Below are 144,179 nucleotides of genomic sequence, written 5' to 3' on the forward strand. Positions count from 1 at the left end.
AAGGACCCAGGGAGGTAGAATTTCTGGGACTGAATGATATATGCTATTATGTTCTTGCATGAATTATTTTTTCTCTTTGCTGTGATTAAGTACTTGACAAAAGCAATTTAAGAAATAAAGGTTTATTTTGGCTTATGCTTTTAAGAGGATCCAATCTATCATGATTGCAGAGTCATGGCAGAAGCAGCATGTTACCACATGCTAGTCATATTGCTTCCAGTCAAGAAGGAAAGAGTAGGACTGGATTATAACTTCAAGTCCCAGTCCCATTGACCCTCTTCTTCTAATGATACTTCACCTCCTAAAGTTACTATAACCTACCCAAACAAAACCACCAGCTAGAAATCAAAGGTCAAGAATCAGGAGCAGGTAAGAGATATTTCACATGTGAAACACAACAATGGAGAGACAGAGTTATGCTAGAACTCAATGGAGACCATATCTAATGCCAGTAACTATGTTTAAACTGAGGGTAAAGAAAAGGTTTGATCACTGTGAATCAGTACTGGCAAGTGTTTGAAGGAGAAGGCAGAGGTTAGCAGAGTTTTAGATTCAAAAGAGTAGAGAGAAAAAGTCTATTAGAGGACTCAGAACTTATGGGAAAGCAAACTGATGCCCCCGTCTCTCTTGGAATAGGCTCAGGAAGTCCAGAAGGATTCTCTACAGTAAAGTCACAGATTCGAGTGCAGGAGAGATTATATGGATGGTAAAGAGAAGAGTCCCCAACACAGTGGAGAATCCAAGACATGAGAAGAGACATATTAGGAATATCTGTGGCCATACCACAAGGGCTATTATAGGGACGAGGATACATGGCTCAATGTACACTTTCCAAAACCCTGACCAAGCTTCATTGTTTCTGCAGATCAGTAAACTGACAGAGCTTCCCCCAACCATTCCAGTTCATGAATGAGCCTTCTCAGGAGGCCCTTCCATTCTGCAGGCTGTCTTAGAGAGGCAAAGTGCTGCTCCATCTTTAAAGGTGCCAAGATGGCAACAACAAATAACCATGACCGCAAACCAGGTGCGTTCTAAATCATCTGTGAAGTAGACACAATTTTTCCTTGTACAGACGAAAGCTTGAGGTAAATAGCAGAGAATCAGTAAATAATACAGCCCATGACCTTGATGCTTATTGATTCTTGCAGCTGTTTATCTTTCTCTGGGCTATTTAGGTGGGAGAAAATCCTGCCCAAAAAACAATTATCACTTAATTATAAAATTACTTGGCTTGGGAGAGACTTCTCCTTGGTTGCTGAACACTCCAAGGGGGGAAGTTAATCTTTTAAACCATCCAGCCTGACTTGCACTACTGCTTAACATTCTTAGCCACAAGCCTCATTATTCTCTGGTTTGGATGAAAAAATAAATAAAAAGAGAGAAAGAAACACCCACATTTTTCTTCTCATTTTCAAACACTTAGGGCATTTAACCAACCAGATGACTTGAATGGCTGGTTATCTTTCCCCTACAGGATGTGAATACAGATTGATTTTAGCCTTGGGGCACCAGATGTGGTAAGCAGTTGAGAGCACATGTGGATTTCAGTGAGCCTTGGATCATCTCTGGTGGGAGTGGCAATGACAGTCGGAGGACATGTGGCACTAAGAGCTGTGGTTGTTCAGATTGAGCCAAGAGGCAAAGAAAATATTTTTTGTCTATGTCTTTTTAAACATAATTATGACTATAACATCAACTTTTCATAAAAGATGGAGTCCAAAGCCAGTTTTCATCCTCCTCGGTTACTCTATGGGTGACAGAACTGTCAGTGTCACTTTTAAGTATGACTGTGATGGCTGGTCATATCCATGGTCATGCACACAGCAGGGGAGGACTGACATTGGCCATCTGTAATTTTGAAGTCTGAGTAGATAAACATTTAACCCAGCTGGGCCTAGGACAAAAAATAAATATTATCTTAGTTTGGCGATTGTTGAAAATGCTAGGCTGGCAAACCACCCACCAATTTAAAAAATTAGGCAAAGGACATCAATAGTCATTTTTCTCACAGAAGATATGCAAGTAGTCAATGAGCCCTAAAGATGGTTGCCTCCACTATCCATTAGGAAATGGAAATAAAACACCCATAGGAATCCAACTCACACCCATGGTGATGGCTAATATGGATATTTTCAAAGAAGAGAAGGTAATTGTTGGGGTGAATGTGAAAATAACAACCAAAACATTCAAAACCCTTATGAATGGAAATGTGAAATGGGACAAATAGTATGACAATTCCTCAAAAAAAAAAAAAAAAAAAAGGTCATCCAAAGATGTAACCTAATAGTTCCAGTTCTGAGATCACACCACCCTGGTACTTCTCTTACTAGTCAAAACATAGAAATGATCCATGTACCCATGCCTAGTTGAATGAGAAAAGGAAGCCTAGTTCATGAATGGATTGGAATATCATTCAGCTTTGAAAAGAAAGGAAATAGGTGTAATTGCTTCTAATGCATTTTGTGGTCATTGTACTAATAGAACAAAGATAGTCTTAAGACAAATCCCTTTTCAGCACACTTAGATGTCTATAATCCTTGAGCAGTTATATTCCCAGAGACAACAGAATGAACAGCAGGGATGCCAGAGGTTGGACCAGGGGGTGGAAAATAATCAAATGAGTATAGAGCTTTATTTCTATAAGACAAAATGTCTTCTCTGGAGAAAAGACTTCTGAAAACTATTTGCACATCAATATGAATGCACTTTACTGAACTGTATATTTAAAAATGAATAAGATGGTAAATTTCACATCATGTGTATCCCTCTTACCATAATTAAAAATTAAAGAAAAAATGTTTGGCTAGCCTTTGGAAATGAGTTGTATTTAGCAGCAAAAGAAGAATTCTGTATCTTTTATTAATTCTACTTCCTTCAAGAGTTGATCTACTGGAAGGCCTCAGACAGTTAACAGTTCTGTCTGTTGCCAAACTATAATACACAGTGGTACCCAAGTGGTATTTCCTGAATGAGTATTGGGAGCAGATATTTGAAGGAAGGAACTTCACTGTGAATGGACCACAGCCAACAGCTTCCTGGTTCCATGTAAACTGTGCTGGAGAATAGCCATTAACAGATTTGCCTCCAATAAAAAATGCTCTGTCTCATGTTCCTTAAATACAATTCATTGTGTCTCCTACTCTTAGTAATAAAATCAGCCCTTTGCTTGGCATTTGCAACGCCACTGTTCATATAATCACACAATTTCACAGGCAGACCATCTCCCCGACTGTAACTGGAGACATGGAGTTATGACTGGAGTATTTAAGTCTATATCCTGTGACATCACATCTAGAGCACTAACTCTAGACTTTCCTTCATCACCTTTGGCTACATCTACAAAACTCTGATTCCTTTGGGAATATATACCCTTTACCCATCCTCCAGGCCTGACCCTATCTGTCTTTCCTCTTCTCTCAGCTCTTGAGAATCGCTTCACCTTCTTTCCCTGACCATTTATTTCATCTGCCCCTACCTGACCACAGGCCTATGGCCTCCTCCCACTCATTCCTCCTCAAGGACAGATTATTGATTTTTCTATTCCTGGTTGCTCCTCTTTTTGAAGACCTCATGGTTGGTCTTTCCTGACTAATAATAATAGAATATTATTCTCTCTGCAACTATCATTGCCCACCATACTCACACCCATCTAATTTAGTGAACATTTACATATGTACTTATATGTCCTGTGCCTCACACTATAACAAAAGATTTACTGGATGGGAATGGAGTCTGTATTTCTATACATTGCTTCCTAAGGAGCTACATCATTGCATAACAGGTGTTCAAAATATTTTTGAACAAAAGACTTCAAATCTATACATGGAACTTAGCAAAGCAGTGCATATAATGGTACTGTTTGTAGTGTTACTGAGAAGCAGGGGCTCTGTGAAATGTTAATAACTGTGTGCAGGAAGAAGCCATTGCTAAGTAAAGTCAAACAGTTTTCCCTTCAGGATTTCTGGGACCTTGTTACACTTCAGTACAATGTGCCACAGTGGTCTAAGGCATGGGCATCCTGGGAACATTTTCTCAGGTGTTTACACACAGCCTAAGTTTTGGAGAGACATCACAGTAATGTTCTCAGACATGCCAGGGTGCCCTCATGAATTCTCCCTGGTAGTTAATCCCTTTGTGCTCTGTGTCCTCTGGTTTTATAATATTTTTTATAGTTCAGGACCCAGGTTTGTTCTGATGACAGAATCCCACCCTCAAAGAACCAGTCATTGTATATTTATATAAAATGTATCTGTGCTGTCAAAAGTACTCTATGCCATAGGAATACAAGTTCTGTCCTCTTTAATACATTTCTTCACTAATTCTGTCCAACAATCAAGGAAATTGATGAACATGAGAGTGGGGCAAAGTTTAGTCAAACTGAAAATACCCAAGCCAGCATAAAACAGGAGTTGGTAGGAATCCTGACCAATGGGCATGGAAGATGTGGCTAGAATTTCTGTCCTGTCCTTCGGAGGGGAAGCCACAGATAGTTAGGACAGACCATATGTGGGGCTGGAGCCATGGAATCATGCAGAGAGAAAGGAATCCTCATCAACAGAGCAAACACCCACATTCTCAGCTTCAGGAGCAGGTCAGGACTCGTCCCTCACCTGGGTAGCCATCAGGTTCAGTTCCTCCAAGATGCCACTAGATGACAACACTTGTCAACTGTAAACATGGTAAGAGGTAAACATGGCTGGGAATCAGTTGTACTGAGCACCTACTATGCATCCTGCCTTCTTCATTCCCTATCTGCTTTATCTACACGACAACCAAAATTATAACCTTAGTTTTACAAATTTAAAAGGAGAGAGGGAAGGGAGAGAGAGAGCTGCAATGCAATAGTCCACAGACAGGCTCAACATCATGTAGCTGGTAAGTGACCAGTGTAGCTCTTCCGGATGAATAGCAATAAGCTACACAGCACACGAGGGTCTAACAGTGTGAAAAGACAGGAACAAACTCAGAGCCAAAGGAGATCTAGGACTGAAGGATGCAGAAGAGTAGACCCTTCAGCCTCTCTAAAGATCTATGCTCTTTCCCTAGACCTAAGGAAGTCACTTGGAAGCTGTAGGGCTGTCACTGGAGAATAGAAGAAAATGGTAACTCTTTGATGGTTTACACCAACCCCTACAGAGACAGAAACCCCAATCCTGGGAAAGGAAACAGAGGAAAGATGGAGATAATGAGTGTAAAACTGTGTGGGAATCAGCTCCTCCTCTTCCTGCTCCTTCTGCTCCTCCTCTGCCTCATGTTTGTCCTTCTTTCCTTCCTTCCTTCCTTCCTTCCTTCCTTCCTTCCTTCCTTCCTTCCTTCCTTCTCTTCTCCTCCTCCTCCTTCTCCTCCTCTTCCTCCTCCTCCTCCTCTTCCTCCTCCTCCTCCTCCTCTTCTTCTTCTTCTTGTAAAAAAAATGGTGCTTTTGGTGTCTTGGCCAAGAAACATGTTCTTAAAAGTGAAGAATAAATTTAGAAAAAAAAGGCATAGGCACAATTAATTATGCTTTACTGCTTCCCACTATGTGCTAAGGCCTTTGTTTGCAATGCCAAGGAATATGTAAAGTATTCTATGCACAAAAAAACTTGCACTAAAGTGTCAGGGATGGAGGGAAGTGACTCCAGTGTGTAAATACAGGGAATGCCAGGGCATCAAAAATTACTAAAGGCTTTCACAAAAATCTGTCTTGACATGGCAAAAAAAAATTTCAAACAGGAGATAAAATAGACAATGCTTTGGAAGATGAAGGCAACACAGTCCAAAAAGTATGGAAGGTGTGATTAGTCAGTTTTGGACCTAGAGGGCAGATACAAAACTTACAGAGAGCAGGTGGGAAAGATAAGGTCAATCGAGTTTGTGGTGAGCTTCGGCTGCTAGCCCATGAACCTTGAACACTAACTAAAAATATTTATAGCTCTAAATATTTACAGACAGAAGGGCAACAGATCGCAGGTATATTTTTCTGAGCTCAAAGTGATTGTAAGACACAGAAATGGTGGCTCCAAGGTCAGAAACAAGCCTGAAAAGGGCTACAAGAGTCCTATGAATACAGGGCTTTTGCTTTCTCGGGGCATCTATGTCGGGAGTTTTCCTTGGGGATCATCTCTCAATAGTCACAGGCCCTGTGTTTTGAGAAAGGGTGATTCCACCCCATTTCTTTCCAGAGAGACACATCAGTGGTCTGCCTATGCAAAGTGATCTTTCTTTTCACCACAGAGTGGTGTAAAATAAGTTATTTCTGGGTGGGTTCTGCTGAGATCCACTGCTTGCATCTTTCACAGAATCATTGCAAATGATGTGTATTCTTAGCAGTGGGGCCAATTGGAGGGTAAGCTTAGAGTACTGGAGGCCATTTTAATAACACCATGAAAAAATTAAAACCAACTGAAAAACGAGAAAAAGCCAATGGATTGCAACGGAGATATCTAAACTGTTGGAACGTGAGGACTCAGCTGTGCCTGTTATGTGTACTTGGAAAATTTTTTAAAGAGCCAAACCTAGTAAAAAGATAGGAACGAGTCAGAAAACAGGGGAATTATGGTCAGAGGTGGCCACTCTGATAAAGTCACAGTGCACAACTCCTCCCATCTATCTCTTTGCCCTGTGTCTAACCTGATTGATGTACACTGAAGGACAAAGGACATGAGCGAGTCAGGCATACGAACAGGGAAAGCAAAGCCCTGGTCTGAGTTCACACAACATGGCTGGGGCCCCTGTAGAAGGCCATTTTGGCAGCAGTCAGCTGAGCAAGAGGGAAAGCAATAGGTCAGAGGTCAGGCTTTGGAAAGCCTTGTCTGTCTGTGAAAGGCTGCTACTCTCTGAATGAAGGGGAGCCATTAGAGTTTTGAGTAGAGAATGACAAGATGCAACTTATGTTTAAAAGGGTCACTCGGTCACAGTGCCGATAATAGACAGAGCAGGACAAGGGTACAAAGCCAGGAAGTAAACTGGGAGACAATAAAAAGCCATGTTGGGCTCAGCCAGTATGACTAGAGTTCTGTCCCTTGTCTGGATGCCAAGTCATTAGAAGTAAGAACCTGGGGTAGGGTGGTGGCTGGCATAAGGTCAGAGAGAGTGGGTTAGGCAAGAACTGTCACTGATGAGAGGTCACAGGAAGGAAGATATCAAGGAGGGAGTCAAAAAGCTCTTATAAAGCCCAGGGAAGAAAGGAGCATCTGAAGTCAATTACCATCTCATTTAGGACCAAGACAAGCTGGAGCTCCATCACTTGCACCAAGATGTGGCAATGCGTGCCAAGAGGTGCTGGGCCAATGTAGAAGATTATCCAAGGAGCCCCAGGGTTCATGAGTCGAAGATATTTGGGGATTTTATCATCCAGAGTCCAGGCCCTTATGATGTTAGTGCAAGAAAGGGAGGCATATGTGTACGTGTTTACACAGATTCTATAGAAGTGCAGGCAACTGTGGTGCTTGCAGGAAACTGTGGTGTTCCAGTTACCTTGGACTTGAGAACAAACATGGGACCTACTAGATATTCTCACTAGTCTTGACTGGAGAATCCCCTTCCAGCTTCATAATCTAGAGCTGGTCACTTTTCCACCATAATCATGCAAATGTTTTTATTTTCTTTCTTTTCTTTCATTGGGACTAAAAAATCAGGCCATGTGCTCAGATGAGTACTGAGAGGGAACCCCAGCTGTCTGAGAGTTGGGAGGTCATAGCTGTGTGCAAATTTCAGCTGCAAATATGGAATGATAGTTGGTTATATATCAAGGGGGCCTTCCCCTGGGTTCAGGGGGCTTCTCCTGCACATAGTCAGAAATTGATCTTGTGCTTAGCATTTGCAAGATGTTCTCAGAGGAAGCTTTTTCCTCTTCAGAAAGCTCCTTGGCTCAATACAACACATTGCTATGGCTCTTCTCTCCCCAACGGTCTGACAACTTCTCCCAAACTTGCCCTCCACTTCCTGGTTTTAACTTCTGATGTGTACATCTTATTCCAGGTTTTCTTACTCACCTCTGCACCCCTGCTGCCCATCTCAGCACATTAAATATAGTTTGTGCTCAATAAATTTCTGTTGAATGTTGCTGAATGAATAAGTTATTAATATTGATTGCCAACAGCCTTGTTCTTTTAGCAACAATTCTTATCTGCCCTCTGTCTTTCTCAGCACAGGCCAAATTGTGGTCTAGGAAGGTACCTAGAAGCCTGGATTGTCCTGTGAACCTCTCATAGTTCCACACGAAAGTAGACAGTGCCCTCAACTCACCCTTTCACATGTGTAGATATATACTTTGCTTGTTATTAAATGGAACACAGACACACACACACACACACACACACACACACACACACACACACACACCCAAATACCTTATCATTTTAAAGGATGTATGCTAATAGCTGAGGACTCCAAAACAATGATGCTCCCTTCACCCAGCAGTTAGGTGGTAGTGTCCTTCACCTGTGTGAACTCAGAAGCCACATTTTCACATGTCATCTGGGATAGAAGTTCTGCAGGTCCTTTTCAACTCATATAATTAATGATTAGAAGCAAAGTACAACCAAAGACAACAATACAAAAGCTTTTACAAAGTAAATGAAAGGCAGAAAATTAAGTCAAACAATAGCTGATTCCTGGAGTCAGGTTGGGATTAGGAATAAAACCATATTTATATTAAATGGAATGATACACAGTTTAGGGAATACCTATATAATAATAAGTGGACTACCCTGCCATATACCATATCAAGTCTAGCACAAAATTCTCTAATAAGTGTCTTCTAAGATAACTTGGATAATTCAATATCCCAAATGTTTAAGAAAGCAGTCAGTGTCTTCACAGACTCCTGGGCAGTTTTATTGTGGCTAGTATGCTTAAGCAACCTAATTTTTAGTTTAGCATAATTATTTCATGCATAAATAGCCACTCATACCTACCAGCTGCTTCTTGCAGAGCAAATGTGGACACTAATAATTGCCAGAATTTTGAACAGAGCCATGAGGTGTGCTATATCCAGACAATAGAATATTGTTTAGCACTAAAAGGACATGAGCTCCCACGGCCTGAAAAAGACTTGGAAGATCTTTAAATGGACCTAACTGAATAAACAAGCCTATATCAATATCCTGCATAGTGTGGCTATATAACATTAAGAGAGGCAAAACTAGGGACAATGAGAAGACCCATAGCTATCAGCAATCAGGACAGTGAGGAATAGGCAGAGCCCAGGATTTCTAGAGCAGCAAAATCTCTCCACTTGGTCCAATGATGCTGGGCACAAGCATAAGATAGGCCAACAACAGAATGCATAGCACTAAGAAAGAATTATCAAGTAAGGCAGATTATGATCTTTGGGAAATAAAGACATCGCTATATGCTTATGATGTAATAGAACTGTCAACATTGGAGAAAGGTTACACAGGTGGGGGAATATAGTAGTTATTTTTTGTTGCTATAACAAAATACTATGACCAAAAGCACCTTATGGAAGAAAGAGTCTATTCTGGTTTATCATTCCAAAGAGAAAATCCATGATGGGGGGGGCGGCGCATGGCAGCAGATAGTCAGAGCAGGAAGCTAAGTGATTGTATCTTCAGCCAAAAATATGAAGCAGAGAAAGTGAACTGGAACTAGGGAGGGTCAATAAACTCTCAAAGCTCTCTCCTCAATGGCAATCATTCTCCAGTACACCTCTGGCTCTAGCAGGCTTCCCCCTCCCAAACAGTACCACCAACCAGGGACCAAGTTTCCAAACCTATAAGGGACATTTCTCATTGAACCACGACAGGGTATGTGGGATATCATTTCAATTTCACCTCAGTTTTGATGTGCCAAAATTTGCCCTGAGGACAAAGCCTACTTCAAAACAAACAAACAAATGAATAAGAGAATGAGGATAGAGAATAGGATGGACGAAAGAAGTGGAATTTTAGGTTAAGTCAAGAGTCAATTGCATGTGAATATCAGAGACTGTGTTTTCAAGGAGCCAAAAGTTCAAGAGCTGTCCTTCTGTCTATGGTGTCGGAATAGATGATTTTTATTTTTTTAATAGGAGCAAAGATAAGGTCAAGTTAGTAAGTCTCTGGGTTCAAGTTGGGGAAGACCTTGAGTATCAGGCTCAAGTACCTAAATGTATTCATCTTATCAAACTGAGTCCCTGGAGGTTTTCCACTAGACTGATGAAATATCCAAAAAGTGTTTTCGAAGTATTAATGTTCTAAACAAGCATGCTATTTGGGACTTGATGTTCTTCGAAGGTCAGATTTATGTCTTCAAGTTAAATTATGTGAGGTTCTTGATATCACACCAGGAAATCAAAAGTGCTTAAAACCATTTAAATCAAATAAATAGATAGCATTGCTTGGGATCATGCTGCTTTACAAGAATCTTCCATTACCGTCGTGGTATGTCCCATATTGCCTGGAAAATTATAGGCTTTTAGGGACTCCTGCTTGATGGATTTGTCTAAATGTGCGCAAAGGACATGCACAATGTAGACCACATCAGCCCCAGAAACTCAGCATTCAGAATGCCTAAGTATGGAGAAAACATTTCCATTTGTGCTCTCCTACAGTGCACTATCTTCAAAGGTCCCCAGATTTATTATTTCATCAACAGATCGGAGAGGGGAGTTTGTATGAGATCAAACAAACATGAGTACTATGGGAAAGCTGGCAGGTGACAGTGTATAAATTGCCCGATGGAAAATGTCAAAAGTTGACATCAGAGCAGTAGGAGGGTAGGGAGCATACAGAATTGAGAACAAATGACCATGCCTTTCTGGGAGCCAATTCCTTATACAGTCTGGCTAATGCATTGCAAGAAACTCGGGACTCAAACACCCACTGGGAATCCACTGAAAACCATTAACTCAGAATATGTCCTTTATTTAACAAAAAAAAGCAATTTTAAAGCATGTCTTTATGTCTATGCCGTATCTCATTTCCCTTGTTATCTTCCCTTTCTTCTCCAGTCTGTGCCTCTCTTTCACAGACACACGTGCATGCATATGGGCACACTCCCAGACACATATATTCCTGCATGCTCTCTTCTTCTCTACTCGGTGTGTACCCTCTTGTCTCTTTCACAACTCATACTTTATATCTGCCTGCCCAGTCTTTCAAGAGTAGTGTCTTGATAGCTTAATCATCTTCCAGGTAGAAAATTACATCTCTGTGTTCATTCAGAAGCAGAAACAGGTCCAAGGAAGATTGTTAAAAATCTATGTAACCATGCTCAATGTTCAGAGTGGGACATGCTTGGATCAGATGCTTTGAATTTAGGACTCTATGGTACAGTTAGTGCCGTTATTTGACACCACAGTACTTTGATTTCTTTGTTTATAGAAATACGGATTTTTCTTCTTGTCTAACAAAATGCATGAGAAACATTTCCTTTCTCCTCCATGAAAATACAAATTCCATACATTTGAGTCCTTATAACCTCACACAGCAGATGTTACAGAAGCTGCATTGCTCAAGGAGGGACACATATATGTTAGGAGCTTAGATGCTTTCCTGAGGTCTGAATTGCAAATCACAGAGCTGGCAGAAGCTCATGCCCATCTTTGAGACCCAAATTGGCATTCTACCACAGCGCCTGCTCTTCTTCATGGTGACAAGGTGACCAAACCAAGATTAGGCATCATATATGAATGGGGATTCAAAATAAAAGGTAGGATGGTCTGAAAATCTCTTTATACCCCAGATAGAGTAGCTGTGGTTTCTAGACCGAAAACCTGGAGCATTAGAATCTCTCAGAATGCCACTCCCAATATTTTGCTCAGTCATGGTGATTTAATCAATGATGTTTATATACTTTTGTTCTCTATCAGGTCCCTAGCCTCCCAAAGAATGCATAGTTGATATGCTACTAGAATCTAATAAATGTCACTTTATTTCTCAAAAGCTGCCAGCTACCAATCTCAGTAATTTAGAGTTTGTTCTCTAAATTACTCTCTAGTTCAGTTTACTCTTCCCCATTCTCTCTCCTTTCTCCCTCTTAGATGGTTCTTGCCTTTATTTTTCCTATGACTACAGGTAGTTGTTTATTTCTCTGCCCAGCATCAGCCCTTGTTCTCTGTCACCTGCACCTCTCTTTTGGGTATTTAGTTAGAAGTATGCATATATATATATATATATATATATATATATATATCTGCCTTGTAAATTTTTTGCCTTTCTATCTGAAGCATACTCATTCATAAGCCCTCCCCCAACTTAACTGTGGAGAAGCTTCAACATAGCCTGTAGTTAGCAATGCAAATATACCATCCACCCCTTCCTCTTTGGGAATAACCAGCATCATCATCTTCAATAAAACCTGCTCTCATTACCCCATCCTTCCCTGCTAGGGCTAGGTTGGAAACAAAATCTACTAAGTTTGATTATTTTAAATAATAAACTCAACTCATTACTGTTGCCAGAATTGGACTCATTTGTACTACTGTAAAAATTTCATTAATCCCACTTGCAGCCTCAGCATTTGGACAGTCCCCCTACCCCCAATTTGGTTAACAAATCTTTTACAGGGAAGACAGAGAATGCTTACTTCCTTATTCAGACAATTTTTCCTGGGATCCTAGCATACTTCCTCTCAGTGTCTGGCAGTGTCCTTGATAACCCTCCTTGCAAACAGGGCCAAGAGACTGGGGGTCCAAAAGCAGCGTTTCTCATGCCTTCTCCGCTGACAGTGGCTTCTGTTGTGTTGCTGACAGTACTCACAAGTTATTAACAGCTGAACAGAATGCCAAGCCTTCTGTTCCTAACACACTTCTAACACCTTTCGTAATCCACAGTTGTTATCAAAAGGCATTTGCAGCTGTGAAGAAAGGTGGGTGGGGAGATGAAATAAATTAATAAATAAATACTTTCCACTGTAGCTCAGCTCAGCTTGAAATTCTACCATGATCCAGCTCCAGGTAAGGCAACTGAATCTGGTTTCTTTGTCTTCCCTGCCCTTGTGTAGGAGGACGTACTTGCTCGTGTCAGTCTAGTAACAGATCCATAGCTATAGAGTATGATCTGCCTGTGAAAGAGACAGTAGCTAACTGGGAAGAGGTTCAACTGAGATGTGATGTCAATAAGATTTCAACATTTAGAATTTGTGAAGTACATCGTGAATGGTGAAGAACCGGGCAGGCCTTCAGTTCCAGGAAGGGTAGAAAAGATCCTTCCACTTTAATCCTAGAACTACTGTGCTTTCGTACTTTACTCCTTCATGTGAACAGGGGGAGACTGACTATAAAGGACTCAATCAAATCAATCAACCTTCCAAAGGAGAGTAATACAAAACTAAGTGACAGCAGAAAAATGGTTGACTCATTTCTGAAGATCTGGTTGAAGAGACTTTTGGTATAGACGAAGGTTTGAATATTGTTTAAGTTAGAATATAAAATGGAAAACTGGGTCAAAACTGCCAATGATTTCCAACAGCTAGTTAGACAATCACTATATACTCAGTTACTGACTGTTTCTTTTCTCTACAGGGCATTGTAGTGAGGGCCAATTGATGACTCTTCTTTGAGAGGTCAAAGGTTAGTGAAGAAGTCATTTTCATATGTTAAGACATGGGATATTCCTGTAGGCTATGTGAGAAGTTCTGAAAGACAATTGAAATAGACAATAGAAGAGGGAATTGGGAAAGTTTTCTAGAAAGAAGAGATTCTTATATGATTAGAGTCTCAGTATGATATGGAAGTGATAAAAAATAGGACCAGTCCTAATAAGAAAATATTTACAAGTTATGCCAAGAAACTTCAAATTTCTCTTAAGGCTCAGAGGAGCATTAAATGTTCAGATGAATTTACAATGTGGAAGGATCAGCCTCACATAAGTAAATGTGGAAGGTGTAAACTGGGTGAATGGATAGAGAGGAATAGAAGCAGGGGGACCTACTTAGAGCCCATTTTACATTTTCAAGTAATAATAGATAAGGTACTAATCTGGAAAAATAATAATGCATATACCATTATTGACCATTCAGAGATATTTAGATTCTTATGCCTGGCTTCCTTTATTTAGAGAGCGCCACATAGGATGCTGCTGGTGGTGAAAATTTTATCATACTAATATTTCTCCACATATTCAATATTTCAATAATATTTTAATGGTGAATGAAACTGGAAGTCTAACTAATACGAGGTGTATTTCAGTTATCAACAAGATGGGGTATCCAGAATACCTTTGCATGCAAAGTCTACTCCATTACTGTTAGCCAGAGATGAAAGCCGGTAAGGACAGGCAGTATCACTGTGGTCTGGTGAATATGGTCCTGGTGAGATTTAAATCAGCTTAAATCAGGCTTCCCAGAGTCTTCTCCTTTCCAGTCTCCACACTGACTCCCACCTCTGCCCTCAGCCAACTGTGACTTAAAGCTAAAAACACTGATCACCAATTATCTGACATGCTGGAAGTTAAAACGATGAAAGGCAGGACTTACAGAAGTTGCTGAATTCACACCAACAGTCAAAATGACCCTCGGGAGGACTCTACTCTCAGACATGAACAGTGACTCATTCAGGGGCTAGACCACTGAGAGAGCATGGGGGAGACTGTAGTTCCAACCAGCACAAACAGACTCCAGGGGAAGTGGGCCAATCCAAAACCTAGTCCTAACCCTATTCTTGTTTGCAAAGAAAATTCTCGTCCTAACCCTATTCTTGTTTGCAAGAAATGCCTACAGTGGGAATTAAGCCAGTAGTAGTATTGTGAGAATTCCTTAAGTATCTGGCCCCCAACCATCCTTGATTATGTCCCCAAGGGGATCCTATGTGACTTGAGACATCTTTGGTTGTTACAGCAAGGACAATGGTGCAGAATAGTGTTGCTGCTGGCCCTCTAAAATGTCCCAGATGACCTCATAATAAAGATTACTCAAACCAAATTTTTAAAATTTTAAGCACAAGAAATTCCCGCCTAGCTCAATAAATGGTTCTTTTAGTGCCTCATGCTCACCAACTTTTAGCTACTCCCCCAAGAATACAAATTAAAAGGAATATTCCCAACAGAGACGTGTGCCTCATAGGACGGCTTCCGGCTGCTGACTTGGGAGATTTGCGTCTGATGATTCTCCCAGCTGCTTTGCCCATCATCAGTAGAGTAACTAGTCTATGAGAATCTGGCTCATTCAGACTTTAAACAGTCTGTTTTCATTCTTAATTTATTTCTGAGTGAATTTTACTCAATGTACAGACTTAGGATCTCCCCCATCCCCTCATCAACACTGCACTTATCACAGACTAAGGATCCCCCATCCCCTCATCAACACTGCACTTATCTTGCTCACTTCTAGCCATTCATTTTTTCTCTTTGTCTCCATCTCGTCCTCTTCTGGCCAAAAGATGATTGCTTACTGAGCACAGAGTAGAGGTGTGTTGTCTGCAGATATTGCCAGGAACTGTTAAGGATGCCCCTCCATATTTATAAGCCACCATAGGTAATGATGTGCTCTGATTAAGAACTGGCTTGGCAGACCCTATGTGAGCCCCTCTCTGATCCCCTCTACATGCTCAAGCCTGTGCTGGAAAGTGATATCTGGTTCTGAGTCATCCTCAAACTGAAGCTTCCTCCTAGTCAAAGCAAAGCAAACATTTCCAAGTAAAGATGGGAAACAATCACTATCTCTTTATCTTTCACACACACACACACACACACACACACACACACACACACACACACGCATGAATATGCACACATACATACATGTACACACTTGTATATATATAAATATAAACATATATATGTATTTGTATGTGTATACATATTTGTATAAACACATGCATGTACATATGCACTGAAGGTTACAAGCACAATACACATTATCTACATAGACTTTCCTATGGGTCCATTGATGTACAAAATGAAGAGGTTAAGGGACAGGTCCATGTACTGTCCACTCATGGAGGATTGTTTCTAGGACCCCTACAGATACGAAAATCTGTGATGCTCAAATCTCCTATATGAAATGGCACAGTATTTGAATACCGTGTGGGCGAATATACACACTTCCCATTTACTTTAAATCATCTCGAGACTCCTTTATGATACCTAACGCAATGTAAATTATATGTAAATAGTTGTTATGCTGCATTGTTTAGGGAATGATGAAAAGGGGGAAAAATCCTGTGCAATTCTTTTCAAATATTTCCAATCTTCGGTTGATGAAATCCACAGGTGTGAAAGCTGCCGATTCAGAAAGCGGTCTCTAACTATCTATCTACAGAAGGAAGCTAACACCCCCCGGGGGGTGGGTGTACATTGGTTACTTTCCTGTTGCTGTGGTAGATGCCCCAACAAAAAGCAAGTTGGGGGAAAGAGGGTTTATTTTGGCTTGCACTTGCAGAAGAGAGAGTTCTTCATGGCAAGGAGGGCAAAACAAAGGGACTGTGAGGCCAGTCCGGCATTCACAATACAAAGAATAAAACAGGACATGGGGCTGAGTTATAAAGACCTCAAAGTCCACTCCCTAGTGACATACTACCAACTGGTGAGTAAGTGTTCAAATACAGGAGCCTATGGGAGGCATTTCCTTCTAAAAACACAACAGGATGTGGCATCCCTGTGTCCCCTGTGAAGCAGAGTGGAACAGTCAGATGTCTCCTGGTGACCTATCCCCACCTTGGCAATCCTTCCCAAGGAAATGATGGCAACAAAACATAACCCAACATATTGGATGTCAAGCCCATGAAGACACCACAGAGACAGAGTAGTTGGGGTCAACCTGGGAACTCAGGCAGAGGGTTTATTTATTTATTTATTTTTTTAGAAGACTTTGTGTTCAAAGAGCAGAGGTTTAAGGTTGAGTTTAAATTATATGGGTGACAAGGGACTTAGACACAGAACTGTCATTAAGTGAGAGTGACTGTAGCCCAAATCACTTTGAACTCCATAAAGGTATGTGACCTTGAACCTGCATACGTAAGAAGACCCCAAGTATGTTCAATTCACAGAGGACCACAAACACATTCCCGGAAGCAACTCAACTGGCCCTATGAGTAGCACAAGCTGTAGGGATGTATATGAGTTACCCATCTACTTCTTTGTGAAATTTAAATGTTTCAAAAATTGATTGGCAACTCATCAAGCTAGTGTCTAAGAATTGAAGTCCACCAATTTAGGTGTGTATTATATATACATTTTTACAACTCCCATTGATTCCTTGTTCAAACTTCCTGTCTAACCAAGATGCTACACATGCTAATCACTTTGAGGTAATTCCATACCCCAGACTTTGCATCATTTAGAGAGTACTAGGCAATTGAGGGCAAGAGGGGAGCTATATTTCGTGAGTTCACTTATCTGTGCCCATCTGTACTTGAGACTTAATCTGTTCACAAAGAAAAAGAAGTGGAGAAATGAAAATAAAAACTGCAATTCATATTTCAAATAAGTAATTACAGAAGAATGCTTATGTAAGAAAAGAAGAAATCTACAATCTAGGGAAGGAACACCGATACTTACAGAACAGTGTAGGAGACGGATGAGGGAAGTAGGAGAAGGGTCTTGAATCAAGACTCAAGAAAAACGTATGATCCTCAAATAATTAAAAATAGAACTACCATATGATTCAGTAATCCCACTTCTGGGTATATATCCAACGAAATTTAAATCAAAGTCTCTAAGAGTTATCTACACTACCGTGCTCATCCCATCAGTATTCATAACATCTAAGACAGAAGTAGTCTGCATGTCCACAGACAGACAGACGGACACAGAAAATAGGGTAGATATATACCTAATGGGATGACATTTGGCCCCCCCAAAGCAGGAAATTCTGTAGTGTTTGACAACATGAATAAGCCTAGAGGACATGCTAATTAGAATAAGTCACATAGAGAAGGACAAATCCTGTGTGCTCTCACTCATCCAAAGTGAGGTACCAAAAAGAAACCAAATTCACAGAGTCAGAGTGGAGTGGTGGTTGCCATGGTTACCAAAAGCCTAAGAGGGCTGCTGCTCAACGTGCGTACAGCTGCAGTTATGCACTGTGGAAAAACTTCTAGAGACTCGTAGTACAACACTACGCTTAACAAAGTTACCATCTAATCTAACAAAGTTAACAATAATACACTGCACACACCTAAACACTTAAGGGAGGTGCATTCATCTATTACCTACAGTACAAATTTCAAAACAAAAGAAATACCGCCTGTGACTGTTGAGGGAGGTAACCGCGGGACTAATCACTCCTAATGAAGTTGTCAGAAAGCGGGTAACAGCAGCTGCCAGACAATGACGGAAGGGAAGGGCTTCTGGGCTTCTGGGCTTCCGGACCTGGCAAATAGAAATGGCTGCATAACAGCTAGAAATTTCAGCAACAGCAGGAATTGGAAGCTGGTGTAGGGATGACAAGATCACCTGGGGATGGAAGAGTGTGAGGTGCTCAGGGGTCATCTGCAAATGTGATTCCCAAGAACCCGAGTTGCTTCCTAAGTCTTTGCCTTGTGACCCCAGCTCAGGGCTGGTGGTTCCATTACAGGCATTCCATGGATGGTCCAGTTGCTGAACTCAGAAGGAGCTTTGCATCTCCACCCCAGTGTCCCCTTGGTGTGGTTACATAGTCTTCCCTCTGACTCAGTTGTACCGCCAATGTTTCTTGGACATGTGTAGACATGTCCCCTATACAGGAAGTGCTATTCTCTTTTATCCCATAGGATGGATCTCAACAGAGCTGCTCTGTCCTCTAGATCCAAAATAAAAACCGCCTACTAGAATAGACTAGGGGTAAGAGGCACAGAGCAAGGTGTCAGATTGATGCCATTCATACCAACTTTTCCTAAGCAAGTTATGGGTTTTCTTAGCATGTGGTTCTTTATTTGTGGGTTGAAAAGAGGATATATGTGCTGACTGGTTTCAGATTTCATATTCCAGTGGAGTGATACCTGGAATAGTCTATTTCCTAGGGAATGCTGTTCTATTGAGACTTTGTATGGTGTCTTCACATTATAGCTCTGGGTCTATGGGAGTCCTAAGCCCCTCCATTCCCTACCCAACCAATCTGTGCTTCACAAACACCTCTAGGAAGGGCACTGAGTGTGGGAGGTGCTTGGGGCTATGGAAATGGTGATCCAGCGGGTAGGACCAGGTTGCAGTCTGCAGGAATGAGTGATAGTTCATCACTGGCCATATCTAGAATTCTGACTTAGCAGTCACAGACAGAAGCCTCAGGCTCTAGGCTGAGACCAGAACAGAAAGCACTCCCTTTTTTGTTCTTCCTTCCTTTCCTTCCTCCCTTTTTCCTTTCTCTGTTTTCTTCCTCCCTCCCTCCTCCCCTCCCTCCCTTCCATCTTTCCTTGTTGTTTTCATTTCTCTTAGCAATCTACTCTTAGCAATCTGGTAGAAATGGCACCTGCTTATCCCCACTAGAAGACCAACAAAATACAGCTTTCATCACTTGATAGTGTACATGTGCAGCCCATGCAGAGGTCCAAAAATCAATGTGCATTGATTCCTAAGCTAGGAATTCATAAACTTCTTTAAGGTCATGGATTGATTTTTTTTTTTTTTTTTTACTTTCAGGTTTTTTTTTTAAAGTGAGACTTTAGACCTTTTCCCTCATTTCTGTGCCCCTGCTCATCTTCTCATCTGCAGGGACACATGCTCTGCCTCACCTGTGTGCCCTGCCTGTCTCTTCTCAGCACTGCCAGCAGGGGAGGGGGGAGGGAGTGAGGGAAGGAGGGAGAGAGAGAAAGGGAGAGAGAGATACCCATGTGTATGAGGATTTCAGATACCCCGATTATATGGAGATGTAACCATTCAGTTATCAAACCCATCTCTCAGCATTTCTTCTAAACGAGTTGAAGTAAGGACCTGGGTACAAGCAGTGTTATCCTAAAGCATCCACACATTGCCTTAAACCCCTGGACTAATTCAATAGGGAAACAAATAGATTTGAAGAATGACCCCCCAGAAACAAGTGCAGAGATTGGAGCAGATTCATCAGTTCCTGCCAAGTCCAACTTGGGGAGCAAGGAGTTTAATTTGAAAGCAAAGGCTGAGACCAAGTGGGGGTCTCATCCCAGCTCTAATTGCAATGGTACCTCAGAGGCACTTTGATGGCTTCTGACTTGGGACACAGGCTGCCTCTCCAGGGGAGCCTCCTAGCTGACTGGCTCTGACCTGCTTTGACCCAGTCATCCGGGGATCCTCCTGACCGTTGTTAGAATGTCGCTTATGTTCCTCTGAAGGTTGGCGAAGCACATCCCTCATGAAAACAGTTGTGATCACCAGAGGGAATGAATGTACAAAGTATGTTTTTAGACTGCAAATCATTGGATGAGCACAAGGTAATTACTACTTCAGGGCTCTAAATCTTCCCTCCTTATATTTAGAATCAAAAAGCTTAAGGAAATCTATGAATGGCATGACTGATGGGCCATCCCGTACTCCTTCCTTCAGTCTTTCCTTTTTTAAAAGTGTTATTTGTTGTGGTGGGGACAATCCACCCTCTTAGTAGACTGTCGAGTGAGGAACACGCTATCACGGTCTGAAGGCACTGCCAGCCAAGGCAGACCTCTGGTGCTTATTCATCATAGACACCTGAGGTCTCCCACCTCCTCCTCTGCCTTGGCAACTACCATTCTGCTCTCTGCTTCCATGAATATGAGGTGTTCAGATACCCCATTTATGTGGAGACATAACCCTGCAGTGATTAAACCCATTTCTGGGCATTTCTCCTAAAAGAGTTGAGGTACGGACTTCCTGAGTACAAGTAGCATTATCCTAAATATTCAAGACACTGAAACCATGTAAGTATCAATGGTTGGGTGAGTGGCAGGAGAAACTGAAGCACCTGCTCACAATGGAATATTTCAGTCTTTAAAAAAAGGAGATGGGACTGGCTATTCGTGACAACAGAGATGAAGCTTAAGCTAAGCGCAGGAGGACATGGGCATGGGGTGGGGAGGTGGTCTTTTAGTCAATACTATATCAGAAAATGTCAAGCTGACTCCATAGTCAAATGTCACCGAAGTCACATACCCTGCTTTACTACTTATTCATGGTTACCTGGCAACCTTTCCTGCCAGAGGTCTAGTCTTCCCCATTCATAAAATGAGGAGGCCACGCCCACCCGTGAAGTTACACAGACACTATGCCAGATAGATACCTCTGAGCAAATCTAGGCTTAGCGGCACCACGTTGATGCTCTGATCACCACTGTGTCTCAAAAGATCAGACCAGCCAGCTGGAGAGCTCTGGTGGAGCTGAAGAGGGAGCCAAACCTTGGTCAGGCCAGCTGCCAAGGCCTCGGATTTCCACTCTCCGGAGGCCCTGCCCAGGCAGCTCTCCTTGGCATCACCAGCTTGCAGTTGGTCCTCCTGGCTTTCCAGTGAGCCAGGGGAGCAGTCTCTGGTCTCGGCTGTCTATGGATCACATGACGCTGCTGGTGTCAGGCTGCTCAATTAGCAGCAAATCAAGATGTTCAGATGGAGCCGGGAAGCATCAGCAAGCCAGGCCCCCACCTCGCTATCCAGGGCGGCAGACTGCTCTTGTGCTGGCTACAAACTTCTTGTCACCCTCGCAGGCCTCTTTGTGGAGCGCCAGCCTCCTCTCTGGATCACAGTCCTTCCCCTTTGGCTCTGGTCCTGCGCGCTGTCAGCACCTGGCCCTGGGAGCAGAGGGGCTCAGCTGTGCCTGCCAACAGGAACCCTCTCATTAGTTGAAGCCCCCTGCTGGCTGGTGGAGGCAGCGCAGGCAGGGAGCCTGGGTTCTCTGGCTTGGGCTGAGTTGCCCCACCCCTCCACTAACCTGCTAGCATCTGGCACCTAAATGTGGGTGGACAAAGCTACTCTGACAGTTTCGCCGCAACAGCATCAATAGGTAATAGTCAGTCTTAGACATGATCTGAGGCCAGAGTCTTCCTCTGGCTAGGAATGTGGCAGAGAATGCACCAGAGGTGACCCTACGGAGGAGCAAACATATCTCCATGTCTACTCAACAAACAGATAACCCTGAAACGTTATAATAGGATAAGCATCTCACTTCCAGAGCACAGAACAGCACAATCCTGACTGGTCCTTCTACAGCCTGTGAACGCCCAGTCTCCATACAATTGCTAAGAGTCTTGTGGAAAGAGAATGTTGGGAAGGAGAGCGGTACCGAAGAATTACTTGACTTAGCTCAGTCTGTGACAGACTCAAGGGTCCTGAGTCAAGTACATAGGAGGAAGGAGCCCACCCAGCCTCTAGAAGCAGAGGGTGGAGCAGAGAGGGAGGTTCACACATGACAAGGAGCAGATGCTAGGGTGGAAGTGTATAGAGCTCAATAATAAAGCACAATAATAAAGTTCCTGGGTTCGATGTCCAATAACTCCCCAAAGAATCACGCAACGGGGGCAGGATGCATGTTGAAATGGCTGATTGTTTCCTGACTTGCAGAGTAAAGGCTCTCAGGGGGATGAGCACCCCCCCAGGCAGATGTCTCATCTCCCTCAGAGTTTGAAGAAAATAGGTTTAAAATATATGGGTATTGACTTCCTCGAGCTATGTATTTCAAGAATTCTGACATCATAATGGAGTCCTCAAGAAGCACAAATGAGAAAGTGAAAAAATACACACCTACCTGTGACTGGGCAGGCGGATCCACCCAAATGCTTCTTAAAGAACCAAACCACACTGATACACAAGGCCTTTCTCCCTTCCTCAGATCTCTGTCCTTATCTTTCAGGGAGACCTCGCAGCACTCAGAAACACCAAGCATCCAGCATCCAGCACCCAGCACCCAGCATCCAGCACCCAGCATCCAGCACCCAGCACCCAGCACCCCGCACCCAGCACCCAGCACCCAGCATCCAGCACCCACCTTGGAGATGAAAGTCTCCCTGCTCCTATGTATCTGACACCCTCGCAAGGGGAACTCTGTCAGTTCTTTAGTCTCTGAGGAGCCCTACAGGTATCAGCTCCCTAAACTTCTCTGTGAAATTCTGTTGTCTCTTCTCTCACTTCCTTTCAGCATCCATTACAGAGCTTGCTAGCGCTGCTTACTGGAGCACGTACCCCCACGAAGTTCTAATAAAGGGCCATGGAGAACCCTCAAAGGGAAGTTCAAATTCACATTCAGGCTAGGAAGTGCTGACCTCAATGGCTCTACCACAACACACATGGAAAATGGTGCAGGGAAATGAATCTTCTCTTTCCTTTGAGCAAGAACATATTGAGAAGCCAGCCTTGTTCGGAGGTTGCGTCTGAGCAACATCTCCATCTCTCCACCATGGGAGGTGCCTGGCAGTCTCAAGGTTCTTACTGTATTATTTTAAAAAAATGAGATGGACTCCATTTTGACAGCACTAATAGGAATGGGGGTAGTAAAGACTTTTACCCTTTCGTTGTCTAAAAATGGGACAAACCAGTATTTTTTTTTAAATAGGGATGGGTGTGGTTAGACCCTTAAAATTCTGATAACTATTTGAAAATTCTCACCAGAAAATAAACTATGCACATATACAAGAAAATTTTATAATAGCTGGTGATTCCTTGTCCCTCAAAGGCAGATGCCCTAAAATGTCCCCAACACAGGACTGAACACTGAAGAAAGAGTTATCTGTTTGGCTTAGCCTGGACCTCATGCTTGTGGCCAGCTCCAGGGTCTTCAATAGCTGTGTGGCTCCATGTCATCCTGGTGGCATCTTGAAGCATTAGCCCAGGACTTCAAAGCCCAGGCCAACATTGTATTAGCCAGATGTTTCAGGTGAGGAAAGGTACCAAGAAGAGCATCTCTCTGCAGCCAACAGGACTTCCTGCTTTCCTCATTCTCCCTCTGGCTACTGGATTTTCTCCAAAGGCAGCAGCAGGCACCAATGGCTAATTGCTCCAAAATAGCTAGTCTCCATTTCAGGGTGCTGCTTGCGTTTGCTTTAGTAGTTGGCAAATGAATCCTCCTGGGGATTATAATAACCCCATCCTGGCTGTGTTCCCTGGAATCTTGGCCTCTTTCCCTGGCACTTGTCCCAAAAGGGTTGGAAATCTCTGAGTATTTATCCCCTTGAAGATTCCCCGTGCTGGCCTGGCTCCTGGCCATTCTGCACACAGAAGGCCAGCTTCCTCCCTTCCTCCATGAATAAGACCCTGCGCTGGTTCTCCCCATCACCTGCCCATCACCCTAGCATTCTGCTCAGGGGCCCAGCCCTGTTTCCAAGAGGCTGCTCTCTTCCCACCAGGGCTGGCAATCTGCCCATCCAAGACTACTGTTCTGTCTTCCCTCCTCGCTGTCCTCTCTGTTAGTGAGGCTTTCTTCCTTTGTGGCATATCTGCTTTTCCCCCTGCACACTATCATTTTCATCAAAGCCTGCAGCATTGAAGGGAAAGGGAAGGCTTCTCTGACTGAAGAGAGACGTGAGCAAGCACTAGAAGAGGAAAAAACATGAACAAATGGAGAGATCCCACCCTCAAAGAGCTGATTGTCAGGCCTTCCTTCCTGATAACAAACACATGATTCCCCCAGCAAGGGATGCGCTGACATTTTGTTTCTGTGCTTTAGAATATCATCGTAGACCATTTGCTAATGATGGCCCGTTATTGGAGCACAGAGGAGGGTGCCATCAAATTTTGAACAACTGTCAGGGGATGTTTCTGATTTTCTATGCAACTGTTTCTCCCCATTTGACTCTGACTTCTACAAAGATAGAAACTAGATCTTTTTTTTTTTTCTTCTTTTTTTCGGGGCTGAGAACCGAACCAAGGGCCTTGTGCTTACTAGCCAAGGGCTCTACCACTGAGCTAAATCCCCAAATCCTAGAAGCTAAATCTTAAAATCCCATGCAGCTACCATTGTCTCCTCTCAACTCCCACTCACCAAAGAAGATGCTAAGTTAGGTGTACTCAGCATAAGACTGAAGTCTTTAAAGCTCTTTGTTGTTATCTGAATCATGATGGTCAAGCTCACCAAATTTCAATCAAAATTCTTTGCTGAATATCGAATTCCACAATCCTATGATCTATGTGTCAGTGCTGCTTAGAATATGGGGCCGAGTGGAGAACAGAGATGGCCTTATGGGATGTCTCATTTCGCCAGGTCCTTGGCCATGATCGCTCGCAGTGGGGATTGGTTGAGTGGGTGTATAACTGCATCGTAGCATAGCCAGCATCATTTCTGGAAAGCACACAGGGAGTGGGCTTGGTGCTATTCTCGTGTAGGAAGTACAGCATGTTTTCTTTAAGCCAATCCTACCCAGTGCTATGAAACACTTGAGAAAGTTCTTAGCAGCTTCTGTCCAAGAGCACTTGCTCGTAGAGAGAAATGGCTGAGCCAACCAAACCACCCTAGTCTAGAAGATGCGCCTTTGCCTTCAGCTGCTCCACAGCTTCCACTTTACAATCCAGGCCTGCTGCCTTGTCGATAAAAGTATTGTGACGTTGCCTTTTCCTGCCCTTTGCCAAGTCACCATTGGCTCTCAGTGGCAATTCAAAGGCAATCATGATAATTAAACAACAGTAATTGAGGCATCCCGTCATACATCCTATAAAAGGCATCCCGTCATACATCCTATAAAACCTTTATATGGCTGAAACGCCAAGGAAGTATCATTTTAACAAGAGAGAAGAGGGTGGACCAAGCTCAGAGGGAGTGTTTGGGAAAGGAACCTGTTTCCAAGCAGCCATTGTGAGTTCTCCCAATTGAAATGAATGCACAGTGTCATCCAAGCCAGGAGGACTCGTCCTATGTACCAGGCTGCAAGCTCTGCAAGAAAATAGAAGATGCCACACAATAGCGAGGCTGAAACTCAGTCAGAAACTGTTTGGTTAAATCACACACCTAAAAGAGAGAACGCACAAAGAAAATGGATATCCTTTGATTCGCCAGGGTTAGGCAGCCTCTGAACAGGATAGGGAAAAATTCCCATGAGATTAGAAAGCAGCACAGAAGGGTACTTCTGGCAAACTGAACTCCCCTACCCAGACCTTGGCACCAAAACAAAACAAACAGATAAACAAAATCAAACCCTAACTTACGGATGGCAGCTCCCTGAGGGCTGCCACGAAACCTGGGAAGTGCAAGTGATTTATCACCAGACAAATGGAGGTCTGGAAGGGAAATCTGAAACTTGTCCTCTAAGCTATCTTAATTTTTCTAACTAAACTTTTCCTCGTCTCCTAGAAAGTATAAAAACACTTCCCTTGAAGTTATAGATATAACCTAGTGGCATAATATAGATCAAGCACACATCTACGGAACCACAAAGGAAAAGTGAAGCAACAGGCCATAGCGTGTGGCACATAGTGGCTGCTAACATATCTGAGTCCTTTCCTATGTGATGCTTGAATTACTTAGGAATGGTACAGCAACATGATCAATTGGAAGAATTTGCCTTGTTCACGGAGGTCGGCACATTCTAGTTTCCTTTGTCTTGCTATCAACCTAAGCACCAACCGAAACAGGCTCCAGATCTCCAAAGAAGTTTGAAAACTCATGGGCGAATCACTCTGCTACTGTTTCATCCATGATTAAGGACAGCAGGGAATCAAAGAAGGAAGAAATTGAGTCAACTAAGGGCATGGGAGAAAGCGTTCAAAGCAGATTAACAGCTGAGTTGTTTCATGAATGAGAACCAAGATTGCAGAGAGGGAGGGAGGGAGGAGGGAGGGGAGGAGGAGGGAGGGAGAGAGAGAGAGAGAGAGAGAGAGAGAGAGAGAGAGAGAGAGAGAGAGAGAGAGAGATTCCAAGCAAGGAAAGCAGTGTATAAGGCACAAGGAATGAATGAATCCACACATCATACTTGTAAGTACTTTGGAAATGTTTGAAGCTCAGCGAGCACCACGAAAGTATATAGGAGCACCCTCCTTCTGCCTCCAGCTTGTTCACGGCCACGCCCTTTGCAGGGTTCCTTGACTCATACACCAAAGGTCTCATCTACAGGATCAAGGAGCTAAGGAGGCCCGGCACACCCTCAGAGTGCTCCCTACAGGTCAGCAAATTGCAGATAACTGGGAAAGCCAGGACCAAAAGCTGAGCAATAAGGCCAAGGCAAGCAGCAGGGCGCTGTGCCCTCTGGGTTCAGAACTTGAACTTGGGACAAGGTTGAGAATGGGTAGATGTTGCTCCGAGCCAGCCTACCTCACAGTTCCTTAATTGAGCTGAGATCCACCCACCCACCCCCTCCTCCCCATTTTTTAACACCTTGTAAAATAAAGAGCAGAGTCTTAAAAAGAAAGCCAAAGATGACAGTTGTAGGGTAGAAAAGCTGTGGGAAATCAGTGAGGAACAGAAGGCTCGGGATGCTGCGCTGCTGTCAGTAACTCGTGAGGTGTCCGCACGGAAGTACAATAGCTGGGCATGCGACGTGAGGACACGGAGCTACTGGAGCTAAGAGAAATGGGGGTCAGAGTCTCCAGCAAGTTTTGACATGGTCCTTTTATGTCTGACCCCTGGGAGGCCACAGATGCCCCTACCTGTCACGACATGTCCTGTGGCTACAGGCCTGTCTGCTTGTTTGCTCTTGTTTTGTCTTTTTCATTTCTCTCTGGCACCAGCTTCACAGCCTGTGAGTGTGACGCTGACAGCCAAGAGCTTAGCACTTTGAAGAGGAGAAAGCCTTCTATAAGACTGCAGAGAGATCACTGAGCCAAGTGAAGTAGAAGGAAAGGCTGTGCTGGTTGTCCACTGATTCCTTCAAGAAGGAGAAGTAGGAACTAAAGGAACCTGTTGGCACACGTTGAGCCCATTTCCAATAGTGAAGCAGAATGGTTTAAGTGGTCCAATTCACAGGTCAAGAATCACCAAAATAGGGCTGGAGAGATGGCTCAGTGATTAAGAGCATTGACTGCTCGGGTTGGGGATTTAGCTCAGTGGTAGAGCGCTTGCCTAGCAAGCGCAAGGCCCTGGGTTCGGTCCCCAGCTCCGAAAAAAAAAAAAAAGAGCATTGACTGCTCTTCCAGAAGTCCTGAGTTCAAATCCCAGCAACCACATGGTGGCTCACAACCATCTGTAATGGGATCTGATGCCCTATTCAGTGTGTCTGAAGACATCTATCTCTCTCTCTATATATATATAATCTAGATATATATAGATATAGATATAGATATAGATAGATAGATATAGATAGATAGATGTAGATATAGGTATAGATATAGATATAGATAGATATAGATACCAAATTAAAATCCTTAACCTTTTCTATCAATAACTAAAAGTCCATATGTCCTCCTGTCTACACAGAGCTCAGCCTTCTAACCTGTAGGTGGGGATGGTTAGACAAGAGAACAATCCCTGTCCAACCTTCCCTGTCTTTTGGGATACCCATCATGCTGCCTTCCTGGTTGCTCTTTGTTAAGCCCCTGACATTTTTCTTTTTAGCCTATGGGCATCTTAAGCTGTGTGAGATAAGCAGTCATTCCTAGAGATGAAGATGTATCTGAAAAACAAAGGGAACATCAGTCAGTGGAGAGCTGTCTTACCATTGGCTTTGCAGGTTCTTATGATCATGCAAGTAAGGGAATTCTTGGGAACTAAAGAGGGACTTGTGATCTGCAGGAAAAAGCAGGGACAAGTTATATGGAGCTATCCTAACTCCTCCTCTTGGAGTCTGCTATCAGGGACAGTCCCACCCTTATAAGTGTCACCCCTCTGGTGTTTGCTTGACATCAGAATCAACTTTTAATTAGCTGAACAAATGTGTTTAGTGTTGTTACAAACACTGTTCAAGACATTCATATCTAGCTTCATAACACATTATGGCAGGAAGGTGGGATGGGGGCGGAGGTGGTGGTGGGGAGGCCTAGTAGGAGAGAGTTGCAAAGATTTATCTTTCTAATTATTCTTTGCTTAGGGCTAATATTAAAATTAGTTTTAATTCCCTGAGCACAGAGCAGCTCAGGAACATGCTGGGAGTTGGGAAGGCTGGTCGAGGATTTTAAATTTGCTCTGGATAGACACAGTCAGGAAACGGCAGGTTGGCAGAGTCAAAAGCAAGCTCTACCCTCAGTGGGTCTGCCTGAGACGTCTGAGAATCTCTCCTGGTGTGGCTATCACCATACTTCACACCAAGAGCATGAGGGAGCAGCTACACTGACATGTGCCTGGTGGTACTCTTGGTTGACAGTTGCAAGTGGTCTTCTGAAGGTACTCCATAGCACTTCTTTATTGTTCTGAAGTGAAATAACCCCAAATATGGGGAATGAGGGATGATTTACAATTACTAAATAATACAGAATTACTGCAAATCAAGACAGAATCATGTACCTTTTTTTTTTAACCCCCAGTACCAGGAATGTGTTGTGCTAATGACTTTTGCACCTGCTGAGCATAATTAGTGAGTAATCTGCATGGGTGTGTAATTACTGGGTAAACACATGGTATTTGCCAATAACTTCCTGCTAGGTAAGCACCAATGGAACTAACAGGTATCTATTAGCACTAACTTTAGATGGTACGAGGACTGGCTCTGACATTGGCTTAAATTTGAGCTTTGGTGGAAACTTTCTTCAATAAAAACTATGATTCCATTTGTGAGAAAAGTCCATCAGACCTGGAAACATAAACACCACACATCCCAAGATTCTTACTCATGGATGAGAAATAATCAGGCTTCCTAAGATGTAATGTTGAGGCGGACACTTGAGCCTGGATCCAGTTTCTTCATGTATGATATGGAAATAAACCCATGCCATTGGTTTGTTTTGTCTACTGCATGGAACAATTAGCATGGGACCTATGTTAAGAATATAGAAAGCTCCATAAGTGTGTGTTATTAAAACTATTACTCCAACCTCGATGACACCATGGCGGCCTGGGAATCTAATATAGGAAACTATAGAAGACACATATACGGTTAGGCAGAAATTAAAACACTGCTCGTTCCACTCCCAACTTTAGTAATAGCTAAGCACTTAAGAAGGAAGGTAGTATCTTGGTATTCTGTATCCTTCACACACAAATGCCCCTGCTGCATGCTCTCCTTCCAACACCCTGCATTGGCTGCCACTCTTAGAATTTTTCTTCTGCTTAAAATATCACAAGCTCTTGTCCCATGAAGACAGAAGAGTAAAATGCTTGAAGACACAGATGGATTTGGGAATCTCCTTGGAACCCTGTAGGCACTTTAGACATGCCTCTAACCTATCCAATTACTTTGATGTTTGCATCAAGTCTATTCACAAAATCTAAGGTTGAAAGAATCTGAATGGCAGAACCCTGTCGGCTGAAAACAGAATGAGAGAATGATTACTGCTCTACCGGCCACCCATCCCCCTCACACCCTCCCACTAAGACCACTTCTGCCATAGAGGAATGTTGCCTTGCAAATACCCCGAGTATTCCTTGAATTCTTCACATCTTTGGCTTTGCTGCTGATACCCTCTCTTAATAAACCATCACACAGTTACCTTGGGAGCTCTCTGAACTCCTCTTCATCTTTCTACTCAGAGACAACTGATATGGATCTAACCCAGGTTTTATCCAGGGTACCCTCAGAAAGATGTTAACTTGTCAACTGTAGAGCACGATTTAGACCTTAGCCTCCCTAGAGTTGATCCCTAGACAAGTGAGCTACTACCCAGAGAAACACACCAAATCCACACAGGTAATACCCCACCTTTTGGAAGTCAAAAGGTTGGTATGACTATGTAGCAGTTAATATAATAAGATGATTTTCTTTGGGTCTTAACTAGAATCGACATTACATGTTCTGAACTACTTTCACTAGGCTATTGTTTCACAAATATTTAAATAACTTCTCAGAAATGAGCAGAAACTATATTGATTTTCATTAGATAAAAATCTCCATTTTAGGGTTTAATTTTATTTATTTTTACTTTGAATAGTTAGTCAATGTGTTTATACAGTTCAAGATTCAAAAGAAACGGCATCTAGTAAATGCTTCCTCTGAGTCATGGTCTACATCACTACATTTCTTCTCCTAAAGTCACCAGTTTCCTTGAGTCATCTCACAGTCTATCATATAGGCAATTATACCAGGTGACCCCTTTTCTCCCTCTATTTAGTGTTTGATAAGATATGATTATGCTCTTCTAGCTTGAGTATCATTATGAGGAATTTCCAATTATTTTTAAAGACATAAAATCATTTTCATATTTATATAATCTTTACATCCTGAAAACTGGCTCTCAGATTTTACAACTCGTAGGCTTTTTCAAACATTTGACTTTTTTTTGTTTGAATGCTGATGATTCTCATCAAAGGAATTACTATTCATCCATGTCCCAGGTGCCTAGTGGGACAGATGTATTATCTTTGCTTCCTCAGCATGTGTACTATCTCAGATTGCAATTCAGACATGATGGGGCTAAAAACAACCATCTCCCCTTGAAAAAATACATAGAGAATCCGCTTATGTTTCCAGTTTCTTTCACTCCACACTTTAACAGAAGCAGTGACTTTGTCGATCACAGCAGAGAGCCCCCTGATTACTCAGTGTCTGGGGTGGGCTAAGCCAAGGACCTTCCCATATTTGACCTTCTCGTGATACTGAAATGTGAGGATTCTTATCCCACTTTTATGTAAAGCAACGGGATTCAGAGACAGAAATTTTGTTTCTAGTCACACTGTTGGTGTAAAAATCAGAGTTCTGAGTTAAAACTGTTTTCCAGGTCTAGCTAAGCTCTTCTCTCCATTTCAGCCTGTTTTGACAACACTTCAAAAAATAAAAAAAAAATTGTTAAAGATGCAGAGTAAAGGACACCCTTATTGATGAGAATATAAATTACTACATGGGAAAGGCCATACAGAGATTCATCAAAATCTCAAGTCTGGAACTTGTGTATGCTACTACTAGGCAGACCAAGAAGGGTACAAAATTGGGATGTTGATAGCATGCCTCTCATCATCCTGCTCAGTGTCAAGGCATTGAATCACCCTATACAAAGTGTCCACTGATTGATATAGAGGGGAAGAAAAGATAAAAAACAAACAAACAAACACCATGTGTATATGAAAGGGAACATGCCATTCTGGCTGAGCGCCTACTACTGGAGAAGATCACCAACTTGTCTGCTCCTCTGAAGACACCACAGACTCAAGGCCTCCAGGAGGTCCACTGCACACAGAGCAACTGTTCTGCTACACACAGAACAACAGGCCCAACAGTCTAACGGCCTCCCAGGAGATCTGCTACAGCCAGGGACACAGGCCTTCCAGAACAGCAGCAACCCAGGGGCACAAGAGGCAGGCAACAGACAGAGATACCCAGACCAACTACCACCAGGGATAATCAGAAGCCAATATACTTTGGTATCCTCAGAACCAGGTTTTCCCACCACAGCAAGCCCTGGATATACCAACACACCTGAAAATCAGGAAGCTGACCTAAAATGTTATCTCCCGGTAAGAGTCCTTTAAAAAGGATATAAATAACTCACTGAAGGAAATACATGAAAACACAGGTAAATAGGAAGAAACCCTTAAAAAGGAAATAAATTCCTGGAAGAAATATAGGAAAACACAATCAAACAGGTGAAGGAATTGAACAAAGTGGTCCAAAACCTAAAAATGGAAGTAGAAACAATAAAGAAAGCCCAAATGGAGGAAGCCCTTAAAATGGAAAACCTAGGAAAGAGGTCAGGAATTAAGACATTAGCCTCAGCAACAGAATACAAGAGGTAGAAGAGAGAATCTCAGGTGTAAAAGATATCTTAGAAGATATTGACACAACTGTCAAAGAAAATTCAAAACATAAAAAAAACTCCTAAACCAAAACATCCAGTAAGTTCAGGACACAATGAAAAGACAAGAATGAAAATCTGAGAATAATTGGAATAGAGGAGAACGAAGATTCCCAGCTCAATGGACATCTTCAACAAAATCATAGAGGAAAACTTCCCCAACCTAAAGAAAGACGTGGCCATAAAGGTACAAGAAGGTTATAGAATACTAAACAGATTGGACCAGAAAAGAAAATCCCCTTGTCACATAATAATCAAAACACTAAATGCACAAAACAAAGAAAGAATATTAAAAGCTGCAAGGAAAAAAGGCCAAGGCACATATAAAGGCAAACCTATTAGAATTACACCGGACTTCTCCACAGCCAGAAGAGCCTGGACAGAGGTCATGTAGACCATAAGAAGACAGGAATGCCATCCCAGGCTATTATACCCAGAAAACCTCTCAATCAACATAGATGGAGAAATCAAAATAGTCCAAGACAAAACAAAAATTCAGACAACATCTACCTACCAATCCCGCCCTACAGAGGATTCTAGAAGGAAAATTACAACACAGGGAAGGTACCTACAGCAAAGAAAAAACAAGATATTAATCACTTCATAACAAAGTCAAAAGGAGAGAATCACATGTGCATAATGCCAACTACAACAACAAATATAACAGGAACTAACAATCATTTGTCTTTAATATCTCTCAGTATCAATGGACTCGGTTCCCCTATAGAAAGACATAAGCTAACACACTAGATACACAAAAAGGATCCAGCATTTTGCTGCATACAGGAAACACACATCAGTAACAAAGACATACACTACCTCAGAGCAAAAAGCTGAAAAAAAAAGTCTTCCAAGCAAATGGTCCCAAAAAACAAGTTGGACTTGAATCCCAATATCCAATAAAATAGACTTTCAATCAAAAGTTATCAAGCGAGATGAAGAAGGACACTTCATATTCATCAAAGGAAAAGTCCACCAAGAAAAAGTGTCAATTCTGAACATCTAGACCACAAATGCAAGAACACCCACATTAATAAAACTTTACTAAAGCTGAAAACATACATTGAACCCTACATAATAATAGTGGGAGACTTCAACAACCCACTCTCATTAATGGACAAGTCATTGAAACAGAAATTAAACAGAGACACAATGAAACCAATAGAGGTTATAAATCAAATGTATAAACCAAATGTAGAGAACATTTCACCCTAAAACAAAAGAATATACCTTCTTCTCAGCATCTCATGGTAACTTTTTCAAAATTGACCATAAAATCGGTCACAAAACAAGCCTCTACCAATACAAGAAGATTGAAATAACCCCATGCATCCTACCTTATAACCACAGACTAAGGTTAGTCCTCAGTAACAACAATAACAACAGAAAACCCACATACACATGGAAACTGAACAACTCTTTACTCAACGATAACTTGGTAAGGGAAGAAATAAAAAAAAAAAGAAATTAAAGACTTCCTGGAATTTAATGAAAATATTGACACAGCATACCCAAACTTATGTGACACAATGAAAGTGGTGCTAAGAGGAAAAGCCTTAGCACTAAGTGCCTGGGTAAAGAAATTGGAGAGATCCTACACTAGCAACTTAAAGCACACCTGAGAGCTCTGGAACAAAAAGAAGCAAACACACCCAAGAGAAGTAGACAGCAAGAAATGGTCAAACTCAGAGCTGAAATCAACCAAATAGAAAGAAAAATGATACAAAGAATCAAGAAAACCAAAAGCTGTTTTTTGAGGAAATCAACAACATAGATAAATTCTAGCCAAATTAACAAACGGACACAGAGACAGTATCCAAATCATCAACAAAATCAGAAATTAAAAGGGAGACACAACAGAAACTGAAGAAATTAAAAAATAATCTACTACAAATGTCTATACTCAACAAAACTGGAAAATCTAGATGAAAAGGATGATTTTCTAGAAAGATACCATGTATCAAAATTAAATCAAGAGGAGGTAAACTATTAAACAGACCCATATACCCTAAGGAAATAGAAGAAGTCATTAAAACCTTCCCAACCAAAAATATTCCCAGGGTCAGATGGTTTTTCTGCAGAATTCTACAAGACCTTGAAAGAAGAACTAATACCATTATTCCTCAAATGATTCCATAGAATAGAAACAAAAGGAACACTATCTAATTCATTCTGTGAAGCCGCAATTACTTTGGTACCTAAACTATACAAGGATTGCACAATAAAAAGAGAACTTCAGACCAATTTCACTTATGAATATCAATGCTCAATAAAATTAATAAATAGAATACTCAATAAAAACACTCAACAAAATTCTTGCCAACCAAATCCAAGAACACATCAAAACCATCATCCACCATGATCAAGTAGGCTTCATCCCAGGGATGCAAGGTTGGTTCAATATAAGAAACTCCATTAACATAATCCACTATATACACAACTCAAAGAAAAAACTCAAATGATAATCTCACTAGATGCTGGAAAAGCATTTTACAAAATACAAGATCATTTCATGTTAAAAGTCTTGGAAAGATCAGGAACTCAATGCACATACCCAAACATAATAAAAGCAATATACAACAAACGAACAGCAAATATCAAATTAAATGGAGAAATATTTAAAACAATCCCATTAAAATCAGGGACAAGACAAGGATGTCCACTCTCCCCATATCTATTTAATATAGTACTCGAAGTTCTAGCTAGAGCAATAAAAAAACAAAAGGAGATCAAGGCGATATAAATTGGCAAAGAAGAAGTCAAGGTGTCACTATCTGCAGATGATATGATAGTATACATAAGTGACCCCAAAAATTCTACTAGAGAACTTTGACAACTGATAAACAGCTTCAGCAAAGTGGCTGAATATAAAATTAACTCAAATCAGTAGCCTTCCTTTATACAAGTGATAAATGGGCTGAGAAAGAAATTAGAGGAACAATACCCTTCACAATAGTCACAAACAAATTTCCTTAATAGAACTCCAATGGCTCCGGCTCTAAGATAAAGAATTGACAAATGGGACTTTGAAACTGGAAAGCTTTAGTAAGGCAAAGGACATAATCATTAGGGCAAACTGGCAACCTACAGATTGGGAAAAAAATCTTCAATAAACCTACATCCAATAGAGGGCTAATAGCTAAAATATATAAAGAAAATGTGGTTCATTTACTCAATGGAATACTACTCAGCTATTAAGAATGAGGGCATTATGTGTTTTACAGGCAAATGGATAGAACTAGGAAGTATTATCCTGAGTGAGGCAACTCAGACCCAAAAGGACAAGCATGGTATGTATTAAAAAATGTACAGAATACCCGGGACACAATCCACAGGACTCAAGGAGGACCTGAGTGAGGATGACTCCATCCTACTTGGATGGAATCAATCACAGGAGGAGAGAGGGAGGGAGGGACATGGGTGAGAAAGAGGACAGGGAGTAGAAGAGAGCGACATGATCAGGTATTGGGGAAAATAGGACTGAAGCCCTGAGGCCCAGCAGAAAGAATGGAAACAGGCAACCTCAGGAGATAAGAGGTGGGAGGGGGAGCAGTTAGGGGCAGACAGGGAGGGGAATGAACTCTGGACTGTGAAAAAGGATTAAAGAATAAAAAAACAAATTATAAAAAAGAAAGGGAACACACAAAGGGATGGTACAGATATTATTTAGCCTAAAATGTAAGAAAATCTTGTCATTTGTGGAAAATGTCAATGAAACTATACGATGTACTATCCAGTGAAATAGATCAGACACAAAAAGACAAATGTGGCAAAAATAAGATCTCTCACAGGCAAAAGCCAGGAAAGGTTGACCATAAAGACAGAGACAGAATGGTAGTTACCAGAGGGCAGGGAAAGTTGGAAGATGCCAGTCAAAGTTACCCTGAAATGGGAGGAAGGGGTGCAGTGTGCAGTCTAGAATGGCAACTTGTAGTCATTGGAAATGTCTCCTTTGCTTTGGAACCACTGAAACAATAGAAGTTAGAGGTACTCACCATAAACATAGCTACAGGAAATTATTCATACGTTTATTAACCAGATTTAACCATTTTACAGTGTGCTTGTGCTTCGAGACATTATACGTACACATGAATCTATCAATTAAAAGCAAGTATACCCGAAGACTGACAAAAATTTTTAAAATTTAAAGGCAATGTATGAAAATGCTAAGAAGAGCATAGGCAAACAAAGTCATTTCAAGACATTGATGAGGTGCAAAGACTTTGATGGGTTACAAGAATCCATCCATCCTACCCTGATTTGGGAGCAGTTGCACGAGACTTCTCTGCAAAAAACCTCACCTGAGGAAGGTTCTATTTTTAAAACTCTTAAAAATGACATTCATGGGAGGATCCTATTGTCAACAGCATCCCTAAGTTATGATACAGAGGAAAAAATGCCTGTTTCTCATGGCCACTTTTATCAGCTCCACATCAAAACATGGAGACCAAAGCCGGAAACTTAGGTAAACGGTCAGATTAAGACAGTTCTCTGAAACTGTAATCCTGGTTCCCATCCTCTTTGGTACTCAGCAAATGTATGAGTCTGCGGAAGGAAGTCAAGTTTCAACAATTCATCGGTAGAAATTTTGACCCTCATGATGATGATCTAAGCAGATGGAGCCCTTGCCCAATGGTTGGGACTGAAGATGGCGAACGCATAAGTAGTATCAGTGTCCTTATAAATGTCTTGCGTTTCCATCACAAAGGCAGTGAAGCTGACTGATGACTTGGGAATTGGCTCTTCTCTAGATGCTGCACCTGCCAGAGCCTTGAATGTGAACTTTGCAACCTCCAGACCTGTGAGGGATGAATTCCATTGTTTAATAAGCTACCCAGTCTGAGGGGTTTTCTTATAGCAACCCAAACTTACTAAGACAAGAAGCTCAAATCGTTCTTCCCATTCTCCAAATAGGAAAAAGAGGCGGAGGGGAGTTTCCAATAACAGTCACTGCTACCATGCAAAACGCTGAATAAAATCCTAAAATCGCTTTGGCCCATGTCCAGGGACCCTGCTGTTTGGTCATGAGTCCTGAACCATGAAGACAGCAGGTCCAGAGGAAATGAAGGTGAAGCACTCCCCAGTGGTGCTCAGCCCAGGGTCCCTAAAGACACTATGCAATTTTCCTGAGTAGCTAAGAAACCATCTCCCTCAGCAAATACTGGCGGTTCCAGCAAAAGTGCATCAACCCTGGGAGTTCCCTCCCCTGTGGGAGAATCGCACCTAACCAGCTGCTTCTAACACAGGATGCAGTCACTGGCAGCAACATCCCTCCCACCTCCTGAAATAGTAAACATCTGCCAAAAGATGGCCGATTAGTAACACCCCCCATGCTGGCAGGTGGTGGGTTGGATTTCTTCTAAGCTTTCTGCATCTTTCCACACCCATGCAGCCTGTTGGAACATGCCCTGACACAGCCTGTGGGCCGCCCTAAGCTTCCTCTCCTCTGCTCTTCTCAGCCCAAGGCACTTTCCCCTCCAGGAGCACAAACTCTGAGCTGTCACAGTGTTCTCAAACAGATGGGAGACAGCCTCAAACCTGCTAAGGCCTTTTCACAGGGACATAGCTTTGTCACTAGGAGGATTTGTGGGAGTAGAGCAAGGGTGAGCGAGCTTCTTGGTCATGGAGGTCACTTAGGGATCAGAAATTGTTTTGTGTGCTTCCTGTCCACCCTATAGCTCCCCTTACTCTTGAGGCTTCATTCCAGCCAGCATGACAAGAATCATGCTGACAGCAAAGAGGTTCCAACTAGCTGCCACTCCAGATGTCGTGAGCAGACTCACGTAGAAACCCTGTAGGATAGTTTCAGCTTTAATGCCTCAGTAGAGGGTTTTGTTCTATCTTGCAGCGACATATGAATTGCTGCCCGTTTGCTCTGGTGTTTCTATGTCAGAGGCAATTATGGAAGGGCTGCTGGGTTCTTGAAAGACCTCAGAATCCCTATACACTGCACAGTGAGCGACGCTGTGGAGTATTGCAGACCCTGATGAGACAGGGCTGGGAGAGGCGGGGAGCTATGAAGAGGACCAGACATGTAAGCCAGAAGGAAACCATAATCATGTGAGAACAGAGAAGAAAGGCATCAGTGTTTTCAGAAAGGTCCCGCAGCCTGGATTTCCTTAATCACATGTGAGAGGAGTTTGAGGGTCTTATGAGAACAGAGATCTCAACCAAGCTCTACAAGATATTATGCTCTACTCAACCAGTAGCTAGCACCTCTGTCTGTCTGTGCCCTTGGAAAAGTCATTTCCCATCCGGCCTCCTATTTTCCTTAGTTTTAAAATGAGGACAAGCCTCTCAGGAGACGCAAAGATGTCACTGATGAAATATTCTATCCAAAGACCCAGAGTCACGCTACTCTCCATGGAGGGAGGATATATCCTTGCTCAAGTGTGCACATTTTTATATTTATAAAAGACTTGTCAAAGCCCAGTCTGCCACCAACTGGGGAGGATAAATGCCCCTATCTCTCTTTTTATTTATTTATTTTTCTCGTAATTGACAACAAATTCATAAAACAAAGAGGCTTTTTTTTATTTCATTTTTTGTCAATAAACTTGGCAATGGAAATAACAATTTGAACAGCAATTTCCCCCTGGTCTGAGCTGAAATTGGCTCTGGATGAATTGTTTTTCAGTTTTCACATGCAAATTGTCTTCATACCCTTGCTCCTACAGAGAGCTGGGGGCCATTCCCAGTTTCAGGATGACTTGTCTGTCCAAACCTTTGCTTCCTGGTGAGAGTGGCCATTTATACAGCAATGCCTCTGATGCCCTCTGCTCTGACACCCAGGTAGAATAGACTACTCTGTAAGAACTGTGGCTACCACATGACTCTAGGCAGACGATGCTGGCAGCCTGTCTATGCAAGATGGAGCTAAGCCTAGAAAGATGTCTTGAGGACAATTCAACCTTCTTCCAGCATTCTACACTGACCTCCCTCCTTCCTGCCCCTAGATTTTCTGCTCAGACTCTAGCCAAACCCTGAGAAGGCAGCCCAGGGTAGCCAGCCTAGACTCTAGATCATTGTTAGTTCAAGGTCTTTTTTTTTATTGTTGTTGCCATACGTTGTATGTATACATATGTGCTAAGTGCTGCATGAAATATGTATATGCTGATGATTATTCTTTATTTATTTAAAATATAAACATAATAGAGCTCCTATGTAAAGCATTTCCCAAGGATATGTGACATTCGACCACAAAAGCCTCTGGCCACCAGTAATTCTGTTGTTCACTCAAAATACTATACATCCAAACAAATGTGAATGTGCATTCTGGTCAATTGTCTCCCATGGTGGTAGCATTGAAAGTTCAACATGACCCCAGCCTTAGGGAGACAGACCATATAGAAACTCTAATCTTTATTCCACCATATGAAAGTTTAGGTTATCTTGGGTTAAACTGTTTATTTATTTAAGCCCTGGTGTATTCATCTATAAAGTATGAATGAAAATATTTTCTACATGAAAAAGATAACCCAAAATACTAGATAATGTTTGTAAAATCTTGAGTAAAGAACCTGGGATGTGGAAATTATTGTTATTATTGTCGAAAGTTTCTATGTCTGTTTCTTCAAATATAAAATCAGTCAAACCAAAGATACAAACATCTTCTAAGACATCATTGTACTTAACAATTGAACAACCGTTAGATGTATTATTATTCTATTTTGAAGAAGGTTAAGTACATTTACAGAATATGCTGCAATGTAGTAGCAAAGCATGGAGCTTGAAGCAGAATTCTTCAGCCTTATATTGGCATAGTTCTAATTATATTTCAGTTATCCTGACCCTTGTCACTCGTGGATTATTATCTTACTGCAAGTTTGAGGGAAATACAAAGTTATTTCCAAACCACAGTGCAGGATGCTGTCTTTTCTCCTTAAAGTGGACTTTGAAAGTTCAAGGTCTGCCCTTACTAATCCTTGGTCACAGGATAGTCTTTAACTAGCTAAAGGTTGTGCAAAAATCTAATCAAAAGTTTATCAACCTTAAAATCATGGGCACATGATGGAGATGCTGACTCCATTTGATCCAGTTAGTGTGACCATAAGCCCCTTAGTGCCACGGGGCTTCACTATCTCCCCTCATCATGTTCTCTCCCAGTATCTATTTTTAAAGTTATTATCTATTTCTTAAGTTCTTAGTAATTTTCATAAACAATGTTTGTATTGGGACAAAGGTCTAAAGTTCAGGCATCACTTTTCCCAGGCTTCACATCTCCCTGCTGCTCTCCCCTTCTCTGTCTGAGACTGTCTGTCTGTCTGTCAGTAACTTACAGAAGGCGTGAGAAACGTAAGAACCAGCTGTCTTCTGAGGGCTGCATCCTCCAGTGACCACCCACTTCTTTCACCTGGGAAGGGCAATGCTTTTGGAGTTGCTTCAAATGACAGTCATCCTTCGAAAGCAATGCCCGGCTTTTCTGATTTCTGCGTGTTGATAAAATCACACTTTGATCACATAATTCTTCCACACTTTAAAATTCCTCCTGCAGCAGTGACGGGTGAATAATAAATTTATATGCAAACGGCATGGCACAGAAAAGCCCAACTTCCTATGTGTGGGAGAGGGTGTGGGGGGGACTAGTGTGTTCTTCCCATACCTTAGAGAAAGCCCCATCGAAAACCCCAAAACCCATTTCTTTCCTAGCTTTTTTTTTAGAGTGAATCATTCTCGAGAATTGTAACTTCCTCCTTGAGTAATCTAAAACACTCCAGGTTCATCTTTTTACTTTCCTAGCCCTACTTCTAATCAATTTCCTTTCACACATTCCTGTCCCCCAGATAAATCAAAGGCCAATTTATCTTCTTCTCCCCTATTCTCTGCCTCCTTTCATTCCATCTCCGGCTCATCGCTAATCAGCCGGTAGCAAGCATCTGCATGTACACCCAGTGCATATTTCATATTTCTTGTTTGCAGTAAAGAGCGGTACCTCGAATTCTTCAACTACTCCGGCAATGAGCAAAGCTGCTATTAACAGCAAGGAAACAAAGCAAAATACTTAAGGCAATTAGAAAACAATTGGAGCTGGCGATCCTGATGGTAACCAATAACATTCGTACACAGCTTTTCAGAGCCCAGAGCACAGGACAGCCTGAATTTCATTTGATCTTTACAATAGTGTGCAACCCAGTCCCACAATATGGTGCAGGCACAGAGGGGAAACATGAAGGTAAAATGGCATTTATTACCAAACGAAGGTGGGTTCGAATCACAACTCTGCCAGGGATGACCCTGTGTCAGGTATTGAGTGTGCGGCCTGGTTGGTGCTGCCTAGGTGTTCTCATCTTGAAATTATTTATCACAATAAAAATTAATTTCATGGAGTTGGGGATTTAGCTCAGTGGTAGAGCGCTTGCCTAGCAACCGCAACCTAGCTGGTTCGGTCCCCAACTCCGAAAAAAAGAAAAAAAAAGAATTTAATATAATTATCAATAATCTATACATCCTATCTGTGACTAGCGAGCTTTCATTTTCGTGTGTGTGTGTGTGTGTGTGTGTGTGTGTGTGTGTGTGTGTGTGTGTGTGTGTGTGTGTGTGTATGCATGTGATGAAGGCTAAAGGCATTTTACAAGTTTCTTCAAGGTCATACAATCTGCAAGTGGCAGAACGGGGTGTGAATCCAGGCATTCATACAGGAATGCCTCTACTTCAACCATGACGTCACGAGCAACATCTCTATCTAATTCGTAGACTTTAATGTGCACACCAGTCACTGAGATCTTGTTAACAAGCAGATCTTGATACAGTCTAGTGGTCTGAAATGCCACGTTTCTCACAGACTTTGAGACTGTCCTGGCTCAACCTTTAGATAACAGAGGTAAAAGCTATGAGTATTAAACAAGACAAGTGTGTTTAGGGTGTGAGTGTTGACCGTGTGCACACTATAAGCCACGTGTTCTGGCTCTGAGGTGGAAGGCAATAAAGAAAACGCAGATGTATTTGTAAATGCTGATAAAAGCGAGGATGGAGAACCTTGAAAGACTTACTGAGAAAGGTAACTTCGATCCAAGATAATAGGGGATCCTCTGTACCTTTAAAAATGAAAAGTTAGTGTATCATTCTGAGCAGAAGTAAGAGACAGAAATTAACCGTGTGGTCGGTATAGAAGACAGGGCATCATCACAGTGAGAGCCAGAACTTTGGTAGATAGCATGGGAATGAACAAAGAAAGGCAGATACCCAATACACTGGCCATGTGGTTCCTGTGCATTGGCTTGGCATTGCAAGACCGTGTTGTTGTAGCACAATGCCTTTCGTACATGTCTCAAGCCTCTGTGTCTATTTGACCTTTATCTTACCTCCTCTAGAGTGTGTGAACTTCTCCTCAGATACCCAGAGGCCTGACCTTACATTCTGGACTTCCGGGACCATTTGATAATAAGTTATTTCTTTATTAATTACTTATTCCTGGGTATTCTGTTATCACAGCAGAAAATGAACCAAGATAATGAAGTTTTAATGCAACAGATTTGATTCCAAGTCTTCTTCCGGCTAACTGACTCTCAGGGCTCCCATCTCTACGTCTGTGAAGTGCAGATTGTCAATTTCAGAAGCCATGTCAAGGGTCAGCTAAGATAATGCACATGAATGCCCTTTGAGAACTCTAAAGCACAATATAAATTAAGAAACAATTATTGCTAAGTTTCTCATGCACTATCTGACACATTAGCCCCAAATTAATAAAGTAATAAAAGAACAGAATTTGATGAATTCATGGGTGTGAAAAGTAAGGAATAAATAACTGAAGGTTACCAGAGATCTAGAAAGATCTAAGAAAATAGCTATGCTGCTTAATGGGGAATGAGGACTACGGATCCATAGAAGGACCTCCATGTTTCAGAGATGATAAATATCCTTTCAACATTGCACATGTGGGGGTCAGAGGACAACTTTTAACATTTGGTTCTCTCCCTGGCATCTGGGGCTCAGGGATAAAACCCAGGCAATCATTCACTCTTAGCAGCAGGTACCTGTGCCCTCTGAGTCACCGTACTGGTCCACACCTAGTAAATCTTATGAGGCTTGATCCCCTGAGTCCCTGGCAAAGTACTTCAATAATTCTCTAAAAATCAACAGGATTCATTTAAATTTTATCATTTCATACTCCAGGTATGGCTCTGGCAATGTTCTACTGAGTCCTGCCCCGTGATCTACATGATAGACAATAGACAGGAACCACTGCAAAGAGATACCATGAGTGCCACAAAATGTAATGCTTACAAAACTCCTAGACTCTCCTGCCCACTTGTTTTACCTTTGAAGCCATGGTAACCATTATAAAAAAATATTTAGCACCGAGCATAGAGAAGTCTTGTGAGAATGTGTCTGGGATGAAATACAATGAATAGTAAAGCTCAAATGAGCCCAAGAGGCCTTGGTTCCAAGTCTTTCTCTAGCACACCCTTCCACCATTATGCAAATGAGAAAAGCAAGGCCCATGGTGGGGGTTAATGATGGGCATCTTTCCTTTTATGGACAGCTGTAATCCTCTTACCATCACGGTTCTTGCAGAGACTCTGTAGGAAACTCTCCAGGAAACTAAGGGGAAAATACACCTGCTGAATACAAATATGCTGACCTATGGAGGGTTGCTCTCTGGCTGAGGCCATTCTTTCCATCAAAGGGAAAAGTATATTCATTCTGAGCTGGACTATTAATTAAAATTCAACGATGCTAATTTTACTGCCAACTTAGGAGATTCTTATTACATTTATTTTCCAGGTAATTGCTGCTTGTACAGGAGTTCAAATAGATGTCTTTTTAGATGGTGCAATAGATGAGAATTATAATCGTTACATTCCTCACCCTTCATTTTGTTCCTTTCTAATTCTAAAGCAGGCTTCCTTAAATTATACTGAGAACTCTCTCTCCCCACTTCCTTTCCATCTCCTTCCCCCTCCCTCCTTCTCTCTCTTTTTACCTCCTTTTCACCCACTCTAGCTCTCTCCTTTGCTTTTTCTTCCCTTAATGGTAGAATGCACTGAGGCATGAAATATCAAAATAGTTTCTGTTCTGTTCACAATTTTACAATGCCACTTCCCTTCGGAGGAAGAACCCAGAATAAACCTTTCCGTATGTATGGAAATGTATACCAAAGCTCATTTTCCTAGATTGTCTGTGTTTCTATCCTGTTACAGTCCCAAATTACAGATGAACACGCAGATACTTAGAGTCACAACCCCCCCCTAAGCCCCCAATATCCTGCAGCCAGTAAGTGGCAGGCTGGTGGCCTCAGGTTCTCCTTCCCAGTGGCTCAATAAGGGAATTCAGCAGTGAGAGGTTGTGTGTCCAATATTCTTGGCTGGAATAAATAAAACTTTGAAGAACAATCACAATGGCTTTCACAATGGCTTGTATTCCTAAAGCATAGGCGATAGTGAAGGGGAGGTCAGCTTCACCAGCTCGAATCCAAGTGTCTAAGTGAGAAGAGTGGAGAGGAACATTAGGAACACTCTACCATTGGGGCACTGCTCCTCTCCTTCCTCTGATCTTATGACTTTCTTCTCTCCTCCTTACAGCTTTGAGCCCCACAATGGTGGGTCAGTTCACTCCTGAAGGCAAGCCAGCAGTCTTCCGGGGCCCTAGTACGACCAAGTCCTAAAGGTATTCTTCAGGGTCAGGGTAGCCTTTGGGTAATAGTGAGATCTGAGCTCCTACAGAGTCAGCTTTGAGGCTGTTGGCTCTCATGCTCAGTAAGAGGCTTGGATCTTTGAACTTGAGCAACAATTAATCCTGCACACACAGGAAAGGTGACGGTTGACAGGGAAGGCATACATTAATTTTAAAATTTCAGTGGTAGCTGCCATCTATTGTATCCTTATTATGCGCCAGGCATAATACTAAGCAATTTACATGCTTCATCTCCATTGTCTCAACAATCTTGTAAGATGGGAACTGTGATTATAATTAGCTCTTCCTTACAGGTGAAAGGAAGAAAGAACGAAACCCAAGGCTCAATAAGGGAAGTAACCAGTGAGAAGTCACAAGACCAAACTTCATGGAACTAGGATTTAACCCCAATCTCTCTGGATCTCCCAAAATAGCTCAATAAAGTCCCCATCTAGAAGTCTGGTTTAGTTTAAGTCTTTACAAGGCTGTAGAGTGGAATTATTAACCTAGAATAACGAAAGACTTTGTATCTACAACAATGTCATCCAAACCAAAGTTTACTCAAGAGAAGCCTAGTGTATGCATCAAGGACCTAGAAAAAATGGTAGCATGTCTACTTATGTATAATGCCATTTTTAAGAGTTTATACATGTGAGGTTCATAACATAAATATTCGTAAGTTCACATGTACCTCACTTATAGATGTACAGATGGCAGGTGTTCTCAAATTTACCTTACAGACAGGGATCAGAGAGATTCTACATCTTGAGTTGCAGGCTTGTCTGGTGTTAGAATTGAGAAAGAAGTTTGAGGCATGACTAATCCCATGTCCTGCTTCTCACAATTTTGGCTACATGTTCTCTGTTTAACCCCAAGAATTCTTGTAAGCTTTGTGAATTTGTAGCTTTACAGGTTTTCTTTGCTGCTCTTTAACAGCAGTGGAGTCTTTCTTAACCTTCTGGTATACACAAACCAGTTTTCAACCAAGTGAACCCTATGTTCGTTCCATTGAGTCCATCAATTCAAAACATGTACAATGTAGTGGGTAGCAACACTGCTCCAGATTGCTTCTAGTGGCCAGACACACAAACCTGTTAAACCCAACAAAGCTCCATTCAAGAACCTCAGAGCCTCATGAGAATCCCGCGCACACAACCTCAGTGGTAGCTAACGTGTATACTCTTGAGTCTGCAGCCTAGTGATGACCTCTTCCATTTCCATCTCTTCTGACCTCAGTATCTTCTCCTAACTTTTCTGTTTGTGTTTATTCATTGAAAGTACCTCCAATCAACAAAACAGAGCTGAAGAAGGAGACTGCCAGGCGCTGGCAGGCAGTTGGTGAGATGACAAATGACGTGAGTTTTTCCCCGTTGGCTTGAGGGTAGGGTAATCACGAGGATCCACAAAAATTGGAGCTATGACTGACAGAATAAGGGGTGTTCTCTGAGGTTGAGTGTAGTCCATCAAAAGCACTCCAGCTCCTCCATGAGTGATCCTGTAGTCATGATGACTGTCCTCTTGACTGTCATTATTTAGTAGAATATACACAGCTTCTAATCCTATTTCCAAATTTCTCTAACATGGTGTTGTTTTTATTAACAGTTAAGCATTAGTCTAGGCTACTATTTTTTTCACCAGTCATAGCTGTAATAGTTACCAAGAGCAACTCATCCACTTGGTTTCCCTTCCCAACTATATTCTAGGGAACCACTTGAGTTAGCAGTACAAGCAGGTATATCAGAAGTGAGATTCTGCATTGCCAGTCACTAAAGAGCTGCCACTTGGAAGGGGCCATTGTCCCAGTCTATGAATGGGGCTGATGCCAGTCCCTTAGAGGGATGTTGTACAGATCAGATAAAACGTGAGTAGCATGGCCAGCTCTGCTCTACACCACTATCCTGTCTCTGTGACATATCTACCGTCGGTAACAGCCAGAGATAGTTCTGCCAGAACTTTGAGAATTAAAGACCTCCCCAATCCTACAGAACTGTCTCTCAAGCAACATTTGATTTGTTTGGCATAAATTCTACCACTCCTCAGCTCCAGAGTATGATGAAATTGAAGCACACAAGTCTAGCACAAAGAGAGGGACAGAGTTCCAGATACCAACAGTTCATTTGATGTGTCTCCTATAGGTGGCTCTCTTGGTCACAGCTCCCACTCTCCTACTGATATACCTGGGATCACCTCCCAGAGACACTACTGAGGTCTTTGTTTATAGTTGTTCCTGAGGAAGCCCAGTTTTAATTGCCATTACCCTAGCTACAGTTTTGAAACAGAGAAGGTCATGAAGAAAGGATGCCAACAGCCAGATCATAGAATTCTTGAGCTATTGAAAGCCACACTTCTAAGCCCTCCGCCATTTTTCCTATACCCTCCTCTTCACAACAGCAGCCTCAGGGAATCATGTTGCCTGTTTCTTTTGTGGATGAGTACATTCCGTTAAGAATATGAAATAGGTCAAGTCAGTAAACCAGAGAGAATTCCCAATTGTTTATTGTACTGTTAGCAGTACTGTGTTAACCTCTGCAAAGCAGAGCCACAGTTAGAGCACCATTCTTGCTCTCGAGTTAGAAAGACAAGACATGAGAAATATGGGGCGATGGGGTTCTAACCCATGCCATTTTAACAGAAGTAAGTCTTTTCACCTCTTGGCCATATGTCATAAAACCTGTTGAGATAGTGACCTGGTCCCTCTGTCTAAATGGAGCCTCTGAGCCCTCTGAAGCATTAGTGGGCAACTCACAGAAGTCTGTGAACAACTGTCCTTGGTCAAACCTTTACCTTAATGGTTGTCTTATATCCTACCATCTGCTGCCACAAACCTCAATAATGCCTCACTGGTCTGAGCATTCAGGAAAGCAGTCTGTTGATATATTAATTTGTTAACCACTTTATGACACTTGGCAAAATATCTGAATTTTAAAGGTAAAGAATTATATTTTGGCTCAGGTTTCAAAGATTACAGCCCTCCACTGGGTCTGTGATGAGGCAGGACATCCTGCTAGTAGAAGTGTTTGACAGAGGAAGCTGCATTCTTCATGGAAGCAAGAAAGTACAAGTTGGGGAAAAGACCAGGAATGAAGTATATCCTTCAGGGTAAACCCTCAGCTATCTATTGCATCCAAGTCGGGCCTCTTTTCTAGTTTCTACCACCTACCAATCGGGTCACCAAGCCATGAATATATAAAAAAAATCAATTGAACTTGCCAGAAATCATGTATAACAATGCCAATAGTCTTAGCTATGCACATTGCATTGTCCAAGTCTTCAACCCATGCCTGGGAATGGAGAGACACAGTGTCTAAACTGCAACACTTGACAGAATCAGAACTGAACCTGAACAATGACTGTATTTCAAAACAATTCCCTGGGATTGACCTGAAGCAAGTCTCTGGCTATGGCCATGATCAATATGGCCATATGATCCCTTAGCTCCTTTTGTCTCCACCATGCATTTCTTACTCTTCTCCTGACAGCTATTTCCTAGTAAGCACGTCTCTGGCTGACCCAAGGAAACTCAGTTCAAAACACATCAAGGAAACTCAGTTCAAAACACAACACATCAGAAGCATCAGTGGAGGCTCACAGAAGGATCTACAATGAAATCTTTAAACACCCAGACTTACTGAACCAGAATCTATAGATCTGCAGTTTGGGGAGCACAGAACCATACATTTATAAGCCTAATGGGTATTTCAAACACACCAGAGTTTTGTTCAACTTTTCATTTGGCAAATGTCAAACTTACAGAAATAATAATGTAATGATGAGCACACCCACATACTCCTCATCTAGACCAATTATGAACATTTTGCTGCATTTTCTTATCTTGTTCTCTCTCCTCCTATATAAAAAATAATTTGGAAGTAAGTTGTAGACATCATGACACTTCCCTCTTCAATACTGCAGCACTTGTTACCTAAGAATAAAGATGCTCTCCTACAGAGTCTCATTACCACGATCACCCCTGAGATAATGAATCAGTTTCATAATATTATCAGAGTGTGCTGTCTATATCTAAGGTACAGGTTCGTGTTGTTAGACCAAGTGTTGAATTTTCTCAGCTACAGATATGGAACGGGTTCAGAGATAGAAGAATCTACAATACTTAGTAAAAATAAACGGGGGACTCCTCAATCAAGAGCTTGGATCTTAATGGGTTCGGGAAAGTTAAATAAAGAGGAAAAAGAGTAGGGCATGCTCAACAGAAATATACAGAACTTACACAGGAACATATAGAATAGGAGTCACTGTGACCTTTAGTGACCTGGTGTCTGAGTAGAGATGGCAGGCTGGAATTCTCTGCAGTATTTTAAAGCATAAAAAAGCTGGACATGCCTTATGGTATCATAGTATGTATAACAATTTAATATATATAGAAATAAGATATAAGAAGATAGAGCAATTTAAACTACCAAAAGACCTGGTGCCCATATTCTAAGAAAAATTGGGCCACTGGATTTGTAAGAGTTCTGTGGAAATTTTAAAACACATTCTGGTGAACTTTCAAGAACAATGTTTGAAGATTTGGGGTCAGAGTTAGTTTGGAAAATTCATCCCTGATTGAAATAAATTCAAATACTGATTCTATAAACATTCTCTATGCACATATTATGTGCCAGGTTGCCAATCTAAACATAGGAAACAGAAGGTCTGAAAGAAAAATTAGACAAGGTTCCTGATGGAACTTTGATTCTTATGGGTATGTGTGTTGGGTGGGAGGGGGCCAAGAATGACTTGATAGTCAAGTAAATAAGTAAACGAGGAAACATTCGATTGCTGTTGATATGGTTCCCGTGAATATAAAAGGAACAGGTTTCATATTGATTGACAGTTACTTTAAGTTGGTTATTCAGAGAAATTAACATTTAAAGCAATGTTAAACCAGAGCCAGCTACCAACTTCAAAGAACAGATTGTCAAAATTTACTCAAGTTTGTGAGCTCCATGATATTGCTGTGGTGACTTTAAATAGTCCACAGCATTGTATTTAGACAAGTAGGCAAATGCTAGAAGCCATGGCTTCCTTTTCCCAGAGAGGTGGATGTTAAATATGTACCAGCACACCACTGCATTACAATCAGACCTCAAGGACAGAAAGACATGGATGTGAACCACCAGGAGAAAATAGCCAAGAAAGCAGGTCCATTGTTCTAAAAAGGACAGTAATCTTGCAGGTTTGGAGAGCACAAAAAGCTAGTGTGTGGTGATGCAGAAGAGAGAGGCACAGGTCAGGACAGAACTGAGCAGAAGCATGGTCGTTTGGAGCCATACTGGCCTGGTATGAGTCATTGGGGTTTTTATTTAATTATGATAGAATGCACTGTATGTTCCTAGGTATGTGAACAGCATAGTTTGAATCGTGTCTTCAGAGACTGCTCTGATTGTTGCAGAATAGTTTGGAGGAAGAGTGACAGAGAAGAATAGAGCTAAGAGTTTAGTGCTTATAAAGCAATGTATGTAAAAATTATTCATTGCTGTGCTGCAATGTCAAAATATTGGAAACAGCCTGAATGCCCATCAATAACAGAGAAAGTAAATTCATAATGGCGTCGTCATAGAATGGCACTGCTCAGTGGTTATTTAAAGAAAATGAAGACAGTCCTTACTTACCGTTAAGAAAACATCCCCAACGTATTAGTAAAGATAAAATTGGTACAACTGAATCTAAATAATGCTGTTATTTTTGTGCAAATCAGTAAAGATATAAATTATATTTTTTCAAAGAGTCGAGTATGTGTACATTATACATTATCTGACAGAGATTTTAAGAAATGAAGGATCAAATCCTATTCCACTGTGGTTTTTGAAGGTTAAAATGGTTGTCAAAATTGCCAATCTCATGAGATTTGTCTTCCCTTTGTCATCTTTCATTTGATATGCACTTTCAGAAAATAGATGAGGTGTAGTATTGTGTGAGATAGCTTTCACCTTATGACCACTATGTTTTATTAAAACATGAAAAAAGTTTAAAGCATGTATTTGGTTAAGTGTAGAGGAATTTGAATCCAGCAACATGGCTGCTGTGCCAAGGGGTCACAAATCTGGCTGGAATGCAGACAGGCCACACACCTTTAATCCCTCTGTCTCGAATACAGACATGCCCGTAGTCCATACGTTTAATCCCTAATAATGATGTCTAGTCGAGGGGCAGACAAAGTGAAAATCAGAGGGAGATTTTGAGAGAATGACCCAGAGATAGGATATGCCCAACTCTTAGGAGAACAACATAAGAAAGAAAGGGGACTTAAGAAAACAGCAGGGGAGAGAGAGAGAACAGAGGTGGGGAGAGGGACAGAGGGAAAGGTGGCTGTTTTGCAGGGACAGTTGTACTGAGATAAGTTCCAGGTGAAGATAGAACAAGCCAAAGAATGAGGAGGAGCCAGCAGGTTAGGCCATATTGTCTAAGTTAGTATGAAGCCAAGCAAAGCAATTCAGTGAGAAGTCAATAGAATACAATTTGAATTAGTCAGTTTGGAGAGGAATTTTGAGCCAGAATGGCTAAGTTGAACCAGTCATCCTGAATTCATAAAAGAGCTAGAAAGGGTGATAATCTAGATAAGACTGAATTCTAGGAAGATACAGAGGCTAGATTAGGCCTAGACCTAGGGATAGATATAATAAGAAAGAAATGCTCTGCGCTCAGCCCAAGCCATGTATTAAAACAGTTTGGGTACAGTTCTCATCTCATCTTTTCATCTGAGAAAATAAGAGTTATTTTTACAGTTAAGTATTTTAATTGAATAGCCAGGTAGGTAATTGATAGATAATAGATGGAAGATAGATAGATTATAGATAGATAAATAGGTGCTCATACATACATACATACATACATACATACATACATACATACATACATAGAAAAATAGATGATAGATGGATAAATATATGATAATGATAGAGGGGTGGATAGATAGATGATAGATAGATAGATGATAGATAGATAGATAGATAGATAGATAGATAGATAGATAGATAGATAGATAGTGACTGACTGACTGACTGACTGACTGACTGACTGACTGATTGACTGAAAAGAGATAAGCTCTTACCAAGGCCATACTGAGGTTTGCAGCAGCTAGAATTAAAACAGTAGTAAAGATTAGAAGAAGGGCTTGAGATGGATTTCTGAGGCACGGTTGATAGGACTTGCCATTAGATTTTATGTTCATGAGGATCCAATAAATAAATAAATAAATAAATAAATAAATAAATAAATAAAAGAAGCAAGGCAGGCATCCTCCATCCTCATTTAAGCAGTTAAGTGCAGTTGCTTGAGCAACTAAGTCAGCAGTGCTGCCTGCCACAGAGATAGCCCAGAAGAAGCGGCACTTTAGGAGGGAAAATTAAGATTCTGGAATCCATCACCTATAAGAAGTTCTTTGGATGCTCAAGTGAACGCATCACCCAGAAACTTGGAGATCAGATCTGGAACTGAGAGTGGGCCTGATGGCTTTGTGCCAGGAGGCTACATACCATCTGAGGTTTTAGAAGGACAAGGAAGGCCTTTCTTGTTTGCTTGTTTGCTTGTTCATTTTGAGACAGGGCTGTGTAGCCCTGGCTGTCCTGAACTCTCTGTAGATTAGGCTGGCCTGGAATTCAGAGATCCGACTTCCTCTGCCCCCTCAGTGCTGGAATTAAAGGCATGTGCCACCACCACCAAGTGAGGAAGACACTTTAAGGGATTTAAAAAAAAGTGTGAGATGATTCTGGAGCACTTCGAGTTCCTTTTTTGTCCCCTTATCTCCTAAAATTCCAGAGGCATTGCACAATGAATAAACCAACCAGGATGTCAGAGAGAAGCAAGGAACCCAAGAACATCAGAACCAGTTTTGTGTTTAGCATCCCGGCACCTCCTCATCATGTATCTATTCAAAGTCTTCCAAGGGTAACACTGTCATGGTGCCACCAAGAGCAGCTTTCCACCTGTACAAGGTCATTCAGAATGTCATCAGCTACACATCCCCCTGCTTTCAGTGGGAGGTGCGTAGGCACAAAGTAAGTTCAAATAGGGGCAAAACTGAAATGATTCTATTTTCCTCCCCAAACTGGCAAATCAAACCTTAAAAAAAATAACTCAAAGAGAAATAGAGCTAAGCTATTGAAGATGGCAAGACAGTGACCTGGTCATCTATGGGATGGAGAATAAAAGTGTAGGTGACAAAAACAAGATAAATGGAAGTGTGATCAAAATAAAAAGCTTTGTGAGATCTAATAGTTGGGATTCACTGCCTGGGATTCAGGCTTAGCACCCAGCAGGGTTTGAAGTGAGCTCAGCTGTGGGGAGAGGAGCAGTGTCTCTGTGTGTTTGCAGAAGAAGCCTGAAAACCCAGGCTCTGAACACACCAAGCACACTGCTCTTCAGAGAAGGCATTCCCCAAGCACTGCAGGTGAATGTCGGGCTGTTAGCCTCGCATCCTCCCTCGGTTCTAAAAATGGATAATTAAATTCTATCACTCTAATGAAATCCCTCCTGTATTTATACTGCAGAGGTTGTTCATGGTGAACTCATGAGACTGGGAGGAAGATCACCCTAGGCCGGGGTCATCTGTGTAGCACAGGACAGAACTGAGTTGAGCCACCAGTGAACAAGTGTGAACCCCAATGCAGCTCAGGTGAGATATGTAGGACCGAGCTGGAATAAAATTAGATAAAACCAGCTCAGGTTCCTGAGATCTTAGGCTGTCCCCCACTGAACAAAAACTGCCAGATAATTGACAAATGTGTACTTCATTTGGTGTTAGGAACATCTGGTCTCCCTTCACCCTGGAGAGATACACACATAAATTGCTAGGTTAATAGCTCTCTCGTCTCTTCAGAAATCTTCCAGACAAGAGGATAGAGCTGTGTATGAATGTATACGTCATCCTGCTCTTCTTCGCTGCTATTATTGGACCTATGACTGACAAGGAAGGAAGACGGTATGAAACATTTGCAAAACCTGAAATGTATTTATTAATGTACATTTGTGGGGTTGTGTCAAGATCTGAAAGCTGGGTGTATCGAATGTTATGAAAACTCTTACTGCACAAGGGAAAATATTAACTGATGTTCCCTCTTTGGGTATGAAGAGATTATCAATACCATTGGGATCTTCTTAACACATATAGAAGTTTCCAGGGGTCCTCAGGAAAGCAGAAGCCCAGGAAAGGTTGATTTCAGAATCTGTCTCATTCTGACCACTCTTCCAAATAGACTCTTGACTGACTCTTGCAGGGAGTTCATAAGAAGGGGAGATCCAAGCAGATACTGAAGTGTGTACATTCAGATCATAAACCTACGACAGGAGCGAGGGGTAGGTGGGGGAGGAATGAATTAAGGGAGGGAGCGTGACAGCCAGATGCGCTGATTCCCTAGTTACCCGTGCCCTCCTGGCTTCTCACCTGATGAACTTTTCACACCAGAAGAGGGGAAGCTTGTCAACTTTTCCCCTCTCTGCACCTTCTATCTTCTCCTACCTCTCATCTAATGGATGTGAACTCAACCTGGACTGGTGTTGTTCCCATTGCAACTTTCTCTACAAAGCTCAGGTGTCCTGAAGTGACTCAGGAACCCATGTTCACTTAGGTAGAACGACCTGTTTCTGTGGCAGCCGTGCCTTCAGAGCATGGGTATGGGGAAGTTTCGTGGCTCCTTCATGGTTTGAGCAGCTTGGATCTTCTCCCTTCATCTTTCTAGGACAACTTTTCAGTGCCCTCTGTGATCCACTGCACCACAGCCCCCACCACCTAGAAGAAAAAGGAAGCATAGGAGTTGGGAACAGCTCTGAGCAGACCTTAGCACCATTCTGTAGACTCAACCTCACCACAGAAAGCAAAGACATTTTTTTTGCAAATATTTCTCATTCCATCCGCATACTTAGGGAAATACAGAAAAGGGGCTATGTTGAGAGTGTCCAATTTCTCAGGATTTCATGATTAACAGACTAAACTTTTAGCGAGATAACCAAATGCTGCAATTACCTGGCAGGGTTTTTGCATTGCGCAGTAAGCCCCTCTCTTCTTGAAACAATGCATTTGAGTGTCGCCTGAGCTCACACAGGAATTTAAGACCTTTAGATCAGTAAGCCAGCTAAAGCCTGGACATCAACTCCGGTTTAACCACCATTTATTTTGCAAGCTGTGTTGTCATCCGTCCTGTGTGACAAATTTACAAAAGAAGAGACACAGCCAAGCACATGAAATACAAGATGATTCCCTGTCTTAACTACTTAAAGCCTATTACCAAAATAGGTGTGCAATGTTGCTGTTATAAATATCATCCTTAACACCTTTTGATTCTTTTTACTCTGAAGTGTCCAACCCATTATGGAACAAAGAAAGGCCGCCTTTGAAATCTCACTCACCTCAGCTTCCTCGGAGATGGATGAGCCCCCTGAGCTCAGCTTTATATAAAAGCACGGCAGTGCATGGCTGTAAATCTGTTTCACATCAGCTTTTATGTGAATCAGGCCTGGGCTGGGCTTCATTATCTTTTTTTCTTCTTAGCTAAAAATAATAAGAAGGAGTCTCCAGCTAACTCCAGCTGCTTGGCTTTGTAAATAGCACACGATCACTTTTGCACAAAGAAAGCTCTTGGGAAGCCTAGGACCCTCAGACTTGGATCTGTTACTACAGTATGTGCCATTGGCCTGGTGGGGTAACTTTTCTTGGGCCATCTTCCTGCTCTGTGCTCTGTGCCATGCCTCAAAGTCTCTGATCCACACTGCTTTGCTCTGCAGGGCTCCCAAAGGCCCTGACTTTGAAGTGGTAGGTACCTAAAATGCTCATGTTTATACCATAGGAGAAAGTTTAATTGTCTGTTTCTCAAGCCCAGTTTGAATCTCCACAGAATTATACTGACCAGGTTCCAATTTTAATTAGTAAGAGTTTTGGTTCTCAGCTGGAGGGTGGTGGCACATACCTTTAATCCCAGTATTTGAAAGGCAGAGGTAGGCGGATCTTTGAGTTTGAGGCCAACTTGGTCTACAAAGAAAGTTCTAGGACAGCCAGGGCTACACAGAGGAACCCTGTCTTGAGGATGGAGGAGATAAAACGAGTTTTAGTTCTCAAATAGAGCACATTTACAGGTACATTGTACCTGCCCAAGTTCAGCCCTTTTTACTACCAGTTAAGGGACTGAAGGGATGGGTGTGTGTGTGTGTGTGTGTGTGTGTGTGTGTGTGTGTGTGTGTGTGTGTGCACGTGCAAATATATGTATTTTTAATCTTGTGTGTGTTCATATATGCAAGTGAAACAGGTGCATCTCCAGCATACATGTGGAAACCATGAGACAACCTTGGGTGTCTGTCCCTGTCTTCCTCCTTGCCCGAGACAAGGTCCCTAGTGATTCACTACTGCTTGTGATAGGATAGTTGACCCAGAGTTTCAGAGGGATTCTCTTGTCCCCATCTCTCATCTTGCCATAGAAATGTTGGATTTACAGACATATTCTAATAAGTCAGTTTTTCATGGGTTCTGGGAATCTTTGCTAGGTATTCATGCTTGCATGGCAAGTATTCTACTGAGCCATCATGCCAACTCTGGGATTCCATTTTAATCAAATAATGGTAATTTAATTTGATGAATGATGCAGAAGAGGAAATGGCTAGGGAGCAGGCAATCAAGCTTTTGGTGATAGGGTCGAGACATGAGGGTTTGAGTGTTTTGTTTTGTTTTTCTCTACACTATGGTTTCCTTGTTTCTAAAATGACAAACTTTTATCAAGATCCATCTGACTCTGGAAGTCAATGTACTTATTGTCAGTTAAACCATAACATCAGCAGAATGAGAGAACTTCAATTATCAACTGTGTTTCAATGGGCTTGGATCTCTGACAACTGAACCTATATTTTTTTTTCCTGTGTTGATAGATGATTTCTCTAGAAGAGATATTCAGGAAAATGAAACCTAAATCAGAGCTGAGCAGTGTCTATGTAGCAACATCTTAGCAGGGTGGAGTGTTGCTAGGTGTAGACACTCTGAAACAACCCATTCACCTCTGGTCCCACCTAGGTAGCAGCTGAAACCAAAGTTCAGATGTTCCAAAGGGAATAAGCCACCAAGTACCCAATGGCCAAGTAGAGAGGAGTTTCAATGGACGGGTGCTACTAACAAATCAGAAATCTTACTGTATTTCTTAGAACAGCCAGCAAGACTGACTAACGAAGCAAGTAAACAAAGTCATTAGTTACAGTGATTAGCAGATAAGGTGATGCTCAGGTTGCCTCTGTGGAACTCGGGAGGCTCTAAGCTAACAGAGAGTAGGAATGGCAGAGAGGGAATGGGTCCCAAATGAAAATAAGCAAAAAAGTTGAAAATAGAAGTTTTTATTTAGGCATACGGGGAGGGGCTCTTCCTTCACTTGTCTCCTCACCATCTCCCCCTTGGCTCAGGGTTACCATTCCCAAGGCTTCAGTCTAATGAAGCCCATTTGGCTCGTGTGGAGAACAAAGGACGGGAAAGAGAAAAGTATTAAATTAACAACCAGAAAAAGGCCAAAGGGATTCTGAAAGGAAAACGTGTGCCTTCTAGAGTACAAGCAAAGGTTTTGTGGTCACCATCATTTTGGTATTGGCGGGGGAATGTAAGCAGATACTCAAGATAATGCAAACAGGAGAGCAGCCAGTACATAAACACTAAACACAAAGGGAGATGTTGAACCACTGTGAAAAGAAGTTCCCAGATGGTAAAGCAACAAGAGCCAACAAGGAGTGAACCATGATGAGAGCTAGAGATCAACCCAAGGAACCTATGTCCCAAAGCATGCAAATCCTGAAGCAAATGTGGGTAAACAGGACAGAATTAACAAGGCATATTAGAATGTCCAGTGCTAAGGGCACACGTCTTTATATTTACAAAGCTCTCAAAGGACCCAGCATAGTCCAGAAAGACGTAAGTCTTCAAAACGACATCACAAACCAGGTGCCGGAGTGGCTCGTTTATAATCCCAGTTCTTGGGAAGCCAAAGCAAAACAATTTCTATGAGACTGGGGCAGGCTTGAGCTACATAGTGACTTCCAGGCTAGCCAGCCTATATTATATACACAAAACATTGTCCCCAAGACACAAAAATAAAAGTAGAATAAGAAGACAAATAAATAAACCACAAAAGGGTCTGGTGGGGCAGAAACAAGTGACCTCCAGAGGATGGGGATGAATCCTATAACTTACCTGTCTCCTGTTTGCCATGGGATGCAGGAGAGTGAGAAAGTAGTGATGCTAAGGTACAGGGGAACGTCATATTTATATTCCAAGTTCTGTGCTCACCTGGATATTTGGCCAATCCTACCACTAGATTAAAAACATCTCCTGGGTGAAAGCATTTTATTTAAAGAGCCTTCTTCCTTGAAAACCTGTTTGGGGATAGATTTCTGTATCTAGTCAGTCCCAGAATGGGAAACCATGTAATTCAAGAGAAGCAGTGGATTACTAAGTTATACACAGATGCTGTCCCACTAACACTAGTGTTTGGGAAATCTAATGAGTTCAAGCTATGGAGTTTGGAAGAAAAGGACAGAGCTCCAAGGTGAGGTGGGCAGGAAGGTCCGTGGTCTGGGGAGAACAGATGGTACATGTAGGAGCCTAAGGAAATAATTCCAGACCAAAGAAAGGCAAGGTGTTACAGAAGACACTGTTTTTCCAGATGGAAAAAAATGCATATGAAATTAACATTCTAAAAGGAAGTGATGTGTAATGCGACAGGGTGAGCAAACAGCAGGCAAGAGAACAGAGAGAAGCTAAACACCTCTGTCTCCAAGGCTGTCCCAGAGGGACTCCCAGAAAGCAGGAGATACCTTAGTCCTGGAGCTAAACACCTCTATCTCCAGGAATATCCCAGAGGGACTCCCAGATAGCAGGAGATTTCTTAGTCTTGGCCTCCCACAACCAAAGGCTAAATATTTTCTATACCCGCCAGATGAGAACACTGTTGATCTGCATTTGGCTTTTAAAGATCTGTGAACACAGAACAGAGTCTTGCTTGTAGCTGAAGACTGTAATGTATGTGGTTTATCAACCTTGACACCATGAGTGGAAAGAACATTGTGTGTGAAGAGGGGAAGAAGATGATTGAAGAGTGAGGCTTTCATGCTTTCCTGATACCTGGAGAAAACCCAATAAATGAAGAAACACCATTGAAGGTTGATGCTTCCAAGTAAGGATTTAAATATATCAGAGGGGAGGACTTTAAGGAGTAAATACACAGGACAATAACCCAATTTTCAAGTATTGAAAATATTTGTGCATATAAAATAAGATCACTGATAATCTACACTCTGACCCTTTATATTAAGATTGACTAAAATTGATAAATAACTACATAAATACTGAGTGTAAGCTGTTTTGTCAGACACTAGACTAGAGTAAGGTGTCAGTCTTGGCTTCACATTTAAGGGCTCTAAAAACACAGGTGCCTGAAACCCATCCAAAGTTTCTAATTACTTACTATGGGTGAGCTTATAGCACACTGATCTTTTAAATTTTACTTGTTATTATTGTGCATGTGCACATACGATGTGAGGGTAGCAAGTCATGCCACCACAGCACACATGTGAAAGTCAGAAGACAATATTGTGAAGATTTTGTGACCTTGCTTGTTTTCCTTCTGCCTTTATGTGAATTCCAGGGATTAAACTCTAGACACCAGGATTGAATGGCAAGTGCCTTTATCCCCACAGTCATTGCTCTGGACCAGTAGTATGGTTTCTTAAAGCTCTCTGGATGACTGGAATACTATTCAAATAGAATTACTTCCCTGTAGAGATAAAGCCATGTGGGACCACAGCATAAGGGTTCTCAATCTGTTGGCTGTGACCCCTCTGGAGTTGAAAGACCTTTTCACAGGGGTCACATATCAGATATGATGCATGTTATATATTTACATTATGATTTCTAACAATAGCAAAATTACGGTTATGAAATAGCAACAAAATAATTTTATGATAGCATGGTCAGCATAACATGACAAACTGTATTAAAGGGGTTGCAGCATTAGGGAGGTTGAGAACAACTGAACTAGAGGATCATATGAGCTGAGCCCAGAGCCTCAAATGCTTACATCAGTTGCTCTGTCTTACATGGTTAGTATCCAATTCAAGACTTCGATTAGAATGGATCTTAAAACTTTAGAAAGAATCTGATAATGGGATAGATCACTGATATGTAGGGTGAAGGAGAGGTCTGTGGTCTGTGAGCATTATAAATTCCAAGGTTCCAGAGTTCAGTTATCAGTTCTTAACTCATTTTATTGTTGTTTTAGAAAAATAGGATCCTGAAGCCCAGAGAAATTGGGTAATATGTGCACATGTGCACAGTGGAACCATCATCAAACCTGTCATTTGCAACAGCATAGAAGAGCGTGCAAAAGGTGAAGTAAGCCAGGTACAGCAAGATGTTTCCTCCGGACCTCACTCTTAAGCAGAGAGCAACACAGTGATTTACAGAGGCCTGGGATGAACAAAAAACAACGTTCCTCAGAGGGTAAAATTCCATGAGACAAGGTGGGTAAGAACTGGTGGTCCTACCGCACTGTGTTGTGATGACAGTTAATATTATGCACTAACAGAGAGGAAGGTAAATGTGTTCATCACAAAGGTGTAAGTCAGTGACGTGAAGGGTATGTTAATTAACTTGATTTAAGCTCTGCAGAATGAACACACATCTCAAAGTCTTAGACTACATGACATAAATATATGCACTTATTACTTGATGATTAAAGTTAGACTAGAGACCAGTAAAATGGAGGAACGGGTAAAGGCCCCGCCCACGTGGTAAAGGGAAGAAGCAAGTCGGACCTCCATGTGTGTGCCATGACATGTGCTAACTCAAACACACATACACTAACGAATTAATTCATTATTTAAAATAAAGGCAACACACATCAGCAAGTGCTGGATGTGTTTTCTGAGCACCTTTTATATCATTCCCTATGTGAGCATCTTCTCTCTGAGCCTTCTTTGCCAGCCTTGCTCCTTCTGTGGAGCGCCCACCTAAGCACCCCGCTTCCTCTCCTTCCCTTCACCTCAGCTGCATCAGAAAGCAAGACAAGCCCCACACACTCTAGACCCCACCCTCAGTCCCTACTGAACTTGGTGCTTAGCATGTTTACACTCCATGTGTTTAGGGTCATTTTTCTCACATTGTCTTGTGTTTCTCTCCTGCTTGGTCTCTGTTTCCTTTGTCTTTGGGGCTCGGAGGTTTCATAAAGAGACAGGTCTCGGGAGGAGCTACAGAGATGCTTGTATTTCTCAGAGGAAAGCAGGCCACGGGGCTCGCTGTGATAACGCATCTAGAGTGGCCGACTTGACTTTTTGTCTTTCTGGCAGTTTCTGCTCTTCATTTCTTCGTTTCATTTATATCAGTGTGAAGGATGCATATATCTCCATCCTTGTTTCCACAGCCACGAAGAAATATGACAGGGTCCAAAACAAAGGTAAGAGATTTATGGACCCTGCGAGATTCCCAATTAATAGAAACCATTGGGACCATGGCAGCCTTCTGCTTCTGGGGCCTCTAAATGCAGCACTCCCGTCCCATAAAGCAGAGTGGTTGACACTGGAAATAAAACATCTACCCTGGTGCTCAGGCAACGCTTTATATGCATTCCAGAGCCATGCTCTGTGTTTAAACCCCAGCTTTTTAGTATAATTTTAGCGTTGGAACTTAACGTTTTTACTGCCTCTTCTCCAAATAATCAATATTGATTTTACTCGATCTGTTATCATCCTGACATCAAGATTTATTTCCCAGCTTCACTCTGCATGAGACTGTAGTTCACAGAAGGCACATTTATTCCCTTCCTTTGGGAAGGCTCCTGGGGTAATTATCTTGCTCCATTGGCAAATCATTCAGCTTATGTTGTATTGAAAAATAATAATTGGCTTTGTCCCTCATCAGGTTTGAACAGCTTTATTATCATTATATTTGCTGGTATGTTGTGATAACATCTTTGCAGAGTTTGGAACTGTTCGGAGCCAAGAAGCCAAGGCTCACGGCAGCAGGTCTTCATTCTCGATGTCTTCAGAACTTCATTGACTGGACAGTACAAAGCTCATAGGGGGTCTGCAAAGCATTTTCTACCATGGCTTTTGCCTGTGTTGCAGATACAGGAGCCTGTGATAGATCTAGATTTAAGGTTGGCCAGGGCAGTCTGTGTGATATGAGCAAGGGAGTGGTTATGAAGGGACGGCCCCAGTGGAACTCACCTTTCACACACTGTTGTCCTTTATCTGTGTTTTCTTTTCTGCAGATTCTATCACCCACAGTCAAGTGCAATCTGAATATGTACAATAGAAAATTCCAAAAAGATATTGTTCTTACATGAGATAGTGACTAGCATGATTAACAGAAAATTCCAAAAAGAAATAATCCTTACCTTTGAAACCTAATAACCAGATGAAACTACCTACCATCTTTCTCCTCCCGCTCAGGAGGTAAGTTACCCTCTGTGCAGTGTAACCACACTGTGTGCACTAACCAGGATTAGTCAGTAGTTGCCTTAACAGTCTGACCAACTGTTGCGCCAGTGTTTGTGTTCAAGTGACACCTGTACTTGACAATGATTCCAAAGCACAAGTGATGGTGGTGATTTTATCACAGTGCATTGTTATAATAATCAGATTTCATCATTCGTTACCCTTATTACTCTCCTGTGTGACTATTTAATAAATTAAACTCTTAGCAAGGTCTGTATGTACAAGCAGTATACATGGAGCTCAGGAGCATCTGCAGTTTCAGCTGCCCATTGAGGACCTTGGAATTACAGCAGCTAGACACTAAGGGACAGCTGAATTTTTTCCCTTTTTTTTTTCCAGAGCTGGAGACTGAACCCACTAGGCAAGCGCTCTACTGCTGAGCTAAATCCCCAACCCCGACAGCTGAATTTTTATGTACAAGATGGCTTTGCAGTAAAGCATTTTACAAGTAGTTCAAGCATAGGAAGCTGCAAGACATACCTGCAAAGTGTATAAATGCAGAAGCCAATGGAGTTGGGATTTAACCATTGGCTAGCTACAAATACTAAGTAAATTTCCTAAGCTTTCTGAATGCCCAAGGGACATATTAGTAGCAATAATTACACGGGGCGGGTATAGTTTTTGGATTTATGTATGAGTTAAGTGGTACCATGTATAGTAATTATATATGCAAAGTCATGTTTAAATATGCATTTATACAGAAAAGACTATAGGCATAATAACCAAGAAACCCCTTCATTCACTTATTCACTCAACAAATACTAAGCATCTGCGATACGCCACCCTTTGTGTTTAGTCCAAGAATTGTAAAAGGAGATAAAATTCATGACACTTTTTCTCATGGCTTTGACATGTGGCTGAAATAACACACACTAGTTTAGAGTGTCAGATGGCAGCTGGAATAAAATCTTGAAGTGAAAGTCCATAGCGTGCCATTTATCCTGGTGAATGGCACCTGGCCTGAACTCTCGGGGGAAACAAGAGGGATAGCCAGTTGCTAAAGTTGAGGAATAATCCAGGCAAAGGGAACAGCATAGGCAACAGCAGGACCTGGCAGAAGCATCCAAAGCAGGAGCAGCTGACAAACGATGATGTCCTCACTAAGGGATAACACAGAGTACAGAGGCCAGTGCAAAGACAGGTGGCAGGTTGGGAAGTTGACCATAGTAGGATGGCAAGTGACCATGATTGTACTCAGTGATGTGTGATGCATTGTTTGTGTTTCCATTTTCATGCCACCTTTGTATTAAAGGAAGACTGAATAAATCCAAGCCAGGGGTTAAGATGCAAATGAGGTAACATGTGGCCAGGACAACAGCTGGTGACTTTGGGAGGAGTTCAGGCTGCTGGGGTAATCTGAGCCATGCCCGGGCAGGCAGGTTGAAAGTAGGTCTTTTGTGAGCCCCCATGGGCAGACACAGGCTCGCAGGTGCCTTGGCATGCGGCAGTTGTGAGCAGACAAATTGCATTTATCAGAAAGAGAGTGTAAAACAAATGAAAACAGAAATCAGTGAGATCTAGAGACTAAGACACTAGGCTGAGTAAATATGGACGGAGTCTGGTGTTTTCTAGAATCATGTCATTCTGTTATTTGACATTCTCATCTCCAAAGAAATTATACCAGAGCCTTCCATCTGCGACGTGGGGATTTCCCTGCTGTCCTTCCCTGAGTATGAGGCTCTGAGAACCTGTGTTTCTGGAGCTCTGGGCTCCCATGTGTGCTGGTTCCAATTCTGGAACAGCGTTCAGTGAACATTTAGAGGAATTCTCCCAGCCCACAGACATAAGGCTTCCTGACCTGTCAGGAGATGGAGCATCTGACCCTGACACTCAATTAGCAGAACAGACCGCATGTAACGTACGCTTGACACTGATATGATTTAACGTTAATAACTGCTTTTCAAATATTTATTACAATGGCTGTTTTAATAAATATTTCATGAACACTATTTTTTTTTCCAAAAAGCTCTCTGTTGCCAGCTTTGCTGCCTTAATTTGCCTTAATGAGGATTTTTTTAAATGCATTGATAAATTGTTCTCCTGGCCATGTACAGGAGGCAAAGAGGGATGCTCTGCAATATATGTCTTCTGGGTCAGTCGGCCAGGAAGAGAATGGAGAACCAGAATAAAATAACTCCAAAGAAGGACAAACAGGGGCTCTGCCACTAACGCTCACAGTTAACATTGACTTGTCCTAGAAATGAGGACATCTGTCCTTAGCAAAGAAAGGCTGGGACAAACTCTTTGAGGGAAACCCCATGAGTCATCCTTTAAAAGCAAAGCCGGACTTGCTTGGGAGAAAGGAAGAGCAGAGTCATCTTAGGATCTTACAGCCCCACAAATAAAGAAGTAAGGCTGAGAGGAGATGGCAAAAGTTCTGTGTCTAGCCTCCCGCTCCCCACCGTGGACTCCTAAAATCCTCTGCAGCCTTGACATCGCCAAAGCTTTGAAGGCTGATGTCTCTACCTCCCATTCAAAACTACTGATTTGGGTATTTCAGAAAGCATGGTCCCTCTTAAAATCTTTTGCACGTTCCATGGGGAGGTGTACCCTGTTTTCCCTGGAAGACTACTCTGGAAACAGGGCTGCATTCTGTCACTGAAGGTATCTAGGTATGACACAGTGTCCCCTGAGGTTTGGATTGATGCACACCTTTGGCCAGGACTCTAGCGTACAGCACTGAGGACCCATAACTCTATCAGGCCTCATAGCTTCTCCTTGCCTTTCTCTGATGGCCATAATCATTGTCCCTGTGTCACAATGTTATCTTCCCACACTTCTGCCCAGGCTTTTTCAGACAACTGAGAATACTCTAAGCTCTCCTTGATTCTGCTTGATTGCCTTGATTAACAGGACTTGAATCCTTGACCCTTTATACTCTACCTAGCAAACAGAGGATACTCTACCTTTATACTCTACCTGTGTCTCATGTCATCTTTCTCCTTGGACTAGGAAACCTGTCTGTTAGTCTGCCAAGGAGAAGATGTGTTCCTCTGGAAGGAAACTCAATTGAACCCTTCCCAGAAAAATAGGGACTATTTATATTATTGAACTTACCTCTTACAAACGTGTTTCTGGGGCGCATGACCACAGATGTTTGTCTCCCCCATAGCCTCTCTCATTCCAGTGTTTCAGTATTCCCACTCTGATTTTAGCATTTCAGTACTTGGCCCTCATGGTCTAACCAACCTTTTGAACTGGGTTCAAAGCACTTGTATCACAATGCAGTTATTTTCACCGCAGAGGTCTACACAGCATTCTGTCCCTGGACTTGTGCAGTCCTCAACCTCCATGGATGAGCATGACAACCTTGCTGACAACTTGCTTTCTGACTTTTCAAGTTCAGCCAAGTTACAGAACAATAGCTCCTATAAATCCTAATCCTGGATAGAAGAGACAACTTACTAAAATATTTTATATTGTGGTTAGGTTTATGCTAGTATAGTAAATCACTGCTTATAGATTCTCCTCCGATAAGCATTGCTTCATTAGCATTTGGTAGTTAGGTAGATTTCCAATACCAGGCATGGTCTCCTAATTGATGAATTACTCTTAAGTCCAACTAGAGATGTATTAGTTACCACCAAGGTATTGTGCCACTACAACATCCTGTTGGTTATCATGCCATGGTCATTGATGTGCGTCATGGTCATCATAGTTGTATAGAACCATTGGTTGTCTTCCTCCTTAGAAAGCTCAACCACTGCCTTCTGGAACCATTGAAGCTAGTGCTCATGGAGGGGCTTTTCAAGTCAGTTTCAGCTCAAGTCTCTGGAACATGTTTCAGAAATTCATGGTGTCTTCAACAGTAAAAAGCAGTATAATCCCTAACAACAATGTATAAATAGTTGTCCTTATACCCAAGATAAGTGTAGTTTTCATCCCACATCAAGGAAATTTCTCTTTGGAACAGATGGAGACCAATACAGAAAACTACAGCAGAGCTCTGGAGCTCAGTCTCAACAAATACATCTACAAAGCACTTGAGAACCTAAGGTAACATTGCAGAGGAGACCGTAGAAAGTTGTAAGGGCCAGAAGATGAAGGAGTTTGCTGTGAGATTGTGTCTCCTAGCACTATCAGATGCTATACCCACAGTCTTACAGCACGACTGCCCAGTTGTGAGCTGAACAAGACGACACCGATGAACACACAAAATTAGAAAGTAAGAAGCCCAGAAAAGTTCAACCCTACACAAAGAACTAAAAGCAATTGAGGAAGACTGGACAAGGGAGAGGTGGTCCTCCCCAGGGAAGAGCACTCCTACTGGCTCTCCAGTGACAAATAGTCAGCTCTGAAAATACACATACAGTTACATCAGTTAGCATTATATGGACTGAACAGTATATATATATATACTGTTTTATATATATATATATATATATGTCATATGCATATGCATATGACAATTAATAAAAGTTCCACAAATTTGAAAGAAAACAGGGAGAGGTAAAATGTTGTCATTAGGTTATAATTTTAAAAAAATGATTGGGGCACCTACTATGTTGTATGTAGGTATAAAGAGTAAAAAAAAAAAGGTGAGAAATAACAAACAATCAATAGGATGAATTCTTTGCCAGTGAGTCCAGGGTACCTAGCCAAGGTGGTAGATGTTATAAGAGAGGAATAGAAGAACTACACCTGAGCCAAGCCTTAAACTGACTACAATTAGCTTTGAGACTGAAGACTTACATTGAAGGTGAAGGTGTCATTATAGAAAAAGTTCATGAACTCAGACACCTCTACGCGCTCTCCTCCAGTGATGAATGTGTTTAGTGCATGTGAGATATAAAATATGGATCACAAAATATGAGGCAAAGCTGGAATATTATTACCTATATCACATATCATACACCTCATTAAGAAATTGTCTTGTCTGCTACACCTCAGTGGTAGAACACTTGCTTAGTCCATGCAAAGCCTGGGCTCTGGTCCCAGCACCACACAAACAAAACCTCTCAGCCTTATCCTGCAGGAAATGAGGAACCATTGAAGAGACTTGAGAATACGTTTAACGTTTTTATTATTCATCCCTCATTTTCAGACTCTAATGAAACCAGATTTGTACAGCCCTGTTGTCAGCAAAGCAGTAATGTTGTATAGGGAGGATCCTAAACCTACGGGAAATAGTAACAATAGTAACAGGGACAATATTTACATAGTGCACGTTATACATTGATAGTCCATGAATCCCTTAGAAGTTGTATTTAATATCCATGGTACCTCTGTAGAAGGCACTGTGTAGATTTCAACGTCATACATGAGAAGGTGAGAATGGAAAGATGAATCTGTCCCACACTACATGCCAAGTCATCTGCAACACTGATGCAGAGGGGAAGGATTCTAGAGAGACTTGGGAAGCCCATGGAGATGCTTGCCATGGAGTAGAATAGTGGATGGGAAGGCAGTTGGAGAAAGACAGTCATTCTCTCCCTCTGTACTCTATAGAATTGGTAAAGGCCTCTTAGCTAATGCTAAGGGAGAGGACAGTCTCAGAGTTGAAGATCTGGGAATCTTCCACATATTCCTAGAAGCTGCCCCAGTCAGCAATGCCAGTTGGAATGCTGACATATAATTCTGCCCTTTGCCTAGGTAAGTACAGTCTGGGAAGGGGTTCTGATTTCTACCTTGATGGGAGGTAACTAAAAATATGAGAGTTTCCCAGGCTCCAGTTATATGGCCCTTTCTTTCTTACCTCAGCCATAGAAGCAGAGCGTGGGTAGCCTGCTTAGATGAGCCAGGAGCAGTGTCTGAGTACCTGTCAATGAGAACATCCCACATTTTTAGAACCAATGAGAGAATTTTTTTAAATCCCAGTGGAATAGCTAGGATGGAGGCTGGTAAGAGCTGGTGTGATCCCTGCACCACGTGGCTGAATACCCATCTTGGTTCCCCGTTGTGCCTGTGCTGGCAGAGTGCAAAACAAAGGCTATATGAAAAGACAAGACAGCTGAAGATGGGAGTCTTGAATAAAGGCTGTGTGGGGAGTACCACAGGGCCCACAACCTCTACTGATAAATTTAATATGCTGGTTGGTTAGTGGCAAGGAGTGAGTGTAACATTTGACTCTAATAAAAGCAAAGAAAAGTCAGCCTAGGTCCTGGAAGTCAGGAGCAGAAGAGTTAGGGATTGCAGCTTGTCAGGGACTCTAGTAAGCTCATCCAGGTGACTCTGGAGCTCCTGACAGACCCTAGGAGCAGTGGGTATACACTCTTGGGATTGTAGAGAAGGAGGCAACCCAGCAGAGAGACAATGTTCAGAGATGAGCAGAAGAGGCATTTAACAATTAAGTTAATGTCTGAGAGGAAAGAAGCAGCCCTGTATGTGGGGGAGACAGTAAGAGGATACCATGGTCAGATCAAAGGAGTACAAATCAGACCGGATTCCAAGGAGGCGGCAGCAATAGGACACAGACCTTCGGAGGCAAAGATTACAATGAAATATTCCTAGACGCAGGTCTAGACACACACAGAAACAAAACTCAGTAGGAAAGGGAAATGTGTTTATTTGCAATTACACAAGTTAGAAAATGGGGCTATCATGCCTGCTTGTTTGCTACAATTTATTTATCTAATACCAACGCTAAAAGTGTATGTAAATTTAACTTTAAGAGAGACACATCCGTCCTAAGTGGGAAAAAACAAAGGAACCAGGCTAAAGCTTGCCTGCTCTCTCTTTATAGAGACAGTTTTTCAAACAAGTTGAGGCCAAGGAAAATGGAGGCTTAAAGATCTCCCATACGGAGATAGGGAGTCATAGTTTCTACAGTGGGGTAGACATTGATAAGTTCTCATGTCCCCCTAAATAACAGTTTGCCCATGCTCAGGCAAGCAACCCTAATTAAGTGCAATTGATCCCAAGGAAAGAAAACAAGGAAGGGACGATTTAAAAAGTAGAAATGGGATGAGTTAGTTGAGAATTATAAGGGATCAGCAGGAGGAGGAGGGGTCAAGAGAAGATAAAGGAAGAGAATTTGACCGGAATCATTCTGGACATGTATGACCTTTTCACGATAATCAGCTATAAAACTGAATCTTTGTTAAGTTTGGCCCCTCACTTTTTGGAGGAGAACAGAAGCTCAGGATGTGTGGAATATAAGATCCACACCCATTCTAGGCCTGGCAGAGTTTCTTGTCTTTTAAGTCCATTTCTTTGACATAAGTCCATTTGAGTGAAACGAAGGGGTAGTTTCACAGCAGAAGGAAAGGACATAATGTCTCTCTAGAATAGCTATTGTTTTAGCATGGCCTTGGGGACTGCTCCTGGTTAATACAGAATATCTCCTTCCTTTCCATAGCTTTAGAGTAGGACCCTGGGTAATATAGAATATATCCTGCTTCTGGGTAGGTTAATATAGAACATTTCTACTCACTCCGTGACTTTAGAGTAGAACTCTGGCTAATATAGACTATCTCCTCCCCTTTATAGCTTCTCAGTAGTATCCCGATTAATATAGACTAGCTCTTCCCCTCTATGGCTTCAGGGTAGGACCAGGGCTAGCATTTCAGTGCTGCTTAGCAGAGACTGTCTAAGTAGGATGTTTGTTCTCTAAAGTTTTGTTAATATCCTAAGGGCTGCTACCACAAATTCGCATTAGCACAGTGTCTCTACGCAACAGAAACAGACTCCTCATGGCTCTGGATCTCAGAAGTCTAATATCAATGTTCCAGCAAGGCCGATCTCCTCCGTAGGTTCCAGAGGTTGAGGGGTGTACCTTCCCTTCTCCTTCTGGTCACTGGGGCTGCACTACTCAGTGTCTGTCTTCTTTCTTTTCTTCCTGTATCAATCTCAAAATGTCTTCTACTTGCGAGAAGGTCACCTATGATTGGATTAGGACCTGCTCTAATAATCCAGGACGTGTTCTTTCTTTCAAAAATTTAACCTAATCACATATTTTGCTGTAGATGGTGACATTCACTCTTTTGCCATATAAAGTGATATTCATGGTTCCTGGGGATTATGAAGTGAATATATCTTTGGGAAACTATTCTTTAAGTCTACCACAGGGACAGCAGCATACTACTAGGCTGAGGAGAAGACATGAAAAGAAAAATGTTAATAAAATGAGTTGTGGTGAACAGCAGAGTGAAATTTTGGAGCTGAGAAATATCAGAAGGAGCCAACTAGCTCGCAAAGGAGTAACAAGAGGCATGGGACAAGAAAGGGTGAGTCTTTACAGCTGCTTCTTCCAGTGTGATTCCCATCTGATATTGCCCTGGGGTAGGAACAACTGCAGGGTATTAGTAACTGTCAAGACTCAGGCTTTGCTCACCAATGTTTACAGCACTGAATTTGTAACTTTCCCTTTGCCAAGAAAGAGACTTGCACAGACCTGTCTGTCACTAGATTAGACTATTCTCAGGAGTGAAGCGGTTGTCACCTTTATGATTTCTGTCGTCCCAGAGGCAATGAAAGTGACCCAAGTTGACTGGGGCATGAAGGAGAAGGCATTCTGGAGAAGGGGTGAGATAAGGTGGGCAGTTGAGAGGATCTTGAAGGCAGACTGCAGAAATCTCCAGAGGATACCCAGGGAGGTTGGTCAGCATCGTGAGAGAGGGCCAAGTCAAAGAATAAGAGGCCTGCTAGTGCCTTTTCTGAGCTGACTTTGGGCTCCGCACAAGTTACATCACAGCATGCCAGGTCCTGCACAGTCACAGATTACGCCCTCTGCCATGTTGTACATCAATTCACTTCTCCAGACTTCAATTTTTGAGCAATAAAATAGACTGAAAAAGCCCCATCCCTCCCAAAGGTGGTTCTGAAGATCAATAGAGTTATCTATATAAGCATCCATATAATGACAGAGGCGCAGACTTTGTGCCCAGAGGCCTCTGATACACGACTTCTTGCAGGGACTGAAACTTTGGTGTGATTCATGCCGAGTTTTGGGCCACATATAAGTCACTGGGTCTATAAGATTAGAGACTAGCCTCGGTGTTAGTAGAGTATACCCTCTAGGTTAGTGTACGAATGCTCCATGGCGTTTATACAATAATGAAATCACCTCAGAACACATTTCTTGGAATGTGTCCCTACATTAAATGATGTATGACTGTACCAGCGACTGCAGAGTAAGCCTCTCAATTCGTCCTGTCCTCTCAGCTGTGCCAGGGGAATGTCACTCCTCAGTGTTGAAAAGGAAGGCAGCAAACATCCCAGAGCCCCGTGGCTGCCCCTCCCACACCCTCTCTTCATTTTCCCGTTGGCAGCCTTTGCTTGCTCCGCTTTGGTTCAGGTATCCAGACGGTGATTTGTTCCAGAGGCTGGGCCATTTGCATTGTCCTGCTCGGCATGAAAAGTATTTCTCCAAGGCTGGCCGACCTCTCAAAAACTGGTGTTTTCGAGCCCACCAGCCAATCTCCAAGACAGGGCTGGAAATAGGCAGGTCTTTCATCGTCTTTGTTTGAACACGGGATACACTGCAGCCAGCAGAGAGAATTCCTGCCAGTAAATCTAGGAAAGCCACACAGTCTCTCACCTGCTGAGGAAGGATGGATGCTTCCAAGGGCCACTGTTCATCATCTTAGGAGATACGTCTCCAGGAGGCTGGGGAGAATTCACCAGATGTATCTGAGGGAGACTCTCAGATGAAGCAAGACAAGTGGGGTGTAAAAGGCCGTCTAAGAAGTTGAACGTTCCCGCAGGCAGGGGTGCCATGTGCCCTAGGTATGGGGATGGAGATAGCTATTAAAACATGCCAAGACTGGCTGCATATAAGTCAGGGATTTAACAATACTTCTGAGTGTTCCTTATACACAGTCACTTCCTAAGCTCTGACTGGCAGGGCATATTAAAGGCTATATACCCTTTTCCTCCCTAGAGCATCTCCTTCCATAAGCTCCATTGCAGATGCTTAAAACATATACACTTAACTCTCTTCAGCTGAGACCGGATGTTTTGAAAAGGCATTTGTGGCAGCAAATCCCTGTCAGGACAGGGTCTTGCTTCTGTAGGCCTCAAGCTTCGTCTGTGGACCTTCTAGGATCTATAAAGGTAGAACTTCCCTAAAACCTTTCGTTTCTCACCCAAAAGGCGTTTCAAATGTTCTAAGGCAGCAGCAACTCACAGTGTTTATTGTGAGCCCGAGTGTTCCTTTTCTTAATCACCAGTGATGTGAAACAGCCCAGAGGCGCACCGAAGCACTGATGGTAGGAAAATATCATTAACATGTCAAAATGCCGGCTGCCTCTGCTGCTGCCTGGTAATTTACAGGCATGACTGGTAGCCTACCAAAGAAGACTACGTGGCCTGCCACTTGGATATGCAAGCGGTTACAAATAATCTTCCATTCGCAACCAGTTCTATATAATAATGTTTATTTCTCACTTTTTCCTAACCCTTTACCTCACTTAGCATATTGGTCCCATAATCATAGGGTGACAGAATAATATTAGGACCTTGTATTCAATCCTGGATATCTCTCCTCTCTCTCCTTCCCTCCCTTCTTCTTCTTCCTCTCTCTCCCTCTCCCTTTCCATTTCCCTCTCCCTCTTCCTCCCTCCCTCTGTGTGTCTCTCTCTCCCTCTCTCTCTCTCAACCTATGTCTACCTAACACCTACAGGTGTGTAATCGCCACATCTACCTCACTCAGTATGATGGATAATTCCCCTCCCCCAGCCCTCTTCCAAGGCCATACAACAAGCTGAGCAGGCCCTTTGGCTCCGAAGCTCCCATATTTCACCAGAGCCCTTTGCCTCCAGTTAAAGTGGATGGCGAGTGGACATTTGGTCTCCTTAAGGATGCTGCCTCCAGAAGGCATCATTCCAAAATATACCTGCAGGCACAGACTTCTTTTTATTGGCTTAGAGGAAATCACACGAGTAGCCAAGGTCACCTGTGCCAAGCTTCAGGGTCATTCTGGGCCAGAGTTTCTGCTTCGTGTCCTGTAAGGTGAGGCACACTGAGCATAGGCAGTAACCAGGGGATTAGGACTCAGCGCAAAATGCCCAATTCCTTTTGGAGGAATCGAGCTGTGGAAATTAAAAACAAAAGCAAAGATGAAACATCATTTTTCGCTAAGTGTCAAGGTGGCAACCGAGCTCTGTACAGATCCCCTCCATCAGCTCTTCTCCCCCACGCTTGAGAAATCCGGAGTGCCCCGTAGTGCATGATTAAAAGTTCCTCTTCTGTGCTCCCCCCTCCTCTTGCCTTCATCCTTTTTGGTCTGGGCTGACACTAGAGACAATTAGGGACCGTATAATCGTTGCTGCTGGGCTGAGCTTCCACATTCATCCTCCTCAGAAGGGACTGATTACCATATTAAGCATCTTGCTTTTGACAAAAATCAGTGAGAATGTTTCCCTCTGTTTCCCCCAGAACACAGACTGCAGTGTCAAAAGGGAAAGGCAATGGGAGCGACCAATGAGAACAGAGAAGCAGAAATGGCTCTCTCTCCTAGCACTTATCTCCTTTGATGTTGAAATGTCCTCTCTCTTCTTGTATTTTATTTATTTGGGTTTTGATTTCTTCTCTTCTCTCTTTTCTTCCCGAAAGCTGCCACTCAGAACTGCAGTCTCTGAACCTGCCAATGTCGATTGGAAAGGTCGGTCCAGCTCTGGCAGTTGGAATCTTCAAGAAGCTGAACTCCACGTGCCAGGTTTGCCCATGGACCTAAGTCTAGCCAATGGAACCCAAAAATCTAGGTCATGACTGGCAGCTGGTTTCAGAACAGGTGTCCTTCACCGTTTTCAATAAGCAACCAGGAAAAGGAAAACAACCACCGATGAGAACTTTGCAACAATCTCTGAGGTGCTTGCTGTCTGGCTTAAAGGGAGTATGTGGAAATTTGGATCAGTTTTCTAAATAATTTAAGCCCCAATCTCTGTTTCCCTTAGAAACACTCAAGTAATGGAAGCCAAGAGGTGTTGAGGGTGATCTACATCAGTAGCTTCCTCTAGCTGCTACATTGCTTTCTCCACCTACCTAGCCCATGATGGTGGCCATGATAGGTGTGCATTTACAAAGGCAGTGATTTATCAAGTGCTTCCTATGCGCCGGGCACTCTCAAGGGGCTCTGCATACAGAACAACTAACTAGAGTTATGCTTCACTTAGGGACAAAGATGCATTTTGACAAATGCATCATCGAGCAATTGCATCATCATGGGCCCAAATCAGACTGTGCTTACACAGAACCAGACAGTTGGAGTCAGTCATTCAACATGGCCCATTGATATGATCAGATGTAGTGGACACCAGATGTCTTAACTACTTTCCTATTGCCGTGATTAAATAACATGACCAAGGCAACTTATAAAAGACAGATATTAGTTTGGGCTAATGATTCCAAAGGGATAAAAGAGTTCATCATTTTCAAATGGGAAGGCATGGCAGCAAGCAACTGAGGCAGCCAAGAGCTCATACCTCAAACCTGATGGCTTTTGAAATCTCAAAACCAGTGGCATACTTCCTCTAGGAAGGCCATGCCTCCTAAACCTATCCAAAGAGCACCACACAGCTGAAGACTAAGTGTTGAAATATCTGAGCCTAAGAGGAGCATTCTCATTAAAATGCTTCTAAACCATCCTACTAACATTCAAGGCCAATGCAGGCTGTGCAGGATATGTTTTACATTAAGTATTACATATAAAGTACGCATGTTCATGGGTGCCTGTGTGTGTGTGCACATGTGAGTGTGTGTATGTAACATATGCACATATATGTGTGTGAATGAGTGTAATATATACATATATTTATGTGTAAATGTAGTATTCTCTAAAATAAAGATAAACCATAAACCAAGAGTGTAGGCATTTACTATTACCATCAAGTAAGCTATGCTGTGCCTAATCAGGTGTGCTCCATGATTACACAACTGGCAGGACAGCAAGTTTGTTTATTCTACCATCAGCAAAACACATAGGTACATTGAGCTATGACTTACATTATGATGACGATGTCCTTGAGCTATGACTTATGTTATGATGACTATGATGTCACTATGTAACACAGACCGGCTCCACCACCATCATAAATGTTGCCTATCATTGACTGAAGTGTCATTTTGATGCATGTGACTCATCCACTAAGAAATAGGCCCTCACCTGCCCAAAGAATCCGAACAACATCTAAAAGACATAACTGCATATGAAGAGAACTGGAATTTTAAATCTTAAAATCCACAAAAGAGAATCTAATCCATAAGACAAAACAACATGTCCTAAAATCAGACAAAAGCAACCAGTCTTGATACTCAACTCCAGCTCGCTTCTGCCCTGCATCTTCTCCACACCCCCTCCTTTAACCGCCCCACCCCCCAGACTCCTCCTGGAACCTCTGCCACCAGGCTCTGGTCTTTTGTTCCTTTCTCTGTTGCCTCCCACCTCTCTAGTCATGTCTCTCTTCAAGCATTCCCTTGATTCTACATCACAAAGACCGCAGCACTAGCTGTCAGAGGCTGAATTCTCATTAGGAGACAGGAGGAAGGAAAGCTGTGCATGCTTCAGACAAAGACAAAATTTTCCTCAGTGACTTGGGACCAGGTGTGATAGGGAATGGACGGGCTGGGGCACTGACATGATATGCTGGACAAGCTGGGAAGAAAACGTCTTTGTTTCTTCCCTACAATGAGAAACCTGAAATCTAGGTAAGTTGTCTGAGGCCGCAGACCTAACAAGCAATAGCATTTAAAGATAAAATTTGTATGAAAACAAAGGGCACCATTTCCCCACCTAACCACACTTTTCCTTGGAAAAAGTAAATATCTGAAACCCTAACAATAAAATCAATAGGATTATTGAGGCCTGTCTCACCATCCTTCACTGGCACCAGTGGAAGATATAACCAGAGAACACTCATTCCCAGATGGCAGGGACCTACAGATATCTTTTCAGGCCCTATCTTTAGTAAGTGGCTCAGCTCTTTGGATTTGAAGAAGTATGGCTTGGATTTCCTTTATAAGCACAGACTCATTCATTTGAAGACAAAATATTAGTCCAGTCCCCACCATGTTAGAAACCACAAGGAGGTTGGAAGGCAACTAGAAACAGGGTACATTATTTGCCCTGACAGGTAAACTTCAAAGCTGAAAATGGAATTTTAAGCAAGTAGGACTCTGTAAGGCTGTAGAAGAATTAATTCAGGAGTCACTCAACAGGGCGTGAGATGACCAAGAAAGACTTTGCCAATGTCATAGCATTTATTTCATGTTGTTCTAGATGTGTGTTTACTGTCCTTTTAATGATTTTATCTTAATCTTTGAGGTTATCTTGAACTGTCCTCAATTTTTATACTTTACAATTGAATTCTACATAAGCCCTTAAAGTTACTGTTAAATTGAATAGGTCCCAAAGTCACACCCTCCCATGAAAGGTAACATGCAAAAATCATATTTCTATGGCTCCTAGACAATCAGATTTCATCATTAGATAATAACTTTTGAAAAACCTATTGGAATAGATTCATTAGAAAGTAAGTAATTGCCTCACAAAGGCTGAATAGAAGAAAAGATTTGTGAAATGTATAGAGAATCGTCTGACCCAGGGTGGAGGGGAAAGACTTCCTAGAGAATCAGCACTTGAGCCAGCATCTGAGGGTGTAGGAAGAAAGAAGATCATGGCATGCAGAAGGGACAAGATGGAGAGATAGGGGGAGCAAAGGAGAAAAAAGACACTTGAGAGGCATGTGGAGGGGCTTATGAACTGGTGAGATAGCCAGGTCTTTATCTGATGAGCATTGTGAAACCTTTTTGCATCATTATACATAAAACAGCTCTGTGTTGCTCAAAGACTACTGGGATTCTACTTGGAAATGAGATTGAAGGCAATGACAGGAAGTGGCCCTGGAAGCGCTTATTGCATGAGACAGAGGAAGGAGCTAGATGTGATGGAAAAAGAAGTGGGCTTGGAAATTTTTAAGACTTGTTTTTGTTTTATGTGAATGAGTGTTATCCTGCATGTAGGTATATATGTACCTAGTACCCAAAAAGACCAGAAGAGACTCCATGTGTCAGGCCCCATGGAATTATACATATAGATGGTTGCAAACTTCCATGCTGGTGCTGAGAACCAAGCTAGGGTCTTCTGGAAGAGCAGCAAGTGATCTTACCTGAGCCATCTCTCTGGATTCTGGCCCAAAGATGTAGGTGGCAGCTATAAAATGAAAGAAGATATACCAAGGGTTTACCCTGGTTTTAGGTACATTGGGCATCCAAGCAAGGAGTCCGTGCTTTCAAAAAAGTCAGTTTCTGAGTGTTTGTTGCAGAGAAAGAAAGAGGTGGGAAACTGGAACTAATTTCACAAAACAGAGAGTAGGAAGAATAAGGATTAGTGTATATACATGGAAACAATAGACAACAGCCATTCCTGTCATCTCTATGCGTCTTCTGTCTCCAACTCAGGGACAGGTGGGTGCCTTTTGTCAAAATAAGCTAGAAACCAGTTGTTTATTTTGCCCCTATTCTGCAATTATATCATAACTTGCTGGCTTTTCAAATGATGAATAAATCAATATTCTTAATATTTTTATCTTAATAAAAGTAATTCTACTGAACCTTGTTAAAGTTTCTTGACTCATGGAGTGACCAGAGTTCACAAAGTACTTGGAATGTGGAGCAAAACTCACCAAAATTGAGAAGGATTGCCAATCACTGCGTGTCTTCCGCATGCTTCCTTTTTGGTAGCTAGCCACCTGCTCACTCTAGCTTTTTCTCCTGTTGGCTCCATCCCACTAATGGCTTTGTTCCTAGAACCTTCGCTCTACAGCATGTCAAATGCTTCTGAGAGCTTGGAGCAGTGGGCTTCTGTCTCCTAGTGCCAAACCCAAACATGCCAACTATACAGGAATCCAGGGTAGTGGGGTGAACCCCATCTGCCCTCAGATCTCTCTTCCTTCCAGCCTCTGCTGGCCGCCCCCATGCTGTGACAATCTTTCTCTCTCCGAGAATGACCGAGTCACCTTGAAGCAGAAATACACCCCTCAGTGGGGTTTGCCACAATATAACTGAAAAGACCCTGCCAGCCTAGAAGATAATTATCTTAATAAGAAAATGTCTTTGAAAACATAGATTCTACAAACCACTTCTTGATCTTCAGACTTGAACCAAGAATACAGCTCCATCTCAAAATATGATCTTGGAATGAAATTAATATTGATTAGAAGGGTTTTTTAAAGGGGACTGTGTGGAAGATAATAAAAATTATTTCAGATTAGGAGGTGTGGAAATAAGATGAGAATAAAAATGAAGTATTAACAAAGCACTATAAAATGACAATAAAATCCAGTGTTGTTAAATCACCAAGTTAATTACGCAAAGAGTCTAGAAGAGTATATTAAGTTATTACCAAATTGTGTGACCTGTTTTTTTAATGGATATGGCTTTGAGGGAGGCACATGATGGCAGAAGACTGGGTTCTAAAACTACAGATTGAACTACATTAAAGATTCTCATGTTCTCATTTATCAGTCTACCATGAACAAGTATAATGCAGGCCAAGGCATCACTGTCCTCAAGGAGCCTACAGCTGATCAGAGGACACTGGAGCAGGTACCATGGTTAAACCAAACATATTTTGAAGGGCACCAAAACAATGAGAACTTTGAGTTCTACTAGAGGAATCAAAAGATCACCAGCCACCAAGCCACCATGGCCACCCACACTATGGTAGACGTGGGCAATTCTTGTATGTATTTCAGGCTTGCTCAGCTAAGAGAAATGCAGAGTTGGGACCTGCTTCTTCTTGGAGGTAGGCTCAAAACAGCAAAAGATGTAACTCCCATTGACAGTCTCCCAGACAGAACAGATGCACAGGCAGGGCTCCAGATCAGAAAATAGCAGGGAGTGGATGCTAAACTGATATTTAGAACAAGGGACAAGTTCAAGAGCAAAAAGGGAGATATTAGTCCCCATGAGGCACGGACTGTGCATAGAGAGGACTCCATGAGACCATGAGATTCCTTAGCTGTATGTTACCTTTATGCATTATGTATGTCAGAGCAGTCAAGAACAAGGATTAGCATGGCAAGCTGCTAACTTTCTACCCTGACTCCATTACTAATTAGCTGAACAATCTTGGAAAAGTTATTTACTCTTTCTCTGCCGCCCTTCATTACCTTTTAAATGGCGATAGTCACGAGACTTACCTCATGGGGCTATTGCAAACATTGAATAAGATATTGTATGTAATGGACTCGAGATAATTCCTGACATGAAGTAAACACTCAATAATTATTGACTGTAAAGTATTCATCGTTAATATAACTGAATTTTAATAAAGCCTGTAGTTACTGAGTGATTATACAATTTTGAAACTGTGAATGAAGACATTGGACCTTGTCTCAGGAGCATATTGAATGAATATAAAAGGACATGTCATAAAGAAAAAAATGAGGTGTCCAAGAAAGACACAGACTCAAAAACTTCAAAAGAAGGCTAGGAGGAAGGCTCAGCATGCTGAGGTCCAGGAGCCGTGCCATTCAGCTTTCTAGCACTATGTTAAATGCCAGCAATAGTCAAGTTAGAAAGAGATGTGGTTGATTTGGACTAACCACATTTGGAGACTCCAGCCCACAGTCAGCTGCCCACATTGAGTCTGTGAAAAGAAGCCCACAGCAATAGTGTGAGGCATTTGAGACATAGCAGAAAAGTTCATCTTATAGCCAGAAACAAGAGGGGAAGAGAAGGAAGGGGAAGGATGAAGAGGAGAATCATGAGAAGGAAGGGGAGGAGGAAGATGCAGGGTCTCACAATCCCTTTCAAGGGGATACCTTTAATGACCTAAGTACCTCTGAATGCTCTGCCTCTCAAAGAATCACGAGCTCCTCCTTGATGGCCAAGCCTTTTAACACATGAGCCTTTAGCCATTCATATCCGCACTACTACAGGGTCCTTCTCTGCCATGACACTGACCTTTATAAGGCAATGTTGAAGGAGCTGGCTTTTATTTTCCTCATGGAATTTCTTGCTAATGCTCAAAATAAAATTGAAAGCCATGTCATCCCCTTGCATAAAATCTTGCAGTAAACTTGATGAGGATAGATTGCACACCCCTAATCTTTCAAGCTGATTCCCAGGGTAGCTCCCAGATATTTCATCCAAAATCATGGCTTCCAAGACAGACAGGGGTGTGAATGAACACAGACATGGAGAGATCCCTCACAGTGTCACACACTGAGTCTGTGAAAGAGTTATGCGGAAGAAATCCTAAGAGAAAGACACATACAGGTCTTCGATGTTTATCCACAAAGATGTCTAGGCCAACATGGCCAGCCTCACCATCTTAAGTGAAGATTCTATCATTTGGACTGGTCTATAATTTTGTAGATGAGTTTGAAAGTGGAACAGAGAAAATCTAATTAGGAATTTAAAGTGGAAAGAACTTTTCAAAGGAGTAATGCTGCTGTAAAATGAGGAGGGCGGGGTTTGGCTGATGCCAACAGTCTGGTACCGTCTATAAGAGGGTAAGTGTTGAGCTAACTGAGGACTGCTGAGTTGATACCTTATCATGGCTTCATTTGGTAAGTGGGTGTATCCTCAGAGCCCTGACCATTTAGACATTATGTACATGTAAGAAATGGCAGGCTTTCACATGGCTGCATTCATTTTAGATTTTTTGGTTGGCTGCATACAAGTGAGTTGACAGCTCTTAAATCCAACTTTCCAACCCTGACTTCTTTCCAGAATATTACAGATGTCCTCTCTCGCTTCCCTCGCAGTATTCTTCTTAGCACACCTAAAACCAGGAGGCTTGCTTTCTCCCTGATCTCCTTCCCTACTCGAATTTCCAAACATGCTTGGTTTCTCCCTCTTCCTTGATGTCCCCATCACTATAACCTGCAACCTGACCAGTCATTTTTCGTCACCTCACTTCCACCAATGCTTCAAGGATTCAAAACATCTAGCCATGCCAACCATGTTCCTTTTAAGGAATTCTTATTTTCTGCATGCCTGCAGTCAGCTCTTAATGCAGATATTCATCATGTCCTATCCACATCATTTCTTGGCCAATCGTGAGGTCTCTCATTCTCAACCAGTCCACTATTACTGGCTGCCTGGATTCCAAAGCAGAGTGTGCCCTCTGTTCTCGCTTTTAAAGCTCATTAAAGGTCTTCCTTGTCAAAGTTCTTTAAGCTGTCCAACAAGAATTTTCATGAGCGTATTTCTTATGATCCCTCTTCTGTTACCATTCACACTAAACTACCTTCAAAGTGCTTAAAGCAATGAGCTCCTTTTTACTCTTGTGCTTTTGAACTGACATTCTCTGTCCAGGATATTTTAGGTTAAGTTACCATTGCCATCTATTCCTTACTCACTAGTTCTCACTCCCTCTTTATAGTTCAATGGCAGAAATGTGATGAGCCTGTTAATTCCAAAACCTGTGTTGACCATCCTTGTTTCTGTTGTTGTGTTTGGATTTGCTTTTATTCCTATCTTGAGCCTCCTGAGTGCTAGGATTACTGGCACGTGTCATCATTCCAGGGTTCTTAGTTGTGTATTATTATTTACAGCAACCATAACAGGTGCTATGATTTGGCTCTGTCCCCAAAAATCTCCTATGATATCCCTGAAGACATACGTTGATGGTCTTTGAAATTAGGGCCTGTTAGAGATGATCTGAATCTAATTCAGTCTTGAGAGTTGTTTTCTAAAATAAGGGTAAGTCTCAAGTTAGAACCCTTGTTGTCTTTGTGTGGCCATGTGATGCCCTAGAGCAAAAGAGGGGCTTCATGTCAAAGCTAGCTCCTTGGTCCTCTAGCCCCCATACCTAAAAGAAATACATTTCACTATGAGTTGACTTGGTTTGGGTATTGAATTCTAACAACACAAAATAGAATGTGACAGACTTTTGCACCGTGGTTTTTAGGTCTTGTTATACTCATGAAACAACCAACTTCTTCTAACCCATCCCATCTCCTTACCCTGCAGACCAGACCTTTTTCTGAAGAATCCCATATGCTTTCCAGTTTTGATTGAAAGTTGTCTTCTTCACTCCACTCCTTTGATCAAACCTGTCCTAGCCCCATCATCATAGGCTAGTCCAAATATAGAGTTCATCACCTCAAAAACTCCAAAACCACAAACAAACAAACAAACAAGAAAAGGTTGCTTGGGTCCACAGTGAGAACTAGTTTTTGTACTGGAATCACCTTCTCCATCTCTCCATCACATGGACAAACTTTCTAGAAATACGAAACCTCCCAGGTTCCAAAGGCCAAAAGCACTGTACTTGGTTCAAGTCAGAAATTATTAATTGCTAGGAAAATAAAGAGAGAAATCTGTTTCTGCACATAATGGCTCTTTTAGGTGTCTTTTAATCCAATTATAGCTGGTTCTATTCCCAATGTGGAAAATACTTAAAAATTCCCTGTCTATTTCCTGATCTCTACTGTGAACTTCTTAATTCACATATTAGGGAATCTTCTCTTTACCCCAGTGTACACGGGCCACAATTGGCATTCCACTGCTGGCTTTCCAGTCTGCCTGGGAGATGATCTGCCCACTGGAGGATGAAATGGACCCGGCCTCAGGAGAGATGAATCAGATGACACACCCACAGGTTCCGGGGATTTTGTTTCTCTGTCATCCATTTTCAATGCCTTACTCGCAGAATTATTTACTGTTGCTTATTTTCTCCAATGCCCTTAGACTTCTAGTCTGATAGGAAAGCTATGCTGTGACCTCATGGTCCTGTATGATCTAATTCCTGCCTATCTACTTGACCTCGTCGATCTGAAGGAGGAGGCAAAGCATGCCTCAAACACACGACAGTCCTACCAGCTTTTCTAGAAATATATTAAACTTCAGCTCCTATAGCACTCATCCAATAATGACCCATGCCTTAAGAGGTTCCCTTTGTGAAATGTGCATTGGCAGAAAAGTTCCTTTACTGGGGATATTTAAACTCACGCAGGCAGACATTTTTATTTACAGACAGCACAGGTAGCATGTGAAAAGGATCCAGACTGCATCAGCGATGCAGGGAGGACAGCCATCAGTTTCTCAAAAAAAAAAAAAAAAAAAAAGGAAGCTGGGTGCCCAACCTCAGGAATCGCTGCATTTCCTCTGGTCTGTGCTAGTTCTAGTGTAAGTGTGTTGTAAATCCTGTCAGTCTTAAACCCTTTTGTCACCTCGGTGTTCCAGTGAGGAAATCTTTTCGTGTCCTAAATGCTGGAGACCTGTGCTCAGAGCTTTTACTAAAATAAGAATGAAGACTGTCCCACAGGAAGGATGACACTGGCTGTGCCCTCTTCTGCTCATGGGGTTTAATGTTGTTCAGGAGGATCCCATGACGAAGTGGTATTTGATTGCCAGCCTCTTCCAGGGAAATGCCTCTGTGTGGAGGTAAATCCTGTGACTTGTACCCTGAGCTGACTGAAGCCCCAACTCCAGCCTTGAAGATTCCTAACTTCAACCTGTTCATCCTGTCTCTTCCATTTTGTGTGTGCCAAGCATGGCATTAGCTTGAGTTCTCTCAGTGAACATCTCTACCCTGCTTACCTTCCTAGAGATTGTATCTTGTCACAGGTCCAAACTAGCTATCTAACCACACCCAGACCGGCCTTGATTTTTAACGTCATCCTATTTGTTCAGTTAAAATCACATTCAAATCAAAAGGGTATTTTGCCCCCTTCCCTGGCAGAGCCCCAGGGTTTCAAGCTCCCTATTGCCGTCCTAGGCGAGCCGAGTAGATGGTTTGGATGAAGCTTATGTGTTTGGGATAGGACAGTTATGGGAACTGGTGCTATAAAAGCAGATTGGGGTCAGTCTGGGCGGCCTCAGAGTGGGGAAGCGAGTGGCATCCCTCCTCTGCTCCCACAGTCACACGCCAACATCTCAGCGCAGCACTAGGTGTCATTTACTGCATAGGGAGCAACTCCATTAAACTTCAAAGCATCACTTGAGAGAGGATTATTTTCTTACCAAGGTGACTGGAGGTATTTCAGTTCTAAGACTTTATGATCACATTGTCTCACAGGCAGCTTGACAATGTCTTATGTCTCTGACACAGGAGGGATTTATTCACTTGAAGCATGGCACTAAATCCTTGGCAGGCACTGTATGTAAAAATCTGGCTTTATAAATAAACACTACTTTGCCCTTCTGTCTCCTTTTCTTCTGAGAACCTGAAAGTCCCCGCCATTTCATAATGAAATAAGCCTTGTATTCCTACCCTGATGGAAGGTAGATGTGATCCTAGCTGTGTTTTAGAATCATCCTCCTCTATAGGATTGCAATGATAACATCTGCCTTTCTCTCTCAGGGCCTGAGGAAGTTAGAGTGGATAATAGAATAGAATTATTCTGCTTGGAGATCTCAAGAATGGAATGAGAATCTTTTGTCCTAAACACCACTGCTATGTGTCATGGGAGGCTCTCCTACAAAACATCTTTCTCATTTCTAATCCGGGATCAATGTCTGGACACAATGAAGAGCTCACTGGGCCTGAGGGAAAAAAAATCAAGCTTCTTCCCATGGTTTGTCCCAGTTAGCATTAATTATGACCTTGACACAGTCTAGAATCACTGGAGGAGAAGGAGAAGGAGGAGGAGGAGGAAGAGGAAGGAGGAGGAGGAGGAGGAGGAAAAGGAGAAGGAGGAGGAGGAGGAGGAGGAGGAGGGACAGAGAAAGAGAGAGAGACAGAGACAGAGAGACTGCTGAATTATTGTCATTATCAGGTTGGTCTGTTGGCATGACTGTGGAAGAGTGTCTTGATTATTATTAACTGACTTAGGAGGATCGAACCCACTGTGGGCAGTACTCTCCCTAGGCTGGTGGTCCTGGGTTATATAAGACAGTTAGCTAAACATAAGCCTGAGAGTGAACTAGCTAGCAGGCTTTATCCTCTGTGGTCCCCGCTATTCTTCCATGGCTATGAGTTCCCCGATTAGAGATGATGTTATGTAGACTAGCACATAGGACTCCTATCAAGGCCCTACCTTGAGTTCCTGCCCTAACTTTCCTCAATGGTAAACTGTGACCTGGCAGATAAAACAAACTCTTTCTTCCACAAGTTGCTTTTGGACAGTGTGTTTTATCGGAACCCCAGGAAGGAAACTAGAAAGGTCATCTGGCTCAGTTTGAATCTACCTGCTGACAGGGAACTCACTGCTCCCTGGGGAAGCCATTCCCAAAGAGACAGTTCTTTTTCATACAAAGCTAGAGACACTGCTTCCTGTAAGTGTTGCCTTAGGGACCCAGCCAGCGACCTCTAGAAGACTTCTAAGCAACTGTAATTCATTCCCCACATGACAGCACCTCAAATATTTGAAGGCAGCTATCACGGCTACTTTTCATGATTTTTTTTTCCTCTCACATGAACTGGAGCCAGACCTTACTAACAGAAAATCACTGTTCATGACGGCTTGTAATATTTTTCTTTCTTAGAGAAGAAACAAACATGGAATAATTTGTCACCCACTTATCACCATTTTTTAATTAAAATAAGTGTTTCTTTAAGATCTGAGTCAATCTCATTTAATAACTCTTTGTTGCTCGGAAAGTAGGTAAATCTGGTTGTATTTTGCAACCTATGTCCACAAAATGTCACTAGTTCTCTCTTCTTAGTCCCCATGATACTCCATTTGAAGTGTTCTCTCTCAGGTCATTTATACCCAGACCTGCCCTAAGTCTCAAAACCCTAAGTCTCAAATGCAGCCTGCATTTTAGTCATGTGGTATCCTCCAATGCCTAGGCATAGCAACAACAACAACAAAAATCAATGTTTGCTGCTGAATGGATGCTGTCTATACATCATAATAAAAAGGGTTGTCAAGATTTCTTCAATGCCTTAAACTATTGGGAATCTGTTACTTTACAAAGTTGGTTTATTATTTCGTCTGTCAGCTGCAGGTTCCAAATATATGGAGCACGTGTCCAAATGCAGAAGTAACTTTGTATATATATTCCCCATAAAGAAGATGTATGCCAGCACTCTGCAGTATTTATCTGGCGACTAGCATCAGTGGTGACACATAAAACTATACAGTTAAAGGACATTAAAGTGGAACTTAGATGAAAACAGATGAAAAAGATAGAAACCATTCAAAGGACTGCTGAAAAGAAAAATGTCTCTAGGCCTGTTCTTGGAAGTATTTACATAAATAATCTCAAGTGAATAAGTTATATTTTTTTCTTCTTAAGAACTTGGTGTGTGTGTGTGTGTGTGTGTGTGTGTGTGTGTGTGTGTGTGTGTGTGTGTGTGTTAGGAATGATGATTTTAATTTAAAACTAGCTTTAGCATTAGCCCTGATTTCTACATTTCTTTTACACTTCTTCAGAGCATCAGGAGATGGGCAATCTCATTTCTTGTACCCTTTCTCTTCCTTGCTTAAAATTTTGCATTAAGGGGACCACAATGGCAAGGACACAGGGACACACAAAGCACATATGTATAAGTCTTGGAAAATGGGAAGGAATGGGTGATGGAATTTAGTTGCATTGGTTTAGGAAAAAATGAGCAAGCCTAACCCTTTAATACAATTCCCCAAAACCTCTGATGGAAGAGTATAAAATATGACCCCTAGTATTTTATGTATTATGCAGTAATATTAATTCACTCCAACCATCGAGAGAAGAGATTCCGTAGCGAGGCAAGGAGACAAATTACAACACTCTATCTGTGGCCCAGCTGGAATGAGATACTTCAGAACCTTCTCCATACTTACCTTTCTGGTTAATTTGGACTGGAAAAAGGATCTGAGCTTCAGTCAGCCAAGGGAAAACTGAGATGCTCAGAGAAATGGCATGGAGAAAGAAAACTCTTTGGGGCAAGGGAGACACCAAGATACAAGAGAAAACTTACAGGTAGAAATGCGCCAGTCCAAGGAAGACACAATCAGCCAGAGAGGGAAGCTTTGCTTTTCTGAACTGTCTTTGTCTCCAAAATAGCAAGAACAGAATTTTCTGCCAAAAACCCAAAGTCTGTGGGTTATAGAATTAGATGTTCCTAGTACACATGATAATCAGGTCACTGGTCAGCTCTGTGATGACGGGAAAGCACAGGAATGTCTCTGACCAAAGTTTCTCTCACCAAAAGGAGGACAATAATGTTATGAGCTCATAAATTAATAGTGTAGTTTGAAGCAATCCCACTGAGCACTGGACACAGTTCCTAAGATACACTAAATATTGAAGACATGCTTTAAAAATCATGCCCAAGACACAAAGCAAGCATGACAAATGAGCTTCGAAAAATAGATTGTGATAGTTAATCGTGAATGCCGGCTTGGTTGACTTGAGACTCAGGTAGGAGCTGGTGACGAGAATCGCTAAGTCTGCCTGTGAGGATCTTTTCAGAGGTAATTATATAAGGCTTAATTCACTTAATGGCTTCACATTTTTTAATCGATTTTTAAGAAATACTGGATAGAGGGTCTGGTCAGAGGTAGTAGATCCTTGGAGGTATGTACTTGGAGGCTATGTCTATCGAGCCTCCATGCAGTATAGTTTGGATAAAAATTGCCCTTATAGGCCCACAGGGACTTTTAGGTACGAATAGAAGGTGTAGTCTTGTTGGAGAAACTGTGACACTGGGAGTGAATTTGAGATTTCAGATCTTAAACCAGGCCCAATAGCGCTCTCTCTCCTCTCTGTCTCTCTGTCTCTCTCTCTCTCTGTCTCTCTCTGTCTCTCTCTCTCTGTCTCTCTCTCTCTCTCCTCTCTCTCTCTCTCTCTCTCTCTCTTCTCTCTCTCTCTCTCTTCTCTCTTCCCTCTGTCTCTCTTCCCCTCTCTCTCTGTCTCTCTCTCTCTGCCCCCCCTCAAGATTTCCATAGGAGAAAAGAAAAGGGGATGGAATGGCATTAGTTTCTTGTGGCCATCAGGACAAACTAGCAGAAAGGAAGTCGCTTTGTTGGCAGAGTTATTCAGTTATAACCTTAGAGGTCACAAGTACTGTCAGGATGTCGGCAGATCTAAGACCCCTCTGATGGCTTCAGGAGAAGGCTGTTTGCCTCTTGCAGCTGCTGGCTGCTCCAGCTGCTTCTCTGCTAAGGCTAACCATTGGTCTCTCCCTCCATCTCCTTCTCCTATATCTGTTTGTCTTCCCTCTGTCTCTGACTCTGATAAAGACATTTGCCACTGGGTTTAAGGCTGGTCTAGCAATCAGAATGAACCCAACTCAGGGTCCTTGGACTATATTCACAAAAGCATAAAAACAATTTCCATTCATTACAGTACTTTTTCCAAATAAGTCCACATTGACAGTTCTAGGGACTAGGACATGTGTGTGCGCTTTTAGGACCCACTACCAGTAACGAGCTACCTGTGATGATTAAGCAATAACTGGTAAATTTAAATTAAATGATAAAATCTAGTTAGGAAGATGATATTTAAAATCAGCTTCTTGATGCTATTAATTAAAATGTTTCCATCAATCACTGTGGGAAAATGTTATCATAATAAACACATATTTTGCGGAGATAATAATGATTTAATGCAGAGTTATCTACAGCTTTTCTCTTCTATAGTTGGGGGTGTGGGTGTTTTTGAGTGTGTTATACAGAATTGGTAAATTAAACTTTCATGCTGGAGGGAACTACTTTTTAAAGTGCCTAATGAAAGTGTATGTTCTTAGTTTTCCATGATTCTATCAATCCAACATGAGCTGAGATCCTATCCTTGGCTGAAGATAACTCAAGATGAATGTGTTGTGATGAATTGAAAATCACTGGTAATTTCAGTAAAAGTACATGGCTTAGGATCTTTCACTGATGGTCTGACCTCCAGCCAGATGCTCTACTGCAGACCAAAAGTTCCCTCACTATAAAGTGTCCAAAACCCTTTTTGCCCTGTTAAGCTTTGCCATAAAGACTCTGGCCCTCATTTTTTCCTTCTGTTTCAGCCCTAGGGCTGCAGTTGTACTTACAGTAAAACTAAGATGTTCTGGTTTAGTTTCAGGTGCAATGATAAAGCAGTCTGACCAAAGGCAACTTGAGGATAAAGGGGTTCATTTCATCTTACAGGTTAGAGTGCATCGCTAAGAGAAGTCAGGGCAGGAACTGAAGTGAGAAACTGAAAGCAGAAACAATGGAGGAATGTTGCTTACTGGCTTACTCTCTGGCTCGTATCAGTTAGCTTTCTTACACAGCTTAGGCTTATTTGCTTAGGGATAGCGCCACCCACAGTGGACTGCCCTCCCACACCAATCATCACTCTAGGTCACCTCTCACAGTCACGACCACCAGCCAATCTAATCTGAGAAATCTTTTGATCAAATTCCTTCCCAGGTAAATCCAGGTTGTAGTAAGGTGGCACTGACAACTTAACCAGGTCAGATGATAAACTAGTACCAGATATTGGCTTCTCTCTTAGGGGTGACACCTCTCACACCTCCTCCACATCCATCCTCAAGTTCATGAGTCACTGGCTCTTGTCTGTAGGGTGTGATGTTTCTTGAGAATGTACCTTCTTTCCATATATATATATATATATATATATATATATCCCCTGCTTCCTCATAACTCTGAGTCTCTCGGGTTTTGACTACTGTTATACCCAACCTGATTCAGGTCATCTCCCACAGTACCCTTCCAGCTTCTGTTCCACTGCCAACTCTTTCAGCCTGAGTTCAGCAACTCCAAATTTTGGAGAAAGTAACCAGATGTGACCCAAGCTTTCCTCGTGGAATAGTCCATAAGATATGAGGGATGTCTGGAGGCAGAAGGTATGTTCATGTGGTGCAGGCATAACTAGCTCTCAGAAAGATGGCATATACATCAGTTCTCCCATAGTTTTCCAGGTATGGCTGTTTTCTCACAAGATCCTACCCTCTGATGGCAATGGATTGGTTTACATGTGACACCCATAAGCAGCTAAAACAACTTCCCTTTCTCCTCAGGTCTGAAGGACAACACCAGGAAGTCACTTGAGCCTGTCTTTTCACGTAAGCATGAATTGTAAGAGCTGTTCACGGTCATTGTGTTTGCCAGTAAGAGAAAGGTGTCAGCTTGCAGCCAAGGAATAGTAGGACGCGGGGGCAAGGGAAGCTGGCAGTCTTTCAAGTCTTCGGATGCTCTTCCCAAGACCTGGCTGAGTTTCCAGTTCTGAACACTGTCCTGGTCCTCAGATCTGTGGATTCCATTGGAAATGCCAGAGAACTCCCTGCAAGGGGCATTCTTCTCTACCCAATTCATAGGCTCCTTTTCATCTAACAAAAGTAGTTTTAACCATTTTAACAAGGAGCAGAAGATGGTTCGAGTTGGACACTATGGCCTCCAGCTAGTGCCACAGGTCCTAAGACATGGCCAGGTTTCTCTTCAGCAGTATCAAGTCTCACATTTGAATTCTGCAGGAGCTGCATAAGGAATCCCCAGTGGAATTCATTATTTTACTAATATTTATTGAGTGCCTATTATGTGACAGGCACTAGGTTCTGTGCTGGGAATTTAATGAAGAATAAAACAAACTACTTGCCAAGCCATGATATTTTAAATTCATTTTCATTCTAGAATTCTCAGTAGGAAGGGTTCACTCCAAGGGAACATTCCACTCGTTCCTATACCTCTGCCAGAGAAGAGCATTTGCAAAGCCTAGATTCTCTCCCTCTGTGTAAGCTTTAACATGGCTGGCATACTTAAGCCACACAGAGAACAGGGGGCTGCCAGTGGCATTGATGGAAGGATACCTCCAGAGCCTCTTTTCTATCACTACATCTGGGACCTGACTTTCCCTGGATTCCCACAGGCAGTTATAGGAAATAAATACAAGTCAAGTTAAACCATTTCTAATGAGTTGCCTAGGAGCATAAGAAGAATGGCATCACTACCTGTTCTCCCCCCACCTACCCAGCTCCGGGAACACAGAGGCATTACTGGATTTCCTCATCGTTTAATAAACACTTCCCGGGGACTTCTGTGTCTTCTCTTCCTGCAGCAAAGACTCCCCTAAGTCTCATCTCTTCCAAGTCTCTTTTACTGAAGCTGGAGATTCGGTGGTAAATGATGCAGACAAAAAGTCCTTTGTCATGGCAAGATAAAACAGAAGCAAACTATGAGTCTCATAAGGTCAGGTTATGAATAGAACTGGAAGAGCAATTGCACCGCAGTAAAAGGATAGAGGTGGACCAAGATAGGTAAGCAAAGGTCTCACTGAGCAGTAGCCTGCGAATGCATGACTAATGAAGAACACAAGACCTTTTGTGAGTGACCCTAGAATAATTCAGTCCATACATATAACTTACACTGGAAAAAAATTTTAAATAGCAAGGTGGAATTAGAAAGATAGTTCAAGATAGCATTTGCCAAGCCAAGCCAAAAAAAAAAAAAAAACAAAAAAAAAAAAAAAAAAAAAAAAAAACAAAAAAAAAAAAAAAAAAAAAACCACAACAACAAAAAAAAAAAAAAACAGGAGTATTGCTGCTTGCAAGCATAACTTCATGCTCAGGGAAAGATTCTGTTTCAAGAAAACATGGCAGAAGGGGTTGGGGATTTAGCTCAGTGGTAGAGCGCTTGCCTAGCAAGCGCAAGGCCCTGGGTTTGGTCCCCAGCTCCAAAAAAAAAAAAAAAAAGAAAAAGAAAAAGAAAAAGAAAATAAAAAAAGAAAACATGGAACATGGCAGAGATAAGCAAGACATCCAATGTCCTTCTCTGGCTTCCTCTGGTCACACAGCAGTGCATACATGAGAACATGTATGTGTTCACATATGCACACACACACACACACACACACACACACACACACACACACACACTGAAATAGCAAGGAAATTTAGAAAACTACTCTACCTCACTTTCCTTGCTTCATATGCTTCTAACCTAGGAAGCAAAAAACTACTACAGCTCTTGCCAGAACCCAACTACTCCCCTGAAATTTAGATTTAAATTGAGAAAGAAAAATTGCACTGTTTGTGTCTGTTGTTTTTGACAACTTGATACCAACTATAGTCATTTGGGAAAAAAGGATCTCAGCAGAGAAAATGCCTCCATCAGACTGGCCTGTAGGCAAGTCTGAGGTTATTTTCCTGACTGATGATTGATATGGAAAGGAGCGAGACCATCGTGGGCAGTGACATGCCTAGGCAAGTGGTCCTGGGTTGTATCAAAAGCAAACTGAGCCATAAGAGGCCAGGTAGCTGCAGTCCTCGAGAGGACTTGTGCTTTTGGGCCCAGGTTTCTACCTCCAGGCTCCTACCTTGACTTCTCTTCATAACCAACTGTAAGTCATAAGATGAATTAAGTCTTTTTCCTTTCCAAGTTGATTTTGGTCATGGTGTTGATCACAGTGATAGAAAGCAAGCTAGGGTAGAGTTGAATTATGGAATCCCTAAAAGTTAGGTCCACATCCTGAAAGCCAGAATGCACCCATGGCAGAAACCTTACATTGCACAAAATAACTTTTACAAAGATATAATGAAAGATACTGTAAAGGGATTCATCCTGAAATATTCATGGAAGTTTGAAATCTATTGGCATAATTCTCTATGGAAGGCATGCAGGGAAGAAACATGAATGAGAAGATTATGAGAGAATGAAGGCAATCATTAGCCACAATCCAGGGATGACTGGAGACACTAGAAGGTAGAAATATGCACACACACACACACACACACACACACACACACACACAGAATATAATAACCAAAAAAATGGATCTAAGCTAGCCTTCCTTTAACAAAGCCAATTTTCCTGTTTCCCTCTCTGCCCCCAGAAGGGAATTCTTTGACCCAATTCAGGGAGAAACAATTCAGGGAAAAACAAACAAAAGAAGATCAACATCACAATTCATTAGGTTGGGGTGGATGGGTTGGGTTATTTTGTGAATTATAAATATGTTGTCATTCAAGGAATAATTTGCAAATGTAATAGCCTTGGACAGGGAGGAAACTAAAGACCTTAGACTCAGGGACTAAGACTAACTTTTGTTTCCTCTTCTCTTTCCTTCTTTCTTAGATGAAGTATAGAGTGGTAAAGAAAGGGGGAGATATAGTACTATTGTTATAGAAATTTAAAAAATAGACAAATAGGATAGGATATTAAATTTACTCTTGAGCAAAATATTGTATAGCCATAATCTTACATTGATAAAAATCTTTATATTTGGTGCAAAAATTCAAGTTATAACTTCTTACATTGGTACAGAATTTACATATTGATAAAGGTTTAAGGTTTTCATTAATATAATATTTTGTATATTAATATACATTGTCAAACATTGATTATCATCACTCTTAGATTGGCATTGTGCCTGTGTAAATCATTTAAGAGTTCAAAGGCTTAAACCCAGTCCTCATAATAGCTACTATTACAAGCTATTTAAGACGATTAAGTAATACAAGTTAATAGTCAGATATTGAAACTCAAGGTCATTAGATTCTAGGTTAGTTAATTACAAGTGTCTTCAAGATTATTCAAGTAGTAAATAATGAATAATCAATATTTGACTATTCAATATATATATATATATTTCAAAAGTGTCAGAGATCCACAGAATATAGAATTTAATATTATGTTATTACTAAGATCAATTTACTACAAGACATTTGTGCTTCTAACAGTATCCACATTCTACTTCAAGGAAGATATTGAGCATCATTACATCTAGGAGGGTTGCTTCAATCATGGCAAGGTAGCCACTGGGCAAGAATTGCCCTAATTCATCTGCAGACAAAAATACTGTTCAAAAAAGGACAAACAGATTGAGATAGTCAACTGCTAAGCTCTGACAAGACATAGTAAGCTAGTCCTTCACAAATTTTGCTTCTCATAAGGTCTGTCAGATGGTTCTGGGCCAGAAGACTAGAGACAGATGCTAGAACATCATAAGAAAGCAGGGAACTGTCCAGGCAGTCAACTGTCTCTACAAATTGTATAGTTTTGGAAGCTATGTTTTTGTGCTTCCTATATATTCAGGTAATATTTAATTCCTTCTCAGATCTCTGGTGTGGTTGAAGACTAGTTATAGTCTCATAACTTAAGTTGTTTAGCATTAAAGATGTTCCATATTGAAATGATGGATTTCCAGTGGCAATAAAATTTGAAATCAACCTAATTTCAGACGCAGAATTGTGACTTCTTTAAGTTAGGATAGATGGTAGAGTATTTTATCTAAATTGACAAATATGATAGACTAGATGTTAAGTGTATATCATTTTATAATTTTCATAATTCTTATGGTTGTGGTCAATTTATATCTGAGAGAAAGAGCCTTTTTTAACTGGACAAAAAGGGGGAAATATTGTAGGTTGTCCTGATGATGTTTGAATTCTGATATTAATTCTGCTTTCCTAAGAGAGGTGGCCCTTGGATGAGCAGTCAATCCAGTACTCGGGTGTGTTCATGTGAATCTTTTCCCTATTCATTGGTCAATAGAGGCTACAGCCTGTGTGACTGGCAGTGGAGGGGAGATGAGATGGGAGGTCTTGGAGTGGGGGTAGGTAGAGAGAGGAGATTAGAAGGGAAGGAAAGAAGACAAAAGAGGAGGGGAGAGAAGAAGCAAAGATGGAGCAGAACCATGTGGCCAGGAGAAACTACAAGTGACAAAGGGTCTCGTACCTGGGGTATAAGTTAGTATAGTGCTAGTTCTGCCCAATCTAAGTTTATCACTCATAAATAGAGTAAGTGTATTATATGTTTTTTTGTACAGGATTATTGGAGTTAGAAATTACTACAACAGAAACAAAAACAAATATGAAACTGTAGAATCATGAAAAAATAATTTATTTTGGGTCAGCTCACATTCCATCTTTGTTTTGTTCTGTGCTTGCTTTCGGTGCTGGGAGTAAAACCTAACCTTTGTTCTTGCTAGACAAGCACTCTGTCACTGGAACCATCTTTGAGGCCTCAAGCACACAGCAGCCCTAGCTGAATGCCACTGAGTACCTCCTATTGATGCTGTGTAGAATTGTTTCACTCCGCCTTTCCTAGATGGCTTCCATAAAATCCTGAGACCGAATAAAAGTTACTTGCTGCTTAAAGTCACTAATGTTAGGGACAGCTTTAAACTCGGGCGCTAAGTGCAACGGCACTGTCAGAGGTTTGCTGGCAGAGGAATGCCTTAATGCTGTATGAAGAACAAAGCATGAGAGGTCACAAAGGATGGCAGCAAAATGAATCAGTGGCTACCAGAGAAATGCTGTGGAATGGTACTGTGGTTTAGGGTAGAAGAGACGAAAGTAATCAACCCCAAAAAAGGTATGGCAAAGGCTGCCCCTGAATCACTTACTGAGTGTTTGACTATGGGGTTGTGGGAAGGGCGTTGTGGATGAGTGCAAAACTTTTTGCTAAGGTATTGCAGAGGTATCTCGGTGGGTTACTCATTGCAAAAGAATGAGGATCAGTACTTGACTCCTGCAACCATATAAAAATGTCAGGTATCATCATGCACATTCATAAGACCTATGCTGTGAAGGCAGACAGGTGGGACTCACCTGTCCTGGGATTCACAGGCCAACCAGATTAATCCACTTGGTGAATGCAGGCCAGTGAGAGACTGTTTCAAAAAGCAGGATGGATAATACCTGAGACACAGTTCCCAAGATTTACTTCTGGCCTCCATGTGTGTGTACACACACATACACACACACACACACACACACACAGAGAGAGAGAGAGAGAGAGAGAGAGAGAGAGAGAGAAGAGATGCATGCCTGCATGTACACACAAACACATGAGCATGAACATTCATACACACAAAAACCAAAATGCACACATTCATACACATGCACACCAAAGAGTTGTGGTCTAAATAGCCTGAATGAATGAGAGAGAGAGGTAATGAATGAGAGAGAGAGAGGTTTAAAGGAAGATCTGGATTGAAGAACCCTAATTTCTTTTAATATGTATCATTACATAACTAAGTGGGGACAGTTGGACACTCCAGTTTGCAATTAAAGGACATAGTTAGTGACAGAAACTGTAAGTAAATGAAGGATATTTAAAGACTTGCAAAAAGAGGAGATCACTTAAGGAGTAAAGTTAGATAAGATTAGGATAGAAACACGAATCCTGAACGTGTTCTTACTCTAAAACATTGCAGAGTTTAGGAAAAACTAAAAAATATATGGATGTACTTGTTGTGATCTGGATACTTGTTCCCACCCTGATGGATTGTGGGGAGATTATTATATAAGGAAGGCTCTGCTCTTATCACTGGAGTGAGTATTCTTGTGAAAGAGACCCTAAAGATCTGTCTTGTCTCTTGGACCATGTGAGAACACCACTGAGCGCTACCACCTATGAATCAGAGAGTAGACTCTCAGCGGACACTAACATCAGAAGTCTCACACGCTCAACTTTCAGAACTGTGAGAAATACATTTCTGTTGTCTATTAGTCATCCTGCTTGCTAGATGCCCAGACTTTTTTCCAACAGTCTGAACAGACTAAGGTAGAGATAAAGAAGGGGCCATGGAGGAGGCAGAACACCAAGAACACAGAGTCTTGAGCCAGGTAAAATTGAACAAATTTACCAACGCAGTAGAGGCAACATTTTATTGGAAAGAGAATGAGAAAAACTGGACATGAAAAATGTTAAGATGGAGTGCAGCTCTCTGGTCCATGTATATGACTGTAAGAGCTCAGAGAAATGGGATGGTAACTTTGATGACCACTAGATATCTCTGCTTGGGTGATGAAGAGGGCAAAGGGGGTTCTTTAAAGACCATGAGGGAGGATTCAGTCCACATGGAGGAGATCTCTACAGATGAAATCACAGTTTATCATTGTTGGGACTGACAAACTGGGGGCGGGAAGGGCAGCAGATTGGAATGGTGGGTTATTTCTGTTTCTTCATCATAGTGAAATAAAGGATGGAGTCACCAGAGAGCAGAAGAAAGAAGAGTGCTATATCAATCACCTCAGAGGAAGGAAAGTGAAACCAAGGGCCCATGGTAGGATTAGCCAGAAATGCTGATGGCCCATTCAACACTCACAAGACACTGTCATGGAGATAACACAAATCAGATTCCTCTTCAAGGGAGAAGCAGGTCAATTGGAGGAAGCCAGCTGCTAAGCTCCTGGTAGGTTGCCTTCACAAGCTACTGAAATATACAGGCCAAGGCTACACTCTTAGCAGCAACTTATAGCTCATAAATGGGCATGACAAAACTGTCCTTTGGAAAGTTTGCATTAGATTTCTTTATTAGACTGGTCCTACCTTCCTCGGGGGCATCAAAGGCTTTCCCTACTCTCTCACATGTGTTAGAAAAGCTTCCTTTCCTAGTCTTGCCCCTTCTTAGCTTTATGCTTCTAAGTAGATGCATCGAACCCTGTTTCCTGCCAAGTCCATTTTGATTTCTGCTTCCTAGATAGTTTACCCAATACAAGCTCATGAGCCTTCTTCCTCCTGGTGCCTTCAATGATACAGGTCATGGTGAACCTACAAGCTGAGCGAAGAGCTAGCCTTTGTTCAGTATGCATGGAGGAGTATGGAAGAGATGAGAGTTATAATATGTGCAGGGTTAACTTTGAGCATGGAATTCAAACCGAGTGGAGTCACAGATACCCACCCTTCTTTAGATATGTGAACTAGGGAGAGGTTTCTACTGAAGCTTGTCTCTCTCTTCCTTGTGTCAAGTGTGGTCCTAGGCATACTCTGTCTACTATAAACTGCCTGAAGATAAAACAAGCCTTTGGTGTATATACTGTTCTACAAAATTATATGTGTGAAAAACTGGAAAGTGAATACACAGAACCCACCCATAAGGAGTGGGTTATTCAAACCCAACCCTATGGCAGAGACTCCAAAGCCTGCACCTTTTCCACAACACCACAGTGTTGGTTCTTGTTGTATGCAACTTATGTATCAGAGCTGCTAATTAATTTAATCTTATGTACACAGTTTGTGTGGTATGCAAATGTGTATGTAAATGATTATTTTAATTTATACAAACAAAGATGCAAATGAATCCTTGGGTTTACAGGAAACTGGTAAGATAACTTTCCCTCAGTTGATCCATCCTTAGGGGCTCTGGCAAATCTGAATCATTGTAATATAAATAAAATCTCAGCATTCCATATGAGAGTTACTCTTTCAGACTTTAAAGTACTGATTTTCTGGCCCCCTATCAAGGATATTTTAGATTCTTCATGATGTTCCCCAGGGCTGGGAGAAATGTAAAAAGCAAACCTCTCTCTGAAGTTCTCTCTCTCTCTCTCTCTCTCTCTCTCTCTCTCTCTCTCTCTCTCAATATAGAAAAAAGTCTGGATGTTAGTTCCATCTTGGAGAATTCAGGCTGAGCCACGACTCTAGCCTTCAGCATCCGACTTCTGTAATCACATGTTTACCTGAATTCAGACCCGCGAGAATTTTTCTTTCTCTATTCTCACCTCCCACAAGCAGATGGGTCTTTTGAGCAGATAACTTAATTTGAGAGGTTCTAAGAAAACCGAGTGCCTTCGCTCTTCCCTCCCGGTTCTCTGGGGTGGTGGGCCTGATGGCCATCTCATCTCTGGGACGTTCCACTAAAGCGCATCACCTGGGATCATCACGACATCCACTCAGATAAAGACGCCTATGAACATGTACGCTAAGATAAAGTGGGAGGGGGGAAAATACAAATAAGAAAGGAAAGTGAAGCAGATAGACAGGCTATGAGGCAAAGGCTGGCTGGAGCCACGGTTTCCCCAAGGCTACAGGCGTCCCCAGATGGCGCCCTTGCAAAGTAAGTCCTGGTGCTTTTCCAGGCCTCTCCCCTTCCACAGCCTTAGCTCTGGTACATCACACCTTGCTGTGGCCGTCTTTCAGCCAATGGTTCTCTATCTTTTTCTGAACTTTCTCCCATGATAGTCTAATTTCTGAGCACCTTGTCCCACATATGTGTTGCTTGTATATAGAACTTCAACCACGACCAACCGTGCTGCCAGCCCCTCCCAGCTCCATTTTGCTCCATCCTGCTTAGCCCAGGATGGATCGCAACCATCCCCCAACCCGGTTTCTCCCTCTACTCGCCTTTGCTCCTGGAGGAGTTGCATTACCAACCTATTCCCAAGATTCTAGAATCCACGGATAAAGGACACGGAGACAGCTTTATTATTTTAGAACTTGCTGGCTAGGCGCAATTGCTGGGTGCAGAATCTTCTGCCTATAAAGATAGACTCTCATCAAATATTATTTCCGTTTCTTCTCCTGCCCTAAAGTTAGTGGCTTGTATCAGCTACCCCCCATCCCCCAACCACCTTGGCCATCCGCCTATAGTGGAGTCTGCGGGCCCTAGCTGCCCTGAGATCTAACATGATTTCTGCTTTCTTCTCATTCCAAAGCATGGCAGAAAAAAACCCTCTCTTTCCCTGTGTCTCCTTTTCCTTCTGGGATCTGGATGTCCCCCCTGTACCTTCTGCCCAGAAAATGGCTCCCCCGGCCTTCTTTATTGTCAAAATCAAGAGCCCATCAGGGAACTAGACCTAGCATCATCAGCTCCCCTTATACATCTGTCTGACTACCAGACACCTTCCTTCCCCTCTAGCATTTTTCTTATTTCCCTTCAGATGGATTTCTGCTTTCTTCTTCTAATAGTCTCCTTGAAGTCCCAAGGGGACAACAACTCTATTCTCTTTATCTTCATGTTTCCAGCAATATGTTCAGTGGTTTAAACCAAAAGTCTTAATACATATTCCAATGACTAAACACAACTCCATTAATGAACTTAGAGTCCTTTCCAGCATTGCTTAGACTGTCTGCTCTCCCCGCTACTTCATTCTGAAGTCTCACAACTATTTGTTTCTACAACTCTCTGAGTTTAGAACAGTGCCTGGTCCATAGGGGTTGCTCAGTACATAATCTAGGCATTAATGAATTGACTTAGACAGCAAGCATCCTAGCCTCTAAGCCAGTATCTCCAAGTGATACAAATGGATCTTTTCCCAGACTGTCTGACGGCACATGGCTGGTGATAACCCTGACACCCCCACAAATGATGGCCACAGCAAAGCCTTCTGCTCCTAGTGGGAAGCCATGCCCACCTCTTGCTTCATTATCCCGAGGCTGACACACATACCTCAGTCGTCTCCTCTTCCCTCCTTTTCCCGCTGTTTCTGGAATGAAGGCACCGTGGGTCTGGCCTCACTCTGACACTCATTACTCTGGTATTGATGGCCTTCCACCTCCCCGTTATTCTGTGCAGATTAGAAAGCAGAGACCTTTCTTGGGTGCGGGAATGGGTTTTGTCAGTATTCAGTACGTAACAGCAGAGAGTATAATAAATTCTGGCAGTCAATCGAATATGACATGATAATGAATGTTAACATCATGTGCCCCCCTTTGCCGGCAGAGGGGAAAGTCATGTTAGATTACAGGCAAACATGGGCACCTTGTGATTTCTATTTGCCTACTCTCCTTCCTCTTCCTTTCCTGGGTTTAACCTCCCGGCTGGCTCGGCTCCACCCTGACAGCCCCAGTTTCATTTGTCTGCATGGCTCAGAAACGCAGCAGCGCACTATTCCCCAGGCTGCACCAGCTGTCTGTAGGAAACCTGACCTCCAAAGCGACTTCCTTCCCCGGACTTCAAGGGATGCTGGGCCTCAGGAGGCCCCCTGCAGCCCTGGGGCAGCTGCTGAGTGTGGATCTGGTGGGGAAGGATAAGAAAGCAGAAGATGCTGCCAGCAGAAGCCTGTACTCTAGGCCAGCCTCCTGCCAGTCAAGAGGCCAGTCTGCAGCTCTCCCCCAACTGAAAGGTGTTCAGAACAAAGCCAGAAACAAAACGTCCTTTTGGACTTAGTTTTCTCTCAGTGTCATTGATTTCCGGTGCCTTTCTGCTATTTGGGGGGAAAAAATAAAATAAAACAGAGTCCCAATCTCTGATCCTCTGGGCTGACTTTTGCTCAGGTGTGTCACTGATAAAGATAGCGAGTCAAAGCTTTTCCCATTAAAAGTCAAATGAGCCATCATGGAGCCAAGAAGCGATTGACATATTATCTAGTAACTTCAGATCCCTCTGCTGCATGAACTGGACCTGTTTCCTTAGGACATCCAGCACTCCAGTGTGTTACTTGTCCCTATTTTTGCCATGGGGTGAGGGACCATCAACTAATATCATTGGTACCAAGCCACAATGATAAGTCAAACACAATGCCAGTTATTGCTACATACCAAAGCCCACAAACACAAATATATATATATACATATATATATACAAACATAATACATACATATATACATACAAATATTCAGACAGGCAGTCACATATAGACAAATAGAAAGACACAAGCACAAAAGAAACTCCAAAACATTTCATAAACACACACACACACACACACACACACACACACACACAAGAGAGAGAGAGAGAGAGAGTGGTTTTTACAGGTGATATATATGACAGAACATTTCAGGCACTTTTTTTTGCTGTCATCACCAAGGATGTTAGGATGAAGTGGTCACCTGGCTCTCTCTTTACCAACCAAGTACCACTTTAAGTCATCACTGTTGACCCACCTAGCAAGACTACTCTTCCTTTTCTCAGAACACCCAAAATATTCCTCAGTGCATGCCAAGGTATTGACTCTTGTTTGAAAACCAGATAAGAAGAAGTAGAAAGCAAGACTAACTTTATAAAACTATCACTATTAGTATTATTTAATTTTTATAGTTATAAAGTACTCTTGCCTGCAGTGTTTAATTTGGCCTTCATAAAAACTAATAAGGAAAGTGGTATTTATTATTACTACTACTACTACTACTACTACTACTACTACTACTACTACTACTACTACTACTATCACTATTCTCATCTAGCAGATGAAGACATTGCTCTGGTCTGAGAACTCACAGTGATTACTATTTTGGATACGTACTTAAAGAAGATCCTCAAACAACCAAGCAAAACTTAACAGCAATGATGGCCTTCTTGTTATATGGATATTATTCTGCAGTTTCAAAGCATTTCCCCATTCATATAAATTGCCAAGTTAAATTGCACAAATGTGCAGAAACTTAAAATATGCATCTTTAGCCCAGTCATCTTACATCCTAGAATCTTTCCTCAGGGAAGAAACACAATCAAAGTGTCTGTACACACCAGTCTACTTCATTATCTTGTCCCCCTGAAGACAGGTAAGCACAACCATGAGAGGAAACCCAGGCCTGATTCCCTCATGGGAAAGCCTCATGGGATAGGAATGGGGCTCCTCTGTCTCTGTGCTCTCCCCACTTGGCCTCAGGAAGGAAAGTCTGCTCACTTGACTGTTTAGGCTGAGATCAGAGGGAGCTCTTTTCCACAGTAGATATATAATTGTTGCTTTGAAAGCTGATAGGGAGGAGGGCTGTGGAAATACTCTGTCTTCCCAGCTTCATGTGGTCTCTACGCTCCATCTAGTCAGAAGAACACAGGCTGGTGCTGCAATGCTAAGTGGAGCCAAACCAACCAATCAACCAGGCTCAAAATTACACGTGCACACAGTAGGCCCTCAGTTGTCTATTAAAGTCTGTTTTAAGGGTGAGGAGTCTACGTATAGTCATGCTAGTAAGGATCAATACCTCCATAGTCAGTAAATGTTACTTCACTAATAGAAAAAGGAGGGTGATTCATGGATCAGATAGAGTAGGAGACTGGATTGACGAGGTGTACTGAAAAACAAAACTAAAATCCCAGGACTTGTGCGACCTAACTTTAGCACCTTAGCATAACCTTCTGAAGTGTCCCCAGTGACCTGACAAACAGGGCAAAGCTATTGGATTTAAATAAGGTGCTAGAACAACCCTCCTGGTGACCAGGGGCAACCTCTAGGGCTGACATGCATCAGCCACTAGCACTCTTTCTGGACCATGGAAGCTTTGGGGAGACCGGAATTTATGAAACACTCAAGACCTTGTGCTGGGAGACCGTTTTGCCCCCAAGCTGTTGAAAGAAGAAATGGCATTTCCCCCAGTCCCTACATCCCAATCCCTACATCCTTTTTGCTTTGCTGAAAGTGCCCAGAAGCACACTTAGTGGCTAGCAGTTAATAAGCCCAGGAACTGGGGCGGGCAACGAGTCCAGCATGTAGATATTTGTCACCGTGCCTGACTACCTGGGACCCAAATGTGAAAGAAAAAATCTGTAACTTGTCTCCTAGCCTCCACTCCTGCTGTGACATGTGCACATGTGGATACATGCATTAGTACAAATAAAGGCATGCAGTTGGTTGATCCCAGGATCTTGGGAATGTATCTTAAAAGTTTACTCTTTCAACCACACCGGAAAAGGACAGAACTAACTATGCTGTGGGTTGTAAAATGTATTATCTTCCAGGAATTCTTTTTTCTCTTTCTCCAAAGCATCCTTCATCTCCAGAAGAGCGTTTTCCTTGATGCTGATCTCCCAGCCAGACTAGCTTCGTCATTGCAGCTAGAGCTGGAGCTCCCTGGACAGCATCTACTCTAGTCCTTTGTTTTCCAGACAAAAGTGTGAAGGTCCAAGAATGGAGGGACTCAGAAGACAGGACACAGATGGGGGAGCCAGGCCCAAGGCACAGAGGAGGCTCATTCACTGCCCCTTGATATCAAATAACTTAAACTTGCCTACAAAGGCATGGCCAAGGTGTGCGAAAGGCTCCCTGGATAAATCAGCTGTAGAATGCTGTCCCTCTTGGCATCAGGCAACCTCCAGGCTGTGGGCACATTCGAGGTGTTCTCTGTTTTTGCTGCTATAGAAACAAGCCTCAGCATTGCTGTGGGAGGTGGATGAGTCAATGGATGTGATAAGATCCACTTTGGGGACTGTGAAGAAGACGATATAAGTTTTAGGCACTGGATTTGGCTGCTAGTTAACATCTCTCGAAGAACTATTAACATTTTAAAACAGACACCTCCCCTTATAAAATGGCAAGAAACGTGGAGTAGGACAATCTCAAACACTGCTGTTGAGAAGGTATGTAGCCCCAGGGCTCTGGTAAGAGGCACCAAATCCTAGATATGTATGTAGGCTTTTTCTGCATACTCACGATGTTGAGAACCTAACCCAGAAGTTAGCAGAGAACTAAGCCAGGCAGAGATGCAGGTATTTAGTGCAGCAGTTTGCAATGACTCCAGTGGACAGGAACTGGAAGGTCCCAACAGGGGAATGGTTGAATATCCTGAAAAGAGCGCCATCAAATATTCATTCAATAAACTGTTGTATTCATGTTGGATCTCTAACTGTTGCCCTGTGAAGATCTTCATGGTATATTGTAAAGAAAAGATTTACTTGATTTCTGTCTGCTAAAGACTCTGGATAAACTGGTCCCCGTGTCGCATGGGGAGAAGAAACCAAGACAGGGAGACAGGGAGAAAGAGGAGGAGGAAGTATATAAGCCATTAGCCCAAAGTAGTGAACATCAAAATTCTGAGATGTTTAATGGGAAAATGAATTCAAAATGAAGTCTCTGCCTTAGCGTATAGTGCATGGCTGCTTCTCTCCAGGAATCCATCTCTCTGCTGGGCAGTTTTCCAGGTTTTACACTCCTCCTTTGCATGTAGAGGTTTCTGCTGCCAGCCACATTACCCACCCCATTGACCATATCTACAAGGATGTGGCTCGTTCTTGATTTCTCCAGTGATATTTAAGCTAGAGCCTGGGGTTCAAGCCAAGACTGTACACAAACAAGCACATATTTACCACAACAATATTGTGTTATTCGGAGCTCCAAGCAATGGACTTCGGCATGGAATTACTATGTTGGTGTGTTTAGGAATTATATTTTTCAATCACCATGACACACTCCCATGTTTCAGAGAGACCTGCACTTATGTAAACCTTATTGCTTCCCTATTCCCAGGCCGCCAGGTGAAGCTGAATAGAATTCTGACAGTTAGAACCAAACTGGAGTTGAAGGAGTAAATATCAGTTTTCTATCAGGAAGCCCCTATGGCAAGAAGTGTCCCTTCTTGCCCCATGAAGGTAACAAACAATGACAATACTAAAGTTGTTGAGAGATCATTATTACATCAAATCAACAGTGATCTGAGCTAGCAGATTCCAGCACAGATAGCTCTCATCCTACCCAAAGACTTCCCATCATCCTCAAAGGACATCCTCAATGTTCTGACTCTATTGAACATTTACTGTGGTATTCCTCAGTTGCTTATCTGAGCATGATGTCTTTGTTATCCTACAGTAACTCCTCACTCACTGTTACTTGGGATGGTGTGGATCATGGTTCATTATTTAAAGAGCTACATAGGCACCGTAAAGGTTGAAGGGTCCCTACACAGAAATGAAATGGACATATCAAAGATGCATATGCACTTTTAGGTTTACTCTAGAACTACTCACATTAGCCCAGCCTGGAATCAGCCTAAGAAGCTCTCTAATGGTGAGTGGCTAAAGAAAACAATCTGAGGAATGTCATTTGACCATATAAGGCAATGTGCTTGCTTGTCTTTTACAGTAACAGGAATAGGCCTAGAGACATTGTGCAAAGTGAAATAAGCCAGACACAAAAAGACAAACACTGAATGACTTTGTTTATGTGTAGAAACTGAAGCAGCATAGTAGAAGGTGGCTTCCAGATGCTGTCACATTGGGAAAGTAGAGAGTTTTTGGTCTGAGTCTATAAATTTTGTTGTAAGGTGAGTACTTGTTAGAAATCCAAGAAACAGCATGCTGATTACAGCTAATTGTACAATGTTATTTTGTCTTGACTTGGTCAAGAAGGTGACTCTTATGTCTCTCCATACAAGCATGCGCACACAAGAATAACTGTAAGAGTGGTGGTAGATTGTCAATTGATTTGATTGTGGTGATCATTACAGAGTGTGCCTGTGTCTAATCACAGTGCATACCTTGAATGGGTCATTTGTGCTTGTCAATTATAGCTCAGTAAGGCATGAACAAAATGACTTGACGCCATATAAGTGTTTCTCCACAAATAACTTTTGGAGAAAAATAGACATTCAAAAGTGAATTTTTAAAGGCCCAAGGATGGGAATTGAAACATGCAAATTTCAGTTCCATCTCTGTCCCCAGTCTCTCTAGGATTTCAGATGACTCACTTGGCTTCCCTTCATCCTTGAAGAAAATAAACATAACACAAAACAGGAGGATGGGGATCAAGTAAGGAATTGATTGTGCCATTCAGATCAAGTAGCAATAAGACATACCCTACCCTACCTAAATGCCTTCATTGCCTATGCATCAGCAACCTCCTGCCCCTACACTATGGTGGGCTCACCCATCGCCTGCTCATTAAAACCCTGATCAGTCACAGTGACTTGCTGCATGTGACAATGATCACTCTGTGGTTCTGTACTCAAAATTCTCTATGTTAGTGTAAGAACAGACAGGCAGAAAAAGACAAATATTGCCATATTGTTTATAATATCTGTATTTACTCACTATAATATATACATTCATATATACATATATGTATATTAATATATAATATAATGATAAGACCTATTAGTTCTTGGTCAACAGGCAGCACTCAATACAAATCCAACAGATGGGTGAAAAGCTGAATGCAGATAAATGGGATGGGGGAAAGGGGAAAGCCTTGTTTTGAGTTTTGAGTTATTTAAATGCCTCTAGGCTGGTCTATGAAGAACATTATCTCTAGACCTCTCTGATTTCTGATGACATTTGAATATTGAAATAAAGCAAATGTGCTCTAAGATAGTCTCTTGAATAGTCTTTAAACCTACACCATCCATCTATAATGGATTTAATCACAGTATATGTATGGTATGGTCCTAAATGCACATAGGAAGGAAAGGGAATATATATATGTGTGTGTGTGTGTGTGTGTGTGTGTGTGTGTGTGTGTGTGTGTGTGTGTGTGTGTGTGTGTGTGTGTTTTGAGAGAGAGAGAGAGAGAGAGAGAGAGACTCTCGGGTAGTCCTCAACAGTCCTCCCATGTCAGTGATGCAAATCTCAGGTCTAGGTGGTGAAAGATTTGTCCAAGCTTACCCATAATTAGCAGAGCTATGATTCTCCTACGGTTCGCAAAACTTCCATAAGGAACTTGTTTTCTATCTCTCTGTAGCTGAAATCAGGGAGTGGAAGACTTTAGCGAGAGGGTATGGAGCGAGAGAGTGGCAAGGAGTTTATCATAAACCCAGTCTGTTTTATTGCTTGTCATCAGCCCCATCTCTGCCCACCTCAAAGGCCTGCCTGACTCTGCTGAGCATGAGTGGGCAGCTGCACACAGCGCTTCAACTGAGACTGCTCACATCTCTCTAGAGTGAGGCACTCAGAACGTGGCCACCCACCTGCGCCGGCCTGCTCAGGAGGCGTGAAGGCTGTGCTGCATAGAAATGGACTCTTTCACTTAGCAGGAGGCAGGTAATTTCTTTCATCCCTGCTGATGTATTATTGATTGGGATGAATGTCAGAGTGGGAGCCATTAAACAATAATTTCATCTCTGGTGGGTAATTGATTGTCAGGGGCCCACAGTGGCCAGTTGTGAAGTGGTGGTAACATAGATGTTTTTTGTTTGGGGCAGGGTGTGGAGGGAAGATTGCAGGATTTATTTATCAAATAGCAATCCCTGTTTTCAGGAAGAGGAAGCTGAAACATGAAGTTGACCTTCTCCGTGCTGAGACAGCCTGTATCCTGAGATCAGACCCCTGCTGATCTGCTACAGTCCTGTTGTAGATTTCTCACCTTTCTCTGCTCTCATCAGTAGGACTGATGATCAACCTCTGCTGGGCCAGGAGACTTAGACACACTGACTTCTAGGGACCCTCTATACCCAGCATTCAAATCCTCATGGCCCATATACTCATCATCCAAATACTGGAAGTGCATAGCACAGAACAGATTAGATGTTCTGGGCTCTGAGTCCAAAACTTGGATTGCCTTCTCCCTGGTCTTTTATTTGATTAGATTCCATACTTAATCACATATCTCCAGATGCTACTGGTTGCTAATAGAACCTTGGACCTTTCTATCTCTAATAAAAGAGTTTCAATCTTTGGTTTTTATCGTCAAAACTGTTATTGTTGTCATCTAGTGGCTATCACAGTGCTGATAAAACAGTCACATGCTAGGCAGGTGCTCTACCCCTTATCTATGCTCCTGGCCATCTCTCTCTCTCTCTCTCTCTCTCTCTCTCTCTCTCTCTCTCTCTCTCTCTGTGTGTGTGTGTGTGTGTGTGTGTGTGTGTGTGTGTGTGTGCGTGTGTGACTCTGTCTTTAATGTATGTATATGAGTGTTTGGCTTGCATGTGTACATCACAAGAGTGCAATGCCCCTGGAGGCATTAGATCTTTTGATTCCCTGGAACTGGAGTTACAAAGGTGACGCACCATGGGGCTTTGAACCCAGGTCCCTGGGAAGAGCAGCCAGTGTTCCTAACTGCTGAACCACCTCTGTAGCCCCATCATCATAGTCTTAATGATGATTTATTTATGTCTTCACTACAAAACTTCTGTCTGGTCCAATGACTATTTACTTAGATTCTAACTTGCCTACATTGTCAGTGTTCCTCAATCTTTTCTAAATGACAGAATCCTTAATAGAGTTGGATTTGGAAAAAAATTAAAATGACGTTTCTCCCTGGGGAAAAATGTGAGCACCTTGACAGAAGTACAAAACATCTCTAGTTCTAGGGTTCATGCAGATCCACTGAAGCTCATTCAGAACCTCATGTTAGGAAACTAGGCCCTGACTGAGCTGTCTGAGGGCAGTGTTTTGTTCACTTTCTGTGCCTCCAGCTGGAAAACTACATGGCATACAGCATGTGCTTTAATAATGCATGTCAGCTGTCTTTCCAAGTCTGTCAAGAGTTAGAGTCTAGGCTATACTGGGAGCCCCAGCTTCAAGTATGTTTAGCTTAAGAATGGGATTCCTAGGGTTTCTCCTGCAGTGATGAAACACCTTGAGTCAAATCAACTTGAATAGGAGAGGGTTTATTTGACTTGCAGGTTACAGTCTACAGCCAGGACTTAATAAATGGAGCCAATGCAGGAACTCGGGGCACCATCCTGAAGGAAGAAACACAGAAACAGTGGAGGAACCCGCTCACTGGCTTGCTATTCGTCTGGCTCAAGCTGTTTTTATGCACCCCAGGACCACCTGCTAGAGACAGCACAGCCCACAGTGGGCTGGGCCCTTGCACATCCATTGCTAATTAAGAAAACAAGCCACTGGCTTTCCTGTAGTCCAACCTTACAGCGGTAGTTTCTCCATTGTGGCTCTCCTTCTCAGATAACTGAAGCAGCCAGGGCAAGTGATGATCTGGTCTCTAGACTATGCAAGCACGAGGTGACATTGTTGACCTAAGTGGGTCCTGCTTTTGGACACCTTGAAAAGAAGAACGTGGGTCATGGAGGGCTTGATCTTTAGGAGACACAGCTGTGTAAGGACTGCATTGGGAAGTCAGAATGAACCAGAATACAGAAACCAAGGCCAGGGAACAGGCAAAGTTGTCCCTATGTCTCTGGGCCCCACTCTTTTCTCATCTTATCTTCTAGAGACAGGACAGTGGAATAAAAAGCCTGAATACAGTAACATTCCCCTCAATAAAACAAATACACAGCAAAGTAGTTCTGATGACACTGGCTTTACTCTGCCCTGGTGCCCCTGGAACTGCATCTCTGAAGGCATGAGCAATTCTCTGCAGCTTTAAAAGGATGGGTTCCAGAAAACAAGAACCACCCCCAGGCAAAGCTGTGTATTCTGCTGTCTGGGACAGAGTTCTCAGATTCAGACATTAACTCTAATGTGGATCAAATACGTGATCCTTAGCAACTAACTGAACTTCACTCTGATTCATTTTCCCTGAGAGTGTGGATGTCCAAGCCCATGGGCTGTGGGAAGCATAAATTCTTAATGCACTTAGATGGCGTAGGACACTGAAGTGTCCATTAAATGTTAGTGGACACTACTGTTACTGCAGGAGGTATTTGTAGACAGATGACTGCTATCGCAATTAAGAATTTTCTGTATACATTTGTGCAGATGGGAATTTTTATTTTATGTCAAAGGTCAGATGGACAAGAGGGTCGCAGTTGAGAATTGCATCTTCAAAGACAAAAAGCCAGTCTCTTCCACAAGTCCTCCATCAAAGAAGCCATCCATCCCCATGTGTAAATTAAGCTAGCCCTCGGGGCTGGACTCAGTCCTCATGTCTAGAAGTTTACATGACTTCTCCAGCCCACAAGGAAAAGTTTCTCCTGGTGCATTTGTTACATGGGTCTTGTCATGGTTAGTTTTAACTGCCAACTTGCCACAGCCTCTAATCACCTGAAAGACCACCTCCTAATTAAGGGGTTGCCTAGATCAGGTTGGCTTGTGGGCATACCTGTGGGGATAACCCTGCTAATTGATATAGGAAATCCCAGTCCACTGTGAGGGACACCATTCCCTAAGCAGGAGGTCCTGACTATGGAACAAAGTTAGCTGAGCATACACCTGCCTGCCAACCATCAAACAGCATCTTCTATATACAGTATATACAGTATCCTGCCATACTTCCTTACACATGAAATGAATTCCCTGGTCATAGGCAATACCATACAGGATAACAAGTTGTCCTCTCTTTAAGTTCCCACCCTAAGTACCTGCCTTAACTTTCCTTAATGATGGATGTGACCCGGAATGTTTATTCAAATAAACCTTTTCCTCCCCTATGTTTTGACAAGATACTTAATCACAGCAACAGAAATAAAACAAGAATTGTAGGGTTTGCCCATTTGGCAGGTTTGAAAACTTAGAAAATCCATCAGTTCCTGAGCACAAAATCCCACCAATCCCTAAGCACAAAACCCCCACCAACCCCTGAGCACAAAATCCCACCAATCCCTAAGCACAAAACCCCCACCAACCCCTGAACGTGAAATCTCACCAATCCCTGGACTTGGCTTAAAATCTTATCAATCCCCACCATGGAAATGTCCACCCTGGAAAACTCCTCCCCCAAGAAACCCTATAAAAGTCTGCTGCTGCTCAGTTCCCTGCTGCTTCCCACCCAAGCAAAGGCAGCTGCCCTCTTGTATCTCTCCTGATAAATCTCTTGTGTGAGTTTTTTTTTGTGCAGTGTGACTTTGTAGTATTCCTTCCTTCCCAGTTGCCAGGATACTGTTCTCTTCAGAGCTGTAACACTTACGTAGGAGAAACCTGTCCCCTCAGAGCAATAACACTTCCACTGGGGAAGCTTTTCCCCTCAGTGCTGTAATGCATGCATTAGGGATTTCCCTTCAGAGCTGCAACACTTGTATTGGGAAAAACTTTCCCCTCAGAGCTCCAAAACAAGAACGGGTCCTATTTGCAGATACTCACAAGAAACAGTTTACAATATACTATACAATTTTTTGTACTGTACTGTACTATACTGTACTGTACTATACTATATAGTGTACAATTTACTATACTATACTGTAACAGACTATACTATCCTGTGTAGTATACAGTATACTATAAAATTTACTGTGCAACCTTGGATTTCTCAAAGGTTGGACAATCTCTCCGAGCAGGAAGCACACCTGATGTCTTAGTTATGGTTCTTCCTGTTTCAGCTCTGCCTCTACCTTTGGGAAACCCCCATGTATGTGACAGAGCGCTGATCCTAAATCAAAGACCTAAGTTTAACTTCTGCCCTGTGGCCTTAGAAAGAAGCATGTGATCCAATATGTATCACACCCTTCTCCCTAACAATAAAATCGTCAGTGAGAATGGTAATATTTCTCGACCCCCTTTGAGGTTTGTAGGCACAGGATCAAGTTCCAGGCAAAGGGGTCAGATGTGGAATTTTGACCTCTCTGCTGCTGCTGCTAGCTTATATAATAGCAGAACCCATTTGGGTGAGGGCTTCACTAGGAATGGCAGAACCTGAATCCCTAACAGTTTCATGTTGGGACCACACAGCTTCTAGACTACTTGCCTCCAAGCCTTATTTAAAATGAGAAGGAAATGTTTCTTTTAAGGAAAATTATAGTTGTTATTTGGGATTTTATGTTACGGGGACTGTATACCTGACTAAACACTCTGTGTTTTAGGTTTCTCATCAGCTTAGTGTAGATCAAAATGCGCATGCCCGTGATATCAGGAACGGATATTGTACACATAAACTCACTGCTACCAGGAGACACTGAATTATAAGAAATGAAGAAAAGTACGACTGACATATAAGAGACCGAGTGGAAAATTTGTGTAAAGAGTGAGATGCTATTGTGTAGCACTTTCCTCTGAGGTTAAGAAACCCCGGGATGGTCCAGAGCTCTGGTTTTCAACTTGTGGGTCATGACCCCTTTGGAGGTCAAATGACCCTTCACAGGGGTTATCTAAGACCATCAAAAAATCCAGATAATTACATTATGATTCATAACAGTTTCAGAATAACAGTCATGAAATAGCAACAGAAATAATTTTATGGCTGGGGGTGTCACCACAACATGAGAAACTGTATTAAAAGGTTCCATTAGGAAAGTTGAGAACCACTGTTCTAGGGACAGTGAAAGAATACGCCCCGCAGAGAAGCTCATTTAGACAGTAAGTAAACATCTTAAAATAGGTTCAGGAAGTCCCTGAAACTGATCAGATTCACCAAGACCCTCCCTCCCAAGGGTATATAAGCAATAAAGACCACCTTCAGAAAAGCCAAACTACATAGAAGACTCTCAGACTAGGCCAGCAGCCTTGAAATGGCAGAGGCCAACTAACTGAGCCACCTGGAAAGGAATCCCTCCAACCTGTTGAGCTACCTGTAAGCTTTGCACTGAGCTCTCATGAGCTGTCACCCACATTCTGGAGGGCTTTGATGATGCAACTGTCTAAGTCATTTCTGCTACTATAAGTAAAACTCTCACCCATGCTACTGTAGATAATGCCAATAAAACTCATTGGTTCACCTAATTGGACTTTGGTATTATTCATAGTTTGATCTGCAGCCAGTTCACTATCTGAGGTGAGTGGAAGTCTATCCATGCCTCAACAGGAAAAATGTCACACAACAGATGATTTCTGAAATAAGCATGTCAACAACAGGGACTGAGCTGACTTAGACAGGCACTCCTTCTTCAGTGTTGAAGCCTAGCATAAGCTGCCCCCACCCCTGGACAGGAATGTGAATGGTAACCTTATAGGACACATATACAAGACTAAAGGGGGTGGGCGGGAAGGAAAATGACAACTGACTGTCAACCTCAATGAATTTGTAAAGCTCAATGGGTGACAGGTCATCTGACCACTGAGGTAGTCTCTCCTACCTGTGAAAGGTGAAGTTAGATAGTTTTCCTTCTCCTTCTCTACCTTTGCATTCATTTCTCCATTATCCTGTCAGAGCCCTCCATTCCATCACTCCTGTTCATCTCTAGGTAGTGCCAGAGGTACCCATCTCTCATAGTTGGAGAGCCATGCCCAAGTCTTCTGGCTCAGTCTAATCTCACATTCTCACTGATAAGAAGACAAAATTGAAGAATATATGATTTCTCTGAGACCAAGCTCCAGGCCTCTATACCAGTGAAACCAGGCCCTTTCCAGTTGGCTCCCCTACCCTTACAACTCCCTCACAACTCGAGCATCATGGAGGATGCTATGCAGCCAGGAAGTCTCTTCCAGGATTGCTTCTGTCCAACTCCTTATCACTACTGGCACTGACTCTCTGATTATCACCCCAGTGTAGCACTTCCTGTCTAATGTCTACTCATTAGGAAAGAATGCTTCTGGAAGGGAGACTGTCTACCCAGTAATGACTTTCTTGACAAGAGTTTTCGGGTTTATTTTTAAATTATTTCAATTAAAACTTGTAGAGCCTGTGTGAGCTTCTTGCTCGCATGCAGCAATATACCCAACGTAATAGTGAAGAAAGCTTAGAGATAGCTTTAAAATACCTGCATCCTCCTGGTCATCCAACCGCAGAAGGAGAATCTGAATCCAAACTTCTAGAACCTTCTAGAACCTTCTGCTTCTCACTAAATTTCTCTGTCTCTTTATTAGTCTTTTTTTTTATTAACTTGAGTATTTCTTATATACATTTCGAGTGTTATTCCCTTTCCCGGTTTCCGGGCAAACTTAAGAGACAGCTGGACTCTGCTATGGTTGGTATGTTCATGCCCATCTCATCCAAAATGCAAGTTAAACTTTTAACCCCTGAGGTTCCAGCATTAGGAGATATGCTTTTTGAGGTGACTGAGACTTGAATGTAGAGCCCTCAAGAAGGGCATTACTGCTTTTGAGAGAGACCCAGGAGAGATTCCTTTTCACTCCTATTATTATCTGTGAATCAGAAAGCCAACCCTCAGTTGAGGATCAGTGAAGTCCTAATTTGCTTTCTGTTGTTATGATAGACGCCATAATCAAAAGCAACATGTAGAAAATATAATTTATTTCTGTTTGAAGGTTATAGCCCACTATCCAAAGAAGGCAGGGAAGGAACTCAGGCCAAGATCCTGAAGACAGAAACTGAAGCGAAGACAATGAGGGGATGCTGCTTACTGGCTTACTCCCACTGGCTTGCTACCTTTCTTGTACCATGTGGTTTCACTCATGGTTGGCTGGGCTTTCCTACATCAGCCTATGGGGAAGCCCATAGAGACAATTCCTCTAGTGAGTTTCCCCCTTCCCCGAGGGAAAGTTGACAAATACTAGCCAGCACAGCTGCAAAATAACTTTCTATTGTTCACTAGTCACCCAGTCAGTGGTAGTTTGTTCAGCCACCTAGGATGGAATAAGAGACCTTATCCCTGATCACCCCTTTGTATCTCAAATAACCGTCCCAGGCTCTGGTGCCTCTTGGGGCCCCTTTATTTTAGAACAACTATCTCAACAAGAACAATGACTCTCTTCCTTATTAAAGCCTAAGATAGTCTCTGATCTTTTTTTCTTTTGCCAGAAGAAATATCTTCAGTAACCCAAATAGGACTGCTGCCTGCACACTAGCAAAGCAAGTGTTTCATTTCAGGAATCAGTGTAGCAGCCCATTCCCGGTCCTGCCTCCCTGCTCTGAGCTGTTCAAGATGACTGTGTCCTTCCTAACAGCTGCTGTAAGTGAGCAGAAGGAGGAAGCCAACAAAATTGCCTAAATCACACCCTAAAGTCCAGGCGCAACCTGTCATGATTGAGATGAAAGCAAGGGGCTCGTGTGTCCTATGTATGTGTGTGTCAGTGTGTGTGAGTTTGTGCATGTTAGTATGTGTGTATGTGTGCGAAGGTGTGTATGATACTCTGTGTGTGTGTGTGTGTGTGTTCACAGAGAACAAAGCAGAGCTATTGCAGTGGTTATGCAGAATAGAACCTCACTCCAGCTGCTCTGTGAACATTTTATTTCAGCATTGTCCCTAAACCTATAGAGCCCAGAAATCAAAAATAATCCCTAAGAATTGAAAAACACTGAAGATGTACAAAATTGAAAAATTACAAACTCAATTTTGTTTGCTATTTCCTCTCGGTGAGCTGGGTTCTCTCCTCTGGGTGGGGCTCTTCACCAGGCAGCTCTCCTTTCTAAAGCTTCTGAAAGCACATGATGCTTTCATCACACATCCTAGGGCCAGGTCAGGCTGAACTCCTGCAGCCATTAGCCTTCACCATGTTAGGGCAAGATGGGCGCTATGGTCACTGGGTAATGCATCTCCATTGTCCGATTGCAGAAGCAGCACCGGGTGGTTCCTGACATCTGGCAACACTCAAGAAACATGTGTTAAATAGGTTTCAAATTATTCCTCTATCTCCTTTGCCTCCTAGTCTTCAAGTTCAAAAAATAATCAGGCTAGAGATCACTCACACCTCCTGGTCTATTTGAATCCCCACTTGGTGTCCTTCATGGGACCAGATGCCCTGGCCTCAGATTTCTCATATCCTTTACAGGATATAGAGCCAGTTCTAGCTATGTTTTTAATTTCAGTATGTAGTTAATGATCACCTTCGAAGCCACAGATGACTTCTAAGACAAGTGAAGCAGAAACAATCGAAACATCATTCCTTCTCGTTAGGACCTCAGAGAAGAAAGTGTGAGGAAACAGCCACAGCAGGCAACACAGAGCCTGCAGTCCGAAGACTGCTGGTTTGCATGTGCTGTTGAGGTAGTCCTGCATAGGCAAGTCATGATCCCACACATGGCTTGGATCTTCTTGTGTCTTAGTCATTTATTTATTTGTGCTGTTGTGATCAAACTCAAGACTTGTTCACGTTAGGCAACTGCCCTTTATCATTGAACTATTATGCATTCCAGGGCTATGGCTTAGGTGTGAAAATCCTCCAAAGAGCCATGTGTTAAAGGAATGGCTCCAGCCTACAGGACTATTGGAAGGTGATAGAACCATGGGAAATAAAGCCTTTAGAAAGCTGGTCACTAGAGACATGTGCTTGAAGGCAGTCCTGGGTCTCTGGCATCTTCCTTCGTTTACTTTACTTCCTGGCCACCATGAGATAAGAAATTCCCCCTGCAATATACTTCCTGCTTGATATTCTGCCTCATCATAGGCTATACATAACAAACCCAAGTGGCCGTGGGCCAAATTCCTGGAAATACTGTCCAAAATAACCCCCTTTCTTCTTGTAAGTTTGTTCTTGGGTATTTTCTAAGAACCACAAAAAGCTGACGTGTACCTGTGAATTTTTAAGAGGTCAGCAGCCACTGAGATTCCATAACATTACAGTCACAAGTCTGAATTTACTGCCTTGTTGTGACCTCCATTTCTGCACCTACTGCTCATGAGTCCTCGGGAGTCCCTCAAACGGCTCGGACATCAGTTCCCTTCGTGTGAAACATGCTGATGTTAAAGGAATTGAATCAAATAATGCTGTGGGGTGCCGGGAGTGGTTTCTGGCACATACTGAATATCCAATAACTCTGAACCAGTTCATTTGTTCTGAGGTCTTCCAGGACAGCCGTGACTTTTTAATGGGCGAACTCGTGAGCTTTCCGTTGCCCTGGTGCGCCACAGAGCATTGAATTTTCTTGCCTCCTCAGCCCACTAAACTCTTGGTCCTGTCATTCTGTCATGTTAAATCCAAAGAGAGTGTTTCCTAAGACCTCAGCCTTCCTAGGTCTCACCAAGGGGGGGTTAACCATTTGCCTCCGTCTCTGTTATAAGCAGAGAAGTAGGGTTTCCAGGACTCCCAGTCATTTTCCTAATGTTTATTAAGATCCTGGGAAGGGAAAAAGGACACACACACATTCAAGTACAGCCTATGACAGCAACGTTTAAGGAAATACATCTCAACATCCTGTCCTCAAATCTTTCTCTTCAAATGACTCCCAAGTACACTCTCTGTGACATTAGAGACACACTACTTCCTGAAATTCACTATTCACAAAGGTTTGTTAGCACTGGAAGACTTTTGGCAGAACAATAATGTCTAACAACATTGCGGATTTAAATCTGGCTTCTTCAAGTTTGACTGCTTCTCGAATGTGACTCACAGGTGACTTGCTATTCCCTCAGATACTCAGGAATCTAAGCTCTTTCAGTATCTTTCTGATTACACCAGAAAACTGTCAAAGAGAAAGACAGAAACCGTCTTATGGCAGAGCAGTTGTGTCACAATTATCATCACACTGAGCAGACTCCTCTTGTAAGTGTGGGAGAGTCTCTAGGCTTTGGCCACTTTGCTTTTCTTGGATGCAAAGCAGAGGAGACGAAGCCAACTACTACTTTTTGACAGTTCTACATGCAGCCTATGTTGTGCTTGAAGACCCAGCATCCCAACACAGTATAGGATGCCATGAGGCAGAGGATGAGTGCTGCTGTGCCTGGAGATGAGCAGAAATGCCCATATTTCCCCATCTTTCCCCAAGTCCCTTTCTTTGCCCAATAACACTAGAGCTTAGGATGATAATTTTGGTTCTGAGTGGAAGTTTTAGGAGCCAAAACAGAATCATCTCTGTCTCTTTTCCTCTCTGGTGCATGGAGCAGCCAATTTTGCAATGGGAGCTCTACCTTCAGCTTCGTCACATTGACAAACAACTCCTATGCAATGTAAGCAAGAAACAGAACTGTGATTTGGAGCCTTGTGACTTTGAGTCTCTTGCCACATATCAATCTAACTTATCCAGGTGAATGAACTCTGAAATGTTGACGATCCTGGAATTTCTTGGGGTTTCCTCTACACCTCTGTTAGCTGGCTTTTTGTTACCGTAACAAGTGCCTGAGACAATCATTTTATAAAGATAAAAGATTCATTCAGGCATGCAGTTTGGGAGGTTTCTGACTGTAATTGATTGGTCCTATGTCTTTGGGTCTACAGAGAGCCAGGACATAATGATGGGAATATGTGGAAGAAGAAGAAAAAAAATCTTGTTCATCTCATGCAGGACAGGAGAGAAGCCAAAGAGACCAGGTTCCCATAATTCCCCTCAAAAGCACATCCAGGGAGCAAAGACTTCTCACTTACCTCTGCTTCTGAAAGGTTGCGTCACTTCCCAACAGTACCAAGCTGGGGACAAGGATGTCTACACATGGGCACATCACAGCTGTATCTTCTACAGTCTCAAACCCTACTGTTTTCACACAGCCCTCTATCCCATGACTTCCTTCCACTTCTAATGTTAATACATTTGCCAAGCTGGAAGCTCTCATCCCCTTCCCAGCACCTGACCCTTTTAGACTAACAAGTGACCCTTGAGTAAAGGTACAAAAGTATGCCAAAACCTCCTCCCTGCTCCTCCTGCTCCCTGCCTCCCGGCCTCTGCCTAAACTAGCAATTGTGTTTTAATAAAGAACATTGATTTACCTTTTCAACATTTTAACAAATAACAGAGCACACAGATCTCTAAAGACTTATGCCCACAATTTGCAAAATTATTTCTCTATCGATCGGCTTGGGTTTGTTTTTTGTAAGTCCAGTCAATTAAACAGCAGTGTTGAGGTGAGTGAACCAGTCAAGCCTAGAAAGGCTCCAGTGAAGTAGACACTTCTATTCTGAAACCGAGGCATGTGGGTGTAGAAGCAACCTGGCCCAGGGCCTTACAAAGCAAAGAAGATCCCAGAAAGTCTGAGAGAAAACAAAATATGGATAGAGAGGAGGAGAGGTTAGTTCAGAGCCCAGGTAGATCTGACCTATATTATAAGATCCTGTCTCGAATAATAAACAAATTCAAAACAACTAGTATCCAAGTAACAGCTGTCAGAGTAGTAACATGTATGCCCATGACAAGCCAGAAAAAAATGTGTCTATCCAGGATTTTGCCATTCAACATTGGTGACTGAACATGTCCCCTTGTTTTCCTTCCCCAGGAGGACTTTCAAAGCAGCTTTCCAGGTCTGGTACCTCTCTTTATAACGGCTACTTTTGGGGGGTGTCAAATATAAATGTCTAAAAGTGTGTATGGATGTCTTATAGCCTGAAAAATAATTTTAATATTCATCTATGTCGTTTCCCAACACAAGTCTGTTAAGAGAGAAGTGAAATACTCCTTTTACTAATCAACGAACTAAGGCCTGCATTTTGAGTGTCCAATCAAGCTCTGTCCTAGCACTGTATTAATCATTCCCTTCCGGTAGTTTCTAAGATTGGTGTTGTGCTTGGTTACTTAAAAACAAAAGCAAGAAAAGAAGGAGAAAAGAGAGAAGATGAAAGAGAAAGACAAATCTACAATACAGATATCACACTCAGTGCAGAAAACGGGAACATCATTTCAGAATCAAGAAACATGGGGTCTAGAAGGGAGGCCGAAATGATGAACCTAGACCCAACCCAGAACAGTGGCCAATGGTCGTGCTTAGATGTGAGAGGAGAGAACCTTCAGTCCCTAAAAAGTGGGAATCAATGGTAGGAATTTTAGATGGGTCTTTTAAAGAGTTGACATTTGGTACAAAACTAGTAATCTACCCTCTGACATTAGTTGAGATGAGACTTAAAGATGGAAAACCTTCTCAGGGCTCAAGATGAGGCAACTGTAATGTGAAATCCCAGCCTATGAGGCAGAAAGCCCATCAGACTTTAATGTGGGGGCATCTACACATATTCAACTCTAGCTCCATGAAGAACATCTCTGTCTTCAAGCAAATAGCTGCATCCAGGGAGATGGTGATGTCCCTGACCAAGAGTTGTCACACGAGCAAGCTTCTCTCCAATTCCCACTGCTACAGGGACACTGGGCTACTTACCTGTCTTATGCCCTGTGACTTCAAACTTGTTCATCCTTAGCTTCTACTGGGAGGAAGCTGGTAGTTAATCATTCTTTCAGTGAGAAACCTTCCTTCTCCTCTGAACAAATATAGACAGTTATCTCCCAGGATCTCTGTGTACTTATACTTGTGATTCAGAAATATTTGTTCTTTCAATCACCCACAAGTCTTCCATGTATTCATTCAACAAATATTTATCTGACTACATGTTTAATAAATACTATGTTGCTATGTCGTTTGTACTACTCAAAACCCTTCAAATGGCTTCCTGGGCTTATCAAAGTGAAAACCGAAATTCCTATCAGTCTATAAGCCTCTGTGGCCCTATGCCTCTCAGAAACCACCTCCCATCTTCTCTTCACCCATCCCTTCCAGCCACACCAATGACCTTGCCCCTCCTCCCTTCTTCCTGCACTTCAAATACATCCCTACTGCTTACTGTTCTGCTTTTAACATTTGAAGTCTCTCAGCCTCCAATACACAAAGACAGGAGAGATACTCTCCACAGAACTGCCCTCAAGTAACCATGTTGTGCTTCTAAAATTCCTCTATATCTTTGCTAAAACATCATCTTATCCAAGAGAGTTCCTTGGCTGTGTTGAAAAGAGGTGCTGCCCCTATCCATCCTTCTTGTTGAGATTCTTTTTGCTTTTTACAGTATTTGTAGCAATCATCACGATATATGTTTAATTACCTGTGCTCTCCCTATTCAAAGCCCCTGAGATCCAAGAAACCACCCAGGCTTGGGCTATCGTTTCCCAGATTGCTTAGGGCACAGTACCTGCTCAATGCATACGTGTTCTATGAAGTAATTGATGTGTTCAGGGATTGGGTAGAAGCTAGGTGGGAGCTGAGGTAACACAGTGAATCTTTTAACTACTTGCTGTTCCCCATGACCAGTTCTATTCCTTCATTTAAAGGGAAGCATGGCAGCGTGTCTGCAGACTGCCAATAAGAAGCACCTGAGTGAGACACTCAGCCCTGACTATTGTCAGAGACAAGACACAGAGCTAAATGATCCATTGTTGGGTTCCGGTCCGGCAGTTCTCATCTAACCTGCAAGTGCCCAGTAATTGGATTGGTAATGGGATATGGAGACTTTCACCTTGAGGTTACTGCCTCCCTCCCAGCCCAAGACACAGCTGCAGCTCAAAGGCACTATTCTTGGGGGGTAGTTCCAAGATCTTTGGGAAACAGGTAAATCTGAGTTTCAATGTAAGGCCATACCTTCTTCCAAGGACAGACATAGCAATCATATATATATATATATATATATATATATATATATATATATATATATATATATGTGATCTTATACTCATGGTCCTCTAAAAGGCAACTCAAAGCGTGACTTAATGGCTCCCTGGATTACAGAGGACCATAAAAGCCTCACCTGGCCCCAGAATGAGTCCGCCCTCTGAAATGGATTCTACACAACACTGTGGGAGCAGCCAGTTAGGCTGTGACTTTACTATTCTTGGTGACATTTCTTGGGTGATAACCCCTGGGTATAAACTATCCTTGTGATAAGACTCTTCTATCTGGTCATAAGCAGTGCGGGAGAGGACATGGGTTCTAAAGCCTGTAAGTATGGTTTTCAATCCTGGATTGACGTTTTCTGGCTACAACCTCAGACAAATCCTTTAATATCTCTCACTTTTCTCCCCTTATCTGTAAACTAGGAAGGAACTCCTTCTGCATATCATTACTGTGCAAGTTGAACACAGGGCTCCGTAGGCACTGAGCACAGAATTCAAGAAACTGCATCAAATGAGCAGCAGGGATCCTCTTTTTTTGGGAACAAGAAATGGATAATGTATGACTCTATCTAAGAAGTCCCTATATTTTTCTTGAGGATCAACTATGCCATAGGCACAGCGCTAGATACAAGTTGACCACCTCTTAGGCAAAATTCTTTGGACCAAAGGTATTTTGGAAGTTGAATTTTTCAGATTTTGGGATGTTTGCAAAGACATAATGACATGATGGAACAGAAATCTAAAGACAAAATTTATATTTCATATACTCCTTACTAACACAGCTGACAGACAACTGCATATGAAATGTTACCCCTGTCTCTTCTTTGACTTACATGGGAGGTTAAGTGTGGAACTTTTCGTTGTGATGTCACATCAGGTTTCAAAACACTTTCTGATCCTGGGGCCATTTTAGGTGCTATAGTTTCCAGTTAGGCATGCTCAAACTATATTAATTAAATACTATGTCAAGAGTTCAGGATGCAGGAAACAGGCAATACCCACTGATCAAGCAAACACAGACGAAAAGCCTTCTGTTTGATACCAGGAAGCTCACTGAAGTCAGGACCACCCTGGTGTCTATTAAGGTATATACTGGGCACTGAAATCGTATTTGACATGTTTAGATACATGGAGAAGAGTGACAAGAAGCAAGTCTGGGGTACCTCCTCCTCCTTTCTGTATATCCAGAGCTAGCTCCTGGAACCTGTACTTACAGTTGCTCTGACCCCAATGATTACAACCCAGTCTGTGGAACTCTACAGCAGAGCTGAGCTGACTCACTGTGGCATGTGACTGCACAGTCGAGAGGATGACCTGATTTCAAGCACTGCAGACCAACGAGTTAGAGGCTTAAGGGAGAAAGACTCCCTATTGTATAAGCCAGGCCATCCGGGGACATGACTATGACAAGGGGTTAGCATTTCCTAGGGCTAACCTCTGCCGTACATCTGCTGCCCTGGCACCTGGATGCCAAGAACATCTCAAAGCGCAGCCTTTGGTAGAGCCAGGATGGAAATGTGTGCTGTCCCTGCGGATAAACGCATGGCCACAGAGAAGGCTTACTTGCTGAGCCAGCTAGGCAGCTAACGAAGCACCTGAGCCCAAGGCAGCAAGAGCAGCAATACAGAAAGGAGGAATGGGCTCTGCCAACAGAGCCCACTGGGCCCTCTCTTAACCCACCAATCAAACCCCTCCTTCCTTCTCCTCTCAGAAGACCCTGACCTGCAGAACTCTGGCTCTGTTACTGGGAAGCTATAGTCAAATCAGGGCAACCTGACCCTCTTATTTTTCTTCCCCATACAAGAAAAGGACTATGTTCCTTGTTGTCCCCCAGAGGAAAGCTAAGAAAATGAAAGTGGCTGGCATCCATGGAAGACTGAGGGAGAAAACACATTGGTGCTGAAGCACAGCTGGTGCCCAGGCCCACTCAGGTGCCAGGTCCCCTGTGTAACCTGGAGGAAGCACTTACAGTCACTTCCAGCTGTACAGCGGAGCCAGGACCAGTGGCCAGCAGCCACAACAGAACATCTATGACTCATGTAGGAAAGTCAGTTCTACCAGATACAGCCAGCAGCAAAACTGGGCCACAGGAGAAGGTATTCTTTGCCAGGCCTTTGTCCCTGGGCCTACAACCCTCTCATCCTAGGGCCTTTCCCAGTGGCTGACTGAGCTACCTGGCCAGGAAAGTCCTCCCTGCTTTGGGGATTGTCCCCTAGAGAGGCCCTGATAATTCACTACAAGCAAGTTACCCTCGGAACAAGAGAATCAGCAGAGTTCTATTCTGTTGAAGTGCCAATCATGAGGAAAAGTTTGTCCTGTAACCTTGAAGAGTAATTGTTCCTAGGGCAGTCTCCAGTCAACAGTGACAGGGAGGTTGATGTTTCCCCCTGAGTCCCTGTACATCTGTGAGTCCTCTCCCTTCCTCATAACACAGATGTGCGCATGCCTCTAGGTGCTGTAGGAAGTCAGCTAGCACAGAAGGCAAAAGTGAGCCTAAGAAGGAGAGCGAGGAGGGCCAGAGGGGAAGAGGACAGCTGCTTCCTAATGATGCATTTGGTAACAGCAAGGAGACAATTTACTGCTACTGTTTTTATGCATATTAAACCACTAATCTATGTCCTGTTTTGGCAACACAGGCTACCTCACATCTGTATGCCTTACCTACAATCTGTAAAGCTAATTTGTTAAACAGCTTTCTTCTCCCATGGGAATGAGGTCATTGGTCGCAGAAGATTGATTAAGCTCTCGGAGAATCAACATTAATGAAAATCAACACTGCCTAATGAGTGTTTTTATGGTAGCCTCATAAAGCAGAATTTTAAAAGGAGAAACAAATAAACAAGAACAGCAAGAGAGGCTGTAGCCTGCCCTCCCGGCTGCGTCTCTCCATCCTCGTGTAAACTTGTCACTGCAGCTTACTTGGCTGTGCCAGCCTCCTCCCCTCTGCCTACCTCTGTCTCACTGGCATAAGGCCTGAAAAGTTTGCAGGTGTGCCCGGGCTCATGTTAGCTTCCAAGCCATTTCCTTTTGTTCAGGCCAACTGTCATGTCTCCGGGAAAGCTGTTGCTTAGAGTCACACAGGCTAAGGTATGTGAGAGAAAAAAAATCCTAACCCACAAAGTCCCATGTAAATAAATGTATCTGCGTTATGGAGCCAAGGGACAATAGCCAGAAGGTCAGAAAACAGACTCAGACAAACTGGATTGAATCCTGGCTCTCTAGCTACCCAGTTGCAGAACCTCCTACTAGATACTTACTTACCCTTCTTTGAGCCATGCACTGTCTATAAAATAGAATAATTCTAGCATTATTCTTTTAGAGTATGGTAAACACTAAGTTGAAATGAACATAACTTGCCCAGGACAGTGTCTGGCATTTGATAAGCAGTTCAGAGACACAAGTTGCTATGATAACATTCGTTATCATTATTTGGGAGGCCCAAACAGCACACTCTTCTCACCAGGGGATGATGAGGACAATGAAAGCATTGTCCCATTCACCAACAGCCACGGCCAAGTCACACAGCAGCAATAGCAGCATGGATCTACTCTGGAGCTCTGGCCCCCTGGTCTAGGGAGTTCCTGTGCTGGAGAAAGGGGCCAGGATGACATTGAACAGACTGATATAACCAAGGGAAAATATGCGATCCTCTGCTGTACAAAGGAACCACTGGGGAAGGCTCACATAATTGTGATTAAAGATGGTGGTGTGAGGGAGGTGATAACCCACCATTCTCATTGCATAGTCTGTAACAGGAAACCAGGCTTAAAGCGAACAGAGGATGATGTGGGTAAAGGGGTGAAGACCCAAGATGAGAAAGAAATGAAGGAAATAAATAAGAGAAGGAACCAAAAGGGAGGGAAGGAGGGAGGAGAGGGAGGGAGGGAGAGACTAGAAGGGATAGAGAGAGAAGCAAGAGAGGGACAAAGAGAGGGAGGGGGAGGGGAGATGGGGGATGAGGAAAAGAGAAAGAAAAAGAAGAGGGAGGACAGGAGAGAGAGAGAGAGAGAGAGAGAGAGAGAGAGAGAGAGAGAGACTGACTTCATACATTTCCATGGCAGAGTTTAGAACTGGGAATATCTGAAATAACATCAGGACCTGATCTCCATTTCCTGGGTGTGTGAATTCTCCCCAGACCTCTGAGGAAGACCCAGAGAGAGAGAGAGACAGAGAGAGAGAGAGAGAGAGAGAGAGAGAGAGAGAGAGAGAGAGTCGCAAGAAACTTCCCCTAGGATGTTTTTGTTAAATAAATATATGAAGAAATGAATCAGTCTGTTCTTTCCTATTTTTTCCATTTTGTTCTTCACGTCTCTAATTTTACCTAAATGATAATTTTATGAGCAAATCAAGTTATACATAATACATTTTATGTTTCTTAGCAAAATGATTTTAGATATGTAAATTGCACTACAAAAATAAATATTGCATGCTATTCTAATTTTTCACCAAATTTACATCCTCATTCTCCCCCCCATCCCGATTCCTCAACTCTCTTTCTCTAATGGCTTTAACATTTCCAAGGCCTTGACATTTATAAATTTAGCTTATTTCTTAGTGAGAAGTGACTTCATATGGGCCTAGGTGGTTTGTTCTGCTAACTGACAAGGATCTGAAATCATAGCAAGTATCATTCTCTTAACTCTGAAACAATGGAAAGATGTATATAGCTGTCTGGAACAGAGCAAGATGAAGTCTCACGGGGAGTCTGCATTTCTGTGGGAAGAACTTAGAAACCTCTCCATTACACGAACTGTCTTTTTCACAGTTTGGGCATACTGAAATAGCATCAGGACCTGATCTCAATTTCCTGGGTGTATGAGTTCTCCCCAGGCTTAGAGGAAGACACCGATGATGGGTAACTCTCATATGGTACTAGTTCTAGACTTTCTCCATGAGATCCATTTTTACATGGAAATCTGGAACCCAATGTACTGGCCACTGACTTTCTAGAATGAGATTGATGTCCAGCCTTATCTTTTGGAGACCCCAAGCATTCGAATCCATTGATAAAATTACACAGAACTCTGATGCTCAATGTGGTCGCTACTAGCTTCAATTGCTTATTTAAATTGCTAGAACTAAACAAGATGGCCACTTCAGTTCCTTGGTCACCCCACCAGTATTCCATATGCTACTTTAGCTAATAAGCCAGTCAGCACAGACACAATAAGTGTCTATCACTGCAGAGGATTCTGTTGGCCAGCACTGATCTTTAGGAAAATAGGGAAACATAAGTTAACTCACAACAATTAAGTGCTTGCTGCATATAAGGCTTTCTGTACTTCAGGGGTTCATTAAATTCTCCAATAATCAGTACGGTGAGTGATATCACCCTTGCTTTCCAAATGAGGCACTGGAGGCTCGGGGAAGTTAACCTAAACAGAGCTCTGCAGCCAGTTGCAAAGCTGGGACATTAGGACTGTCCAGTCTGGAAGTTCTACTGTGAGTAATGACATAAAACCAATGGAAGATGGAAATGTGCAGCAGGCACAAGTGGGGGGGGTAAGTGAGGGGTGTTGAAGAATGGGACAGCAATACAACTAATTAATTTTACCAGAGGAAACTGACTCCAACCCCTTCTCTACATACTTTCAGTGAAAGAAACAGTGCCCAGCAAATTCATGGATGTAGGAGTCTTGCCCCACATAATGGCAAACACCAAGTAGCCTTCAACTCCACAGGACCAAGAAATGGGAACAAATAAGCTATTGAAGCCATAACATTTCATTGGATGACAGCACACCTGACAGGAGACCATGATGCTCCCTGGATCCTCTCCTGTAATGGCTCTAGAGGGACTCTTCACCTCTTAAAAATGAGAGTAGCTCCTAACATAGCCCAGGTTTCTAGTGGAAGCTCAAAAACATAGGTTCGAATCACTCCGCAAGATTGCTAGGAAAACAGCCAGTCAGAATCTACAGTGCATTGGAACAGGCTCTGGTTCCACTCTGAAAAGCAGAATCTTATCATCCCTTTTCCAAATGATTGTGCAATGGGCCAATCTGAATAATAGCCGTAAGTTCTGAGGTCAGTGAGTGGCAATGGCTTGCAAGGGGAAGATGGCTCAGAGACCAGACATACTCATAGCCCAATTTACATACTTGTTATTGAAAGTGGCTAGGATTTAAGTATCTTGCACTAGGCTTGGAGACCATGATCCAAGCGGGCTTACTAAATAGTGGGTGGAGAGCAAAAGCTCCTTGACCACATCTGGGGTCTACTTAAAGGAACTCAACCTATATTTAGGATCAAAGGGACGGGGCATGATTGTGAATGGCTGATGACAAGCCATGTGATAGTTCACAATTTGAGTCTCTTCCTCACTCACTTGGAAAGTACCCTGCTTCAAACGTCTTGAATCAGGATTCCCTGTTTACTGGTCAGGTTTCTCCAGTTGAAAAACCACTAGGACATACGGATATAGAAAGAGATGATGTAACAGAGGAATTGGCTCACAAGATGATAGAACTGAGAAGCCTCATGAAATGCCTCTGCTACATGGAGAACCACTAAAGCTGGAGTCCAAAGTTTGCAGTGGAGTTGACGGAGTAACAAAATCTATAAAAATGGGGAGAAGGGGTAATGTGGTGTAAATTCCAGACTCTGAAGGCCTGAGAAACAGGGCTCAATAATCAAAAGCTGAAGACGGACATTTCTCATTAAGAAGAGATACAATATTCACTTTTTTCCATTGACTTGTTCCATTCAGGCCTGCAATGGATTGAGTGCTATCAGCCTAAGGTGGTGAGAACAGACCTTCTATAGCAAATCTATAGATTAAGTGGCCAATCTCTGTAATAATACTCTCATAGATAATGCCCTGAAACCATGTTTTAGCATCTATCTTGGCATCCTTCAGTCTAGTCAAGCTGATACCCAAAATTAGCTATCACAGTTAACTTCATGGAAAACCTACTCTGAAAAACACTGGTGGGTTTTGAAAAAGAAGCAACAAATACAAAGGGAAGGAAGTTCTTCCATGATCAACTTAATTTGGAAAGCATTAGATTAACAAAGTTCACCTGGGCAATTTGGGTTTCCTCGGTGTGTTTTAAATGATAATGAGGGGAATATGGGCAGCAGCCTTTCCCAAGCTAAACTGACTACAGAACTCTTGCGGTCTTCTTTTTCCACAGAGCTTCTGGTGGGACTGATGTTGTGTGGAAACACTGAGCAGGACCTGCAGCTTTAGCTCTCTGTTGCGGTCTTTAGATAAAGCAAGTGTACTAGACTGAGGGTTATTGGTCAATCAATGAATTATACCACTATATGAAAGAGCAGTAGAGGCACGCATCCCCTTGTCTAAGCAGGTCCACAGCCTAGGAGTGCCTCATATCTACTAATGTTGGTCCCAAGAACATAGATCCCTTCTTTTCGATTTCAGTGCTCGCAGCACAATGACCAGCTAGCAATCAACCTTAATTCTTTACCACAAGAACAGTGAATTTATTTATCTATTAATACTCTTGAACACCTATTATAGGCAAAGTATTATATTACCCGGAAACGGAATTCTCTAAGAAGACAAAAGGATTATTCCAGTGTTCTGGGAATTTGAAACCTAACTGGGAAAATTAGAAATGTACAGTTTCCTCCCTGGGGAGTCACCTGTTCCCTGCTGTTCCTCACACCCCCATGCTACGTTGCCTTGTCTCTGATCCCTGTACTCAATTATCTTCCTCAAAATGCCTTCATTTTCACAATCGCGACCAGAGATAGCTCTGTGGTTTTGGGCCTGTGGACTGTATGTATTATTCATAGGCTCTGTTGTTTCTGAACAACTTATGAAAACCAACTAGAGATTAATTCATAAAAAATAAGCTTCTCTCCCCTCTTCCTTTGCAAGGCCAGATCTGTTTCTGTGCCACAATTGTATTGGCTGATTGGGTTTCTGCTCTCCCTCTGCCCCCAGTCTGCAGGAAAATCATGTCTCTTTAGTATTGTCGCCACATACGCTTTCATGTGCCTGAAATATATACCATTGTGTTCTGACTTTTGTTTAGTGCAGAATCCCTTTCATGCTCTGTCTTCTGCAAGGTCCCTCTGTCTTGGCAGCCAAAGACACTTCTGTTTGCAGCTGGGAGATTTCCATTGTGCTCTATACATTGCAAGTGCTTTGTTCTGTAAGGTGGCCTTTTGTAGTCGAGTTGGCTAATGTTTTCTCAATGAAAGCAGACAGCCATACTTCATCAGTCCCATTCTGTTCTAAGGCACAGTCGTCAAGCCCACGAGGGGAACCAAGAACCTCCCTGTCCACGGGAGAGGAGGTGGGCAAAAAGGAGCAGCAGAAAAGATGATCATGTTACTCTTTGAAGCTACATGAAATGGATGTTTGATCACTAGAAATTTGAATCTGAATTTCGGGCATCTTAATTCTTTCTTTGCAAAAAGAATATGCCTGCTTGTCTTACCAAGGAGCATTCTTCAGCTTCCACCTTCACATTTTTGGCCTAGACTAGCCATCATCATCATGAGCTCAAGTCCTCTCTGGCTTCCAAGTCACACCAGGGATTTTAAGATCACAGATCACAACTGCTTAAATTTTATTCATATATATATATATATGTATATATATATGTGTGTGTGTGTATATATATATGTGTGTATGTGTGTATATATATATATGTGTGTGCATGTGTGTATATATATATGTGTGTGTGTGTATATATATATATATATATATATATATATATATATGGTTTGCTGTGATCACTAACCATCCTTCAACATCGCCAACCTATAGTAGGGCTTTTTTATTAAAATAAAACAAAAACATTCAATGAATGAATATCCATCTAGATCCAGCAGCCTAGACTTTGAGAAAAGTATCAGACATAACATCTGTCCCTCCATATCGTATCCCAGTATCATCTTCTAATGCCTCTCAGTGGTGTAATTCTTCAGGGAGTTAGAAGGCCAGGGGTGTGGTGTAGAAGTGTGGTCTTTGAGGAATAAAGCAGGGCATGAAAAGCATTGGCCCACCAGGATACAGTGCTCCTATCACACACATAATGATAATGCATCAGTTCAATCATAGAATAATATCTTTGAAATTTTCATCAAACACCACATGGGTCAATTTGAATTTTCATGTTGATCCTAAATTTCTCTCCATAGTGTGTGGTTGGGGGTGGGAGAATGCTTTAGTCCTCTAGTCAGCCATCTCGAATCAACTCATTTTTGGAACTTAATGTTTTAAAATATATCCCTACACAAATTTTTGATTCGTTTCATCCCCATTCACATATTTTAACTCACTAGCGTATCTCTAGATCTAAGTTAACAAGAACACATTTTGACATCCACAGCAACATGCACGGACAACACCTTCTTTTCCTTGTGAATTTTCTTTCTTTCTCCCTCTATTCAATTCTTTCTTTTCCTTGTTTGTGTTTGCTGCATACTCTTCACTCTATTCCCCCATCTTGACTAATTACAGTTTATTAGTTGTTATGGCAACTCTGTATTGCTCTCAGTACCTTTCGTGATGTGGCTACAAATGAAGAGGTGAGAAAATGAAGACAGGTTTTATTTTCCCCCACAGCCTTCTCCCTAAGCTTTACTTACATCCTCATTGCCACCCCCACTGACTCTCTCTGGGAGGGGGGAACCCGGTACCCTTAAAACCAGGTAACAAAGAACCCATAAATAAATAAATAAATAAATAAATAAATAAATAAATAAATAAATAGCCGGCCATGCCAGTTCCCCCGCAGCAGTACTGTTTACAACCGCAATAAAAATAGGGTTATGGAGTACTTGAGCTCAAGTTGGATGTTGTGGTCTGTGACACTTTTGGAGGCAGCTTCTCAGTTTTGGAACAGGGGACACCACAGCAAGCCAAGCATGTGAGGGAAGACAGGTGGCACACTCAATTCTAATTCTTTCTGGCTCCTGCGTATGTCATCTATGCCCTACCTAAGACCCTGTGAATGATCCCTATCCATGCCCATTAGAAACACCTTATTCCCTTGGTTACAGCCAACATTCTATAGCCAAGTCCTCTCTGAATTGCAATTAAATCACCAATCTACTAAATTCACACCCCTTATGCCCTTGACTATACTCAGACTCCTATAGACGAGTCCTGTGTAAATCAGAACTAAATTGGCTATCTGCTAAATTCGTGAAAGGGCCATGAAATGTATTACTACATTATTCCAGACCCCATGCTCCACACCCTTTAGGAAGACACTCTATGCATATATGTCTTCCTAACAAGTTATTTTGCTGTCATGTTTCCTGTGACGTCTGTCACCTTGGTATCTAAGCACTCTGGCAAACTCATGAAGCTAAAAACAAACACTTATGTGGGAAGGGAGACAAAAGCGCCTCTCTTCTGCTCGCTCATCTCCATAGGGACAGGGTTGCACAAAGGGGCTGTGAATCTCCAAGGTCACACTTTGCAAAGACAGCCTAACAGAGCCAAGAAAAGACTGTGAAATCCTAACTTCCCATCCCCGACCTCCACAGTACAACAATGAAGCTCAAAATCAGTACCACTCTTTCAGCAGAAAATCCCAGAGGGAATTTGGGGGCCTCTGGCCATAGCCTGGAATGAACTGTTATAAAAATCAAACGCAACACCATCACCAACAAGGTCAGGATTTTAACTTCCTCTCTTCCCTTGAAATATCCAAGTACTGTTTTGACTTTTGTATTCGATGACATTTGCTGAAGTGTTCAAGGTTTCATTCAGTTATTAAATTGATTATTACTAATTAAGGGACTTCCACAGGCAAAAAATGTTGGCGCTGACTAAGACTCTATCTACAGGCAGGGTTGCCTAATCTAGTGAGAGATATAAAGTATGTATGAAAAAAAATGTACTCTGTGTACCTTTGCAGCACTTGGGGAACCTAGACTTCAACGAGACAGCAATGGGTAAAGCATAAAAAATATTTTATTTTAAAGGACATTATTATTATAGTGGGGGAAATTAGCAATAAATGGGAAAATGAATATGATGTATTCCATTAAAACACTATAATATAAAATGTGATATAACGTAATGGAGGAATAATTGAAGTGCCCAGGATTGAGTATATATTTTTTTCTTAAGTATGGTCATATTACTTAGCCTAGGGTGGCCTTGAAGTCTTAATCCTCCTGTCTTTTATGTCCACATGCTTGGATTGCAGATGTGTATCTCTAGATCTAACAATCATTTCTTTTCCACACAGGATTTAAGTGACTGAACTGAAAGAGTTATCTAGTTTCAGAATTGTTATGTGTAACGACCCAGATTTAAATAGAAAAAAAAATGTTCTTTAATAAGCAACTGTTGAAAATGTTGCCTTTGGCCTCTTGTAAGTTATGTAGACTAACAATGGGGCCGATGATGTGCTCTATGACAGGCTGGTCACCAAAATGGTTTGAAAAGTTTGGAGAAAGTTGAAAGTTGGTATTTGGAGACTCACGTCTGGCAGGAAGTAAATCTTTAAAATATAGACTCTGTGGAAACCATTATAATCCACGTTCAAGATACTAAAGCTGACTTCTGCACCCTAACATCTTAAAGTGATTCCCTTAGAGTTGCTAAAAGTGAAAATAAAAACCCTAATTTCTCTGTTTTCAAGAGATTGAAATGAGGTGTAATTGCTTTAAATATTATAGCATTTATTTACATAACTAGGTAGCAGCATCTTGCTTAGCTTTCACTCTCACCAGGAATACTTTTCTGTCATCCAGGGGTCTAGCTATGGGGCAACAACAGGGGCCGAAGCTCCTCAGACAAACGAGGTCAGAGAAACTTACAATGGTGCTCCACTGTATATTCTCTGCTTGTATAGAAGTTGTTATTCCAAATAGTCACTATCTTTCACCTGAAGGCTGATCCAAAAAGATAATGTTTAGAACCAGCGTTCAGCTTGCCAACTAGAGACACTTGGGATAATAGCTCGCATAAGTTAAACCCAAGCTGAGAATATTAGTCTTTCTGTAATTTAAAAACTGCTAAAGTCCCTGGAATTGGCTAGACAGAGTAAAGAGGAAGAAAGAGCCACAAAGAATGGGGCCTCGTGCGTGCAGCGAGAGCCAACAAGGCCCAGCAAATATTAGGTACATGGGGACTAAACGCCCTGAGGAGACGCCAGAAGTCACACAACTCTGACAGAGCTCACTCATAACTTTGGTTGAAACTCAGGGAAGTTTCCTATGAAGAACAAGGAACACGCTCATAGGAAGGGCTACACCTTAGGATAAAGACAAGCCTAGATGGGACCTACGTAATGAAGATGAGTAAACGTTCTTAAAAGAATCTAGGGGTTGGGGATTTAGCTCAGTGGTAGAGTGCTTGCCTAGCAAGCACAAGGCCCTGGGTTCGGTCCCCAGCTCTGAAAAAAAGAAAAAGAAAGAAAAAAGAATCTAAAGAAGACACAAATAGTTATGCCTACCTGAATACACTGCTACTCTCCCTTTAAAAAACTATAGCACAATTAAGATTCCTTGTGATATGTCACCTAAAGTGTCCTTAAATAGAATAAAAAAGCTACTAGGCATGTAAGAATGTGTGGTCTGTAATGAGGAAAATAAACAACAAGCTGAAACACACCCTAATATTATTCTATTATAATTAACACGCAGAAGCACTAAATTAACTATTATAAATATGTTCAAGGGCAAGATAATGATGAATAAAAAATGCAGGTAAGCAAACAAAAGTATAGGGAAAGATTCTAGGACCTAAATGGAGGTCCCAGGAAGAAAATGCACACGTGTGCAGTGGAATGTACTGAGTGGGCTGAGGACGGGAGGAGAGCTGGTAAGAGATGTGGTCAGTGATGGGACTCAGACCCTCATGTGCCATCCAAAGTGACAATGAGGAGAAACGACCTGCTCTAAAGAGAAATGACAGCGATTTGGCATTCTGTGTATGTGTGTGTGTGTGCGTGTGCATGTGTGCATGTGTGTGTGTGTGTGTGTGTGCGTGTGTGTGTGTTTTAATAAAAGAGAAAATAAGGGAAATTTAAATTTAAATTTAAATAAGCCAATGTGTGATTTAAGAAAAACTAAGTATATTCCAAATGCTGAAACCCAAACGTAACAGAAAAATCTTAAATGTGGCACGATTGGCCAGCAAGGGCCAGTAGATTAAAAAGAACACCCTTGATGGTGATAAATGAATTAAATAAATGAAAGAAAAACAAAATGTAACCATTACCCAATTATTACATTTGGCAAATAATAATAATAATAATAATAATAATAATAATAATAATAATAATGAAAATAACATCTGCTTTTTATTGTGTCTGAACCAAAAAGATTCATATTCAGCAGTCTTTCACCAGGACATCTCCTGAATGCAGTTTCTCAAGTGGGGTTTGGGATTTCTAAAGCATAAGAGCAGACAAGAGGGAAACATCGGGGGAAAGAGAAATGATGGCATTTTTCATTCTCTTTATCTTAAAGACGTTTGGTTTTATAAATCATTAGAAGCCCCAAAAAGTGATACACGGTTTGTCAGATTTGTAAGTAGACTATATAAAAACAGCTGCGGAGCCCTGCAGCGCATACACTCAGGAGAGGAGGCAGTGTGGCCACTTGTGTTAACATGAAGAGTACGGGAAACCCGCACAACTGCGCATGCCCGTGGTGCTGACACTGGGCAGACCACAACAGGATGATCGTGGGTTTGAAAACAGCTGGAGATACCTAGAAAACCTCCTATCAAGAAAGAACGATATGAAGGAAGAGAAGAAGGAAAGAGGGAGGGGGAGGGAGGAGGGAGGAGGGAGGGAGGGGAGGAGGAGGAAAGAAGAGTATATTTTTTGTACAACTTTACATTTTATCTGGTAAGTTGCAATACTAACACTAAGAAGACTGAAACCTAACATTATTTTTTAATCCTTAGAGCATTTCGGAAAAAAAATACAGATCGACAAAAAGCTAGTAGAATAAAAGAAAGCTGAATACTATCATAATCTAATGTGTTCAGGAGAGGAGAAAGAGAAACTTAGAAACCAAGGTAAAGATGAAGCAATTGGAAAACAACTGGTAAAATAGTAGATTCAATCCAGGGGCAACAATAATTGCATTAAAAAGCCAGTGGAATACACATCCTAATAAATAGCACAGATCCTTTTTTCCAACTGACTAGAAAAACTTAGACTAAATTATATGCTGTCTACAAGAGGTGCACAAGAAATGCAGAGACCCTGATGGGTTGCAAGTAAAAGAATGGAGTAAGATGAATCACTCAAACAGTAATCATAAGAACCCATGTGTGGCTATATTGATATCAGATAAAATAGATATCTTGACAAGCAATCCTCCTACAGACAAAGAGAGCGAGAGAGAGAGATCACAATGTAAAAAAGATCAATTATTCTACAAGTTATAACCACACTGACTGTTGTAATAATAGAGCTTTAAAATACGTGAGGAGGAGAGACTAGGAAGAAAGGGGGAGACACACAAACAACTGTAATAAGACTTAAAACTCTCTCCCTAATAAATTATTAGGAAAATTCAATAAGAAAATAGAGAGATGTATGGGCCCAACAGTTAAGCACTTCCTGCTCCTCTAGAGGACATGAGTTCAGTTCCCAGCACGCACATCAGATAGGTCACAAATGCCTGTGATTCCAACTCCCAGGGAGCCAAAACCATCTTCTGGCTTCTGAAGGGACCCATGCACATTTGCCACTCATTCACATAGACACACACATACACACATACACAAATAAAATAAATATTCTTAAAATTAAAAACTACTAAGATTTGCATGTTGTGAATTATACTAATACCAATTTTTTATACTATTACCCCCAAAATAACAGAATGCACATATTTTCAAGTAGCACATACAAATGCAGATAGTACATATAGACCATATGTCGTATTGCAAAGGAAATTCTAATACCTCTCAGGAAATTGAAGCCTTGCACATATGTTTGCCAACAATGAAGGTAAAATAAGAAAATAACCAGATATGTAGAAATCCTCAAATACTTGAAAATTAAACAACCTGTTTCTAAATAAGCCGTAGGTCATGAAAATCAGGAAAGTGGAAAATAATAAACACACCACATCCTGCAGTAGGGATAGTGCTCAGTGGTAGACGACGTAAGGGATTCACCATCTAGGAAGGAGGAAAAAGAAGGAGGAAGGGAAGAGAGGGGGAAGAAGGGAGGAGGGGGAGATAAAGGAAATGGGGAGAAAGCCAAATTTCCTATGCTGTCCTTGAAACAATAGTAGTGAAATTCCGACATTTTGAAAATAAGCGATTGAGTTTCTGCTTGTAACTTGGAAAGTAGACCAATACGTGAAATCGAGTAGAGAAAAGTGAGGAACTACAGAGAATTATTAAAAAGATTAAAAAAGTTGAAATGACAACTTGAACAAGGCTGGGCAGCAAGAAGTGAGGATGCACCATTGTCAGGGATGGACATTTAACAGGAGTGAGCGTCGCCACTGATCCTACAGACATCGGAACAGCAGGAATGGTATAAGAGCTTTATGCTACCACAGTTAACAATCTGGATAGACAAATGCCTTTGCAGTTGTGCAAACCTGAGATAAAATGAAAATTAATATATATATATATAACCTATTATATTGCATTATATTATTTATTAATATATTGCATATTATTAGAATATATAATATATTCTACACTGTAAACTATGAAACATTGCTGAAACAGATTCAAGAAAACATAAATGAATAAATTTAAGATGTGCATAGCTAAGAAAACTCAATTTTTAAATAGCAACTCTCCAAACTTATTTTCAGTGCAATTGAAGTGATGCTTCCAACGGACCACTCTACAGAAAGTATCCAGTTGATGGCTGCGTTTCTACCTCGATAGGAATGCTCTACAACAGCCTAAACAATCCTAAAAGGGAGAAATTTGCAGAATTTGCATTATCTATTTTCACCACTTTACAATTCTACTGGAGTGTTAATTATCCATTGTATGTATTTTCAGAGCACACTGAACTGCACATGAAAGATATGAACCTTAACTGTGTAAACTTCACAATAATTAAAAAAACAACAAATTGCAATGTCCTACGGGCAGGCTACCTCGACAGAAGATGAGGCCTTTTAGCTGTTTCTCCATGAGAAGTTGAGCACACATGTCTCAGGTATCTTTTTCTGTCTTCTTTAACAAGCAATGCTGATTGATTATTCTGTGTCAGCCTGTTTCAATCAAAGCAATTTATAACATAATTTTTTCTCTATGTATTTCCAAGGCTAAAATTGCCAAAAGAAGAATTTACTCAATATTTGGAAGGTTGAGGTGAAAGGGCAATGGAGAGTGTCTGAAGTTTCCAGAGTGAGATGTGGTGGTGAACATGGAGACCTGCCCAGTCATCCTACCTCTTTCTCACACTCCCTGGACTTCCTCTAGCTCTAGTTGCAACTCCTTTAGCAAACCTCTACCTCCAAAAATTCATAACACTACAATTATGAGTAGCAACAAAAACAAAACCTATGATTGGGAGCATCACAACATGAGGAACTGTATTCAAGAGACGCCATATTAGAAAATGCTGCAATCTACCGCTCTATCCCTTTTTCCAGACTGATGGCCCTGTTGTCCAACTGATGACTTGGGCTCACTGTCAGCCAAGCTGCAGGCCCCCAGGGGGCATCACTGTATCTTGTATTCTTCTTGGCACTTTCCTTTGTAATTCTAGTTCATAGGCTGGGCATATCCTCTGCCCACTTGACTATTGATTTATTTACTGTTCTGTCAACTTCTCCGCAGACCTTCATATTGACAGTCTTTTCCTATTTGTATAAAGTCTGATTGCTACCATAAGTCTCCTGTTCACCTCGTTTACAGTGACTCTGATTCCCTAACTAAATTCTAACTCAGAATAGAGCAACTCCTTCATCACTAGGTCACTTAGTAAGAGCGAAAGGTGATAGGCACTCAACGGGTTCCATGGGTGGAAGAATAGTATACAGCCCACCCCATGGTATAAAAACTACTACAGCAATGTTGTCATTGGAAATATGATGCTAAATTACAGTTGATCTCCTGTGTGTCCTCTGAGCATTCTCAAAAACCCTAAGAGATGTATTCAAATAAGCTTTCGTCTGAAATCACCGGATGCTGGTTGTAAATTTAAAAACTACCTATTGTACTTACAGTCTTGGGTCTTTTAGAAGGCCAATATGCATAGCAAGTCAGATGTTGAGGAAAATGGTGATACAGATACTCATGCATGTATACCTATATTTGTATTTTTCCACCAAAAGATAAGAAAGAAGAACAATGCACAACATTTGAGACACATACAAATAATTCATGAGATACCAATTACCTAATCTTTATATTTAGGATATTGTGGAAACTTGGGAAAATATCATATTCTTATTCTTTCCTTTATATACTGTAAAACCAGATAAAAGACTATATCCATTTCTTTATACAGGAATAGAAAAGAATTTGATTTATGCTATGTGCTAAGCATAATTACTTTTTGTAACTATCCTGTGTGAAAGGTATTATTAGCTCAATTTTATAGGTGAACTCCAGGCTTAGAGATGTGAAATGACTCAATTAAGACCATGCAGCAGGCAGATAGGAGAATCGTGACTTGATCTTATAGTCACCTGAGACTCATAGACTTTCTGAGTCTTTTGCAGAATGGACCTATGTTTTGGGAAAGAAAAAAAAAGCTATTGTGTAGATATTGTCCCTGTGAAATTATTTCAAAATGAGAAAAATTGTAATTTTTAAAGCTGAGTATGTACATCAGGGGTAGAACACATGTTGAGTATCAAATCCTAGGTCTGAACATCAGCACTGAAATAATTAAATTTAAATGACTTTTAAATGCTTTCAGAACCTTTATGTTCTGAAAACATGCAGGGCTCTATTCAAAGACCGTCACTCTGAGAGAATTTACATATATCCTAATGAGTCCCAACACTCATATTTCCCAAGATATTTTGAAATTTTACCCTCAGAATTATAGAAATGCAGCACTGCAGGTCAGTGCATGTATGTATACATATGTATTTCCTAAATATATGTGCATAAGTCTCATACGCTGATATACATGCATGTGGGTAGGTAGATGGTATGCTTGTGACCTTTCCTCCATTTTAGAAAATTTCAAGTAGAATACAGGAAAATCTTCACTAGGCACATTGTAGAGAGAAAGTCTCCTCACAAAGAATGCTAAACAATGTGACCTTTGGGGTTTTGTTGTTGTTGTTGTTGTTGTTGTTGTTGTTATTGTTGTTTAGTGTCCCCCACCACACACACACACACACACACACACACACACACACACACACACACACTGAGATTCCCTGTAATATAATTAGCTGTGTTTATTTTTTTTAAAATTGCTCTGTTATATTTTGGTCACACCTCATAAAAGGCAGTATGCAAATGAGAGGTAGATCTTTGTTATACATAATATTATGGCTGTCCTTTTGGCAGTATCTCTAATTACTAAATTAATTTCCATCAGTCCCCACCACAAGGACCAACCACCCTCAACTGCATAATCTTGCAGTGTGCCTACCTTCCCTTGTGCTGAAAAGAGACCACATAGACAATTGCTTGTTTGATACCAAAAGTGCCCTCTGGACCTTGGATTCCTTAAAGACCATGCCCTACCTCTTTATCACTGTGAGTTGGACTTGAATATGAGGAAGAACTCAATACATATTTTTCAATGAATAATAAATATTTGTTGAAGGTCAAAAGCACAGACTGTGGAATCAACCTGGAAACTTCCCCTGCTCTAAAATACCCATGGAAATAATTTATGTGGCATTTCACAGAGGCTTTTCATGGGAGTCGGTGTGAGGAGGCGAGCCTCAGTGGCATTCCGGAATGGGCCACGTAGTGGCTGAGCAACCAACACCCTCAGAGCCCTGAGGAAAGGGGACCACAGAAAGTGTGCACACCAGGGTGTTTTCTTCCAGTTGTTGTGAATGGGGAAGGAAGAGGGAAGAAAGCATTTCTCGTCTTGTCCCCCCAACACCCACAAAAAGAAAGAAAATTACAGGTAAAGGCACAGAAGCAGGCACATGCGATTTTTAGAGTCGAATTCAGCATCTCCCAGTTGGCTATAGCCTCGCTTGTGCACAGAGTGGTAAGAAGCTAAGATATTGACCTTGATTGGTGCCAAGACTATCCTTACCGTGCATAATAGACTGGAAAATGGACACCAAATATATCTGAAGCCTAATTCCTGAAGCCCAGGAATGTTACTTTCTAAGGCAACTGTGATTTTATAAGTGGGACAAAGAGATCGTGAGGATTATACAGAGGGCATAAAAGGCAATCATGACTACCCTTCAAGAAAAGCAGTAGGAATTCTTTGAAATGGGAAGACTGAGCAGGATGAATTCAAGATGCTAATCTGGGAATGTTGGGGCAATAGAAGGGCCAAGAAATGCAGGGAATCCTGGCCTAGAAGCAGAGAAAGGCAAGGCCAGGGACTCTGCTAGAGTCTCTGGAGAGATTATGCCAATGCTGTCCACCCCTGGGTTTGAGCGTAGTGGAACCCGTTTAGGATTTCTGACATGCAGAACTGAGGTAGAATTAATGTGCATTATTTTAAGCCACCAACTTTGTGACAGTTGTTACAGCCACCGCAGGAAGCTCATGACCAGGTATCCAGCATTTCAGTGTTATTTGTTAAGCAATGAGCAATCCCAACAAGTTAGGAGAGATGTACTGAAGGGAGAAAAATTGATGAGGTATGGTGAGAAGAAAAATAAGGAACAGCTGGATCTTAGAAATAGGGGAAAATCTTCCAGCATATTCTGTTAACAGTGCATTTTGGGCTCCTCTGGGATAAAAGGTGCTGAAGAAAATGCAATAACACTAATAAATATTCCATGATTTTCTTGGAACATGTCCTCAGGTGAACTACAAGGTGGCTCTTTATGTTATGATAAGAGATGTGGGAAACTCAGCAATTTGGGGGTCTCGGGGTGTCATAGAAACCATGACTCGGTTTGTCTAGATTCCCTGGGGACCACCATCCTCATATGTCTTCTTCCTCAAACCACAATTCACACATGCTCCAGGGAGCGGCAGCAAAGGGCAGAGTCGAGAGCTGTTCAAGGTAACAAAAGCAGGAAAAGAGAAGTGATGAATTATTTATCACTCAAACAAAGTATCTCTAAACAGGTTCTAAACGCGAGCTCACGACTGGGTTAATTGTGCTGATGTATCATGAGTGGTTGGCCTAAACCTCAAAAGTGGATGTTACAGACACTTATGCGTAGGAGGGCCTGAGACCTATTTATTTATCTCCCTTGCACTCTCCCTTGCACGCTGTAAATTGGAAATTGAGGCTTGTACGTGAGAAAAGTTGATTTTTTAATCAGAGGTACAAGTTCCCATTTCTTTTGAGTTATCCTCACCGTCTGAGAGTGCTTAAAGATTTCACATGGGCCTTGATCTCAAAGGTCAAAAGTTCACCTTCTAACACAGAGTCTTCCTACTATCTTAGTGTCAATGGGAGACCTGGAAATCATGTCACTGTCATCCAAATGTCACTCTAATTGCACAAATAAGAAAACTCGAGATCCAGGCTGCCAAGGTGGCTTCTACACTTAACAGTACATGGGGCTCTGTGGAGGACCCAGTTTCAGTTCCCAGCATTCACATTGGGCAATTCACAAATGCCTAGGGACTCCAGTTCCAGGATTCAATACCTTCTGGTCTGCATGCAGCAGGCATGCTCATGGTGCACCTACTTACAGAAAGGCACGCATACATGCACAGAAAATAAAAATAGGTAAATATTTTAAGTGAAAAATCCAGAATCGGCATAATGAAGAGACCGAGAGGAAGCTCATCCAGGTTCCAGCCGGGGATCTGGCTGCTATACCTCCAATTAATTTCTTCACTGGAGTAGGAGACTCATGCACCACTGGCCTGATGCAACGGAAAGAACATGTACCCAAATGACCTTGCCGTGTGGAAAACAAAGAGACTTATCCACAGGGACCTTCTGTCCCCTTCTATATGGAGTCCTGTCCTGATCACTGAAGCAGAAATACCTTTTTCATCCCGACACCTCCAGGACCCAGACTGAATGGGAGACCAAAGCCACTTTGGAGTGGAGCCCACCTCTAAGCAGAATTTATAGGAGCGTATCAGTGAGCATGCAATCAGAGGCCTGGATTCAAATTCTAGCCCTGTCACTCACAAGCGAGTCATTTGATCCCCCTGATCCCTAGCTTCCTCGGGTATAAATACCAGATAATAATGCCTGCCTCCGAGTCGCTGTGAAGATTAAATTGGGTGACAGAATGAATGCAAAGGCACCTAATAGAATGCTTAGAATATACTAATACAGGATAAGCATGGGCTGGATATGAATTTAAATGAGCTTTTAGGAACACAAGTATGAATATGAAGGTTTCCAAAAATACCTTCACTTGCAGGTTTTTAAAAAATAAAAATCCCTAAAGTTCTTCTCTAGCTTCACAGACCTTAGATTCCAAAAGACCAATAGGCTCTGGGAATTCCTATTAAAACAAAGATCTTAGGAATGTCAAAACACAGAAAAAATTAATTGTAGAAGTAAGTGGAGGGAGAGAGAAGGCAGGGAGACAGGGGTGTAGACAGTGCCGAGGGGTGCCTCAAGCCACTCTTTGGTTTTCTCTGGGTCAAGGGAATCGAGCACTATAAATCTAGTGGCGCTCCTAAAGTCTAAAGCTCCCGTTTTCCTTTCTTCTTTGAATATTTTGGATCGCCTAAGATTCACCTAAGAGGGTTGTTAGAGAGGAAGGGTAACTCACCAACTTCTTCACCTTTGAGCTTTGTGTGCTAAGGCAGGGGATTGGCACCTAAGCTCTTCATTTCTTTGTTCATATAGCTCAGCTGGTCTGATGCATATTTACCGAACTACCAGAGAAAAAAGCCGAAAAACAACATGTCTCCCCCAAAGAGTACACAGCCAAGCAAAGCACATTAAACAATGTGATCACTGTTCTACAGAAGCAGAGCACTTCGGGGTGGGGTAGGAGAATAGATAAGAAAAGGATTTGAGCAGGGGAGGAGCTTATAGGGTATACAGAGTAGGGGAAGACTGGAAAGCCTCACCAAGTGTTAATTATTCAAATAATCTCTCACTAGAAAGAAAATTCCGAAGAAATTGGAGGGCAGCTCCCAAACAGGTAAGGTACATAAAAGCCATGCACGCTTGGCTCATCCATGCCCTGTCAGAGCCATACCAGTTTTAAAGCTATTAATTTTCAGCTCTGAATTATCCTACACACAGCCATGTAACGCTGGGACTGTGTGCTTACATATGACATATGACATATGATGCATACATATGAAACTGTCTTCTTGCTCTTCCGGATCTCCTCTGAGTCCCAAAAGAGGTGGCCACTAAAGAGAGTGGGAAAAGGAGAGTGAGCGTGTGGAGTTAGCTTCTGCCCTGTCGGCGGTGTTGACTCTCACAGCTTTTCATCTTTGTAGCATTAGGTGTCTCAGGTCTCAAGGATCCATAGCTCTGA

Source organism: Rattus rattus, chromosome 8 (genome assembly GCF_011064425.1).
Source record: "Rattus rattus isolate New Zealand chromosome 8, Rrattus_CSIRO_v1, whole genome shotgun sequence".
Classification (NCBI taxonomy): Eukaryota; Metazoa; Chordata; class Mammalia; order Rodentia; family Muridae; genus Rattus; species Rattus rattus.